General features: G+C 44.1%; 2 protein-coding genes across 2 annotated transcripts; one reads left to right on the top strand and one right to left on the bottom strand.

Moving 5' to 3' along the window:
• The first annotated feature begins 4113 nt into the window (after positions 1-4113).
• YES1 (YES proto-oncogene 1, Src family tyrosine kinase) lies at positions 4114-105150 on the top strand. The gene is made up of 12 exons (XM_077270317.1): positions 4114-4501; positions 74183-74440; positions 86940-87039; positions 88214-88312; positions 89746-89849; positions 95060-95209; positions 97510-97665; positions 99083-99262; positions 100303-100379; positions 100463-100616; positions 102348-102479; positions 102980-105150. Exons 2-12 carry the CDS (start codon positions 74188-74190, stop codon positions 103186-103188), a joined length of 1614 nt encoding a protein of 537 aa, XP_077126432.1. The 5' UTR covers positions 4114-4501; positions 74183-74187; the 3' UTR covers positions 103189-105150.
• LOC143782632 (uncharacterized) lies at positions 53778-56447 on the bottom strand. The gene is made up of 5 exons (XM_077270316.1): positions 55583-56447; positions 55404-55475; positions 55091-55304; positions 54838-54997; positions 53778-54726 (listed from the first exon to the last, which is right to left on the bottom strand). The coding sequence occupies exons 1-5, from the start codon at positions 55667-55669 to the stop codon at positions 53778-53780; spliced, it is 1482 nt and encodes a 493-aa protein (XP_077126431.1). The 5' UTR covers positions 55670-56447.
• Positions 105151-144179: the final 39029 nt, after the last annotated feature.

Below are 144179 nucleotides of genomic sequence, written 5' to 3' on the forward strand. Positions count from 1 at the left end.
CTGTGTATGCTGTCCCTGTGTGTATATACTATATATGTAGCACTGTGTATGCTGTCCGTGTATATACTATATATGTAGCACTGTATATGCTGTCCGTGGATATATTATATATGAATCACTGTATATGCTGTCCCTGTGTATATATTATATATATAGCACTGTATATGCTGTCCCTGTGTGTATACTATATACGTAGCACTGTATATGCTGTCCCTGTGTATATATTATATATGTAGCACTGTATATGCTGTCCGTGTATATACTATATATGTAGCACTGTATGTGCTGTCCCTGTGTATATACTATATATATAGCACTGTATATGCTGTCCCTGTGTATATACTATATATGTAGCACTGTATATGCTGTCCCTGTGTGTATATACTATATATGTAGCACTGTATGTGCTGTCCCTGTGTATATAATATATATATAGCACTGTATATGCTGTCCCTGTGTATATACTATATATATAGCACTGTATATGCTGTCCCTGTGGGTATACTATATATGTAGCACTGTATATGCTGTCCCTGTGTATATATTATATACGTAGCACTGTATATGCTGTCCGTGTGTATATACTATATATGTAGCACTGTATGTGCTGTCCCTGTGTATATACTATATATATAGCACGGTATATGCTGTCCCTGTATGTATATATTATATACGTAGCACTGTATATGCTGTCGCTGTGTATATAGTATATACGTAGCACTGTATATGCTGTCCCTGTGTATATACTATATACGTAGCACCGTATATGCTGTCCCTGTGTATATACTATATATGTAGCACTGTATGTGCTGTCCCTGTGTATATACTATATATATAGCACTGTATATGATGTCCCTGTGTATATACTATATACGTAGCACTGTATATGCTGTCCCTGTGTATATACTATATATGTAGCACTGTATATGCTGTCCCTGTGTATATACTATATATGTAGCACTGTATGTGCTGTCCCTGTGTATATACTATATATATAGCACTGTATATGATGTCCCTGTGTATATACTATATATATAGCACTGTATATGCTGTCCCTGTGTATATACTATATATGTAGCACTGTATATGCTGTCCCTGTGGGTATATACTATATATGTAGCACTGTATATGATGTCCCTGTGTATATACTATATATATAGCACTGTATGTGCTGTCCCCGTGTATATACTATATATGTAGCACTGTATGTGCTGTCCCTGTGTATATACTATATATATAGCACTGTATATGATGTCCCTGTGTATATACCATATATATAGCACTGTATATGCTGTCCCTGTGTATATACTATATATGTAGCACTGTATATGCTGTCCCTGTGGGTATATACTATATATGTAGCACTGTATATGATGTCCCTGTGTATATACTATATATATAGCACTGTATGTGCTGTCCCTGTGTATATACTATATATATAGCACTGTATATGACGTCCATGTGTATATACTATATATGTAGCACTGTATATGCTGTCCCTGTGGGTATATACTATATATGTAGCACTGTATATGATGTCCCTGTGTATATACTATATATATAGCACTGTATGTGCTGTCCCTGTGTATATACTATATACAGGTCCTTCTCAAAAAATTAGCATATAGTGTTAAATTTCATTATTTACCATAATGTAATGATTACAATTAAACTTTCATATATTATAGATTCATTATCCACCAACTGAAATTTGTCAGGTCTTTTATTGTTTTAATACTGATGATTTTGGCATACAACTCCTGATAACCCCAAAAACCTGTCTCAATAAATTAGCATATTTCACCCGTCCAATCAAATAAAAGTGTTTTTTAATAACAAACAAAAAAACCATCAAATAATAATGTTCAGTTATGCACTCAATACTTGGTCGGGAATCCTTTGGCAGAAATGACTGCTTCAATGCGGCGTGGCATGGAGGCAATCAGCCTGTGACACTGCTGAGAAGTTATGGAGGCCCAGGATGCTTCAATAGCGGCCTTAAGCTCATCCAGAGTGTTGGGTCTTGCGTCTCTCAACTTTCTCTTCACAATAGCCCACAGATTCTCTATGGGGTTCAGGTCAGGAGAGTTGGCAGGCCAATTGAGCACAGTAATACCATGGTCAGTAAACCATTTACCAGTGGTTTTGGCACTGTGAGCAGGTGCCAGGTCGTGCTGAAAAATGAAATCTTCATCTCCATAAAGCATTTCAGCCGATGGAAGCATGAAGTGCTCCAAAATCTCCTGATAGGTAGCTGCATTGACCCTGCCCTTGATGAAACACAGTGGACCAACACCAGCAGCTGACATGGCACCCCACACCATCACTGACTGTGGGTACTTGACACTGGACTTCAGGCATTTTGGCATTTCCTTCTCCCCAGTCTTCCTCCAGACTCTGGCACCTTGATTTCCGAATGACATGCAAAATTTGCTTTCATCAGAAAAAAGTACTTGGGACCACTTAGCAACAGTCCAGTGCTGCTTCTCTGTAGCCCAGGTCAGGCGCTTCTGCCGCTGTTTATGGTTCAAAAGTGGCTTTACCTGGGGAATGCGGCACCTGTAGCCCATTTCCTGCACACGCCTGTGCACGGTGGCTCTGGATGTTTCCACACCAGACTCAGTCCACTGCTTCCTCAGGTTCCCCAAGGTCTGGAATCGGTCCTTCTCCACAATCTTCCTCAGGGTCCGGTCACCTCTTCTCGTTGTACAGCGTTTTCTGCCACATTGTTTCCTTCCAACAGACTTACCATTGAGGTGCCTTGATACAGCACTCTGGGAACAGCCTATTTGTTGAGAAATTTCTTTCTGGGTCTTACCCTCTTGCTTGAGGGTGTCAATGATGGCCTTCTTGACATCTGTCAGGTCGCTAGTCTTACCCATGATGGGGGTTTTGAGTAATGAACCAGGCAGGGAGTTTTTAAAAGCTTCAGGTATCTTTTGCATGTGTTTAGAGTTAATTAGTAGATTCAGAAGATTAGGGTAATAGGTCGTTTAGAGAACCTTTTCTTGATATGCTAATTTATTGAGACAGGTTTTTTGGGTTATCAGGAGTTGTATGCCAAAATCATCAGTATTAAAACAATAAAAGACCTGACAAATTTCAGTTGGTGGACAATGAATCTATAATATATGAAAGTTTAATTGTAATCATTACATTATGGTAAATAATGAAATTTAACACTATATGCTAATTTTTTGAGAAGGACCTGTATATAGCACTGTATATGCTGTCCCTGTGTATATACTATATATGTAGCACTGTATATGATGTCCCTGTGTATATACTATATACATGTAGCCCTGTATATGCTGTCCGTGTATATACTATATATGTAGCACTGTATATGCTGTCCCTGTGTATATACTATATATATAGCACTGTATATGATGTCCCTGTGTGTATATACTATATATATAGCACTGTATATGCTGTCCCTGTGTATATACTATATATATAGCACTGTATATGCTGTCCCTGTGTATATACTATATATATAGCACTGTATATGATGTCCCTGTGTATATACTATATATGTAGCACTGTATATGCTGTCCCTGTGTATATACTATATATATAGCACTGTATATGCTGTCCCTGTGTGTATATACTATATATATAGCACTGTATGTGCTGTCCCTGTGTATATACTATATATGTAGCACTGTATATGCTGTCCCTGTGTATATACTATATATATAGCACTGTATATGCTGTCCCTGTGTGTATATACTATATATATAGCACTGTATATGCTGTCCCTGTGTATATACTATATATGTAGCACTGTATATGATGTCCCTGTGTGTATATACTATATATATAGCACTGTATATGATGTCCCTGTGTATATACTATATATATAGCACTGTATATGCTGTCCCTGTGTATATACTATATATGTAGCACTGTATATGATGTCCCTGTGTATATACTATATATGTAGCACTGTATGTGCTGTCCCTGTACACGATGCAGCCTGTCAGGTGTGGCCCGCGGGCAGGAGCCCGGGGTAGGTGAGGGTGAGCTGCCAGTGTCGCTCTCTGAGGTAACCACCTCTGCAGGCAGCCATGTTGGGCACACGCTTTCTCCCCGGCATTGTCGCCCCTCCTCGCCGCAGCCCATACACAGGAGGCGGCTCCTCAGCGCTGACACCAACCACTGCCGGCAGCGGCCACCCCGTGCTGTACTCTGCGCTTCGCCGCCCCTGCAGCCTGTCCTCATCCACGTCCTCTGTGTCTCCGCCTCTTCCCCGCCCCCTGGACTGTTGGGAGGGTGGGAGAAATCACAGGACCGGACCCTGGATGTGTCAGCCTGCCGGAGGTGGGGAGAGAGAGCAAAGTGCACGGCCCGGGGCTGCATACCGACATGGAGTGATTACCGCCGGACGTCCGCTGACCATGGCCGCCGTGTCCCTCAGAGAGTGAGGCAGACGTGTCCCGGCATCAGCCGTCGGAGGAGCAAGCAACTTATGTGAGGCCGGGGCTCGGAGGACACCCAGGTAAGAGCAGCGCAGAGCCGGCAGCTGTCCCCGGCCGCCTCCCTCCCGCACCCGGCAGCTGTCCCCGGCCGCCTCCCTCCCGCACCCGGCAGCTGTCCCCGGCCGCCTCCCTCCCGCACCCGGCAGCTGTCCCCGGCCGCCTCCCTCCCGTTGTCCCCGGCCGCCTCCCTCTTACATCCCGCGGCCGTCTCCAGCCTTACAGAGCGTTATTGTGCTGGGAAGCCTGACACTAGGCCCCGCACCCCACCGTCCCCGCTCTCCTCCCTGCTCCAGCCGTCAGGATGCAGCCTCCCCGGGCCGCGCTGTGGCCGAGGGCTCCCAGGATGGCTGCTGGCAGGAGGTAGAACTTCTCCACAACTTGCGCCCTCCCCGGCTGTCTGGCTGGTGTGCTGGAGACCGTGTGCCAGGCCGCCCCGTGCTGTAGCCAGGGTGCCGTGACATGCTCCTGCAGCCACCCACCGCCTCGGTTCCGGATTGCTCAGGTTCACTGGCACTTGCCCTTACTACGTCAGTTGGCTTCTTTAGTGGTGTAGCCGGGGTGGTCCTGTACCAGGCATGCGCCCCTGACCCAGTAATAATGCCTCCTCTGTGCCATCACCAAATAGAGCACACTCCCCTAATCCAAGCCTGCGCGACCGCTGCACCGCTCTCTGCAGAGCGGCTGGCCCAGTGATGGCGCTGCACCCCTCTCCGCAGAGCGGCTGGCCCAGTGATGGCGCTGCACCCCTCTCCGCAGAGCGGCTGGCCCAGTGATGGCGCTGCACCCCTCTCCGCAGAGCGGCTGGCCCAGTGATGGCGCTGCACCCCTCTCCGCAGAGCGGCTGGCCCAGTGATGGCGCCGCACCCCTCACCTCAGGGCTCTTGATGAATTGTAGACCACCGGCCTACAGCTCAGGACACTGGTGGGGCAGGCAGCCGATATTGGTCATGTTTGGGCCTATACACCTCAAAGTGGCGCTCGCCTGGAGATCAGGACCCCCAGCCAGAAGTCCGGCTCATGTGCGTGGCTGTGGATCTTCATCACTAGCGACGTCACTTCTTAGGGTTGACGTAGCATCAAAGATGAATGTTGGTAGAATAATAAAATATAACTTTTAATTAAAATATGGGGAACATAATCCAACAAAACAATCCACAGAGAGCTCAGTAAAACCAATGCTCATCTAGAAAATGGTTTGGGCTCACCCGTTCTGGTGTCCTGGATGAGCCATCCAAATCTTAGCAAGTGGGGGAAGGGGTAGTAAATATGACTGATCTCCCCTGTCGTGCTCCGCGTATGTCCCCCAGTGTGGTCCTGGCCTCCCTAATGTCTCTCTATTCTTTAGTGACCTCTGATATGCTTTTTAACGGCGCTGAGAAATAAGTGTATAGCCCCCCAGCATCGGAAAATGATAGGGTTAGGTGTGTGTTGGCTTAGGGTTGAGTTTAGCGTTGTGCTAGAATTGGGGGGTCCGCTGTTTAGGCACATCAGGGGGTCTCCAAACGTGACATGGTGCCCACCATCGATTCTGTGCGCCCAAACAGTTGTTTTCCCCCATATATGGGGTATTGGTGAACTTAGGAGAAATCGCACAATAAATTTGGGGGTCCATTTTCTCCTGATACACTTGTGAAAATAAAAAAGTTTGGGTCTAAAGTAAAAAAATTTTGTGAAAAAAGTGAAATGTTTGTTTTTTCCTACCACATTTCATTAATTCATGTGAAGCACCTGAAAGGTTAATATACTTTTTGAATATGGTGGATTTGAGCATGTTGAGGGTATGTGCACACGCTGCGGATCCGCAGCGGATTTGACGCTGCGGATCCGCAGCAGTTTTCCCTAAGTTTACAGTACCATGTAAACCTATGGGAAAAAAAAACGCTGTGCACATGCTGCGGAAAAATCCGCGCGGAAACGGAGCGGATTATTTTCCGCAGCATGTCAATTCTTTGTGCGGATTCCGCAGCGGTTTTACACCTGCACCAATAGGAAACTGCAGTTGTAAAACCGCAGTGGAATCCGCAGAAGAAACCGCTATAAAATCCGCAGTGAAAACCGCAGTGGTTTTGCACTGCGGATTTTCCAAATCTGCTGCGGAAAAATCCGCAGCAGAATCCGCAACGTGTGCACATTCCCTGAGGGGTGAGGTTTCTAGAATGCTGTCACTTTTGGGTATTTTCTGTCATATTGACCCCTCAAAGTCACTTCAAAGGTGAGGTGGACCCTAAAAAAACAACAAAAAAAATGCTTTTGTAAATTTTGTTGGAAAAAAAGAGAAATCGCTGGTCAACTTTTTAACCCTCATAACAAGTTTGAAAATTGCAAAATGTTCAAAATTTTTGCCAAATTTCAGTTTTTTCATAAACACAAGTCTTATCGAATAAATGTTACCTCTAACATGAAATACAATATGTCACGAAACAACAGTGTCAGAGTCAGTGGGATCCATGGAAGCGTTCCAGAGCTATAACCTCATAAAGTGACAGTGGTCAGAATTGTAAAAATTGTCTCAGTCACTCGGTCCCGACGCATTTCGTCCACCTGTTAATGTGGATTCATCAGGGGAGATTTAAGTAAAGCTTGGAAACTGTAATGAAGATAAGGGGACATAAATCCTGGGGGGGTAACTGTGATCAAGGCAACCCTTCTCCGCATGCAGAGTGCTGTACACTAAACAGAATAATAATAATCTTTATTTTTGTATATAGCGCTAGCATATTCCGCAGCGCTTTACAGTTTGAACATATTATCATGAGTGAGAACGTTGAATGATGGGTAAGAACATTGCATTGTTTTGTTTCAAAACAAAGAACGCGACACTTTCTCTTTTTTCTTTTCAAATTTTGCAACCCAACTAATTTTGCACTGAGGATAACTCCTGTAATTCCAATTGCCCACACCTGCTGCACTCATACTGCTGGTGTGTGCCAGTCGTAAACCGTCACATATGGTAAACAGGTGCAAACTTCATCCCGAGGTTCCCATGAAATGCACTTATAAGTAGGGTGCAGGACACTGGAAATGGGAAATGCACCAATCCGGTAATATCTAAGAGCCTGCCGACTGATCATTGTAGGTGAGCTGTGGTTTTCAGCCATTACAGTGTACTGAGCTGTACTCTTCGGCTCCATACAGTTTACTTCCTGCCAGGGTCTAACAGCTCATGGGACCCCCACCATTGTGAAATTGATGACCTATCCAATGCATAGGCCTTAAATATTAGAGGTTTCTAACAAATTTGAAGCAAAAGAATGTAAATCCTTAATTCGTTATATAGGTACTGATCAGATCTTTCTGTGATGTGTTTTCATACTATGGCGGACAAGTGTCCAGGATTCCGTTCCGGTCCTGAATTGCTGGCTGTATCCTGCAACGCAGGGACACAATCGTTCTTTCTCTGTGCTGATCTGACTGTAGATCCTGTGACACAGGAAGACATGGTGAGTCCCTGTAGTGACGCTGCTGACTGTTTGCGTGTAAGTTCCTGTTGAAGGCATAGGAAGCTCATAGGATTTTGTCAAGAATGGCATCAGTTCTGTTTCCTGTGCAGTGCTATTTTATGACATTTTCATGTGTCCCAGGAACTTCTGCCACGATTCTTCTCCACGTGCACATGTCACTATCTGCTCAAGCACTAGTCTATGTATGGTCTTGTCCCAGCTCTCGGGGACAAGTGCTGTTACTTTGGGTCATTAGGCTTGCAAACCAGCCAGGACTCGTGAACCTAGGCCAAATGTGATTTATAATTTTTGCATATTGGAGCATATTTATCAATACTGTCTAATTAGTGTACTCTGAGACTAGACAGTGGTAAAATGTGCTGGGTTTATCACAATGGTTAATGCTGTTTGATACATTTGGAGCTTCCTTAAAGGGAACCAGACTGTCCTTAACCTCTGCTATAGACCACTATAGACAATTCCTATAGTCTGAAAGGGTAATTTATGTGCCTTACTATTATCTATGCTATTGAACCAGGACAAGTCCAGCAGAATGTCTCTTCCCCCAGCCTAGTCCTGATCTGTATCCTTTACTCACTTCTACCCTGGCTTGATTGACAGCTTCCATACACTTCTGGTCATGGCAGAAACATTGGAAATATCCTACATGCATGAAAAGTGCTGGCGATGCTACCATGAGCAGGAGGGCATGGAAGCTGCCGGTCATGCCGAGTCAGGTGTGATTATTTTATTCACTTATATAGCACCATTAATTCTTCACCGCTTTTACAGACATAATCATCGCTGTCCCCTATGGAGCTCACAATCTAGATTCCCTATCAGTATGTCTTTGGAGTGTGGGAGGAAACCGGAGAACCCAGAGGAAACCCACGCAAACACGGGGATAACATACAAACTCTGCAGATGTTGTCCTTGGTGGGATTTGAACCCAGGACTCCAGTGCTGCAAGGCTGCAGTGCTAACCACTGAGCCACCATGCTGCCCGTGCTCAGGGTCCATGGCACGTGTAGCTGAGTTTATACGGCACTATTGTTTCTTTACTACACAGACAGGGTAGCAAAGCTATGCAGCCATGTTGGATGTTAAAAATTGATCATTTGTTGCAGGGCTGTGGAGTCAGAGTCTACGTATTTTGGTGGAGTTGGTATAAAATGAGCCTACTCTGACTCCTAAAACATATAATAAATTGGTTACAGTAGCACAACGCAGGATATGCTGTAAATGTTTTCATAATCATTTGGTAAAGCTATGAAATGTCCCTTTATGAACATGCTCACTAGTGGGGTTGAAAGTCAGCGAAATTGAGGAGTCAGGGGGAATCGGTGGTTTGGCTTACCGACTCCACAGCCCTGGTTTGTTGAACAATCCACAGAAAAACGCAAGACTGTTAAACAATTCATTTTTAAGAGTCAATTTGAAAACTGAATCGACTTCCTTGTGTCCATACCTTTACAGGAATCGCTAAGTGTTTAGCAGTGGCATGGTTTTTTATTTTGTTTTTTAACACAAGATGGCCCACGTTCACCACTAAAATACTGCACTGGTTTACGTGGTGGCAAGAGTAATGGCACAGCACAGGGTGCAATAATCACACACTGTACATGCTGACATCGCTGCTGCGCTCATTGATTAGAGCGGCAACTATAGGATCGGGACAGTGGGCCTCATAGAAATCGGTCTATTTATCACTGAAATATTTGTAGATTGATTTGTGTACTTCACCAGTAACTGTGCACGTGCCTTGATATTTCAGCCATATTTCTCTAAAGCTATAGAACCTCATGTTACCTGTGTTTTGCTAATGTCTCTTAAGAGGTTAATAGCTTTGCTTGTTGGAAGAGGAAATAAATCCTGTAATCCTGCTTTTGACCCTCTTCCACATGAATAGTCATAGAGAAGGAGGAGGAAAGGAATTCATTCACAGGCGCCCCCTCCCTCCTCGCACATCCCTTCATACAAACGCACTGCTGTCCTGTCTGATGATGGCTGAGAACAACTGTTTGGAAGGACTGTGGCTTCTTTCTTGTCCATCTTACTGAATGATTGAAGATGGCAGAATGACCATGTTGGTTGGTGTCACGGAGGTACAACTGTGACTTGTCAATGTGAAGCCTCCCCTCCAGTGAACCCATGCTTATAAGTTTGGGGCTGGCACTAATATACATTTATTTATTACACCGAGCTTGGCCTAATGGGCGCTGTCTGCGGAATATAAATGCTGTTTACAGTGCATGTCTCCTGATGACCTACAAAAACTCATCAATCAAAGTTACACAGAGAAAAGTGGCTAAATGTTTCTATCAAGGTATTGCCATAAATGCGGTGAAATGATAGGATCACTGAATCCATCACTTGTCCTTTTTTATTATTCATTTTTCATATCTAAATACACTCCTAAAATAAGACTGGAAGAATTTCATGTATTCCCTTTTAATTCAAGCTGTTAAAACGTCCGGCAAGTCTTAGAGTCCCGAGACACGGCTCTTTCCTACAGTAATATGATTTTCTAAGATCAAGCGCCAATCCCATTGAAATCAGTGGCCATGTATACATTGTTAGGCCAGCTCTTCTAAAGTAAGAGTAGAGATGGACTCGCAGTTCAGATATTTACATCCACCGCACGTCATTGAGCATGGATGTCTTTGATGGGTTAGATTCAGGGAGGCCAAGCTTAAAAACTTGGGCAAAGTCACAGGCCAAGCTTGATATTTATTAAAAAAACAAATACAAAATATAGAATACCGTAAATGGAAATGGATTAATATACAAAATGTGCTGCAAATGTGACTAAATGTAATCCTGATACAATAATATACAAGAATGTAACCATGTACAGAGGACATCAGTGGATTTCTAATCACAGGATCATCCCCCAGGATAAAGACACCTGAGACCCCTAACCAAAAAGAAAGAGACCATTGTCTGATCAGCTGCCATATTTTCAAAGACTGATCATAATGGCCAGTGTTGTGCTAGCAGCCATATAATATTCTACAGGGCCATGTTCTGCCATAGACTTGGATTGGAAGTGGTGTAAGTGGGCACCACCTGTACGTGTGGCAGCAATGACTTCTGATCGTCACCTGCAGCTTTCTGTACGGTAAAAGCACATAGGATACATGATATTTATAGTGAGTTCTTAGTGCCCCTGGGTTACTTGCAAGGAGTCCAGCAGAAGTTTGGCCACATCCTTGGTGCTGAGACTCTATCTGTTGAACTGACTAAACAATCTATCTGCGCCCCAAGGTCCAGCAGTGAGAAGTGATTGTCGCCCTCTTTGCTGTCCTTCTCCACCCATTTCTTGATCGCAGCGTTTTTGGCTTTGCCCTTCTTAGTACCCAGCACCTGTACTGCAAGTTTAGGTGCCTTCAGTAAAGCTCCAGCTGCCTCCGCAGTCCTGGTGCGTCACTCTGGGGTTGTGATACGTTTTGTGGACAAAAATACTGCATCATCAAGGGAGCAATGTTAGGAGTTGCAGGCATGTATGGGGCTGGGTGCAGGTGCTCAGCGTCACTCGTGTGGTTGTGGTGGCAGGTTGTTGGTAGGAGTACGTGGGGTATGAATTTGTAGTATTAGCATGCTCGGTTTACAAGAGCAGGACAGCTCTAGTAGAGATTGGATATTATTCATTTTTATAGCGCCATTTATTCCATGGCGCTTTACATGTGAATTACATTGTAGGCCAGATTTGTTCTGCAGTCCTGAGTTTGACATGTAGGGGTTAGAAGAAAGCCTTGGTCCAATCTTAGTGTGGGATATTACGGTACCTCCACAGCAAAACCGAAGGTGTCAATACTGAAATAGAAACGTTTACATATATCCTCAGTGGGAGGTCTACAGAGATCAGAAGAGGACACGGCTTAGGTGAGCACCGTTTCTTTATTTAGTTCTAGAAGATTTCTGCCTCAAATCCGACCTCTGTAAATTTACCTTCACACTGGGTTTCCGAAAAGTCCACAGTGTCAAATCCACCTATTTACATCTTGCTATATCATATTACAATACAACAACAGAGTAAGAGGAGGACACGTTGGCTTTGTTGTAGTAGTTCTGGACCCTTCTGTTGAGTTACTTCTTTTCTCAGGCCACCTGTATAGAGTTTGATGGATGTGGTTATACTAGACCGGACATCACTTGGGGCATATACAGGTGCATCCACCACATCCATAGCCATCACATTCCTGCCATCTCACATTTCACTGCCAGGTTATTGTTTTAGAACTAAATCTTTGAAGTGAGTTCTTTATGAGAACATATTTCATGGTGATCCATCACCATCCTGATTCTGAGACATAAAACACTATTGACTAGCTGCTTCAGGGAAAAGACCTCTTGTGGGTACATGATGGAGGTTCAGCTGGGCATTGCCCAGTTAGCAAAGAGAACAATTTGACTTTCATTGGACAATAGTAAGAACTTCTTATGTTCTTATGGATAGAAAATAACTTGTACTGCTATGAATGGTGACTACTTGGCAGACTTGTATTTAGCTATTTATTTCAAAATAGTTTAGAATGTAATAATTGTATTAATACAGTTTTTAAATATTAGAATTTCTGTAAAATGAAAAATGAAATCCAAGAATGTCTTCAGTGTTCTATTTTTCCTTTTAATTGTGTGGCTGCCTCAATCGCTTTCTGCCTGACAAGTGGTGTGATGTGACCATCCATTCATCACCACACATTGCTGCTTGGCATGGCACTAGCTGCTTATTAATGGTTTTATTGGTATACTATGAGTTAGGTTTTGTGCTGGGATTGTGGCTGTTACCTATTTAATTCCCAGAGTTGACGTATCTATAATTGATTATTTGGAATATACTGGTCTACACATGGTGATAGAGGAAACAGCTGGTTCATTTATGTCCAAGAAGAATATGGAGAACTTAGATGGGACTTTTGCTGCTGAAAAGTGTGGATGTGGCTGGGAGCGTTGCCAGCCAGGAGTAAAAGCAGACTTTTCAGTTGTATTAACCTGGTGATCACCCCCATCATTATTTAGCATGGACTGGAGCTAGATTGTTAGTTGTAATTTGGTCCTGAATCACCTGGGCCTCTCCATTACTTGCTGGCGTAGAGGCCTAAATCTGTCTTTTATGTAAATCGTTTTGTTTTTTAAACTCTGTTTTTAATGTGTTTATTTCTGTAGCAAAAATGCTTTGGTCGTACATTTTTGTATGTCAGTAGGGAAATATCACATGAAATTCATAAACTGCTTTTTTTTTTTCCCTCTTTTGTTAGTGGCTGCTTTCACTTGCCTGCTCATCCATTTGAGTTTGCCTCTTGCAGATGTATTGATATACAAACTCAAATGGATGAGCACTAATCTTGGTGTGTTAGATATACGGTATTTGACTTTCTCTATGTCTAATCGACCATTGATATCGTGAAATTGGGGTAAAGTGGTTATTGAGACTGATGTATATCTATACTGATTTAACAATTGATTTTACAAATAGAGGTAATTTACTATAGTTTTGACCTACCTGTAACTAAATGTTGAAGTTTGATTCCTAGGATAATGGAGCAATAGCCTACGGTGACAGGTTAATTTTGGTTATTAGGGTTGGGATTGGTGCTCTCCAAGATTAACGTGTCATAAATACTTCTCATATATCCTTTCCGATCTTTAACTTTGGGTATGGTTGTTTTATGTAATCCCCTTAGTGCTGTAGGAATGATCCTGTATAGTGCGAGCAGCTCCCTATGTGTATACTCACGGTGACACATTGTTATATATAGGGCACCTTAGGGGCAGCCTTGAGGAGTGGGGATGCCAACCTCCGCTGGTAGGCAGAGTTTTCGCATAGGACCAGTATAGGAGATGTCAGGATACATATATAACATCCCATTTTACTCGATCGTTTGCACTTTGTTGTTTGTCAATGCACAACATTTTTATAGGTGATTTAAATAGTTAATGTATTAAAAATAAGGTCCCCATATGATTCCCTACTGATTGAGACCTTTTAACTCAATTTTTCTCCTCCTTTTATACAGACGTTACCGCACAAGATCACAGCTGATTCTTTTTCAGATAAAACATTGCTTTAAAACAGGCAGTGAAATGTTTTCCTCTTTACGGTCAGACACGGCCATTACACTGTACACAGCAGGGCACATTTATAAGATTATCTCAGCACAGGGAAAAACTTTTTTTTTTAAATCACATCCAGTTGTGGATCTTTTTTTAATTCCAAGATCTAGTGAATAAAATGAATCCATCCCCCAGAGGAAGCTGTAAACTCCACGTGAAACACATGTTGGGGCTCTATTCTTTTGTCCTGGTAACTTTTGGCTCCATATGTCTGAGTGCAATATTAGAGATATGACTTGCTTATAATAATAGAAATGGCACCTGTACATCCATAATAATAGTTACATTCACGTTACAGGCAATGCCCGCTATACGTTTTTAACCCTATAGTTTTTTTGCTGCACTTGTCTCCACTGGGACCTGCAATTTCGTCACATTATATAACTTTTCATGCATCTGTCGCTCAGGTATTGGTTTTTGGTTGTCGTTCCTTTTTTATTGTATGTATTTTATATAGTTGTCAAAGTGTATATTTATTTTGCTAAAAACTTCTTTCTGTCTTATTGCTACATATTACGGTAATTCTTTGGAGTGGCATTAATATCCACCCCCCATTTTGGGCCATAATATAGTTTAGGACGGTGGACCTTTTGTAAAAATCTAGCTAATCTATTGCTATTTATAAGATTCTCAGCACCTGAGCATTTATTTTAATCACAGCCAATTGTTGAAGTTATTAATATTCCTAGATGTAGTGAATACGATGATCTGTTGTTCATGGGGATAATAGTTTTAATGCTTCATTTGCATATTAATTAAAATGCTATTTAATGGGGAATGGGGCAACAGAAGATATAAAGGTGGCAATGGTTTTGCATTTCAAAGACCTCTATGCGTGTATATGGGGGAATTGATATTAATGACCAATTCTCTAACAGTGGAACTGAAATTGGCTTTTTTTTAAATTTATTACACCTATTTCTGATCAGGCTGTCTCCCCGGGAATGTGGGCATAGCTTTATTTAATATGACATGGAAGTGGGAACCTTGAAGGAACACTAGGCTACAAATAGCCCTAGTATGTATGACTATTTAGTCAGCTGTAGACTTCCTGCAGTAACAGGACAAGATATCCTTCTCCCAGGCAGGGTGTGGAGTTCCTGATTGTTTTCCTGCTTGCTGTGGTACTGCTTTCCATGCTGACTGCTTGCATGTTACATGTACAGCCTCTGAACCAGAGTAAAGGCAGATTTCTTCTGTCTCCCTGGAGTAAAGCATGTTTCTAGCCATGAACTTCGCCTTCAGATAAACATTTCTGGCTACACCTTGTTTATTTTGTAGCCTTGTGCTTTTGTTTCCGCTCTGGGTCTGTTTGTTCTTTGCTTGAACATAGCCGTTTCTTTAAAGGGACACTGTCACCTGAATTTGGAGGGAACAATCTTTAGACCTAGGGGCGGGGTTTTCGGGTGTTTGATGCACCCTTTCCTTACCCGCCGGCTGCATGCTGGCTGCAATATTGGATTGAAGTTCATTCTCTGTCCTCCGTAGTACATGCCTGCACAGGTTTTCAACTCCCACCTGAAGACTGTGTTTACCATCGAAACGCGTTGTGGTAAACTACATATGTTGTCTGAGTTTCCTTCAGCGCTCCTGGGACTGATTTCTGTTTGACACACACTCTTAGGCCATGTTCACACTTTGCGGCGTCCCTCTGCGGGTTCTCCGGCAGCGGATTTGATAAATCTGCAGGGCAAAACCGCTGCGGTTATCCCTGCAGAGTTATCGCGGTTTGTTCCGCGGTTTCCGCTGCGGGTTTCCACCTATACTATTGATGCTGCATATGCAGCAATATGCAGCATCAATAGTAATGTTAAAAATTGGTTATACTCACCCTCTGATGTCCGGATCTCCTCGGCGCTGCACCCGGCGGTCCGGTTCCAAAGATGATGTGCGAGAAGGACCCTTCGTGACATCACGGTCATGTGACCGCGACGTCACGGTCCTGTGACCCCGACGTCACCGCAGGTCCTGTTCGCACAGCAACTCTGACCGGCCGGCCACGTGTAGCGCTGAGAGGTGAGTATAACATGAATTTTTATTTTTATTCTTTTTTTTTTTACCCCAAATATGGTTCCCAGGGCCTGGAGGAGAGTCTCCTCTCCTCCACCCCGGGTACCCACCCGCACATTAGCCGCTTACTTCTCGCAACGTGGGCACAGCCCCATGCGGGAAGTAAGCGGTTCAATGCATTCCTATGGGTGCAGAATCGCAGCGATTCTGCACAAAGAAGTGACATGCTGCGGGTTTTAAACCGCTGCGTTTCTGCGCGGTTTTTCCCGCAGCATGTGCACAGCGGTTTGCAGTTTCCATAGGGTTTACATGTAAATGGAAACGCTATGGAAACTGCTGCGGACCCGCAGCATCAAAATCGCGGCGGTTCCACTGTGAAAACCACAAAGTGTGAACATGGCCTTATTCTCCCTTGGAGGTATCCAGCTGGAGCTGCGGTGGTGCTCGACAACTCCACTTTATCTCCCCTTCCCTGGGTCGATTCCTCTGCGCTCCCGTGACTGCTTTCACTTATTTTGAACACCGTGCAAATGGCACGGGAGAGGAGTATAAGCATAATTATTTTATCAGGGCTGAACATTTAGTTTAAGAAGGGGTTGTCCTAGTAGTGGACAACCCCTATAAGGCACAGTCAGACAGCCTATAAATCAGACCACAGTGATATATCTGGGCTCTGCCAACCCGAGCGTGAAAGCTTCATATATTTCTATTCAGCTCGGGTCCAGAGAGCAGCTGCTAGTCCGAACATTTTGGTTCGATTTATACGGCCATCCGACTGCACCCTAAAAGCAAGCAGCAGCAGCAGGGAGAATATAATGTAATTTTCGCCCTGTAGTTGCAATTCCAAATAGATTACTGCAGATTATCAGCAGATTAGCACTGTCAGCAGGTAAATACCATTTCCCTTTAATGGGTGACTATTAGCTGTTCACTGCACTGTCAGATGGCTTGGTGTCATTTGATAGATATTTTGGTAAATGGCATGATTTATAAGCCGTAACTTGTAGATTCTTTTTTACACCTGAAAAATCTGAACATTATGGCCTCTAATTATCTCTTCCTACTGCCTGTTGTCAAGTGTGATCAGTCTCTATTCAGAGACCTCCTAGATGGATTCTAAAGGCCCCGTCTCACATAGCGAGATCGCTAGCGAGATCGCTGCTGAGTCACAAGTTTTGTGACGCAACAGCGACCTCAGTAGCGATCTCGCTATGTGTGACACGTAGCAGCGACCAGGCCCCTGCTGTGAGATCGCTGGTCGTGTCGGAATGGCCTGGGCCGTTTTTTGATCGTTGAGGTCCCGCTGGGTAGCACACATCGCTGTGTTTGACACCTTAACAACGACCTCGTTGACGACTCAGACACTGAATCGTCATAATAGCTCCCATGTGACATCGTTGTACAGGTCGCTACAGGTCGCTGGTGAGATGTCAAACAGTGAGATCGCAGCAGCGATCGTTGGGAAGATCTCACTGTTTGACATCTCACCAGCGACCACATAGTGACGCAGCAACGATCCCTGACAGGTCGTATCGTTGTCGGGATCGCTTTAGCGTCGCTAAGTGAGACGGGGCCTTAAGAGGGCAGGAATTTGTGTCTTCTCTTTTGCCTAATGAACTTTCAGTTCAAGGCAGATAACTATTGGACAATGGTCGGCTCAGTACCGCTGAGATGTGACAGAAGTGAAGTTCTAGCACCTATAAAGATGGCAGAACGCTGATGAAGGATCTGCACATTAAAAATAGAATGGATTAGATGTTCCAGACAATAACAGTAGGGATAATTCTTGCTGTTGGGATGAAGGCTGTAAGAGCTTAATTTTCTTCAGGTTTTGTGTGAACTGACAAATTGACTTTCGTTATTGTCACCTCTCCAAAGCATACTTGATATTTGTCAAATTAGTTGTTGACCTGCTGCATGATCACTATAATGGGGGGTATGTGTATCCCCGTGATGTTGGGGTTCCCTTTTGATGAAATAAGGTGAACTTTGTCCCGTTGTCTGAACAATGGTTTACATTGATCCCAATACTGATGTGGGGTTTACCGGTATTGGTGGTAGCAGCTGGCAGTCCTCACACTCCACACAAATTGCCACACTGGCTTTTTTTTTCTCCTGTTACTGCACTATTAGTATAGATAACGCTAATTTTGTATGACAAATCTGATACTTGTCCAGTGGAATCACCATTCTGTATAACCGACAAAGAATACAGGCAGAGGAGCACGAGGCGTCACGGGGAAACTTTGCAGATTCCATAACTTCCTTCCTTTTTTTTTCCAGGCTGGTTAAAAAAGACAATTTTTTTATATCCTTCTTGTGGTTGTTGTTTAATCCTTATTTTCAGTTTTGAGTTGAAGGGAATCTGTGACCCCAAAATTGGCCATTCTGTAATGCTGTAGATAAGCCCCTCGATGTATCCTGAAAAACAAGTTAGATTATACTCACCCAGGGGCGGTCCAGTCCTATGGGCGTCGCGGTCCGGGTCCGGCGCCTCCCATCTTCATATGATGACGTCCTCTTCTTGTCTTCCTGCTGCAGCTCCTGTGCAGGCGTACTTTATCTACCGGCATCAGGGCTTATCTACAGCATTCTGTAATGCTGTAGATAAGCCCCAATGTAACCTGAAAGATGAGAAAAACAAGCTATATTATACTCACCCAGGGGCGGTCCGGGACCGATGGGTGTCGCAGTCAGAGTCCAGCGCCTCCCATCTTCATACAATGTCGTCCTCTTCTTGTCTTCACGCTCCAGCGCAGGCGTACTTTGTCTACCCTGTTGAGGGCAGCGTAAAATACTGCAGTGCGCAGGCGCTGGGCCTTACTGACCTTTCCCAATGCCTGCGCACTGCAGTACGCGGCTCTGCCCTCAACAAGGCAGACAAAGTACCCCTGCGCTGGAGCGTGAAGACAAGAAGAGGACGACATTGTATGAAGATGGGAGTTGCTGGACTCGGACCGCGACGCCCATAGGACTGGACCGCCCCTGGGTGAGTATAATATAACATGTTTTTCTCATCTCTCAGGTTACATTGGGGCTTATCTACAGCATAAACCCCTTTACCCCCAAGGGTTGTTTACACGTTAATGACCGGGCCAATTTTTACAATTCTGACCGCTGTCCCTTTATGAGGTTATAACTCTGGAACGCTTCAACGGATCCCGGTAATTCTGACATTGTTTTCTCATGACATATTGTACTTCATTATAGTGGTAACATTTCTTTGATATTACCTGCGTTTATTTGTGAAAAAAAAAAAACGGAAATTTGGCGAAAATTTTGAAAATGTAGCAATTTTCCAACTTTGAATTTTTATACAATTAAATCACAGAGATGTCACACAAAATACTTAATAAGTAACATTTCCCACATATCTACTTTACATCAGCACAATTTTGGAACCAAATTTTTTTTTGTTAGGGAGTTATAAGGGTTAAAAGTTGACCAGCAATTTCTCATTTTTACAACACCGTTTTTTTTTTTTTTTAGGGACCACAAGTCATTTTGAGGGGATGATGGAAAATACCCAAGTGTGACACCATTCTAAAAACTGCACCCCTCAAGGTGCTCAAAACCACATTCATGAAGTTTATTAATGCTTCAGGTGTTTCACAGGAATTTTTGGAATGTTTTAAATAAAAATGAACACTTAACTTTTTTACACAAAAAATTTACTTCAGCTCCAATTTGTTCTATTTTACAAAGGGTAACAGGAGAAAATGGACCCCAAAAGTTGTTGTACAATTTGTCCTGAGTACGCCGATACCCAATATGTGGGGGTAAACCACTGTTTGGGCGCAAGGGAGAGCTCGGAAGGGAAGGAGCGCCGTTTGACTTAAATGCAAAATTGACTGGAATTGAGATGGGACGCCATGTTGCGTTTGGAGAGCCCCTGATGTGCCTAAACATTGAAATCCCCACAAGTGACACCATTTTGGAAAGTAGACCCCCTAAGGAACTCATCTAGATGTGTTGTGAGAACTTTGAACCCCCAAGTGTCTCACTACAGTTTATAACGCAGAGCCGTGAAAATAAAAAAAAATTTTCCACAAAAATTATTTTTTATCCCCCAGTTTTGTATTTTTCCAAGGGTAACAGGAGACATCACAGTAAAGTGACAAATCGCCGATTTGACACTTTGCTGTGCACGGTGTCAGATCGGCGATCACACAGCACAGCCGGGAGGCTTCCCGGCGCCCGCTCTGAGCAGGCGCTGTGAAGCCACCTCCCTGCAGGACCCGGATGCAGCCCCGCGGCCATTTTGGATCTGGGGACTGCAGGGAGGAGACGCTCGGTACAAGGTGAGCACATCGCCTTGTACCGATCGCCTCAGGGAAGCCCACAGGAAGCCCCCTCCCTGCGCGATGCTTCCCTATACCGCCGGCACACTGCGATCATGTTTGATTGCAGTGTGCCGGGGGTTAATGTGCCGGCGGCGGTCCGGCACCGCTCCTGGCACATAGTGCCGGATGTCAGCTGCGATTGTCAGCTGACACCCGGCCGCGCTCCCCCCGTGAGTGCGGCCGATCGCGCTGGACGTACTATTCCGTCCTTGGGAAGTAGGGCTCACCCCACATGGACGGAAAAGTACGTCCGATGACAGAAAGGGGTTAAAGAATGCTGTAGATAAACCCCTGATGCCGGTGGCCTTAGTTTATAGGCCAATTTTGGGGTGACTGATTCCCCTTAATGATAGACCGTGCTCAGGGGCGGCCTGCAGGCACCAGCGCCATCTATTATGTGTATTTAATTATTGTCTTTGATGGAATACATAAATTAATAATAAAAAAGTCTGAAAATGGCGCCTGTGCAGTATCAGTTATCGACGATCAGATATCTGCAACTGCGCTGGCGGCGCCATCTTGCTATAGAAAAAAAAATTGCCTCCTCCAAGATGGCGCCGCCTGCGCAGTAGAATGTATCGGTGCCATCTTAACGAAGACAATTTTTTTTTTTTTCACCCCAGGTGCTTCACTGAAATTTATAATGGTAGAGCCGTGAAAATGTAAAAAATCTATTTTTTTTCCCAAAAAATTATCGTTTAGCAATGATTTTTTATTTTCACAGGTGTAGCAGGAGAAAATGGACCACTAAAGTTGTTGTGCAATTTCTCCTGTGCGCTGCTGATACCCCATATGTGGAGGAAAACCACTGTTTGTGCGCACGGCAGGGCTTGTAATGGAAGGAGTGACGTTTTGGATTGCAGACTTTGATGGAATTGTCTGATCATGCTATGCCGCGTTTGCAGAGCCCCTGATGTGCCTAAACAGTGGAAATCTCCCAAAAGTGACACCATTTTGTAAACTAGACCCCTGAAGGAATTTATCTAGAGGCATAGTTTTATAGTAATGATTATAAGGCTAGGTTCACATTGCGTTAACAGCAGCCCGTTCAACACATGCGTTAACGGGCTGCTGTTAACGCAAGTGGCGATATGTCGTCGCACTAGCAGTGACGGACCCGGAAACGCTGCAGCCCGCGTCCCAGGGTCCGTCACTCAATGACAGCACATCGCTGCTAGCGATACTTCCGTCATTGGACTAAATGGCGGCGTTAACGGACTATGTTACACCGCGTTATGCCGCGGTGTAACGTAGTCTGTCTACTGGACGCCAAAAACATAATGTGAACCTGGCCTAATGCTTTTGGTTTAACTGCTGTATGAATTTATAATGTAATGTTATGTGTAAAATGTGCAGGATACATCAGATTATAAAAGTGTGTTGTTTCAACAGGGTATAAACTAATTTTATTAATTTGTGGACATGTGGTTCACTTTGAAGCAATTGTTAATACAAAGGCCAGGTTTCACAATGGTAAATTGTGTCCTTTCGGATTCCCCAGTGAGAAGGGAGCTGTTGTCATGGAGTTTGGTGGTCAAGGGAAGGACTTACCTTTTGTCCTTATACTTGACCACCAGCATGTTGTCGCTGCATTGGGCTCTGCTTTTTCCTTTTCTCAGTATTTGCCCAAATAGCGGCTTATGGAGGCGTCGCTGATTTATTTATTTATTTTTTTCACACGGTGCCAGATGCAACTGTACTTCTTCACAGAGGTTTTTGAAGAGCGGGACGCTGGTGTAAAAGTTATTAGTGTAGAGGTGATAGCCCTTATCCAGCAGTGGGTGCAGCAATTCTCACTCACCCCCAGGACGGGAGGGGGGGCGGCATTCAGGAGCGTTAATCTTGGGTGTCCTTACCCTCACAGACCCTAAATCTGTGGTTGTACCCTGAGGTACTCTCGAACAGTTTGTACAGCTTTATTCCATTCCTGGACCTCTTACTGGGCAGGTATTGTCGGAATTTTTGCCTCCCTTTGAAATGAACCAGAGATTCATCTATAGCGATGTCCATTTGGGGGTTGTACGCCTCAGTAAATTTTCTGCTGAAGTGGTCAACTACTGGTCAAATGTTATATAGAAAGTTAGGATAGTCTCTGGGAGGACCCTGCGCATTATTATTATAATGCAAACATTTTTGGATCGCTTCAAATCCTGTCATGGCCATGCGGAATACCAATGTGCTGTAGAAAGTATCAGTACTTCAGTATTGCCGGAGCTCTGGTTTTCGGATTATGCCCGCATGCAGCACAATTCCCCAAAATGTTATCATCGCTGCTGAATTTATAGGGGTCTATCTGGTGTATGATCATGTGGGATTTTGGGTGAAAAATTGATGGGAATACAAGTTTGTCTGGGCCACCATAATATTTATTATTTTCTCAGTGAAAGAATTTGAAGAAGTCAATTTCAGTGAGGCCAGTGGTGTCAAACTGGACTGCTGAGCTGCCGATGAAATCCGGTATGACGGCATGAAAATTTTCAGGGAGTGCAATCCATATGGGTTCGATTGCTGCAGGAGTTGCCTGGGTCCTAGAGTGCCTTGTTGTGGGTCCTTCCTCATCAGATGAGGAGGAATAGAGGAATGTGGGATCTTCCTCATTGGCTGAATCTGTGTCGGAGGCAAGGAAGGCGTATGCCTCCTCTGGTGAATAGCGTCTTGACGAATGAGCGATTTTTATTTTCCCAAACCCCGGTGATGTGTGTGTAAGTGGTGCTTTTACACGTGTAATGTGTGGGGCTTGAATCTATTGTGCAGCCAATCAGCGCCAAAGAGGTTAATAAGGTGTGGTGACGTCGCGATCAGCCCACCCATTCTGACGGCTGTGATTGGTGCTGTCACACATTACCGATCACAGCCTGTCATATGATTTTTTTTTTTTCTTTTCTTCTTAACTTTATTGTCACATTGCTGTGATTGGCCGGGTCAGACCCCGGGGCGACGTGCAGGGATGGTCTGCTGTCAGGGACAGCAGCCATCTTAACCTGGTCACTGTGCAATGACTGGAAATAGCAGTGCCGTACTAGTGCGGCACATGTCGAGAAAGAAGGGATTACAAAATTATATATTTGCGGTGTGTATGTTATATTTTAAGGCCCATTTAGCCTTGGCACACTTGCTTTTGATTATTGCCCTGTCTAAACAGGGCGGAAATTGCTGAACAAATAAGCAAAATGCTTATTTGTTGAGTGAAATGGTTTTTAAGCCTACTTAAAAATCATCGTTCTCAGCAGGACATGCCCTGTGTAAACAGGATATGTGCTGCCGAGAACATAGTACTTCCATGCAAAGAATGATGGTTAATCTCAAACTCTCAGTAATCAACTGCTGATTTGCTTGTACGTGTAGATGTTCAGAGGTTGTTTATTGGCCACGGTCGGCATGTCTAAATGGGCCATTAGTTCTACACTTTTGTTTACTTTCTACTGATACCTCGATTACATTTTAGGTCGTTTATCCATTTCACCTGACTTCCCCCTAAATACTGTCAGATTGGTGAAATAGGCATGCACAACATTTTTTCCAGGTGCAGACGTTCCATAAAGCATCTGGAAAAGTGCTAAACACGAAATTGAATGAACATATGAAATGTAAAAATGACTTTCTGTTCATATGCTCCATTTTCTGAGCTTTTAACTTGAGGTTTCCAAAGACGCCAACCAGTTAAAATACTGCATATACTTGAGTATAACCTGAGATTTTCAGCCCATTTTTTAGGCTAAAAGTGCTCCTCTCGGCTTATACTCGAGTCATTTTCCCAGGGGGTCGGCGGAGGAGCGGCAGGAGTGGCGGCTGTCACATCATTCTCGCCTGCTCCAAGTGTGGTCTCTGCACTTCCCTGCTTCTCCGATGGTCTCCGGCACCCGCAGCTCTTCCTGTGTTCAGCGGTCATGTGGTATCGCTCATTATAGTAATGAATATGGATGCGACTCCACTCCCATAGGCGTGGAGCACATGTTCATTACTTTAATGAGCGGTACCATGTGACCGCTGAACACAGGAACAAGCTGCCAGCGACGTGTTATGTGGCATATTTAGAATGGAGCATCTTATGGGGCCCATCATGAACTGTACGGAGCATTATATGGGGCTCCTGATTCAATATGGATATTCAAAAACACTTAAAGGGAACCTGTCACCCCCAAAATGGAAGGTGAGCTAAGCCCTCCGGCATCAGGGGCTTATCTACAGCATTCTGTAATGCTGTAGATAAGCCCCCGATGTATCCTAAAAGATGAGAAAAAGAGGTTAGATTATACTCACCCAGGGGCGGTCCGGTTCTGGTCCGATGGGTGTCGCGGTCCGGGACCTCCTATCTTCATCAGATGACGTCCTCTTCTTCTCTTCACGCTGTGGCTCCGGTGCAGGCGTACTTTTATCTCACCTGTTGAGGGCAGAGCAAAGTACTGCAGTGCGCAGGCATCGGGCCTCTCTGACCTTTCCTGCACTGCAGTACTTTGTTCTGCCCTCACCAGACAGATAAAGTACGCCTGCGCAGGAGCCGCGGCAGGAAGACCAGGAGAGGACGTCATCGTATGAAGATGAGAGGCGCTGGACCGGACCACGACGCCCATCGGATCAGACCGCCCCTGGGTGAGTATAATATAACCTGTTTTTCTTAACTTTTCAGGTTACATCGGGGGCTTATCTACAGCATTACAGAATGCATTACAGAATACTGTAGATAAGCCCCTGATGCCGGTGGGCTTAGCTCATATACGATATTTGGGGGTGACAGGTTCCCTTTAAGATAAAGAGGTGGGAGAGGCATCATTTTTCTCAGAACGGTACCGGCTTTCATTTGATATGTCACAAGACTATGTTTCGTTATATTTTGTTTTGGGAAATCAAATTCAAAATTTTGATGCTCAATTGTGAAAAACTTGTGTGTTACTTGTGTTCTTGTTTATATGTGTACAGGGATTCAACTTGGGACCTATTAATTTTTTTTTTTTTAGCCTTGAATCATTTGATCTTATGTTTGTATGAGTTTTTTCCCTTTTTCCTTTTCTAATTACAACTTATTGAATTCAACATTTATATGCAACAATAAAGAAACACAAAAAACAAATCCCGAAGTGCCAGAATAAATCCATCTTAATGATCATAACATAACTTGCTCAGCATTTTCAACCTGAATGCATTGAACAAACCAAAAGAAAAAAAGGTGATCATATCCTCAAGTGTGATTTTCTAAATACAGTCTCACCTAATTATATGTTAAAAACAAGATTAATAGAACCAATATTTATACCACCTACTTATATAGGTACCTTCACACGAAACGACTTTATAACGAGAACGACAACGATCCGTGACGTTGCAGCGTCCTGGATAGCGATGTGTTTGACACGCAGCAGCGATCCTGATCCTGCTGTGATATCGCTGGTCGTTGAATAAAGTTCAGAACTTTATTTGGTCGTCAGACCGGTGTGTATCGTCAGGTTTGACACCAAAAGCAACGATACCAGCGATGTTTTACGCTGGTAACCAGGGTAAATATCGGGTTACTAAGCGCAGGGCCGCGCTTAGTAACCCGATGTTTACCCTGGTTACCAGCGTAAAAGTAAAAATAACAAACAGTACATACTCACCTGCGCGTCCCCTGCCGTCTGCTTCCTGCTCTAACCACAACAGGAGGAAAAAAAAGAGGAAAAAACCTCCACTATTCTAGAAAAAACACCACAGAAAAACAGGCAAAGGTGCTTACCTGTCTAGGCCTCAAATCAAATGCACTCTCATGGTGCAGTGGGCCCCAAGTAAAGATGGCGACTACACAGGTGTGGTAATACCAAATGAGACAGCCAGCCTACAATCAGGGATTGGCCGCTGGGCACACCAGTGCAAATAATAATCTGCAGCAATGTTCACACAGAGTATGCACAGCAACTGGATCCTAGCCTATTAGTAACGCCATGTGGCGGGCTGACCAGTGCTAACTGTAATGCGTCCTGTGTGAACAGAGGCCACAACTTACAAAGCCATCAGGGCCCAACTGCACCTCAAAAAGTAAAAGTAAAAAAAAAGTGCACAAGAACATATCGAAAAATGTAAGGTATTAGTTAATATTATGGCCACAATATGGCTCTGACTGAGCGCCGGCCCTAAAGTGAAAGTAAAAGCACAGCGGTGACGTCACTGCTCTGCTGTTAGGGCCGGCGCTCACACAGTACAGGAAGCGGACGCCGGGGGACGCGCAGGTGAGCATGTACTGTTTGTTATTTTTACTTTTACACTGGTAACCAGGGTAAACATCGGGTTACTAAGCGCGGCCCTGCGCTTAGCAACCCGATGGTTACCCGGGGACCTCGGCATCGTTGGTCGCTGGAGAGCGGTCTGTGTGACAGCTCTCCAGCGACCAAACAGCGACGCTGCAGCGATCGGCATCGTTGTCGCTATCGCTGCAGCATCGCTTCGTGTGAAGGTACCTTAACTATTTTTTTCTATTATATCACTAAACATGTCATTTATGAAGTGTTTAAGAAGAATAGTACAGTAGTTAAATCCTCGTTCTATAAAATATGAACTAATCAAACAATTAACAGTATGTTTTTACACTGGCCTTTTATCATCAATGTGTCCCTTCTAGAGGATGAAATGTCATCTTGTCCATAAGCGCTCACTAGCAATGGCCGTTTCCTTTTGTGTCAGTGTGTACGGCTGTCATGGTGCTCGGCTCCACCTGAGTTAATATCTGATTTTTGTGACTTTTACAATGTCTGGTTTTCTTGGATACACAAAGGATGGCGCTGGACCAGAAGGTGCAAAACAGTCACTTCTATTACTTCATTTTCACAATCTTTGGAGAGTCCAGTAGCCGCCAGCGCCGATCATATTCACAGGTCACATAACCAGTTATGTCATCCATTGCCAATCTTGTGCCGCCTTCTACCACTTCATGGACTTCACTGTCTTTGAATGAAAAAGTCCTTGTTTTTATTTCTGTTTCACTACATGGGATGACAGTCCGGTATTGCCAAGTCCCTGTGATGGGTTCTGCTTCCTGTAACCGATGTTTTAACAAACGCTCCTCTTTGTAGTCCTGGTTTGTACAATACATGAACTGGATGTTAAGAGTATTTTTCTCCCTCCATTTGAGGAGTTTCTTGGGTATTAAGATTTGGTCTGAACACGGCCTCTGGAGGCTCGAGCTGCTGGCCTGTCATCTGCTCTGCAGTCACTGTCCACCCCTGGTCATTCTCAGGTTGAGCCCTTACAAATCTTTCTCCTCTGTCCTCAGCTCGGTGCACAAAAAATAAGCCCTCACCCAGCCCCAGATGATGAAAAGTAGAGACACTATGGGTCTCGTAAAATGGCGACAATTATTTTTTCTTTTCTTTTTTTTGACGAACTTTGTATTTTTTTTTTCTTCACCACTTAAATAATAAAGAACCAATACATGTTTTGCTATGACCTGAAGAATCATAATGTTAGGTCAGTTTTAGCATTTAGTGAACATTGTAAAAAAAAATAATTGTGGTATGGCACTTTTTCTTGTTTTTGGCGATTTCACCGCTCTTTGAACTTTTTCCTGTTTTCCAGTACACTATATGGTAAAAACCTATGGTGTTGTTCAAAAGTACAACTTGTCCCGCAAAAAACATTCCCTCACTCAGCCATATTGACAGAAAATTGAGAAATAGTTACGGCTCTGGGACGGTGAGCAAAACCTAAAACTGAAAAATCCAAGGTGGTAAAGGGTTAATCTATTTCAGTAGGATCAACCCTCCTAAGCCGTCTATATGGACATGCAGGTCATTGGAAGCTGAATAAAGTGATACCCAGATATCTGCAATCCATGTCTTATTCCAGAGAACTCCACAATTTCTAATATGTAAATGAGGTGTGCCAGGCTAGTAGCCGATGAGAAGGGGGAGTTACCAGTGTATTGGCCTCTACTCTCCTGATCTCACTGCAGAGCTGTGTGTGATTATACCGGACACATCTGCAGGTTCCTCCCAGCTTCCATCTTACAGGCAGACAGGGCTGCAATATTGTTGCTGTACAGCAGAGCTGCAGCAAATGTGTTTGTAAAGAGACAAAGTTCAGTTCCACTGTTCTGTTGGTTACTAATCTCACACTGGTAATTTTTATTAAAAATAATCCCCGGAGGCCGATTCTCATGCAGATCAGTGTCCGGCACATAGATCTTAACAGCTCATTTACATATAAGAAATATGTAAATTTCTCTGGAATAAGACATTAAATCACAGATATCACGGTGTCATTTTATTCGGCTTTCTATGGCCTATGTACATGCCCATAAAGATAGCCTAGGAGGGTTGCCCATGGTTTAACCCTAACGACGTATGACATACAAAGCATGATGTACCGTATTTTTCGGACTATAGGATGCACTTTTTCCCCAAAACCATTTCTGAGGAAAATAGGGAGTGCATCTTATAGTCCGAGCGCAGGCTTACCGGGGGGGGGGGGGGGGTTACGGCAGTGGTATAGCAGCATCGGCGGCAGAAGTGTGGCGATGCTGAAGCTCGTTGTCAGCGGTGAACAGTGCAGAGTGCATCATTGGTTTCCCTGCGGCCATCTTCCTGAAGCCGTGGGCTTCCGGAGGCGGCTTGTGTGCGGATTGAGATCTCTGGTGACCTCTTGCTCTGCATTTTCCTTAGGCTGTGAGCTTGAGATCTCAGCGGCCCTTGGCTTCGGGAAAATCGCCACCGGAGGCCACGCATGCACAGATTGAGATCTCAGCGGCCATTTTCCTAAAGCAGAGGGCCACCGAGATCTCAATCTGTGCATGCACGGCCTCAATGATGCACTCAGCTCTGCTCACCGTGGACACCTGGCTGCAGCATCGCACCGCTGGGATACCCCGGGACTGCAGCATTGCCCCACTTCTGAAGCCGGCGGCTTCCTGAGGAAGGGACCGTGCCTCCTGTGACCCCACTCTACCACCGCTGGCCCTCAAGTAAGATACCTTAAATTCAGACAATAAGGCTAATTTCACACTTGCGTCGTACGACGCCCGACGAATTGCGTCGTTGCGACGTACCGACGCAAGCAGTGAAAGCGCCGCACAACGGGGGCAGCGGATGCTGTTTCTCAACGCATCTGCTGCCCCATTGTGAGGTGTGGGGAGGAGGGGGAGGAGTTCTGGCCGCGCATGCGCAGTCGGAAATGGTGGACACGACACCAAAAAACGTTACATGCAACTTTTTTGGTGCCGACGGTCCAACGCAACCGTTGCGCGACGTGTGGCAATGCGTCGCAATGTGTCGCTAATGTTAGTCTATGGACAAAAAACGCATCCTGCAAGCAATTTTGTAGGATGCGTTTTTTAGCCACAACTACGCATTGCGACGTGCAGTGCACGACGCAAGTGTGAAAGTAGCCTAAGGCCATGTTCACACTTTGCGGTGTGCTCTGCAGGTTTATCCCGCAGCGGAATTGATAAAATCTGCAGGGCAAAACCGCTGCGGTTATCCCTGCAGATTTATCGCGGTTTCTGCTGCGGGATTACTCCTGTACTATTGATGCTGCATATGCAGCAATATGCAGCATCAATAGTAATGATAAAAATAATAAAAATTGGTTATACTCACCCTCCAATGTCCGGATCTCCTGGGCGCTGCACCCGGCGCTCCGGTTCCAAAGATGCTGTGCCGAGAAGGACCTTCGTGATGTCACGGTCATGTGACCGCGGCGTCATCACGGTCATGTGACCGCGGCGTCAGCACGGTCATGTGACCGCGGCGTCAGCACGGTCATGTGACCGCGGCGTCAGCACGGTCATGTGACCGCGGCGTCAGCACGGTCATGTGACCGCGGCGTCAGCACGGTCATGTGACCGCGGCGTCAGCACGGTCATGTGACCGCGGCGTCAGCACGGTCATGTGACCGCGGCGTCAGCACAGGTCCTGCTCGCACAGCAAACCGAAGACCGGACGGCCGCGGGCAGCGCTGAGAGGTGAGTATAACATCATTTTTTATTTTAATTTTTTTTTTTTTTTACACTATTTATGGTTCCCAGGGCCTGGAGGAGAGTCTCCTCTCCTCCACCCCGGGTACCACCCGCACATTAACCGCTTACTTCCCGCAACGTGGGCACAGCCCCATGCGGGAAGTTAGCGGTTCAATGCATTCCTATGGGTGCAGAATCGCAGCGATTCTGCACAAAGAAGTGACCTGCTGCGGGTTTTAAACCGCTGCGTTTCTGCGCGGTTTTTCCCGCAGCATGTGCACAGCGGTTTGCGGTTTCCATAGGGTTTACATGTTAATGTAAACGCTATGGAAACTGCTGCGGACCCGCAGCATCAAAATCTCCGCGGATCCGCAGTAAAAACTGCAAAGTGTGAACATGGCCTAAGACGGACCCGCAAATCCTTTTTTTTTCTTTTCTAATTTTCCACCCCATTATTAGGGGTGCGTCTTGTGGCCCGGTGCATCTTATAGTCCGAAAAATACGGTAATCCAGAAACCCTATAGTCACATTTTATGTATAGGATACCATGTCTGGGGGAGGCAGAAAATTGGATAAGCCTTCATTTCAATTACATAGCTAAATCCATGGCGATTTTAAATGTAGAAATTGGTTTGCTGTGAATTTCTAATCTGCTGTGCTGGCAAATTTATTCTGCTGGTTATTCACAATACCCCTACTGTAATAAATGCAACTTGCCTGTTTGTATAGACCAATGGGGACATACCCCTTATGTGCCACATCGGAGCCACAGTGAGTTAACACGAGGACACTAATATCAGGTCTATGTTTCATGAGCACGCATATCACCAGCAACCACCACATTGATAGTTTCCAACTTCCCAAAAATTTGACCTGCAGTCCGCTGACATTGATTTGACTTGTGCTCTTCCTTTCACATCTAGGTTTCTGTTGAGATTATGATATGTAATGAGGTATTAGATCATTTGAACTATTTACTCAGTGAAAACAAATGGCGTTTGTTCTTGCTCAGTAGCATGTAATCTGCGGTTGGTGATGTACTTTGCACTCAGGGTTTTCTTTAATGCTAATAAGTTGCCATTAATGACTTCCACGTTGTTCTTACTAATCACGTGTGTCATAGAGCAGTAAAGACTTAACCGGCCGTTTTCTGCACCCTACTTGCGGTTTGCTACATCTAGGAATGTTCATTTTTACCAGTCAAAGCAAAGTTATTGCCCACTAATTATAGTAGAACACAACTTTTTCCTTATTTTTTATCAAATAAGAAGAAAAAAAAAAAGACATGCAGTACCAGGACTGAACAGCTGTTGGCAAACAATCTTGGGTCTATTCTCCCAATGCTCTACTGGCGTCAGACATGTAAAGGCTTAAGTCTCCCAAGTAAGGCTACTTTCACACATCAGGTTTTTTTAAAAATTGCCGGATTGTGCCTGAAACAAAAAACCTGATCAGTTTTTTTCCCATAGAGATGTATTTGGTCCGGATTGTGCCTGATGGCCAGACGTTTCATCCGTTTTTTTCCGGATCTGTCCAAATAGTCTTTCCGGCGGACGGAGAAAACGTCCACTGCAACGTTTTTCTGTCCGGCGGCAAAAAACGCACAGTGACGGAATCTCTCCCTCTGTGCGACCTGCAGCCGCTAATCATGTGCGACCTGCAGCCGCTAATCAGTGGCACACAACGCTGATCGGCATCTCTGGTTGCTTTTGGCTTAGGACTTTTTTTTTCCTGTCCATTTTTTTTTTTTTCCCCTGTGCACCACCTTCGTGCATGTGTCCTACAGCCTTTCATTTTTGACTCACATTACTGATCTGCATTCCAGTTGTTTTGTATTTCAAAACGTGTAAAAAAAATAAAAATAAATAAATAATTTTTAAATTAGGCTTCTTTCACACTAGCGTCGGGCTCGGCCCGTCGCGGTGCGTCGTGCCGAGGTCCCCGACGCTAGCGTTGTCTCCGCCGCACAATGGATTCAGCGGATGCATTTTTCCAGCGCATCCGCTGCCCCATTGTGAGGTGCGGGGAGGTGGGGGCGGAGTTCCGGCCGCGCATGCGCGGTCGGAAAAAACGGACCGTTGGGAGCAAAAAACGTTACATGTAACGTTTTTTGGTCCCGACGGTCCGCCACAGCACGGCGCAACCATCGCACGACGGTTGCGACGTGTGGCAATCCGTCGCAAATGCGTCGCTAATGTTAGTCATGCTGAAAAAACACATCCTGCAAGCACTTTTGCAGGATGCGTTTTTTCGGCAAAACGACGCATTTGCGACGTATTGCAGTTAACGCTAGTGTGAAAGTAGCCTTAGTTGATAGGGCTAGATTAGGGACAGTAGAAATATACTGTAGTAATTCAATTATACTACAGTATTTTTTTTATTAAAATATAATCGCAATTCGCATGAGGTAATTGTGGGCATTCAGTAATTTGTTTTAACTGACATCAGATTAGCAATTGTAGTTTCAGAATTTGTTTTTTTATTTACCCAAATTTTTATATTCTGTTTTTATATTTTTATTTCTAGATTCTTTTCTTCTATTCTTTTCTTTTTTTTCCCCTTTCTTCTATTCAAAATGTAATAAATAAATTAACACTAAACACACAGCTAAATTAAATTTGGTTATCCAACACGCATACATATATGGAAAACACAGCAGACTCTCACACCACCCACCTGAAAAATAAAGTCCTGCTCTTCGTATTTAGCCGAGGAGGCATACGCATTGTCTGACATGGATGGTGAGGGAGAGGATGCCACCTTCCTCTACTTTTCCTCCTTTTCTTCCTCCAGTGATGATGAACCCCCATGCAGATGCCCCAGGACAGCAAATGAGGCAACGCCCACTTTTAGTGACTGATTTTGTGACCCCAACAGGAATCTAATTGGACACTGCCAGCCTAAAAAAAAATCATTTTTTAAATTCTTCTGCTCTGATGATTTTTTTTTTTTTACTCTTTGGTGGCCTAGATAAATGCCTACGCCCAACTATTTATTGCCCCAAATCACACTTCGTCATATGCTAATTGGACCTGACTATCCTGAGAAATCCCAGCGCTGTGTGACTGGTGCGAGAAGACTGCCATCTATGGTCCAGACTGGACAATGTGGAACGAAGAGGAAGAGTTGCAGGGAGGATGAGTTTGGATGTAGCACCTAGTCAGGTGCCATTAATGAGTGGGTTCCTGAGTATAAAAGGTCTGCATGCCAAATCGGAGCCTCTTGGTGCCAGGAAGGAAAGTGGACCAAGCAAGCACAGGGGAAGACACTGCTTCTGGGTTGACAGACTGCAGCCAGGTGTGTGCGCCAGCAGGTCGCTGCATGGTCAAAGACCCGAGCGGCACCAGTTCCTGAGTACAGACTACGCCAGACAAGGTCTGAAGATCCGATGTACGTCTCTCAATACCTAGAGATTTGACTATACCGGTCAAGGCTCAAATCCCAGACCTACGCCAGTCAAGAACCAGAGCAGAGCCCTTATCCTTTCAGACCCGAGAGACACCCGCAGGCAGTCAAGCACCAAAGATCAGTGAGGAGACTTCGCCCCGAGAGAGGATGCCTGCGATGGTGAACAGACAGTGCGAGTGAGCCGAGCCGGGCTATCGCTTTCAGAACTGTCGTGCTGTACAGGGATTGGCCTGGCCTATTACAGCGGACAGGGCAGGGGTCAATTGAAGTGAAGGGGGCTCAACGTGCCTTAGTAAACTTTGTCAAGAGGACTTGTGGCCTAGCATGAAGAATCAGCAACTCCACATTCCCCTCACACATCCCGCTAGGGCAATTGCTTCAGGAGGAGCCAAAGCTGTAGCTCTCACAGGAACTGATAGATCGCCTGTTAGAGGGACATATGCATAATCCCTAAGAGACTTCCTGAACGTTTAAAGTGAACTCAAAGACCCATTATATTATTATTGTATAATTGACTTGTGATTATTCTGTTCTATATTGTTTAACTGTTTCCATAACTACAATAAGTTCCTGCCATATCGCAGTTCAAATGGTTAATTGGCTGTTCCCGCCTCGTGTCCTTATAAATTTTACATCTGGTCACCTGCATTATAGATTGCGTAGAAGTGATGAATTTTTGGGGCCTTGTCCTTCACATAGAAATAGTGAAGAAGCCAGAAATTCAGCAATATTGGAGTATTGATGTTTTATTTAACACTCCAGTTTTCTGCATGGCTATGACCTGAAAACACTTTGATGCCAATCATAAAGTCTTGGATTTCAACAATAATGCACAGTGTCCACCCAGAGATAACCCCGACTTTTCAAAATTTGGCTAGTCATTGATCACTTCAGCAATTAATTTGTATACATTCCCCAAAGAGACATCTGCGTAGAGGAGTCGCTAAGACACTTCAAGGGGGGGTTTAAATTCCCGTCAATACCTGTCCAATATGAGTGCCAAGTACGGAATAAAATTGTGCAAACTGTGTGAGAGTGCCTCAGGGTACACACAGATTTAGGGTTTATTAAGGGAAGGACACCTGGATTCAACCCCCTGAATGCCCCCTGTCCTGGGAGTGAGTGAGAAAATTTTGTGGGAAATGGGGCACCCACTGCTGGATTAGGGTTATCACCTCTATGTAGATAACTTCAACACCAGCATCCCATTCTTCAAATCCCTGTCTTCCAGAGCTACTGCAGTATGTGGTGATGTGAGCGTAAATCAGAGAGGATTCCCTAGGTTGCAAATTGGGCACCTTCCCTGAAAGGGTGAGAGCAGAGCCCAATGTAACGGCAACATGTTGGGGTGGTCCAGTATAAAGATGAGGGATGTCCTTATCTTTACCATCATATACGGTAATGACAGCACCCCCACTGCTGTACAAGTTATCTCTACACAGGTCCCCGAACCAGACTGTATTCTGGGGTACAGCAAGAACAAGGGTGGAGTTGGTCTCTCTGATCACGTTCTCCTGCCCTACATTGCCTATCAGAAGACTAAGATGTGGTACAAGAAGCTGGCCATGCACATCGTGCAGATGGCCATGTATAACACGTTCTATCACAATGTGCAGACGATACGGGGATCTTCCTTCATTTTCAGGAGGTAGAGATCAAGGCCATAATATTTGGAAGTCAGGAAGGGGTTGGCCCCCATGCGTCTGGAACTGGAGGTGTTTTTATCGTAACAGGGCATCATCATTTCCCAGGTGTGGTCCTTCAAACTGCAAAGAAAGGAAGGTCACAAAGTTGGAAAGTGTGTCACAGAAGTTATAAGAAAGGACACCACTTTGCAATGCGACACCTGGCCTGTGCACAGGACTTTCAAACTGTACCACTCATTCATGGATTACTAAATTTATTTCACATTTACTCTAATTTATTGCATGACTTGATTTACTCTGCAGAACTCGCACATGCTGACCTGATGCACCCTACACAACTTACATATGCAACCAGATTATAAAATTCACATACCAGGAAAACACTGGATCAATTCCAATATAGGGTCACTTGTGGGAGGGTTCTACTGTTTTGGCAACTCAGTGGCTCTGCAAATGTGATATGGCGCCCGCAAACAAATTCCATCAAAGTCTGCACTCCAAAACGTTGCTCCTTCCTTTTGGAGCCCGACAGTGTGCCCAAACAGTAGGTTTCCACCATATATGGGGTATCTGCAAACTCGGGAGAATTTGCACAACAAATTGCATGATCCATTTTCTGCTGTTACTACCCTGTGAAAATGAAAATGAAAAATTTGGGGCTAAAGCAACGTTTTTGTATGAAAAAGTAAAATGTTCATTTTTTTTCCCCCCTTGCATTGCTTTAATTCCTGTGAAGTAACTGAAGGGTTAATAACCTTGTTGAATGTGGGTTTGAGCACCTTCAGGGGTGCAATTTTTAAACTGGTTTCACTAGGTATTTTTTTTATAATTTACGCCTCTCAAAGTTGCTTCAAATGTAACTTGGTCCCCAAAATAATTGGTTTTGTAAATTTTGTTGAAAAAAAATTAGAAATTGATCAACTTTTAACTCTACTAACTTCCTAACAAAAAATATTACCGTATGTTTCAAAAATGATGCTTTTGTAAAGTAGACATGTTATTTAATAACTATTTTGTGTGACATAACTCTGGTTTAAGGGCATGGAAAATTGCGGCATTTCACTTTTCTTTTTTTTTTCCAAAATTTCCAATGTTTTCATAAAAAATATCCTAAATTTACCACGAGCATAAAGTACAATGTGTCACAAAAAACAATCTTTGAATCAGTGGGATCCGTTGACGTGTTCCAGAGTTAATAATAATAATAATAATTTTTATTTTTATATAGCACTAACATATTCCGCAGCGCTTTACAGGTTGCACACATTATCATCGCTGTCCCCGATGGGGCTCGCAATCTAAATTCCCTATCAGTATGTCTTTGGAATGTGGGAGGAAACCGGAGTACCCGGAGGAAACCCATGCAAACACGAAGAGAACATACAAACTCTTTGCAGATGTTGTCATGAGTGGGATTAGAACCCAGGACTCCAGCGCTGCAAGGCTGGAGGCAGAATTGTAAAAGATGGCCTGGTCAGGAAGGTGAAAACAGACTTGCGGGTGAAGGGGTTAAAGGGCCACTGTCACCCTCTCCACCCGTTATAAACTAAAAGAGCCACCTTGTGCGGCAGTAATGCTGCAGTCTAACAAGGTGGCTCTTTTAGTTTTTGATTCCGTTATTCCCTCAATAAAGCGTTTTAAAGGGAACCTGTCACCCCGTTTTTTCCGTATGAGATAAAAATACTGTTAAATAGGGCCTGAGCTGTGCATTGCAATAGTGTATTTTGTGGACCCCGATTCCCCACCTATGCTGCCGAAATACGTTACCAAAGTAGTCGTTTTCGCCTGTCAATCAGGCTGGTCTGGTCAGATGGGCGTGGTGTCTTCCCCCAGATCTTGCTTAGTTTTCCGTTGGTGGCGTAGTGGTGTGCGCATGTCCAAGGTCCCGAATCCACTGCACAGGGGAGTGAAAAGAGCGCGATGTGCACTATTTCATTGGTGATCGGTGGGGGCGGCCATCTTCCTTTGGCCGCGCGTGCGCGGAAGCGGCGCTCTGCTGGCCGCGGCTTCAGGAAAATGGCCGCGGGATGCCGCGCGTGCGCAGATGGAGATCGCGGCGGCCATTTTCCTGAAGCAGAGATGCGAACTCTGCTTCAGGAAAATGGCCCCCGCGATCTCCATCTGCGCACGCGCGGCATCCCGCGGCCATTTTCCTGAAGCCGCGGCCAGCAGAGCGCCGCTTCTGCGCACGCGCGGCCAAAGGAAGATGGCCGCCCCCACCGATCACCAATGAAATAGTGCACATCGCGCTCTTTTCACTCCCCTGTGCAGTGGATTCGGGACCTTGGACATGCGCACACCACTACGCCACCAACGGAAAACTAAGCAAGATCTGGGGGAAGACACCACGCCCATCTGACCAGACCAGCCTGATTGACAGGCGAAAACGACTACTTTGGTAACGTATTTCGGCAGCATAGGTGGGGAATCGGGGTCCACAAAATACACTATTGCAATGCACAGCTCAGGCCCTATTTAACAGTATTTTTATCTCATACGGAAAAAACGGGGTGACAGGTTCCCTTTAAAATTTGCCCTAACTACCTGTCTGTAGACCTGGAGGCGGTCCGAAGCCTCCTCTGTGAATCTCCCAACGGCCGTCACTCTTCTCTTCTGGGGATGTGGTCGCAGCCCCCTTCGCGCTGTTTCTTCTTAAATCCGGCGCCTGCGCTGTGCGTGCCTGCCTGGGACAGGCGCAGTCTTCATTGTCCGTCATAGGTCAGATGCAGGGTGCCTGACTGCGCCTGTGCGGGCAGTGCGGCCACCCTGTTGCTGAATCCCCGCCCCGCACTGTTATTCATTATACACAGTGCGGGGCTGGGGTTCCTGGGCATGCGCACTGCGCTGTTCAGACACTCCCCCGCCTTCCAGCGTTGTTATTTGCGGCTGCTTCATTCCAAACGCTGGCAAGGAAACCTGTATATTACGGCAACGCTGGAAGGCGGAGGACCGGGGGAGCATCTGAACAGCGCAGTGCGCATGCCCAGGAACCCCAGCCCCGCACTGTGCATAATGAATAACACAGTGCGGGGCGGGGATTCAGCAACAGGGTGGCCGCACTGCCCGCACAGGCGCAGTCAGGCACCCTGCATCTGACCTATGACGAACAATGAAGACTGCGCCTGTCCCAGGCAGGCACGCACAGCGCAGGCGCCGGATTTAAGAAGAAACAGCGCGAAGGGGGCGGCGACCACATCCCCAGAAGAGAAGAGTGACAGCCGTTGGGAGATTCACAGAGGAGGCTTCGGACCGCCTCCAGGTCTACAGACAGGTAGTTAGGGCAAATTTTAAAACGCTTTATTGAGGGAATAACGGAATCAAAAACTAAGAGCCACCTTGTTAGACTGCAGCATTACTGCTGCACAAGGTGGCTCTTTTAGTTTATAATGGCTGGAGGGGGTGACAGTGGCCCTTTAAGGAAATGGATATCCTATATACGAGGGGCATTTGCCCCTGACCCACTTCCTGTGGACTGAGAGCAATGAAACTTGGCAGTTATTAGTCCTTAGTATATCTGAATCCAGTGGCGCTGTTGTGCTCAAAGGTCCAGCAGCAAAAAAAAAAGTAATCAGGGTATTGAAACAGATTTGTGCTTAGTCCACTTCTCGTTCTATGAAGGGATGGTTTTAAAATTACAAATCTAAAATAACAGCTCGAGTGAAAATAAATCAGGACAATGGGTTAATCGCAAAGAATAACAATAGGTATGGTTATTCCAATAGGTTAGCCGTTAAAATAACCAAGAATGTGCTATGGACAGTCCTTAGGTTAGTAGCAGTTATTAATTTGCCAAGCAGATATTAGTTCCAGTTATTATAAATGTCAAAGAAAAGTTCCACTAAGAAAGTGCATTGATTAAAGTGCCAGTAGTAGGTAGCACATGTGGTGTTTAAAAACAAACCAAAAAAAAGTCCAGAGCAGCAAAAAAAAAATTGGATGGAAGCTGGGGAAGGTAAAAATACCGGTTTCCCAGAATGTGAGTGTTCAGGCAGTCCACTTGTTTGGATGCTGATGGCGTGTTTGATGGCTACGTTGCAGTCTGTTCAGACTGATAGATGGGAGAGCTGTCCCACCCGCTGACAGTTACTCCAGGCACCTGCTTCAGCAGTGCGCGAAAAGCCGGTCACGTTGCCCAGGTTCCGAGTACAGGCAGTAACTGCAGGACCTGTGACGTCACTTAGCACATGATGTCCACGTGACCCTGCTGGTACAGGGCGGGTAGAGGACCAAAATTCCTTCCGACGTGTTTCGGAAATGACTGTTTCCTTGTTCAGGGATGGTCCTACTGGTGAGGATGGAGATTTAATACGCAGCCTATTTAATGACTGTCCATAGCATGTTCTTGGTTATTTTAATGGCTAATCTATTGTAATAACCATACCTATTGTTATTACTTGTGATTAACCCATTGTCCTGATCTATTTTCACTCTTGCTGTTATTTTAGGTTTGCAAGCATCCTCTCCAAAAGTTGTGACTTCGGAAATCAGAATCTCATGATCTGGAAAATGCTTGTCCTTCAACAATAACTTAATTGTTGAAAAAAGGTGGAAGTCTGTTGGTGCAAGGTCAGGTAAAGAAGGTGGATGTGGTAGAATTTCAAAGCCACAGGAGCATCCGTCCATTTGGGCAATGTGTGTTGTGAACTGGTGCATTGTCTTGCAGAAGGTGGACACCTTGGTGAACATGCCACGTCTCTTGATTTTTGATGGCTTCCCGCAATTTCTGCAGCAGTGAAGTATAGTATGCCCCAGTGATCATGGTACTCTTTGCTAGGAAATCCATCAATACCACTGTGCTGGTCCCAAAATACTGTGAGCATGATCTTGCCTGCCGAGGGTTGGGCACATGCCTTCTTTAGAGTGAGTCATGATGCATCCATTGCATGGACTGGACTATAGTCTCAGGATCATAGTGATGGACCCAGCTTTCAACCTGTGTGATCAGTCTGTTGAAAAAGTCCTCCTGGTTTTCATGGCACATCATCAATAGAGCCTCAGAACATTCGACTTGTCACTGCTTCTGGAAAGGTGTGAGCAGCCGGGTAGCCCAGCGAGCAGATGCCTTATGCATGTGAAGATGGTCTTGGATGATTTTTTCCATAGACCCCACTCTAATGTTGACATTTTGGGCTAGGTGGTGAATGGTTACGCAGCGATTTTCCAAAATGGTGACCTCCACTTGCTGGATGGTGTGTTCATCATTAGCAGAGGGGGGTTGCCCTGGAATTGGAGCTGTTTGCACCAAAGTCCGACCACATTTGAACTGATGATGCCAGTTCTTGACTACATCATATGATGGGGAATCATCACCATAAACCTCTTTCACCTCATCGAACATCTCCTTTGGTGTATGGCCTTTCAAGTAAGGCTACTTTCACACTTCGTCTTTATAAAGACGTCGCAATGCGTCGTTCTGTGCAAAAAAAACGCATCCTGCAAAGTTGCCCGCAGGATGCGTTTTTTGCACATAGACTTGTATTACCGACGTACGTCGGGCTGACGGTTTGCGACGGCCCCGTACCGACGGAAGTGTGAAAGTAGCCTAAAGGAACTTGATGACTGCTCTGTATTCCACTTGGTCCATTATTTCTCACCACTTTAGCACCTGAAAAATCAAGACCGTTATCAGTTCTGAGCTGCAAATTGGCACGTAACCTATAGAGACTTATATCCTTACATATGTGCAGTTTCAGCATCCTGTGATAAATAGAAGTGAAGTAGAATACATTAATTTAATGTAAATTAGCTTATTTGGGTTTACTGTTCAAATAGCTCCTATTAATCATACTTCATAGAATTTTGGTCTGTAGTGGCATGCAGGTTAAGTTATTGGTCGCTTAGGCTACGTTCACATTTGCGGTCAGCGCCGCAGCGTCGGGCGCCGCAGCGGCGCCGCATGCGTCATGCGCCCCTATACTTAACATGGGGGCGCATGGACATGCGTTGTGCTGCGTTTTGCGCCGCATGGCCGCAAGCGTTGGACGCAAGAAACGCTTCAAGTTGCATTTTTTTTGCGTCCAACTTGCGGCCAAAAACGACGCATGCGGCGCAAAACGCAGCGTTTTAGCGTGCGTTTTGCCGCGTTTTTGTTTGCGTTGTGCGCTGCGGCGCCGACGCTGCGGCGCACAACGCAAATGTGAACGTAGCCTTAGTGCTTTTTTGTTTCTGTCTATTGTAGGTTGGTAGCCTTTACCACGTCCTCTATTAGCTGCGTTACACTCTATCAGCGATACTTCGCTCACTAATGGTAGACACGGTTGAGTGTATTCTCTTTATTGGTCCTGCCTACCTTATGTCATTCGGCTCCACCACGCCCCTCACTAGCTGCGCTCCACCTCATCAGCGATATTTTCTTTTCTAACTGCAGGCTGGGATTAGTGCGCATGCCCCGGATTTGGCCGCTCTGTGACTTACAGCCCCGCCCATCAGGTGACGCGAGCGTTCCACGCTTGTGTACCAGGCAGCGGAGGTCTGGAAGCCACTGATTTTGTATGAGCGTCCAAAAGCCGGCGCATGCGCCGTATTATACCTTGCACGCCGCCATGCAATATCAGCTGTTCACAATTTCTAAGCTAAATTGTTTGCCATTTATAATGAGCACCTCCGCACACAAAGCACACTTGCCCCCTTATGGAGGAAGCCTGAGTGGCGAAACAGTGCTGTCGGGGTGCAGCACAGGCAGACCGTATTTCATACAACTATCATGTAAGTTCATTTAGTCCATTTGTGTATTCATGGTGTGGCTATACATTGAATGCAGATATATAATTATAGGTGTAGTACCTTTTGCCTATTAGTTTTCAAATTAGCTATAGGCTATTAGCACTTTTGCACTTGGTTACTTACCTTGTATATAGATCCACATTCAGTCATTTTTATTATATTTGTTGAGGTCATCCTGCATGCTATAAATATAATTGCTGCATATATTCTTGCAAGCATGCCCTTGTGGTGATGTTGTTCATCTTTTAGTTAGTTCATTAGATGTTCTTTATTCAGTTATTTCCATTATAGCTGTCAAGGTCATTTTGCATGCTTTAAACACCATTGCTGCATATAATTTTGCAAGCTTTAAACACCATTGCTGCATATAATTTTGCAAGCATGCCCTTGTGGTGATTTAGTTCATTCTTCAGCTAGTCTATTAGCCCAGACCATATATCTGCTGCTGCACATTTAGTAGTTTATACAAACACCACTTATACTCGCAAATGGTTATATTATACACTGGTTCTGTCCTGTGTCTGCTTGGTTTTATTGAGATTTTCCTTGTTTGTCTTCATTATTTTTGCATAATTATTAATAAAGTATCTTTATTGTAATTTTGTCCATGCCTTTATTTTTCCCACACCTAGAGGGAATGTTGTTGTATAAATAAATAGAAGTGGGTCAGGGGAAATATTTAACCCCTTCCCGACATTTGACGTACTATCCCGTCGAGGTGGGGTGGGCCCCCATGACCACGGACGGGATAGTACGTCATACGCGATCGGCCGCGCTCACGGGGGGAGCGCGGCCGATCGCGGCCGGGTGTCAGCTGCATATCGCAGCTGACATCCGGCACTATGTGCCAGGAGCGGTCACGGACCGCCCCCGGCACATTAACCCCCGGCACACCGCGATCAAACATGATCGCGATGTGCCGGCGGTGCAGGGAAGCATCGCGCAGGGAGGGGGCTCCCTGCGGGCTTCCCTGAGACCCCCGGAGCAACGCGATGTGATCGCGTTGCTGCGAGGGTCTTACCTCCCTCCCTGCCTGCTCCAGACCCGGATCCAAGATGGCCGCGGATCCGGGTCCTGCAGGGAGGGAGGTGGCTTCACAGAAGCCTGCTCAGAGCAGGCACTGTGAAGCAGCCTGCACTTCTCGCAGATCGGTGATCTGTCAGAGTGCTATGCAAACTGACAGATCACCGATCTGTATTGTCCCCCCCTGGGGCAAAGTAAAAAAGTAAAAAAAAAAATTTCCAAATGTGTGAAAAAAAAAAAAAAAAAAAAATTCCAAAATAATGAAAAAAAAAAAAATATTATTCCCATAAATACATTTCTTTATCTAAATATAAAAAAAAAAACAATAAAAGTACACATATTTAGTATCGCCGCGTCCGTAACGACCCGACCTATAAAACTGGCCCACTAGTTAACCCCTTCAGTAAACACCGTAAGAAAGAAAAAAAAAAAACGAGGCAAAAAACAACGCTTTATTATCATACCGCCGAACAAAAAGTGGAATAACACGCGATCAAAAAGACAGATATAAATAAACATGGTACCGCTGAAAGCGTCATCTTGTCCCGCAAATAACGAGCCGCCATACAGCATCATCAGCAAAAAAATAAAAAAGTTATAGTCCTGAGAATAAAGCGATGCAAAAATAATTATTTTTTCAATAAAATAGTTTTTATCGTATAAAAGCGCCAAAACATAAAAAAATGAGATAAATGAGGTATCGCTGTAATCGTACTGACCCGAAGAATAAAACTGCTTTATCAATTTTACCAAACGCGGAACGGTATAAACGCCTCCCCCAAAAGAAATTCATGAATAGCTGGTTTTTGGTCATTCTGCCTCACAAAAATCGGAATAAAAAGCGATCAAAAAATGTGACGTGCCCAAAAATGTTACCAATAAAAACGTCAACTCGTCCCGCAAAAAACAAGACCTCACATGACTGTGGACCAAAATATGGAAAATTTATAGCTCTCAAAATGTGGTAACGCAAAAAATATTTTTTGCAATAAAAAGCGTCTTTCAGTGTGTGACGGCTGCCAATCATAAAAATCCGCTAAAAAACCCGCTATAAAAGTAAATCAAACACCCCTTCATCACCCCCTTAGTTAGGGAAAAATAAAAAAAAAGTATTTATTTCCATTTTCCCATTAGGGCTAGGGTTAGGGCTAGGGTTAAGGCTACAGTTAGGGTTGGGGCTAAAGTTAGGGTTAGGGTTTGGATTACATTTACGGTTGGGATTAGGGTTAGGGGTGTGTCAGGGTTAGAGGTGTGGTTAGGGTTACTGTTGGGATTAGGGTTAGGGGTGTGTTTGGATTAGGGTTTCAGTTATAATTGGGGGGTTTCCACTGTTTCGGCACATCAGGGGCTCTCCAAACGCGACATGGCGTCCGATCTCAATTCCAGCCAATTCTGCGTTGAAAAAGGAAAACAGTGCTCCTTCCCTTCCGAGCTCTCCCGTGTGCCCAAACAGGGGTTTACCCCAACATATGGGGTATCAGCGTACTCAGGACAAATTGGACAGCAACCTTTGGGGTCCAATTTCTCCTGTTACCCCTGGGAAAATACAAAACTGGGGGCTAAAAAATAATTTTTGTGGGAAAAACAAAGATTTTTTATTTTCACGGCTCTGCGTTATAAACTGTAGTGAAACACTTGGGGGTTCAAAGTTCTTACAACACATCTAGATAAGTTCCTTGGGGGGTCTAGTTTCCAAAATGGGGTCACTTGTGTGGGGCTTCTACTGTTTAGGTACATTAGGGGCTCTGCAAACGCAATGTGACGCCTGCAGACCATTCCATCTAAGTCTGCATTCCAAATGGCGCTCCTTCCCTTCCGAGCCCTCCCATGCATCCAAACGGTGGTTCCCCCCACATATGGGGTATCAGCGCACTCAGGACAAATTGGACAACAACTTTTGGGGTCCAATTTCTCCTGTTACCCTCGGGAAAATACAAAACCGGGGGCTGAAAAATATTTTATGTGGGAAAAATTTTTAGTTTTATTTTTACGGCTCTGCATTATAAACTTCTGTGAAGCCCTTGGTGGGTCAAAGCGCTCACCACACATCTAGATAAGTTCCTTAGGCGGTCTACTTTCCAACATGGTGTCACTTGTGGGGGGTTTCTACTGTTTAGATACATTAGGGGCTCTGCAAACGCAATGTGACGCCTGCAGACCATTCCATCTAAGTCTGCATTCCAAATGGCGCTCCTTCCTTTCCGAGCCCTCCCATGCGCCCAAACAGTGGTTCTCCCCACATATGGTGTATCATCGCACTCAGGACAACTTGGACAACAAATTTTGGGGTCCAATTTCTCCTGCTACCCTCGGGAAAATACAAAATTGGGGGCTAAAAAAATAATTTTTGTGGGAAAACATTTTTGTTTTATTTTTACGGCTCTGCATTATTAACTTCTGTGAAGCCCTTGGTGGGTCAAAGCGCTCAAAACACATCTAGATAAGTTCCTTAGGGGGTCTACTTTCCAAAATGGTGTCACTTGTGGGGGGTTTCAATGTTTAGGCACATCAGTGGCTCTCCAAACGCAACATGGCGTCCCATCTCAATTCCTGTCAATTTTGCATTGAAAAGTCAAACGGTGCTACTTCCTTTCCGAGCTCTCCCATGCGCCCAAACAGTGGTTTACCCCCACATATGGGGTATCAGCGTACTCAGGACAAATTGTACAACAACTTTTGGGGTCCAATTTCTCCTGCTACCCTTGGAAAAATACAAAACTGGGGGCCAAAAAATAAGTTTTGTGGGAAAAAAAAGATTTTTTTATTTTCACGGCTCTGCGTTGTAAACTGTAGTGAAACACTTGGGGGTTCAAAGTTCTCACAACACATCTAGATAAGTTCCTTGGGGGGTCTAGTTTCCGATATGGGGTCACTTGTGGGGGGTTTGTACTGTTTGGGTACATCAGGGGCTCTGCAAATGCAACGTGACGCCTGCAGACCAATCCATTTAAGTCTGCATTCCAAATGGCGCTCCTTCCCTTCCGAGCTCTGTCATGCGCCCAAACAGTGGTTCCCCCCCACATATGGGGTATCAGCATACTCAGGACAAATTGGACAACAACTTTTGGGGTCCAATTTATCCTGATACCCTTGTAAAAATACAAAACTGGGGGCTAAAAAATCATTTTTGTGAAAAAAAAAAATAATTTTTATTTTTACGGCTCTGCATTATAAACTTCTGTGAAGCACTTGTTGGGTCAAAGTGCTCACCACACATCTAGATAAGTTCCTTAGGGGGTCTACTTTCCAAAATGGTGTCACTTGTGGGGGGTTTCAATGTTTAGGCACATCAGGGGCTCTCCAAATGCAACATGGCGTCCCATCTCAATTCCAGTCAATTTTGCATTGAAAAGTCAAATGGCGCTCCTTCCCTTCCGAGCTCTGCCCTGCGCCCAAAAAATGGTTTACACCCACATATGGGGTATCAGCGTACTCAGGACAAATTGCACAACAATTTTTGAGGTCCAATTTCTTCTCTTACCCTTGGGAAAATAAAAAATTGGGGGCGAAAAGATCATTTTTGTGAAAAAATATGATTTTTTATTTTTACCGCTCTGCATTATAAACTTCTGTAAAGCACTTGTTGGGTCAAAGTGCTCACCACACATCTAGATAAGTTCCTTAGGGGGTCTACTTTCCAAAATGGTGTCACTTGTAGGGGGTTTCAATGTTTAGGCACATCAGGGGCTCTCCAAATGCAACTTGGCGTCCCATCTCAATTCCAGTCAATTTTGCATTGAAAAGTCAAATGGCGCTCCTTTCCTTCCGAGCTCTGCCATGCGCCCAAACAGTGGATTATCCCCACATATGGGGTATCAGCGTACTCAGGACAAATTGTACAACAAATTTTGGGGTCAATTTTCTCCTGTTACCCTTGGTAAAATAAAACAAATTGGAGCTGAAATAAATTTTGTGTGAAAAAAAGTTAAATGTTCATTTTTATTTAAACATTCCAAAAATTCCTGTGAAACACCTGAAGGGTTAATAAACTTCTTGAAAGTGGTTTTGAGTACCTTGAGGGGTGCAGTTTTTAGAATGGTGTCACACTTGGGTATTTTCCATCATATAGACCCCTCAAAATGACTTCAAATGAGATGTGGTCCCTAAAAAAAAAATGGTGTTGTAAAAATGAGAAATTGCTGGTCAACTTTTAACCCTTAAAACTCCGTCACAAAAAAAAATTTTGGTTCCAAAATTGTGCTGATGTAAAGTAGACATGTGGGAAATGTTACTTATTAAGTATTTTGCGTGACATATGTCTGTGATTTAAGGGCATAAAAATAAAAAGTTGGAAAATTGCGAAATTTTCAAAATTTTTCCAAATATTCGTTTTTTTCACAAATAAATGCACGTTATATCGAAGAAATTTTACCACTATCATGAAGTACAATATGTCACGAGAAAACATTGTCAGAATCGCCAAGATCCGTTGAAGCGTTCCAGAGTTATAACCTCATAAAGGGACAGTGGTCAGAATTGTAAAAATTGGCCCGGTCATTAACGTGCAAACCACCCTTGGTGGTGAAGGGGTTAATGAACGCCCCTCGTAATTGTAGATGGGAGAATTCAACCCTATTACTCTGCTGTACAATATTATATTTTTTTTCTAGTTTTCGATCTTGAAATGTCAAACGAAATCTGTAAGAATCGTAACTTGATTTACAATTTCTTTAAAACCAGGAGTCGACCACTAGAGAAGTTAGAATAGAAACTGTTAGTTTTCCATTAGAGCCTGTAGTTTGGCCTGGTCATACAAGCTCCCGTTCTTCGCGTAGCAGGTCACTAGGTTAATGTGTTTGTGCATTTGGTTTCTTATGTTTTTGCTCCATTAATTGTGAGTTTTGAACAAATGTCTTTGCTATTTATAGGCCTGGACTTTTATTAACATTTAATTTGATTTGTTAATTGTGACGTTCTGAACATTGCACATTGAACCAGCTAACGCGCCCTCACCGCTCTAAATAACACTGCATGCTGATGGAGACCAGACTCCAGATATATAACACAATGAAACTGGAAACTTCAAGATCTATAGTTTTGGCTTAAAGCTCACACATGCAGTACCACCAGTGGTTTCGTTTAAAGTTCTGGATTACTGCTATTAGGGGAGCCCGTCATCATGTTTATACATCTAAAAGGAGGGATATTGTATATGTTTTTGTTAATACCCCTGGCACTGACAGACCGCATTCAAGCAGTCCTCATTCAGAATTACTGGGTACCGTAATTGCATCCTCTAGAAGGCTTCCTATCTGAGTCATTTTGGGAATAGCATTTTAGAATAGAGAAGCAGTTGCTAAAATGTATTAGTCTTCAGCTATATTAATATATCAGTTTTAGATTTTTTTCCCTTCTTGTTTTCATCATCTGAAAGGAAACTTGACCTTTGGCAGGAATATTGGCAAATGCTTGATGATGATGCTTAGTCTACCGTCAGCTTGTCAATCATAACACATTTTCATAAAAAGCATGCCAGCCAAAAAATATGGTTTCCATAGCAACCTTCATGCCTTTATTTGCTGTGCAAGACGTTTGATATCTTCATGAGCAGTTATGGTTCTTGTCGGCGGTGCCCTTTTCAAGTGCCAAGTCATTGAACTTTTGTGGTCTTTGCCCACTATTCCTTGCAGCCTCAGTATATTCAGTCTGAAAAATAGATAAACAAGATGTGTAAAAATATATAATAATTTTTTTTTTTTTTTTTTATGGATTGCGGATTGAATGGATAGAAATGTGACCAGTGGAAAAAGCCCAGATTTGACAAGTCAGCTATATGGCGGGCTCGTTAACTATGAGCAGGTTTGAGCGATGCTGCCATGTATTTTGTATTTTGCACAGATGCTAATGTCTATGTAGTGTGCATGGCTGGCATGATAGCAGGATGGTTGGTTTTCTGTGATGAATCGCGTTTGTTCCTCACTTTATTTAGATGACCCATGAGATAATTGCACAATGTGCACTTGGGATTTTGAGCTACTATCTGTAGTTTGTGTAACTGGCTAAATATATTATTTGAAGAATTGTCCAATGATGCTTTATAACTTACGCATCATGAAGAATTGTCCAATGATGCTTTATAACTTATGCGTCATTCACAGAGTGCAACGCGGGCTCTGTAAGGCTCCCAACCAAGGCTTTGAAGATGAGCTATGAATTCTTGTCCAGTGCGGGGCCAAAACTATTATTTTTCATGAACCCTTAGAAGCCAAACCACTAACATGGCACGTGTTTCTTTATGATGACGGACAGTAGTTTGTGTCTTGGCAGCTTGGCACCTGTGGGGAGTTAGTACGCGAGTCAGCGTTGGTTTGTCATGGTGCTCTCATGGGGTCCGGGGTCACAGTGGTTCTCCATGAAATACTATTGTTGTTGGAAGATACTAACAACTCTTATGTCATGTTTCTACCCCAGATGTATTTATTGTAAGAAAAAGTACTGTAATTTCTCATGCCGTAACCGGATCTGAAAAGTATAAAGAAAAGACTGAACCTTAACCTTAAGGTTTTTATTGCAGCTTTTAATTCAGTTTAAGTTGTCACGTGTTTTTGTCTGCGTTATATTGCCGTTAGAAAAAAAAAAACTGCGTAAACTGACCTGCAGTGTGTTTGACATTCGTAACATGTCATTTTCTCCCGTGACTGCGTTGCGGTTTATGTGCAAATGCCCCCCCCCCCCCCCCCCCATATAAATGATGAAAATGCTGAAAATCCGCAGGTAACAAAATGCATGTAAAATGCACATGATTGTATCCAATAAGGTTTTGTTAAAGCCAAACGTCAGGAAGTGTAAAAAACAAAGCATTTTTTTTTACTATATAAACAAGACAAAATCTGCCACTTCAAAAAAGAAATGCTAAAAACACATGTAAAAAAAAAACCCTCATAAAATATTGTAATTTAAAAATACCCTAGTAACCTGATTTAGTTGCCCAGCTGGCATCTCTGCACACCCTTCTCCATTGATTGAGGTCTGTGTGTACAAAGGGAAGAGGACCTGTCGATCTACCGGAGTGGGAAGAGGATAAGCCGAACAGAGACTGCATGGACCAGTCACGTCTTTCTCTGTAGTCGCTCTTCACCATACGGTCACTGGCCGACTTTTGAAACTTTGTTTTCTCTGAAACGCTGTAGCTTTTCAGAGGGGGACCGTATTTGTCTGCAACCTCATAGCCAGGCTGTCAATCATGCTGCCCATGGTTCTGGCAGCAGAAATCTGATAAGATTTATAATCATATTCTGAAAGGTATTCACGGGCATCTCTGGAGGAACACTTAAGTTCTACAGGCTAATAATCTACATTGGTTTGAATAAGAAATGTTAATATCCTTCAGATGCAAGCTGTAAATTTCTAGGCTTGTTGGCTGCTTGGCTCCTGGATTTTCTGTCCCTGTTTCATCTGATGAGGTTGTGTGACAAACTATAGGATAAAATTACGGTAACTGTTCTGCCGCCTGGAGAGTTTTTAAACTTTTGACATACTGGTTCTTAAAAAAAAAAATATATATATTTTTTACAATAATTTATCTTGCACTCCCATACCTTTTAAGTAGTCAGCTGGCAAATTGTAGAAAATGCCTCTAAGGACTCATAGATGCCTATATGTATTTCCAGTACATGCATTTTATCATCAGAGCATGGGGGTAGGCTCCTACTGCAGCTGTTTGTCTTACAACCAAACACTGGTGAGGAGAAAGGGGGCCGAGGCTGACCTCTTGAGCACACAGAGATTTTGTTGTATATTTTTCAAATTAAAATATATTGAGGCAAAATCAGATCACTGGAAGTAGGAAATTGAAGGATGTACTTTATTATCTTTGGGGTTCTTCTAATTGAGTCTGGCCCTGAACTCGGAGGTAATGCGTCATTTCTCCTGCCAATAGAACATTAAAAGACTCACACCGGTTGCATAATTTTCTATGAAGGAAAATCCACTGCATAACAGAAGCATCAGGCTAGTTTCACACTAGCGTTAACTGCATTACGTCGCAAATCCGTTTTTTGGCCGAAAAAACGGATGCGTCAAAAAAGTGAAAAACGGTGACAAACGTATGCCACGCATCCAGCATTTCGACGGATCCGTCGCAAATCCGCTAAACGTTTCCGCCGAAAATACTGGATGCGTTGCATACGTTGTATCCGTTTTACCATCCGTTGTATCCGTTTTTCCGACGGATCCGTTTTTAAAAGGGGAGGCTCCCAAAATTTGATTGGCTACTGGAAAATTTGAAAAACTATATAGTACTGTATTTACAGCCCATCTTTGTGGGTTTAGTTTTGTGGCAGCGATGGAAGGTGTTCTTGGGAGGATTGCTAGTTTGGTTACCGACGTTATCTTTGAGACAAATCGCCTGGATATCATAGTGCGGGAGAAGGAGGCGGCAGCGGAAAGGCGTAGGATGCTTCTGCAGCAACGGAGACGGAGGCGACTGTGGATTCATCCTATTAATCAACTACGGATGACCCGGGGTGTCCAGTCCACTCTGTACCTGGAGTTGCGGCACAATCCACACAAATTCCACAACTATGTGCGGATGAGGATGGAACATTTCGATTTTTTGCTTGCAAAACTGGAGGATGTCATCCGAAGACAGGATACAAGGATGAGGCTTGCCATCACACCGGCGGAGCGGCTGATGGTGACCCTGCGGTAAGCCTCTTTTTTTTATTTCATTGCTGATATTGAATGTTATATTACATGCTGCAGATAATACTGCGCTGACATATTGCGCACTATTTTCTGCAGCATGTAGTTTGGGTTTTCTTGGCGGACATTCAACTGCTTTATTTAAATGTCATTGCTGCTATTGAATGTTAGATAACAGACTGCAGAAAATACTGCGCTGAAATATTGCGTTGCATGTTCTGCAGTTTTTTGTTTTTTTGTTTTTTTTTGGGTTTTTTGGGTTTGATGACATGCAACTGCTTTTTTTCTGTCATTGGTCATTTTGAATGTTATATTACATGCTGCAGACAATACTGCGCTGACATATTGCGCACTATTTTCTGCAGCATGTAGTTTGGGTTTTCTTGGCGGACATTCAACTGCTTTATTTAAATGTCATTGCTGCTATTGAATGTTAGATAACAGACTGCAGAAAATACTGCGCTGAAATATTGCGTTGCATGTTCTGCAGTTTTTTTTTTTGTTTTTTTTTTTTGGGTTTTTTGGGTTTGATGACATGCAACTGCTTTTTTTCTGTCATTGGTCATTTTGAATGTTATATTACATGCTGCAGACAATACTGCGCTGACATATTGCGCACTATTTTCTGCAGCATGTAGTTTGGGTTTTCTTGGCGGACATTCCACTGTTTTTTAACACCGGTTTCATGCTGGTTTCATTGGGTGTCCTGTCCTTAAAAAAAAAATTAACAGTGCCATATTAAAAATTGTTTGTCTGTGCAATATTTTCTAACATTTTTAATTTTTTTTTTTATACAGTTTCCTAGCTACGGGTGAATCTATGACTTCGCTCCATTATCAGTTCAGGCTGGGCATTTCAACTATCTCTGGAATAGTGAAGGACACATGTCGGGCTGTTTGGACCACTTTGCAACCAGAGTATATCCCCCAACCATCCATGGAAATCTGGTTGCGAAGTGCAGAAGAGTTTCAGCAAATTTGCAATTTCCCTAATTGTGTGGGTGCAGTTGACGGGAAACATATAAGGATTGCGAAACCGGCAGGAACAGGATCGGAGTATTATAATTATAAGAAGTATTTCTCCATCGTCCTTATGGCTATTGCAGACGCCAACTGCAGGTTCCTTGCCGTGGACATTGGAGCGTATGGACGGTCCAACGATTCGCAAGTGTTTAAAAACTCTCCGATGGGTCGTTGCCTTTATGGAGAGAGCTACGATTTTCCGCCAGCCAGACCACTGCCAGGAACAAATGACCCAGCCCTGGAATATGTCTTTGTAGGTGATGAAGCCTTTCAACTGTCGCTGCACCTACTGAAACCGTACAGTAGCCGGAACTTAAACCATACCAAGCGGGTCTTTAATTACCGGCTTACTAGAGCACGAAGAGTAGTGGAGTGTTCCTTTGGCATATTGACGGCGAAGTGGCGAGTTCTGCTGACGGCTATCAAGCTGAAAACAACAACTATAGACGAGGTAGTTAAAGCCTGTGTGGTGCTCCACAACTTTGTCCTGTCAAAGGAGCCCGTTTCTTTGGATGATGAAGAGTTGGAGACCACCTTGTGGGACTACCGCAGCAGCTCGTTTCGCTCTACAAGTTCAGTTACAAGGATGAGGGACCAGTTTGCCGATTATTTTGTCTCACCTGTCGGGCGGATCCCGTGGCAAGACATGATTGTGTAACCTGTTTCCCATGTGTAACCTGTTTCCCATGTGTTTTGGTTATGTAAAAAAAGTGTTTCTGCCCCCCCCCCCCAAAAAAAAAAGGCCCAAAAGCGTGGTTTTCTTGCTAGTAAAACCATTATGTTATACCTCTTACATGTCTGGTGTTTGTTTTTATTAAACCTTTTTTTATTATATAACCTTAATAAATCCACACACACACAAAGAGTAGAATTGTAATCCGAATTTTATTTTAACTCTTTTTTTTTTTTTTTTTTTGTTTTGCAAAAAAAATATATTTTTATTTTCCAACTTTTTTTTTGAAAAATGTGAACATTTTTTATAATATTATTTATATTAATAACAATTTACAAATTTTCAAATTGTTGGGTGGAGATATGAGAGGAGGATGGGCCGGAAGGTTGGACCACGTCGATAGGTGGGGAAACCCTACTTGTTTGGGGTGCAGTGGAAGGGGGGGGTAAACCAAGAGGCTGACCAGAGGGGGGTGGTGTTGGGGTAGGGGGAAGAGAAAAGTTCAGTAAGGAAAACATTGGGGAAGTAATTTGGTCTTGGGGCCGGGATTGTTGTGGGGACTGGGTTGGGTATTGTGACTGGGTAGGGTAGTGGGACTGGGTTTGGTAATGGTGCTGGTGTGGGTATTGGGGCTGGGTTTGGTAATGCTGGGTATGGTGTGGAATTGGAGTGGAGGTGTGGCGAGGTGTGTGGGTAGACTCGTTAACGGCCTGCAGTAGAGCATTATGGCAGGTATTCATTACCCGCATCTGTTGCTCAAAAGATAGTTTCTCCATGGTCCTGAGCATGGAGTTAAAAAAAATATTGGCCGGATCGGGACTTACAGCTGAATGCAGCCTATCCAAGCGACTGCTGGTTTCACGGCTTGTTTCACTGATGCGTGACTGCACCATGTTGAAACCAGCAGTCACTTGCTCTCCCAAAATTTTGAAAGAGCCTTGGAAGGATGCATTCAGGTGCAAGAACTCAGGAGCATAGCTCTTTTCCTGACCCCTCTGTCGCTGCCGCCACGAACCTAATGGTGGTGTCGAGGTGGCAGGATCAGAGGGGTGGGGTAAAGGAAACGCTATCTGTTCAGCATCAGATGCGAGCAATGAAGGCTGCAATAATGCTCCACTGCTTGGGACGGATGAAGTGGAGGGGACAGAGGGGTCAGAGGAGGGGTCAGAGGAGGGGACAGAGGTGTGGGGCCTACCGACGTGGCCCTCAGTGGCGGACTCAGGAGGGATCGCTCCAGAGGGCGCAGAGGAAGATGCAGGCGCCCGGTGGCTGGAGAAGGTGCTGTGAAAGAAAAAACAAAAGAAATTAATACATTGGAATGAAAAAGCCCTGACTGAAAGCAAACTAAGTAGACAGGTTAACATGGTTATAATTGGGCTGTAGAATACTTACACTCTGCTTAGCATGGTTCGCCTCAGGAAGGAGAGGGCCTGGCCATATTTATATCTGCTCCTCTTCCTTCCTGCAGAGCCACTCGGGGCCTTCATCTCATCATTGAATTCCCTCTTAAAGCGATCCCTCAGTGACCGCCACCGCTTCCTAACCTTTCCAACTGTGAAGACAAGAATCAAAAGAAAAAACAAAAAATTGGTAAATGCAATACATTACAGTCAGCTCAAAACATCACTGGAAAGTGAATACTTACCTAGTTTGCTCTGCTGCTGAGGATGAAGGCTCTCCCGCCTTGGAAACAGGGTGCGACACACTTCGTCCCAGAGCCGACGGGTGACACCGGTATCAGCATGCCTGCGGTCAGCCATGTTCCACAGCGGCTCCCGCTCACGAACCTCCTCGATGAGACAGTCTACATCAATGTCATCATCATCATCCTCCTCTTCTGCGGGAGCACGCTGTGAAGCCTGTGTCAAAAAAAAAAAAAAAGGAAAACAAACAAATTAGTACACTGAAATACTAAAGTACCAATAGAATCCCCCTCCCCCAAAAAAAAAAAAACTCACTGATGGCCGACCGCGGCGACGAGTCCGCCGACTCTGGGACTGTCTGGGAGAGCCTTCAGCGGCAGCAGCAGCCTGAAATAAAGGAAACAAATTCTCAGTTAAGGTAGGCAGGTGTTTAGTAATCTGTTTTGTGTATGGTGCAGTGTGATGTGCAAAACAACTGTTTCACCAATACTTACACTTGGTTCCTCCTCCACTTGCATCTCTCCACCCGTCTCGCCCCCTTCTGACAGCTCCTCATCTGATTCAGCTTCCTGTTGAAACATAATTTATGCATGTAGTTATCCATAAAAATGTAATTTAAAGAAATTTAAAAAAAAAAAAATGTTTTGTGTTAATTTACCGATAAACGCTGTTGCTGTGGAGGAGGGCTGTCAGAAGAGGACATTGTTGATGTACAAAGGCCGGTGGCTGTGGTCCTGGTGGGATAGCCGGTGGCTGTGGTCCTGGTGGGATAGCCGGTGGCTGTGGTCCTGGTGGGATAGCCGGTGGCTGTGGTCCTGGTGGCTCTGTAAGTTAAAAAGACACTTGCAATCTGCTCTACACATTGCAGTAGCAGATTTGGGGTCTTCAAAACTTACTTTTAAAGAATAGAAAATGTGGTCCTGGTGGATAGCCGGTGGCTGTGGTCCTGGTGGGATAGCCGGTGGCTGTGGTCCTGGTGGGATAGCCGGTGGCTGTGGTCCTGGTGGGATAGCCGGTGGCTGTGGTCCTGGTGGCTCTGTAAGTTAAAAAGACACTTGCAATCTGCTCTACACATTGCAGTAGCAGATTTGGGGTCTTCAAAACTTACTTTTAAAGAATAGAAAATGTGGTCCTGGTGGATAGCCGGTGGCTGTGGTCCTGGTGGGATAGCCGGTGGCTGTGGTCCTGGTGGGATAGCCGGTGGCTGTGGTCCTGGTGGGATAGCCGGTGGCTGTGGTCCTGGTGGCTCTGTAAGTTAAAAAGACACTTGCAATCTGCTCTACACATTGCAGTAGCAGATTTGGGGTCTTCAAAACTTACTTTTAAAGAATAGAAAATGTGGTCCTGGTGGATAGCCGGTGGCTGTGGTCCTGGTGGGCAGCGGTCCTGGTTTATCTGTTAATATGTATAATGGATCTATAGTTAGACCACCCCCTGAACTAGGTAATGCTCAATGATAAACACCCTACTAAAATGATGTCAGAAATGTTCATACAGGTGAACACCAAAACCCCCCCCCAAAAAAAGTGGCACGATATACCATTAATTTCCATGTCCCATAAAATAAAATTTTTTAATGTTAACACCAAGAAAAAATATATTTGACACATTTTATGTAAAATAAATAACCTCCCCCCCCCCCCCCCCCCCCCCAAAAAAAAAAAAAAAAAAAATACAGGTTAACCTTTATTAAAAAAATTAGCCCTCAACCAACCCTGTATTGCATGTGTAACCATTGGTACATACACCAGTTTTAAATTTACCTTTATGAAATAATACTACGGAAATTTTTTTTATAAACATTTTATTATAATTTTTTTTTTCACTCTTTTTTTTTTTAAATCACAATTAGGAGCTGACATGCTCTTTATTTTAAATACAAGTACTTCAACTGCAAAAGGTTATAACTGTAATTTAAAAAAAATCAACACTTTTATTAAATAGAAAAAACCCACACTCACACATTCAAACCACAAGCTGCAGACCGCTAGACTTTTTTAAAAAACACATCAGATTTAAAAAAAAAAAAATAAATAAAACCACATGCTGCACAGACCACTATACAGTCAATACATCAGAAAAAGGCAAATAACCTATTACAGCATGGACAAATGCACATGCAATCAACAAGACGCACACAAAAAACATGCATGGTATGTGTCCACATTCAGGATCGCCTCAGAATTTGGTCAGGATTTTCCAGCAGTATTTGTAAAGCCAAAACCAGGAGTGTAAAAATTAGGTAAAGTATAATACGAAAAAAGGCATACTTTTGCTTTGATCACCCACTCCTAGTTTTGGCGTACAAATACTGATGGAAAATCCTGACCACATCCTGATGCAATCCTGCACATGGACACATACCCTCCCACATGAACAGGCATAAAATTGGCAAAGGCATAATATGGTGCAGGCACATGATACAAAAGCACACAGCCGTACAAAAATACACACATGCACGCACATAGCTTTAGGCAAATACACATATGTACAACAAAGGCAGAAAGGTGAACCCAATCAGAAGACGCATACACACACACACACATACACACATACAAAAGGCTGACAATCCTTTGGCTGAAGCAGCAGGTCTTCACAGTGGCTGGAATCAGGCTGCATCTGGACTCTAGCATGGCACTGGCTGGTGCAGGACGATGGCAGGCCTCAGGTTCTCTTCAGGTTTTAAGCTCTTTCTGTAGTCAGTACCTCATATACACACACAAATGCACAGGCACACAGATGCACACAAAAATTGCAATACTCACACTGGCTCTATGGTGGCTGGAGTCTTGTGGCTGGAGTCCCGTGGCTGGCTCCTTCCTGTGGCTGGCTCCTGTGTCAGGCTGTGGTCTTGTGGCTGAGGTCTTATGGCTGGAGTCCTGTGGCTGGCTCCTTCCTGTGGCTGGCTCCTTCCTGTGGCTGGCTCCTTCCTGTGGCTGGCTCCTGTGTCACGCTGGGGTCTTGTGGCTGGCTAGCTCTTGCTGGAAGTCTTCTCATGGGTCTTGCAGGCATATGTGGGGTTGAAGGCCCAGGCCAGGTTTATATAGATTTGGGGGTGTCTGGCCAATTGGCAACAAAATCCAGCTTCTGAGCATGCTCAGTGTAAAAAAAACGTATTGCAGCGCTGCATTGCGTCGTACGACGTGTCCCGACGCATCCGTCGCTCATAGGCTTCCATTGCAGCCAACGACGTATGCCGCAGGATGCGTCGCGACACGTTTTTTAGGCGGAGACAAAAAACGCTACAATCTACGTTTTTTTGAGACGACGTGTCGCCAAATTTCGACGCATCCGTCGTAAAACGTACACGACGTATGCCAATCCGTCGCCATACGTCGCCAATACAAGTCTATGGGAAAAAAACGCATCCAGCAAAAAGTTTTGCTGGATGCGTTTTTTCTGAAAAAAGACGTTTTGAAACGTAATGCAGTTAACGCTAGTGTGAAAGTAGCCTCAATGAAATGTTACAAAAATATCAAAAGAACCGTTAGATGGCTGTTCTCATGACTTGTAGCTAAGACCATCACTTTATGAATGTTGCAGCTCCTTCCTGACTGGTCATGAGAAGGAGACGGCACAACATGTTTACTACTACTGTGTTCCCTTCACTTGTGTTGCTCCTGTTAAACAAGCCTATTGAAGTAAAAGGGTCAGGTTGAAGTTCAATCCACAGCCAGGAGGCTGGAACGGAGTTGTGCACTAGACCAACTTTGCACTGACTAAACCCTCGGGATCGGTAGGGTCTGAGGTGCCACCTTCAAAAATGCTGGTGGTTAACACATTCTAGAGATGCTTTCATTACTTAAAGAGGTGGTCTGTGTTTAACCCCTTAACCCCCGGAGCTTTTTTTGGTGTTGCGTTTTCGTTTTTCACTCCCCTTCTTCCCAGAGCCATAACTTTAACTTAATTTTTTTTGTCAATATGGCCATGTGAGGGCTTTTTTGCGGGACGAGTTGTACTTTTGAACGACCCCATTGGTTTTACCTTGTCATGTACTAGAAAACGGGAAAAAAAATCCAATTGTGGTGAAATTGCAAAAAAAATGCAATCCCACACTTGTTTTTTGTTTGGCTTTTTTACTAGGTTCACTAAATGCTAAATCTGACCTGCCATTATGATTCTCCAGGTCATTACGAGTTCATAGACACCTAACATGTTGAGGTTCTTTTTTTTTTATCTTGAAAAGTGGTGAAAAAAAATTCCAAACTTTGTTTAAAAGAAGAAAAAAAAAATGCACCATTTTCCGATACCCGTAGCGTCTCCATTTTTCATGATCTCGGGTCGGGTTGGGTGAGGGCTTATTTTTTGCGTGCCCAGCTGACGTTTTTAATCATACCATTTTGGTGCAGATACGTTCTTTTGATCGCTTGTTATTGCATTTTAATGCAATGTGGCAGCGACCAAAAAAAATAATTCTGGCGATTTGACTTATTTTTCTCGCTACGCCATTTAGCGATCAGGTTAATCTTTTTTTTATTGATAGAACTGGCGATTCTGAACACGTCAATACCAAATATGTATATGTTTTGATTTTATTTTTGTGTTATTTTGAATGGGGCAAAAGGGGGGTGATTTGAACTTACCGTATATTTATTTATCTTTTTATACATATATTTTTAAAAACCTTTTTTCTTTTGGCATGCTTGAATAGTCTCCATGGGAGGCTAGAAGCTGGCATAGCCTGATCAGCTCTGCTACATAGAGGCAATGATTAGATCGCCTCTATATAGCAGATTTACTCACTTGCTGTGAGCGCCGACCACTGGGTGGCACTCACAGCAAGCCGGCACTGACAACCATAGAGGTCTCCAGGAGACCTCCGTTTGTCATGCCAACCCATCGGTGACCCGCCATCACGTGACGGGAGTGACCAGTGTGTATTTCCGGTGCGATTGCCGGAAGCTCTTATTGTATGCCACTGTCAGCGTTTGACAGCAGCATTTAAGGGGGGTTAATAGCCACGGTTGGATCGCGATTCCACCTGTGGCTATTCCGGGCACATGTCAGCTGTTCAAAACAGCTGATATATGCCGGGAAAGATGTGGGCTCACCGCCAGAGCCTACATCAAAAGGAAGGGGTCAGACATCGGCGTACTATTACGCCCGATGTCGGAAAGGGGTTAGTGCACCCATCGATTTACACCTTTGTAACTAAGTATTTTTGTAAATACCTTTTGCTGTTCTGTGCCTGAGAGTGGCGCTATAGTTGCTCTGTTAGTTCACATCACGTGACCCCAGCTGCAGCCACCATGGAAATATGCTGATGTCATGTCAACTTCCGGATTTCCTGGTTTTATCCAGGCGTGACCCAGTCACACACATCCCCCCTGATTGACTGGGCTGTGGGCTGCCTCCTGACTCTCTCCTGTCTCCCTCCTTACCAAGACCATGGGGAATGCCACCAATACCACCACACGGAGAGGGAAACAGTAGAAGAACCAGCGTTGGCACCCGCACACCTATAGCCGTGTGCCCATTTTTTTCAATGTGCACCAGAACTCCAGGCACTGCCACTAAACCCCATGGCAGCAAGCTAGGATCTGACCCATGCTCGGTGTACTGTGTGCTCTGTTCTCAGGGGTGTGCATAAACACCGCCTCATTTGTAAATGTATGTAAAAGGGGTGGAATAATATAATAAAAGTTTTCAGAATTTTTATAATTTTCGGGTGTGCATACCATCATTAGTCTAGTCTTTTCTCTTTTTTGCTGTATCTAAACACCGCCTCATTCTATTTTACAGTACCTCTAGGGGTGAGAGCAATGACAAAATACAAAAATGTCCAAAAACAGCAAAAAAAGATGAGAACAGAGAAATGGTCCGTGGTCACCCCCCCTCCCCCTGCAGAACCACTCCTTTATAGGGGTTGTCTTGCTATTTATTTGCCTATCATTTCTACCTGTTTTCTGTTGCATTTGCACAACATCTGGAGAAATTGATTCACAATCTGCGTTGCTTCATAACAGGACAGTTTGATTTCACAAAAGTGTGATTGACTTGGAGTTGCATTGTGGTGTTTGTGTTGCCTTTATTTTTTTGAGCAGTGTACATTACATAAAAACCAAAGCAATGAGCTTGGAGAATGAGGTGGTATACATACATGCAGTGTGTAGGAGTATGTTCACACTGTGACCATCTCACAGACAAAGCCCAAGAAAAAAAACAAAATGAGTGAATACCATGTACAAAGAAAATGGTAATAGTAAATGTAAATAACAGAGTATTTAGTTAACACCATTTTGATCATAGAAGCGTAAAAGCTATACCACCGAACAAAGTGTTCCCAATCAGGACTTTCCCATCTCTAGTATGAAAACCTCACCTTGTGTCAACCGACCTCAATATAGATAAGGGCAGAGCAGAACAGGGGCCCGACTGTTTAGACACCTGCCGATGGCAAGTTATATAGATTAAACGTCAAGCCAAAAAAGTGGAAGCCATTCCAGTTTGTACAAAGTTCAAGAAGCTACAGCAAAACCAAAGAAATAAGCTGGAGCATAAAGGGGCGTGCCCAGACTACCTTTTGAGCTAGGACTTTCATCTCTATAGTTTCCCATGGGCAGATGTCTTAACAGGCCTGTATCCTGCTCTGCTTTATCTATACTGAGGTTGGTTTATACAAGGTAAGGTTTTAATACTAGAGATTTCAGCGAACTGATTGGATACACCTTGTATTACTCTTCTTTGGCTTTGCCAGCTCACACTGTATGGTGCGGTGCTGCTTTTCAAATGTAAGTCTGAGATTCAAAATGGGAATACATAAACCTGTATTGAGAAATCAACTTCGGGTCCACACACAAGCCCATGTGCGATACGGTTAATGCAATGCAAGTCACATAGGCCGAAAGCGCAAAGGTGCATTTGTGGAGGCTGGGGAATACTGCGATTGGTAAGGATTAAAATACTTGCATTACATACCATATATACTGGAGTATAAGCCAATTTTTTTTTTTTTTTCAACACTTTTTTTGTGTTGAAAAAGACCCCCTCGGCTTATACTCGAGTGAGGGTCCCAGAAGACGGAGGGGCAGCTTTGGAGCAGCAGGTCACAGGAGGCAGGAGCCACCTGCTCCGGCTAAAGCCTGTACCCGCCGCTAAAGATAAATGAATATTCACTGCGCTGGCAGTGAATATTCATTTCTCTTTAATAGCGGGCACAGTAGTCGCAGCCACTGGCTTTCTGCAGCGGCTGGGCGATCACATGTACCTGCTAATTAAGGGAACAAATATTCACAGCCCTCCACCCCCATAGGCGTGGAGGACAGTGAATATTCATTCCCTTAAGTAGTTGCCACTAGTGATGAGCGAGTGTACTCGTTGCTTGGGTTTTCCCGAGCACGCTCGTGTGATTGAATATTTGTTAGTGTTTGGAGATTTAGTTTTCATCGCGGCAGTAGAATGATTTACAGCTACTACGCAGCCTGAGTACATGTGGAGGTTGCCTGGTTGCAAGGTAATCCCCACATGTAATCATGCTCGCTAGTAGCTGTAAATCATTCAGCTGAGGCGATGAAAGCTAAATCTCCGAGCTGTCATAAATACTTGGAGACCACCCGAGCAACGAGTACACTCGCTCATCACTAGTGAGCACACGTGATTACCCGTCCGCTACAGCTGCTGGCAATGGAACATGACGTTGTGAGACCATGCATACGAAGGCTAGGGATGAGGAGCTGTGCATACCAGGCTAGGGATGAGGAGCTGTGCATACCAGGCTAGGGATGAGGGAGCCATGCATGCCAGGCTAGGGATGAGGGGACAATGCCATACCTGGCTAGGGATGAGGGGACAATGCCATACCTGGCTAGGGATGAGGGGACAATGCCATACCTGGCTAGGGATGAGGAGCTGTGCATACCAGGCTAGGGATGAGGAGCTGTGCATACCAGGCTAGGGATGAGGAGCTGTGCATACCAGGCTAGGGATGAGGAGCTGTGCATACCAGGCTAGGGATGAGGAGCTGTGCATACCAGGCTAGGGATGAGGAGCTGTGCATACCAGGCTAGGGATGAGGAGCTGTGCATACCAGGCTAGGGATGAGGAGCTGTGCATACCAGGCTAGGGATGAGGAGCTGTGCATACCAGGCTAGGGATGAGGAGCTGTGCATACCAGGCTAGGGATGAGGAGCTGTGCATACCAGGCTAGGGATGAGGAGCTGTGCATACCAGGCTAGGGATGAGGAGCTGTGCATACCAGGCTAGGGATGAGGAGCTGTGCATACCAGGCTAGGGATGAGGAGCTGTGCATACCAGGCTAGGGATGAGGAGCTGTGCATGCCAGGCTAGGGATGAGGAGCTGTGCATGCCAGGCTAGGGATGAGGAGCTGTGCATGCCAGGCTAGGGATGAGGAGCTGTGCATGCCAGGCTAGGGATGAGGAGCTGTGCATGCCAGGCTAGGGATGAGGAGCTGTGCATACCAGGCTAGGGATGAGGAGCTGTGCATACCAGGCTAGGGATGAGGAGCTGTGCATACCAGGCTAGGGATGAGGGGACAATGCCATACCTGGCTAGGGATGAGGAGCTGTGCATGCCAGGCTAGGGATGAGGAGCTGTGCATGCCAGGCTAGGGATGAGGAGCTGTGCATGCCAGGCTAGGGATGAGGAGCTGTGCATGCCAGGCTAGGGATGAGGAGCTGTGCATGCCAGGCTAGGGATGAGGAGCTGTGCATACCAGGCTAGGGATGAGGAGCTGTGCATACCAGGCTAGGGATGAGGAGCTGTGCATACCAGGCTAGGGATGAGGAGCTGTGTATACCAGGCTAGTGATGAGGGAGCCGTGCATGCCAGGCTAGGGATGAGGAGCTGTGCATGCCAGGTTAGGGATGAGGAGCTGTGCATGCCAGGCTAGGGATGAGGAGCTGTGCATGGCAGACTAGGGATGAGGAGCTGTGCATACCAGGCTAGGGATGAGGAGCTGTGTATACCAGGCTAGTGATGAGGAGCTGTGCATACCAGGCTAGGGATGAGGAGCTGTGCATGCCAGGCTAGGGATGAGGAGCTGTGCATGCCAGGCTAGGGATGAGGAGCTGTGCATACCAGGCTAGGGATGAGGAGCTGTGTATACCAGGCTAGTGATGAGGAGCTGTGCATACCAGACTAGGGATGAGGAGCTGTGCATACCAGACTAGGGATGAGGAGCTGTGCATACCAGGCTAGGGATGAGGAGCTGTGCATACCAGGCTAGGGATGAGGAGCTGTGCATACCAGGCTAGGGATGAGGAGCTGTGCATACCAGACTAGGGATGAGGAGCTGTGCATACCAGGCTAGGGATGAGGAGCTGTGCATACCAGGCTAGGGATGAGGAGCTGTGCATACCAGGCTAGGGATGAGGAGCTGTGCATACCAGGCTAGGGATGAGGAGCTGTGCATACCAGGCTAGGGATGAGGAGCTGTGCATACCAGGCTAGGGATGAGGAGCTGTGTATACCAGGCTAGTGATGAGGGAGCCATGCATGCCAGGCTAGGGATGAGGGGACAATGCCATACCTGGCTTATACTCAAGTCAATACGTTTTTCCATTTTTTTGTGGTAAAACTAGGTGCCTCGACTTATACTCGATATACAGTACATATTTAGGAGAGATTGTGGGGAAAATGTGCTGAGACATATTTTTTTGATGCACAAGGCAGAAAAAGATAGACTTACTTAGAGAAAGTGTATGGGGCTGCATTATACAAGAGAGAGGATGGCTATCATTAAAATAATTTGGGTAGAGGGCTTCTATTTTTCTATTTACATAAGGAGCAATGAGTAATGGTAAAATTAAATAGAAGGATTTAAACAAAAATAAAAAAAATAAAATGTGCGTACTCTATTTTTCATAAAGGTGCTCTGAGTTGTACAAAACCCAAACGTGTAATAAAGCCCTTTTCTGCCATGTGGCACTTGTAGTCGTCGCTGGCCATGCAGTGCTATGGTGTTTTCACACCTGCTGTGTAAATTCTTGGGCCACATGTCTCCATGATGGTGAAAGAAAGCTCTCCTTTTTGTTGGGATCTCCAAAAGAAATGTCATCTGTTTCTGATGGAATGGCATCTTACGTTACATGCCTGTGTTTGGTTAGCTGTGCCCTTTGTCTATATATGCCTTTTGTTATTGCTGACGGAAATAGATGTATATTAACAGTCACTGTCATAAATGTTGGAGGCTTTCAAGACTGCCTTGGGGAATGACTTTTAGCCGGCACCTGTTAGAGAAACATTGTTCCTATATCTTTTTCTTTTTTGAGTGAAAATAGAGAAGAAATGATTTGTTCTGATAACATTGCTATGGCCACTATTGGGCTGAGTTTTCTACAGCCTTTTTCATTAGGATAAGAAGCAGGAACAGCCCCAGAGGTGGCATTGGGCAGCTGAGTGTGAGGGGTATATTAGAGGAAAGGGCTCTGTGTTAGCTGCGGTAACTACTGGCCTTATTTCTGATGCTAATCCTTGGGCAGAGCTGTGAGATGTCGCACCATTATTACACAAGAAATGTATTACTTAGCTGATAATGAAGTTTAATAGCTTGTCAAGAATACATGCTTACATTACAGCCTTTGGGGTTGGCATTATTTTCCACTCTGCTCTGACTAGTAGATGGGGTCCCGCCGCTAACAGTTTGATATTTGTATGTTCCAATAAACCATTTAGACAGGTTCTTGATGTAGTTTGATAATTTAGCAAACTTCTGTGTATAGCAGGATTCGTTAAAGGCATTCTCTCATCAAAAGCAGCTCTTCTCAAAATCTGGCCCTGGGGCAATTACCTGAACACTCTGGCCCCTGCTCTTGGCATTCGCAGCTATCAAGCTGATGTTGCATGGAGGGTCGTGAGCTGCTAGGCACTGTCCGGACAGCAGCCATTGCAGAGGGGGTTATTGCATAATGATGTACAGCCATCCTTGATACCTCCATTACAGTTCACGGCCTCCAGAACGGCTTCCACTATATGTTGGCTTACAGTGGATTTTCCCAGGCAGACGACCAACATCTGATATCCATTTGCCCAAGTGAGTCATGTGGAGAAGGATTGGGTTCATGCAACAGTAAATTTTAATAAGGAAATTCTTATTTGTATATACACTGCTCAAAAAAGTAAAGGGAACACTTAAACAGAATATAACTCCAAGTAAATCAAACTTCTGTGAAATCAAACTGTCTTTATCCGATTGAACACATCTGGGACATCATGTCTTGCTCCATCCACCAACGTCACGTTGCACCACAGACTGTCCAGGAGTTGGCGGATGCTTTAGTCCAGGTCTGGGAGGAGATCCCTCAGGAGACCATCCGCCGCCTCATCAGGAGCATGCCCAGGCATTGTAGGGAGGTCATACAGACACATGGAGGCCACACACACTACTGAGCATCATTTCCTTGTCTTGAGGCTGAAGTTGGATCAGCCTGTAACTTCATTTTCCACTTTGATTTTGAGCATCATTCCAACTCCAGACCTCTGTGGGATATTAGTTGTAATTTACGTTGATGATTTTTAGTTTTTATTGTCCTCAACGCATTCCACTATGTAATGAATAAAGATTTACAACTGGAATATTTCATTCAGTAATATCTAGTATAGAACAATAGGAGACAAATAAAGAGCAAATAGGGTCTTATCCTCAGGATTGCTTCTAATCAAATATGAGAGAACTGCTCACCTGGTGGTACAAAATAAAGGTGTGTAGTTTGTCAGCTGCTGCAGATCCACAGGTCGGCGCTGCGACCTCTTAGAGACATTATAATAGATGAATGTGGATAAAATCCACGCTGCTGTGACAAATAATAGATCCAGATATAGTTGTAAGGTGTTCGGGTGGTTTAGGGTACTGTCACACTCTGCAACTTTCCAACGATCACGACCAGCGGTACGACCTGGCCGTGATCGTTGGTAAGTCGTTGTGTGGTCGCTGGGGAGCTGTCACACAGACCGCTCTCCAGCGACCAACGATGCCGAAGGCCCCGGGTAACCAGGGTAAACATCGGGTTACTAAGCGCAGGGCCGCGCTTAGTAACCCGATGTTTACCCTGGTTACCATCGTAAAAGTAAAAAAAACAAAAACGTACATACTCACATTCCGGTGTCCGTTAGGTCCCTTGCAGTCTGCTTCCCGCTCTGACTGAGTGCCGCCGTAAATTGAAAGCAGATCACAGCGGTGACGTCACCGCTGTGCTCTGCTCTTACTTTCCGTCCGGCAGTCAGTCAGAGCGGGAAGCAGACTGCAAGGGACCTGACGGACACCGGAATGTGAGTATGTACTGTTTTTTTTTTTTTTTACTTTTACAATGGTAACCAGGGTAAACATCGGGTTACTAAGCGCGGCCCTGCGCTTAGTAACCCGATGTTTACCCTGGTTACAAGCGAACGCATCGTTGGATCGGTGTCACATACACCGATCCAACGATGACAGCGGGAGATCCAGCGACGAAAGAAAGTTCCAAACGATCTGCTACGACGTACGATTCTCAGCAGGGTCCCTGATCGCCGCTGCGTGTCAGACACTGCGAGATCGTATGGATATCGCTGGAACGTCACGGATCGTACCGTCGTAGCAACAAAAGTGCCACTGTGAGACAGTACCCTTATTCAACGCATTTCGAAGCTCATGGCTTCTTCTTCAGGAAGTTTCCACACAAAGATAACTTTATATATTATAAAGTTAACGATTTAGTGATATCTAGGATGTGGGATTTTAGTGTTCCCTTTATTTTTTTGAGCAGTGTATAATATTTTGTTTATCCATTAATAGTGAACACAAAGGTACGGGCCATTTATAGCCATCCCATATTAAAGCTGTAGAAGTGGCAATTATGTGTGTGTAGCGCTTTTCCGATTAAAAGTAAGTCTCTTACATGATAAGACATAGAACTTATTTTCTGTTACTGAAAATAGTATATACCATATCCCCGCAGTACAGATACAGCCTACAGCTTTGACACGTTATACATCTTGTATTTTCTGCCAATATCCTTTATAAGTTTCCATTATAAACGTTAATGGTTATTGCAGTGTATTAAAAAAGCTCATAGAGAAATTTGTAGACTTTCCTACAGGCCATTGCCTTAATAAGAGCTCTCTGTAAGCTAAATTACAATCTTGCGGGTGCCCTGCATTATGTGATCAGCCACTACATCACCGATATTACTGCGGGCTGCACAAATCTATCTCCAGTGTTCGAACTGGTAATGATACGACGCAAAGCCACCAATATCAGAATAGTGTATGGGATATTCAATAAATGTCTAGTGGGTGTGGATCCCTTCTATGAGACTTGCTCCTATCTCCAGGAGGGGGCCCTGTGTACTGCTGTCAGTATAGAGGTGGTCCGTATTCTCATTCATTTGCACATCAGTTCTGACCACTGACCAGCTCACAACAGAGACCCGTTCTTTACATGTGTGGGAATTGCACCAAGCTACAACTTGACAACATTTGGACACCTCAAACTAAGACGGCAAGATCATGATTGGAAGGCTAGAAGAAACAACGCAAAGAGAAACACAAGCGACCTGATGGCTTCATACTATCAATATAACTGCGGAGAAGACTTTGGTGGACCTAAATAGGCTTGCACAAAAGCGATCTTCCTACAGATCTATCATCCATTAAGTCGCCATGGCTACAGATAGAGTTGAAGGCCATTTGGAAAAAATAAAAAATAAAATGTCAGCCTCAAAATAGCCATAGAGCCAGGCAGGGCCTACAGTGTAATCAATGGCATCAATGTGCTCTCACTGCCCAGGAAAGCGTTAGGGGGGTTGCCATCATGTCTACCAGCTTAGTAGTAGATATTTGAGGTGACAATGCTGTATAATGGTGACATCTAACAAATGTGCACCGTGCTGAAAATGACATCCGATTAGATGATTAACCTTCCAGATTAGTCCTTAAGGTACCGTCACACTCAGCGACGCTGCAGCGAAATAGACAGCGAGCTGATCGCTGCAGCGTCGCTGTTTAGGTCGCTGTAGAGACGTCAAACACAGCAGCTCCACAACGATGCAGGAGCGATCCTGTGATGTTAACGGTGACTCACTTTTCGTTCTCACAGGTCGTTAGCTCAGGTACCGTCACACTCAGCAACTTTGCAAAGAGAACGACAACAATCCGTGACGTTGCAGCGTCCTGCATAGCGATCTCGTTGTGTTTAACACGCAGCAGCGATCTGGATCTCGCTGTGCCATCGCTGGTAGGAGCAAGAAGTCCAGAACTTTATTTTGGCGCCAGGTCGGCGTGTATCGTCATGTTTGACATCAAAAGCAACGACGCTAACAATGGATGTAATGGAGCTAACAACCAGCGAGAACGATAAGTGAGTCGCCGTTACGTCACTGGATCGCTCCTGCATCGTTCTGGAGCTGCTGTGTTTGACGTCTCTACAGCGACCTAAACAGCGACGCTCCAGCGATCTAGTTTAGGTTGGCTCGTTGTCTATATCGCTGCAGCGTTGCTGAGTGTGTCGGTACCTTTAAACATTGCTGACATCGTTGCTTTTTATGTCAAACATGACGATACACGCCGACCTGGCGACCAAATAAAGTTCTGGACTTCTAGCTCCGACCAGCGATGGCACAGCAGGATCCAGATCGCTGCTGCGTGTCAAACACGAGATCGCTCTCCAGGACGCTGCAACGTCACGGATCGTTGTCGTTCTCGTTGTAAAGTTGCTGAGTGTGAAGGTACCTTTAGACGTAGAGGCTTTTGTCCAAAATAGGACACTTCTAGGGTGTCTGTTGAGCACTGGCTTAGGATTTATGTTGAGGCAAAGGGGAGGCTGTTCTTTGATCACCTTGTTAATTTTCAAACCTGATATGGCAAAATAAAAGTAAAAAAAAAAAAAAGCTTGCTTTCTTACCATTTTAAGGCTTGTTGTCATTGCAAGGAAATATTTTTGGAAGCTAAGAACATGAGTGGCGTCCAGTTTTTGCCCACCACTATGATTCTGGTTTAATCTGATGATTCTGCACTAACCTGGTACTTTGATACAAACTGCAACAGAATATAAAATTTCAGCTGGAAGGAAAGAGAGGTGGCTATGGGCAACACTTAGAAGACCACGATCACCCGTTCAGTGTTTGGTCAGTATTTTACGTCAGTATTTTACCTCAGTATTTGTAAGCCAAAACCAGAAGCAGAACAGTCAGAGGAAAAGTATAGTAGAAACACGTCACCAGTTCTGTATTTATCACCCACTCCTGGCTTTGGCTTACAAACCCTGAGGTAAAATACTGACCGGGGGCTTTTTTTTCCGCAATCTTATTTCATAGAAAGTTGCAACAATTTTTAATATGCTTAGTTCTTCACTGATTAAACAGCAATTCATTCATATTCCTTTATTATTATTATTTATTTTTTTTTGCTTGAGCCAGGTAGGCCCCAGGACTAAACTATATAAGGTATATTTTCTTTCATTTTGGTGGTTGGACATGCTAAACTAAACACATGAACACTCATGTTTTCACTTACATTTGGGGGATGTGATTTCTTTCATGCATATTCTTGCCAAGTGAACCCAGGTCTTCCAGATTGTTGGCGTGCATCAGGCAGGGAGATTGGCTTGGCTTATGTTTGGTCTCCCATTACAGACACTAGAAGTATTCCTTATGTCTTTCTCAATTTCCACCTAGTCTTCTTTTGTTCTGTTTTTTCTTTAAGGCAGCACATAGATGATTTTGTGACGCAGGACCCCCTTTTAGCTACTGTACTAAATACCAGGTTGTTGTTCTCTGCGAATAAAGCCACAATTTTTCGTACAATCTTCCGTTTCCATCCTGTAACCTTAGAAGCACCTTTTTATGTGACCACAGTGTCTCTTTGCTGTTACACTTGGACAGAGTATTCAGCAATTAATAACCTAGAAATGCATGGATCATTTTTTTGCAGAGAGATAGAATCTAGCCTAGCAAATCCCCTTGGAGTTAGCATTGCCAGGCAGAGATTAAGCAGTTGTTTAGCCGCGGCTGGTGTGACATCAGGACAGATGCTTTTAATTATTGCTACATTTAGTTTGCAGATTTATCACAGGGTTAGGCTTTTAGCCTAAAACCCAGGCTTCTTAGTTTGTATCCACTATGCTCAAAGAAAAAAAAACAAAATCAAGGAAACTGAAGGTAATGACGTACATAACCATTTGCACCTTGTTCAGTCACCTTACTTTGACTCCCAATGCTTGAAATCTTATTTTAGGTCAAAACTGCTGAATGTAATGGAAAGCTGGTAAAGTAGCTGTCCCAGCAAAATGGTCTATCTACACCTTTTTTCTGCAAAGTGGAAGTACAGCCTGGCTCCCTCTTCAGTGTAAGGTCTGTTTCCATGTCCTGCAGTGACTGAGTGTGGATAAGTATCCGGACTGGCCACAGGTCTCCTGCCGAACTCAACAACCTGCTCAGTGGATCCGCGCTTTGCACAGACATTGCTGGCCGTACTCTGACAGTGAATGTCAGACATGAAAAACATGCCTAACGCAGTCATTCCTCCATTTAGGTCTCTTGGATGCTTACATGTATGTTCACACATCAGATTTGCATGCGGTAAATCCAAAGTGACATTCAGATTTTTGCCTCGAATGTGCGTAAGAATTAGCCTTATTTAAAGGGTAAAACACATTTGGAGATAAGTGGCTAGGTTGCCTAGATGATCATATTGATTATGAAGATTTGGAGATTATGTGGAATATACAGTAACATAAGGATGTTAGTGTCTTCTGCTTTTTCCCACAACACGGGGGGGTTGGGGGGAGGCTAACTTTTTTTTTTTTGTTTTACTGGTACAAGTGCACTGGGTTACAAAATCCAAATTTGCATGCATTGGATGCAAAATGTTTGTGGATTTGGGGAGGATCTGTGCCAAAATCCACTCATCCAATACAGAAATTGTGAATTGGGCCTGATTTATCTTTTTGGCCAATGCTTTAAATAAAATGTCGATAATTGAGGATAAACCGCAATACCATGTCGAAGAGGTATTAGAGGTTGCCTTTTTATTTTCTTTTAATTTGTGAGATTTTTATTTCTTCTACATAATATAAACTTCTAGATACGTCCGTCAGGCAGTGTTTTCTTATGGACCGTAGTTCTGTTACAATGGGCGCAGAGCACGCTGTTTTAGTTCTGTTACAATGGGTGCAGAGCACACTGTCTGGACTGCGATCTGTGGAGCCATCTATATATTTCATTGCCTAAGGTGTACTTCACCGTCTGTCTGTCGCAGAAATCTCGGGTCGCTGATTGGCCGCGACCAACAGTCGGTGCCCCCATAGCGGTTTAGCAGTCCGATACACGGACTGAGTTACACCGCGGCGTAATGCAGTGTAACGCAGTCTGTTAATGCAGCTATTAACCCTGTGTGACCAACTTTTTACTATTGATGCTGCCTATGCAGCATCAATAGTAAAAAGATCTAATGTTAAAAATAATTTAACAAAATCATTATATTCTCACTTTCCGGCGCCTTTCCCGCTCCTCGCGACACTCCGGTACCAAGAATGCATTTCAGCAATGACCGGAGATAACGTAGCGGTCTCACAAGACCGCTACATCATCACGTGTTATTGCCTCAATGCATTCTTGGGACCAGAGCGTCGCGAGGAGCATCGCTAAACGCCTGGCCTGGATCCGGGGGCCGCCGGAAGGTGAGTATATAACTATTTTTTATTTTAATTATTTTTTTTAACAGGGATATGGTGCCTACACTGCTATATACTGCGTGGGCTGTGTTATATACTGCGTGGGCTGTGTTATATACCGCGTGGGCTGTGTTATATACCGCGTGGGCTGTGTTATATACCGCGTGGGCTGTGTTATATACCGCGTGGGCTGTGTTATATACCGCGTGGGCTGTTATATACCGCGTGGGCTGTGTTATATACCGCGTGGGCTGTGTTATATACCGCGTGGGCTGTTATATACCGCGTGGGCTGTGTTATATACCGCGTGGGCTGTGTTATATACCGCGTGGGCTGTGTTATATACCGCGTGGGCTGTGTTATATACACCGCGTGGGCTGTGTTATATACACCGCGTGGGCTGTGTTATATACACCGCGTGGGCTGTGTTATATACACCGCGTGGGCTGTGTTATATACACCGCGTGGGCTGTGTTATATACACCGCGTGGGCTGTGTTATATACACCGCGTGGGCTGTGTTATATACACCGCGTGGGCTGTGTTATATACACCGCGTGGGCTGTGTTATATACACCGCGTGGGCTGTGTTATATACACCGCGTGGGCTGTGTTATATACACCGCGTGGGCTGTGTTATATACACCGCGTGGGCTGTGTTATATACACCGCGTGGGCTGTGTTATATACACCGCGTGGGCTGTGTTATATACACCGCGTGGGCTGTGTTATATACACCGCGTGGGCTGTGTTATATACACCGCGTGGGCTGTGTTATATACACCGCGTGGGCTGTGTTATATACACCGCGTGGGCTGTGTTATATACACCGCGTGGGCTGTGTTATATACACCGCGTGGGCTGTGTTATATACACCGCGTGGGCTGTGTTATATACACCGCGTGGCCTGTGTTATATACACCGCGTGGCCTGTGTTATATACACCGCGTGGCCTGTGTTATATACACCGCGTGGCCTGTGTTATATACACCGCGTGGCCTGTGTTATATACACCGCGTGGCCTGTGTTATATATACCGCGTGGCCTGTGTTATATACTACTATACATATTCTAGAATACCCGATGCGTTAGAATCTGGCCACCATCTAGTTTTTTATAATCCTGCAGAATCTGTGAGATAATTAGCATTTTGCTGTTGGCATTGATGCATGTAGATGCCGTACTTGCTGCCTTGGCCGTTTAGACCTTCCCTGTGAGGACTGTATTCAGGAGTGTATACCGTTCCTGACATTCCTCCAAACACTTCACAGGTCTCTGCCTCTTTAACTGTTTTTCTGGCAACCTGCAGAACCGGATTGCCAAGGTCATGTATAGAGCACATGCATTCATCTGAGGAGAGGGAAATCTTACTTTCTCCATGTAAATACTGTATGAAATTAGCTATTGAACATGGCAAGAGATGTTCTGGTGGATTAATGCATTGTTCTCGTCCTCCAGTCACTTATAATCCATTCTCTTCTGTTTTGTATAGATATAATGGGCTGTATTAAGAGCAAGGAGGACAAAGGTCCATCAATAAAGTACAGATCGGAACCCAAACAAGAACCTATTACCCAATATGGCGGTGACCCAACACAAGCTGCACAGTCGCCAGCTGCTAAAGGACCACCCACAAACTTCAACAGTCATTCCATGACACCGTTTGGAGGGTCTTCTGGAATTACTCCATTTGGAGGGGCTACTTCTCTATTTTCACCAGTGCCAGTTTCTTACCCCGGAGGGTTGACCGGTAAGTTTTTGAAGGATTTTATTTATTTTTATTTTTTCATAACACGTAGGCTAAAGTCACACACAGGTTTACTGTTTTTCTCAACACTATTTTGAACCAATATTACAGAGGCCAGATGTAACTTTTAAAGTTTAAAGCAGATCATTGAGAAGTCTACAAACACACACAGTTGTTTTGGCCATTTATTTGTGTGTGTTTTATATTTTTATCCCCATTACAGCATTTTTTGGTTTTGGCATTAGAACGTTGGAGAAAGCATGTTTTGATATTTTAGAAATGAAACTGAAACAAAACAAAGCAAAAATATGCCATAATACAGGATTGTAGAAAACAAAGTTTCAAGCCTGAAAATACAATTTAGAAGTGATCCAGGATTGTGTGCCTTAAAACTAACAGGCCAGTAGTTAACTACCTGTTGTATCTGGGTCAGAGTGGTCACTGACCGCTCCTGTCTGTGAATTAGCTGCTCCGTGTTCTGTTGACAGTGACGGGGTGTGACTGCCAATTTCATGCTGATTGATAGCCGACTTTCTGCAGCAGGGAGCTGGCTGTCAATTAGCATGACATTGGCAGTTACACACCCCACCAGCAGAGATTGAAAAGAAGCCACTTCTTTGTCCGCCTGATGTGAGCAGAAGCCGCTAAATTGCCAGCAGGAGCGGTCTGTGCCGGCAGAGACCTGCCCCTGGTACAGCCGGCAGGTAGTTAGTGACTACCTGCCTCGTCCTTAGGCACAATGTGTTGGTAAAAATAAAAAAAGGCCCTGATATCCCCTGACCTAGCCCTGTTTGGCTCACTTCCACATTGAGAGATGAGCAGAGCAGGTGACATCGAGTCTACTAATACTTCACCCATCCATGTGGAAGTGAACCAAGCAGGATTAACACTTTATAATGAGCATGACAGTGGAAAGTAGCCTGCTACTTAAATCAGGTTTCATGTTGTATGGAACGAGTGAGTGCCGAAAGTGTTGGCACCCTTGTAATTGTTCCAGAAAATGTTTGCAATTACATGTTTTTTTTCCTTTTGTGTGTATTGTAGCACAAAAAAAAAGAGAGGCAATTTGGACCTAATTTCTCACACAACCCCAAAAATGGGCTAGCCAAAATGGTTGGCACCCTCAACTTAATATTTGGTTGCACACCCTTTGGAATAAATAACTGCAATCAATCGCTTCCTATGACCATCAACAAGTTTCTTAAACCTCTCAACTGGAATTTTGGACCACTCTTCTTTTGCAAACTGCTCCCAGTCTCTCATATTTGAAGACGCTGGAGGAACCTCCATCTACGGTTAAACAGTTTTTGCAATAAATTTGAATTTTTATTCCACTTACCTGCTGCTCCGCTGGATTTTATTGTTTGGTTCTCATATTTGAAGGGTGCCTTCTCCAAACAGCAATTTTACGATCTCTCAACAGGTGTTCAGTGGGATTTATATCTGGACTAGTGATGAGTATACTCGTTGCTCGGGTGGTCTCGGTGTATTTGTTAGTGTTCGGAGATTTAATTTTCATCGCCACAGTTGAATGATTTACAGCTATTAGCCAGCTTGATTACATGTGGGGATTCCCTAGCAAACAGGCAACCCCCACATGTACTCAGCCTGGCTGGTAGCTGTAAATAATTCAGCTCAGGCGATGAAAACTAAATCTCTGAACACTAACAAATACTCGAAGGTCACCCGAGTGTGCTCGGGAAAGCCTGAGCAATGAGTATACACGCTCATCACTTATCTGGACCCATTAGAGACCAGTTCAGAACTCTCCAGCACTTTGTTTCCATCCATTTGTGGGTGTTTCCTGAAGTATGTTTGGGGTCATTGTCCTGCTTGAGGACCCATGACCTGGGGCACAAACCCAGCTCTCTCACTACATTGTACACTACAATCTTCAGATTTCATGATGCCTTGCACACAGTAAAGGCACACAGTGCCAGTGGTAGCAAAACCATTACAAAACATCTTTGATCCTCCACCATATTTGACTTTAGACACTATGTTCTTTTCTTTGTAGGCCTCATTCTGTTTTTGGTAAATGGTAAAATGTTGTGCTTTACCAAAAAAAAAAAAAATAATAATAAATTACTGATAGGGGTTTGTTATAAATCTCCAAAAATAATGGAAGCAATGGAGAATATCCTCGTAAAGCAAATAGATGAAGCTGCGACTCAAGGAGAAGTCATTATTATGGGGGACTTCAACTACCCTGAAATAGATTGGGGAACAGAAACCTGCAGTTCCAGCAAAGGTAATCGGTTTTTGACAACTATGAGAGACAATTACCTTTCACAGCTGGTTCAGGACCCAACAAGGAGGGGGGCACTGCTAGACCTAATATTAACCAACAGGCCAGACCGCATATCAAATATAAGGGTTGGGGGTCACTTGGGGAATAGTGATCATAAAATAATAAGTTTTCATGTAACCTTTAATAAGATGGGTAGTAGGGGGGTGACAAGGACACTAAACTTCAGGAGGGCAAATTTCCAACGGATGAGAGAGGATCTTGGTGCAATTAACTGGGACGATATCCTGAGACACAAAAATACACAAAGAAAATGGGAGACGTTCATTAGCATCCTGGATAGGACCTGTGCACAGTATATACCGTATGGGAATAAACATACTAGAAATAGGAGGAAACCAATATGGCTAAATAGAGCTGTTAGGGGTGCAATAAGGAACAAAAAGAAAGCATTTAGAGAATTAAAGGAAGTAGGTAGTGATGAGGCATTAAATGAATACAGAAAATTAAATAAATTCTGTAAAAAGCAAATCAAGGCAGCAAAGATTGAGACAGAGAGACTCATTGCCAGAGAGAGTAAAAATAATCCCAAAATATTCTTTAACTATATAAATAGTAAGAAACTAAAAAATGACAGTGTTGGCCCCCTTAAAAATAGTCTGGGTGAAATGGTGGATGAGGATGAGGAAAAAGCCAATCTGCTAAATGACTTTTTTTCATCAGTATTTACAAAAGAAAATCCCATGGCAGCCAATATGACTAGTGATAAAAATTCCCCATTAAATGTCACCTGCTTAACCCAGCAGGAAGTACAGCGGCGTCTAAAAATCACTAAAATTGACAAATCTCCGGGCCCGGATGGGATACACCCCCGAGTACTGCAGGAACTAAGTACAGTCATTGATAGACCATTATTTTTAATCTTTAAAGAGTCCATAATAACAGGGTCTGTACCACAGGACTGGCGTATAGCAAATGTGGTGCCAATATTCAAAAAAGGGGCAAAAACTGAACTCGGTAATTATAGGCCAGTAAGTTTAACCTCTACTGTGGGTAAAATCCTGGAGGGCATTCTAAGGGATGCTATACTGGAGTATCTGAAGAGGAATAACCTCATGACCCAGTATCAGCACGGGTTTACTAGGGACCGCTCATGTCAGACTAATTTGATCAGCTTCTATGAAGAGGTAAGTTCCGGACTGGACCAAGGGAACCCAGTGGACGTAGTGTATATGGACTTTTCCAAAGCTTTTGATACGGTGCCACACAAAAGGTTGATACATAAAATGAGAGTAATGGGGATAGGGGAAAATATGTGTAAGTGGGTTGAGAGCTGGCTCAGGGATAGGAAACAAAGGGTGGTTATTAATGGAGCACACTCGGACTGGGTCGCGGTTAGCAGTGGGGTACCACAGGGGTCAGTATTGGGCCCTCTTCTTTTTAACATATTTATTAATGACCTTGTAGGGGGCATTCAGAGTAGAATTTCAATATTTGCAGATGACACTAAACTCTGTAGGGTAATCAATACAGGGGAGGACAATTTTATATTACAGGATGATTTATGTAAACTAGAAGCTTGGGCTGATAAATGGCAAATGAGCTTTAATGGGGATAAATGTAAGGTCATGCACTTGGGTAGAAGTAATAAGATGTATAACTATGTGCTTAATTCTAAAACTCTGGGCAAAACCATCAATGAAAAAGACCTGGGTGTATGGGTGGATGACAGACTCATATTCAGTGGCCAGTGTCAGGCAGCTGCTACAAAGGCAAATAAAATAATGGGATGTATTAAAAGAGGCATAGATGCTCATGAGGAGAACATAATTTTACCTCTATACAAGTCACTAGTTCGACCACACTTAGAATACTGTGCACAGTTCTGGTCTCCGGTGTATAAGAAAGACATAGCTGAACTAGAGCGGGTGCAGAGAAGAGCGACCAAGGTTATTAGAGGACTGGGGGGTCTGCAATACCAAGATAGGTTATTACACTTGGGGCTATTTAGTTTGGAAAAACGAAGACTAAGGGGTGATCTTATTTTAATGTATAAATATATGAGGGGACAGTACAAAGACCTTTCTGATGATCTTTTTGATCATAGACCTGAGACAGGGACAAGGGGGCATCCTCTACGTCTGGAGGAAAGAAGGTTTAAGCATAATAACAGACGCGGATTCTTTACTGTAAGAGCAGTGAGACTATGGAACTCTCTGCCGTATGATGTTGTAATGAGTGATTCATTAATTAAATTTAAGAGGGGACTGGATACCTTTCTGGAAAAGTATAATGTTACAGGGTATATATACTAGATTCCTTGATAAGGCGTTGATCCAGGGAACTAGTCTGATTGCCGTATGTGGAGTCGGGAAGGAATTTTTTTCCCCATGGTGGAGCTTACTCTTTGCCACATGGGTTTTTTTTGCCTTCCTCTGGATCAACATGTTAGGGCATGTTAGGTTAGGCTATGGGTTGAACTAGATGGACTTAAAGTCTTCCTTCAACCTCAATAACTATGTAACTATGTAACTATCTTGTTCTCATCTGTTCCCAACACACTTTCCCAGAAGGATTTTGGCAAAGTGCAGTCTAGCTTTGTCTCTGGAAGCAGTGGGTTCCTTCTGGGTCTCCTGCCATATCGTTGCATTTCATTCAAATGTCGACCAATAGTTAGCGGTGACATTGATGCACCCGGAGCCTGCAGGACATCTTGAATTTCTTTGGTACTTGATTGGAGCTGATTATCCACCATCGAGATTATCCTGCGTTGCAACCCTTCATCAGTTTTTCTCTGCCGTCCACGTCCAGGGAGATTATACAGTGCCATGAGTTGTAAACTTCTTAATTTATGTTGCACTTCATGGACAAAGGAACATAAACATCTTTGGAGATGGACTTGTAACCTTGAGATTGTTAATATTAACCCCTTCCCGACATGTGACGGTATAGTACGTCACATGTCGGGACCCCCGCTTTGATGTGCGCTCCGGCGGTGAGCGCACATCAAAGTCGCGACATGTCAGCTGTTTTTTACAGCTGACATGTGCGCGCAATAGCGGCGGGTGAAATCGCGATCACCCGCCGCTATTAACTAGTTAAATGCCGCTGTCAAGCGCAGACAGCGGCATTTAACTACCGCATCCGGCCGTGCGGCCGGATATGAGCGCATCGCCGACCCCCGTCACATGATCGGGGGTCGGCGATGTGTCAGGAAGGTAACCATAGAGGTCCTTGAGACCTCTATGGTTACTGATTGCCGGTGGCTGTGAGCGCCCCCCTGTGGTCGGCGCTCACAGCACACCTGCAAATCTGCTGTGTAGCAGCGATCTTATGATCACTGCTGCATAGCAGAGCCGATCGGGCTGTGCCTGCTTCTAGCCTCCCATGGAGGCTATTGAAGCATGGCAAAAGTAAAAAAAAAAAGTTTTTAAAAATGTGAAAAAAATAAAAAAAATATAAAAGTTTAAATCACCCCCCTTTCGCCCCAATCAAAATAAATCAATAAAAAAAAAACCCAACCTACACATATTTGGTATCGCCGCGTTCAGAATCGCCCGATCTATCAATAAAAAAAAAGCATTAACCTGATCGCTAAATGGCGTAATGAGAAAAAAATTCGAAACGCCAGATTTACGTTTTTTTGGTCGCCACGACATTGCATTAAAATGCAATAACGGGCGATCAAAAGAACGTATCTACACCAAAATGCTATAATTAAAAACGCCAGCTCGGCACGCAAAAAATAAGCCCTCACCTGACCCCAGATCACGAAAAATGGAGACGCTACGAGTATCGGAAAATGGCGCAATTTTGTTTTGTTTTGTTTTTTGCAAAGTTTGGAATTTTTTTTCACCACTTAGGTGAAAAATAACCTAGTCATGTTAGGTGTCTATAAACTCGTAGTGACCTGGAGAATCATAATGGCAGGTCAGTTTTAGCATTTAGTGAACCTAGCAAAATAGGCAAGCAAAAAACAAGTGTGGGATTGCACTTTTTTTGCAATTTCACTGCACTTGGAATTTTTTTCCCGTTTTCTAGTACACGACATGCTAAAACCAATGATGTCGTTCAAAAGTACAACTCGTCCCGCAAAAAATAAGCCCTCACATGGCCAAATTGACGGAAAAATAAAAAAGTTATGGCTCTGGGAAGGAGGGTAGCGAAAAACGAAAATGGAAAAACGGAAAAAGCTCCGGGGGTGAAGGGGTTAATGAACATTTTTGGTTCTCAAGTCCTCACACAGTTCTCTTCTCCTCTTTCTGTTCTCCATGCTTAGTGTGGCACACAGACAAACAATGCAAAGATTGAGTAAAATTATCCCCTTTTTATCTGGTTTCACAAAGTTGTTTACCGCCATTTTGAAAAGATGCCAACAATTTTGTCCTGCCAGTTCTTGGAGTTTTGTGTTATGTCCAATTTAACTTTTAATCTTTTCTGTAATTTTGTTTCATTCCAATACACACAAAGGAAATAAACATTTATATAGCAAAACATGTGTAATTGCAATAATTTTCTGGAAGAAATCCTTTATTTTCTGGAACAACTGCAATGCCAACTTTTTTATCCATGATGAGAGAGATGAAAGTCTCTTTTATTTCCCATTTATATTGAATCTACTCCTGTCTTTGACTCAGAGCTAGAATAATAACTGAGTGTGTTTCTATCCTGAAAAACACTTGAAACTCATGGGGGCAGATTCATTTACACTGGCATTATGCATGTCTGTCTTAACGAAGTGCTTAATTAAGAGTTGCACACCACTTGTGAACTTACCACACATTCTCAGTGGTGTGCCAGTATGGGAGTAGCATTTTTTGCCTTAAAAATTGCAGTAAGTTTGCTAAATTTGATGGTGGGTGTACTAGGCTACTCCCAGTTCCTCTCATTTTAGCAGAGCAGCTTCAAAATATTGTGAAAATACCACCAGTCACACAATTTTTGTGCAACTCCTTATTTCACAAAAATGTTTGACTTTGAAAAGCATTAATCATTTTTAGGGTAAGTTCACACAGGGCGTTGTTGCTGCGTTTTTTTTTTCTTTTTTGCTTTTTTTATGCTAATGTTAAGCTGCTTTTTACAGTACCACCAAAGCCTATGAGATTTCAGAAATCTCATGCACACACACTGGTTTTTTGTGTGATCAGTATTTTGTGCATTTGCTGCGTTTTTTGGACATAGAGCATGTCACTTTCAGCGTTTTTGCTGCATTTTTTCAGCGTTTTTCACCCATTGACTTCAATGGGTTTGAAAAAATGCAGCAAAAACGCAGGTGTTATGGAACCCCCCAGCACCCAGAATATGTTGTGCAGTTATATCTACTATATAATTGTCTAAGGCCATGTTCACACGCTGCGGTTTTTACCGCGGAACCGCCGCGATTTTGATGCTGCGGGTCCGCAGCAGTTTCCATAGCGTTTACATTAACATGTAAACCCTATGGAAACCGCAAACCGCAGTGCACATGCTGCGGGAAAAACCGTGCAGAAACGCAGCGGTTTACAACCCGCAGCATGTCACTTCTTTGTGCAGAATCGCTGCGATTCTGCACCCATAGGAATGCATTGAACCGCTTACTTCCCGCATGGGGCTGTGCCCACGTTGCGGGAAGTAAGCGGATAATGTGCGGGTGGTACCCGGGGTGGAGGAGAGGAGACTCTCCTCCAGGCCCTGGGAACCATAAAATAGTGTAAAAAAAAGAATTAAAATAAAAAATGAAGCTATACTCACCTCTCAGCGCTGCCCGCGGCCGTCCGGTCTCAGTTGCTGTGCCGAACAGGACCTGTGGTGACGTCGCGGTCACATGACCGTGATGACGCCGCGGTCACATGACCGTGACGTCACGAAGGTCCTTGTCGGCACAGCCGCTTGCAGCGCCGGGGAGATCGCGACGTCAGAGGGTGAGTATAGCCAATTTTTATTATTTTTTACATTACTATTGATGCTGCATATTGCTGCATATGCAGCATCAATAGTACAGCAGTAATCCCGCAGCGGAAACCGCGGAACAAACCGCGATAAATCTGCAGGGATAACCACAGCGGTTTTGCCCTGCAGATTTTCAATTCCGCTGCGGGATTAACCCGCAGAGGAACCCGCAGCGTGTGAACATGGCCTAAGGGTCACATCCGTCTCTGTCCTTCTGTCTGTCTGTCACGGATATTCATTGGTCGCGGCCTCTGTCTGTCTGTCTGCCTCGCTTATCTGTACGGTCATTTCTGAAAAGGCTATAGCCCTGCAAGTTAACAGCCCAGTCATGGCTCTCATCCAGCCATGTTTTAGATATCCCCACCATGTCATAATTATGTTCCAACAACATTAGTTCTAATTCGTCCATTTTGTTGGCGAGGCTTCTGGCATTAGTATACATGCACTTGATGTTCACAACGTGGGCTGCGCAATGTACAGCGTGGGCTGCGCATTGTACAGCGTGGGCTGCGCAATGTACAGCGTGGGCTGCGCAATGTACAGCGTGGGCTGCGCAATGTGCATCAGCCCACAGGCTGCGCCCCTGGGCAGAGGGAACAAGATAGCCCCCTTCCGACTGCCCCCACCTTTGTAATTCCCACAGTAAATATCGGCAGGCTCCGGCCACCTGCGGCTATTGTAATGTATGTCTGGCCTGCCGCTTTTCAATGGGCCTGCCCTCTGTATCTGTGTGATATATTCTGTGTTCTGTGAGTAAAGTGTTGTCACACTGGAAATACGTGGAGAAGCAGTGATCTTTTATATGCGCCCATGTAACCAAGCAATTCCAGCCAGCGTCCTTCATTCAGACTCCTGCCAAAGCAGAGTGGATCTCCTGAAACACTGGGTGGTACTGAAAGAGGTACTCCAGCACGGTAGACCCCGTTCGGTATAGCAGGTATCATTATTTGCTGCGTTTTTTGCTGCTGAAAATTCAAGGACATTAGCATGGACAAAGAGAAAAAAAAATGCACCAAAACCTGCGTTTTTGACTCGGCTTCTTTCCTGCCAAGAAGATCAGGTTTTGCTGCAGCAAAAACGCCCTGTGTGAACTTACCCTTATTGTGTAAATGAGGCCGTAACCTGAATGTTGTCATCTGTTTTTCAACAAGGTTGAACTTGAAAAGTGATAGACAAAATCCCATATTTATAAGGTTTGTTCATGATGTAACTTATTGGGTGCAGTGGTGACTGTATCAGACATTTATTTTTGCGAGGACGTTCATCATGTTTTATGATTGTCATAAAACAATAAGTAAGTATCCATTCCCAGAGATGACGATAGTATGGCTTACCCAATTATATTTTGGACTTTAAGGATCAGAAAGGGTTTACCTGTTTTTTAGTATGCTTTTTAATATAAGCGCTATATATTTTTTGTTGTTTGTTGGGCTACCAATAGGATTTTTGCTGCATTTTATGCACGCAATTCACTGGTTTTATTTTTATATACAGGTTTTAAAGGGGTTCCTCGGGAATACTTAAAAATAAATATTTGAAGTAAATGTCATTATAGATAAAATTGTATCAGTCTTCTTATACTGACAGAAGCCTGTGAGAATGTTCAGTAGGAAGCTTCTTTTGCCTTGACCTGGAGATACTTATATTGTTATTCAGAAATACAGGACACAGGTGTGAGTGGCCTCTTGTTACCTCAGCACCTCTGGTATCTCCAGTACTAGATCAGATAGACATGGTAGACAGCAGTGTGAGCAGCCTCATCTTACCTCAGCATCTCTGGTATCTCCAGTACTGGATCAGATAGATACACGGTGAACAGCAGTGTGAGCAGCCTCTTCTTACCTCAGCATCTCTGGTATCTCCAGTACTGGATCAGATAGACATGGTAGACAGCAGTGTGAGCAGCCTCTTCTTACCTCAGCATCTCTGGTATCTCCAGTACTGGATCAGATAGATACACGGTGAACAGCAGTGTGAGCAGCCTCTTCTTACCTCAGCATCTCTGGTATCTCCAGTACTGGATCAGATAGATACACGGTGAACAGCAGTGTGAGCAGCCTCTTCTTACCTCAGCATCTCTGGTATCTCCAGTACTGGATCAGATAGATACACGGTGAACAGCAGTGTGAACAGCCTCTTCTTACCTCAGCACCTCTGGTTTCTCCAGTACTAGATCAGATAGACAGGATGGACAGAAGTGTGAGCAGCCTTATCTTACCTCAGCATCTCTGGTATCTCCATTAGTACTAGTGGAGCATCTTCCTACATATTAAAGGATGGAGCAGAGCTTCCTACCCAGCCTAACATTCCAGGACAGTGAAACAAGCGGAGGCCATTTTAATTGCATGATGATTACCTTCCTAAACAAAATGATTGTGATTTGCTAATTAAATGTATTTAGGAATTTATACTGACATTTTAGCTTTTTCTATTCCCAAAGAACCCCTTTAATAATGTGTTGTCCAAAGGTGGCTACCATAAAACAAGACTTTTTCTTTGTGTTGTCACATTCGACCTTTTTTTTTTTTTGTCAGCCCTATTAGAGTGCATGTTATCACTAGCAGAGCTAATCGCTATAAGCCCAGCTTAAACCTATACATTGGGTGGAGGTTAACCAGGACTATATTTACCAAAGCTGTGCAGAGAGTAGGACGTAAGGGAACATGTTTAACACTTTTGTGCTGCATGTGTGGTGACAATACCGTGTGTTTAGGATGGATTAAAAGGTAGTTATTATGTATTCCTGAAAAGCTAGTGTAAGCTGTCATGTGAAGGCTAATAAATAACGATCCCTTGATAAGTCAGAACGTCTTCCCTTTGCTTCAGCTCGTTCAGGAGGAAACGCATTCAGTAGATGGCCCTGCCCCTCACATCTCCTCATTCTTCCTGGTGTTTGTGTCTAACCATTGTAATTTTCCGCTGCCATATCCTGTACTGATCCATCAGCGTTGTAGAACATCATCTTCATAGAATCACACCTACGGTCTTTGTTTCCACCCACTTACAGTTGCTTAGCAGTATTAGCAGCGGTGGGGGAGCACAGTAGTGGCCACTGCAAAATCCAATCTTATTTTGTTGTTTTTATTTTACATGATACAACACCCATAGAAATGAATGGGCCTTCCATGTAGTACATACTGATGATGATGGATCATCCAGAGGGAGGACTAGTTTTTGTAGCTGCTCATTACCTTATGTAATAAAGAGGTAATAACTTTAAGATGGGCTGAATATAGCAGACTACCATTTTTATTACAAAGATCAGGACATCAAGCAAAAGACTGGATGGTTACCGTTAAAAAGTATGATGATATTGTGTATAAATCCTAAAAACTAGAAAATACTTAGCATTCAGTGCATTCAATTTAAAGGGGGTGGTCCAATACCTATAATGTCCTTTATAAATGTCTATCTTAAGCACTTTTGTAATTGGCTATATTATAAAATTTCTTACACTTCTCCCAATACTGCTATTTGCTGTGTCTTTTTTTTACTGTGATGTTTCGTTTGAGAGGAGTCTCCGGAGGTTGGTACTGCACTCCAGAGGTGGTGTTATAAGCAGTGTGAGTGACACCCCGATGTTGATTCATTTGCCAGTGCCACCCCCTCATGACATCCTGTTTTTATGCTGCAGAAAAGTGAGTGCAGCCCCAGCTTCCTGTGACGTACCATTTGATACTCATCTCAAACAAAACACCACAAGAAATAAAGTTGAAAAAAAACTCCACATATTTGAAATGGCAAAATGGGGAGAAGCGTAGACCATTTAATAATAAAGCTAATTCCAAAACGGCTTAGTACTTAAAGATAGGTATCTATCTATAAAGGGCTTCTTGGGTATCAGCTACCCCTTTAAGGCTGAATTCAGACATCCATATACCACAGTTTGAATATGTTAGTCTCCTGATCCGAAATTGATGAGCTCATAGGCCGCCAGTCAATGCATCGTTGCCAATAATCCGACGGTGCTACATGTGTGTCTGAATTCGGCCTAATTGTGAGATATAGTCTTTATTTGGAAGCCCCTCAAGGCAGTTTTGTGATATACATTAATAAGGGAAAACCATGTTGGCCTACTTTTTACCTTTTAAACATGGTGTGTGAGATTTATTATAATGCAACCGATGTAAAGGGAAAAAAGAATTGAACATTCATTTCTAAAGTTACCGAATTCTAGTTTGTGCCAATTTCCTACTTTTACAGAGCATGATTTCTGGGTACTGGAGGGATAAAGTGTTCTCTGATCTCCGCTATGGAAATGAGCGTGCACATATATGAAAACAGTAATTGCTGTATACTTGACGTTGGCTGTTGTCCTCTTTTCAGGGGGTGTTACCGTTTTCGTTGCCTTATACGACTATGAAGCTAGAACATCAGAAGATCTTTCCTTCAGGAAAGGTGAAAGATTCCAGATCATCAACAACACGTACGTGACAGCCATGTTTCACAAGTGTTTTCATTAATGGGATGTCCTGGTTTCCTTCTCTTCCTCTCCTTTCTACAGACTGTAGACATGAACTGGCATATTTCGACCACTTTTCAACTTTTTTTTTTTCTTTTGGTTGGGGGGGGGGGGGGGGTAGCTAAAAAAAAATCCAAAGAAAAAATTATATTATTATATTAGATTTGTTCAAAGTGATATTACAAATTCTGGTTGATGAGGAACAGGTGGGTGTTATGCTTTTTCATTTATGTCAAGCAAATGCAGTTAAAGGATTAAGGTATGTGTACAGTGATCTATTATTTAAATCAGATTTTTATTACATGTATTTAAAAAAGAAAATTAGTTTTTTTTTTCTCTTTGCAAATCATGATCTCTATAAAGAAACATTTGTAATCTTGCAATTTTTGCAAGGGCCTTTTGAAGATTTTTTTTTTTGGACTTGTACTTCCTGTTCTCTCAGGAAGAGTTTCCAGCAGTCACTCTGTGTGACTATAAACTTTAGAATCCCCGTTCACGCACTGTTCTCTGCGGAGATTGGTTGTAATGTATGCAGTATTCATACTCCCGGCAAAAACAGTCAAGTGGGCGCAGCCTCGCTCTATTCACTTGTATGGAGTGAGGCCATGCCCACTAGACTGCTTCTCCCCGGGCGTATGCATTTCATATACAGCAGAGGTGTCAAACTGCATTCCTCGAAAACATTACCTGTTGGCGGCCCTCGAGGAATGCAGTTTGACACCTCTGATATACAGCATATCACGTACATCACCCCAATTCCCGGCTCTTAAACTGGTTAATCCTTGCAGCACACAGAGCACGCCCAGGGGGATTTATTTTAGACCGGACAGCGTTTCCAATCAATATAAATTAAAAAAAAAAAATATATATGCAAAGGCAAGTCATTATTGGTTTGGGCTGAAATAAGACTTTGGGCTGCACAATGTAATTACTATGTGCATATTTTACTACATTTATCTTTCCTCCATTACGGTATTTACTAAAAGGGGTTCACTCTTGGCATCTGAGGTTATAGGCAGGTCAGAGCTCTGAGGAGATGAGGCAGACGGTTTACAAGGGGTCTCCGTGTAGCAGTAGATCGCTGCCACAATTGTCTAATTTGTGCACTACATTAAATCACTTCTTTTTCTTAATTCAGGGAAGGAGACTGGTGGGAAGCTAGGTCCATAGCCACTGGAAAAACAGGTTATATTCCCAGTAACTATGTAGCCCCAGCGGACTCCATACAGGCTGAAGAGTAAGTACAATGTTCCGTGTAACCAGCGATAAGCTGATAATTGATATAAAAAGCTATTACTGCAGTTGGGAATTATGGCACAACATAGTATATCGCCAAATGGCTATGTTAAATGAGCATAAGAAAGTGATGTCTTGGCATCTGTTCAACAGGGCATATGTGGAAAACCAAATTCACCCTGATTGACACTGAATAACCATTTATTGCGTTCAGTTGCCATATAATTACATAAGATGCCAATATATAAATGCTCCTGTTCTGGTAATTCGTATTAATCCAGTCATTTATTACATCACGTGTCAATGTATTCTACCTATTTATTATATTGAATTTCATGGTGTAGGCAATATAAAATTCTTACCGAGGGAGCGCTGTTCAAGCAGTATTCCCATCTTCAAGATCCTATCCAAATATATAGTAGGTAAAATATTAGCAAATACCTCCAGTTAGAAATGTAGTATAGTTCTTCTGATTCGCTATGTCTTTCCTCATGTGCAGGCATTGCAGTGCCTTAGGTATCCATGGTTACAGCCACTAGCAAGAAGCTAACTGTCATTAAATCAGCGGTTGTAACTATGGATACCTAAGGTCCTACAATGCCTGCACATAAGACGAATCAGAAGAACTATACTACATTTCTAGTTGGAGGTATTTGGCAAAATTAGTGCTACACCTGCTACATATTGGGATAGGATTTTAGTGATGGGGATACCCCTTTTAATTCTTTCTGAATATGTACAGTAAAGGGTGACACTTAGCACTTGTATATACTGTCATTCTCCAGCTAAATTTTCTTTTGACCCTATATTAAAGGGATTGTCTGCAATGAGGAACCCCTGACTAAATCAATTCAGTCCCCATAGACTGAAAAAAGCAATGTACACGCACCCCCCTCCCCCCCCCCCCCCCCCCAAACGATGCTGTCCCTGCAGTATTGGTGCTGGTATTAGCATTGGGTAACATGACATAGACTCTCTAGTATTTATGAGCTGCAGCTGATTAGCGTCCGCTGATTGTCTGCAGCGGTAATATGGGACTATGTTTATATTGTTTTTATTCTGTGATGTCCTGACTTGATTTAAGCTGGGTTTGTCTAGCAGCGGACAACCTCTTTATGGATTTATCCCTTCCATCATGACTGTAGCCTTGTATACCAGAGCCGATGTTGAGTTCACCTGGACGTCCAAAGGTAATATTGTAAAGAAAATAACAGTTTAATCTGCTGCGTCAGTGGAAATGTCATCAACCTAAAATGAGCAATGCATTTTTCTAAAGTGAACGGTAATTATAGTGTTTTCTATCCGTGTTGAATACAAAAAGGAAATGTTTCAGCAAACAACATGCATAAAAGGATGTCTGAAGGAGACTGATGAATAAGGAGATCTATTACTGCATGCAAATCATGAGACTTGTGCTCCTTTGCTTATTTCTAGGTGGTATTTTGGCAAAATGGGGAGAAAAGATGCAGAGAGATTGCTTCTCAGCCCGGGAAATCAGAGGGGGACGTTTTTAGTTAGAGAGAGTGAAACCACTAAAGGTAATTCTATATATGCAGTGATGTCTGTTTGTGCCTCATTACACAATTTAAATTACAGGGGTTTTTTTCAGTGCAAAACAACCAAGTTTACATGAAAAAACAATGGGATTCATTTATCAAGACTGACGATTCATATGCTAATCTCAAACCTAAAGCCTGCGAGGTTTATTAAAAAGCTTGCATGAATTAATTTGGGCTGGTGTAGATTTCAGCTACATTTGCTAGTTTTTTTTATAGTAAATTTATTGCACGTCAGTAGGTCACACCACACAGAAGTGCTTTGTGCAACAGAAGAGGGTAAAAGAAAGTTGCATTTTGTGTAAAGTTGGACTTGTTTGCACCAATTTCATTAGACACCTCTGAGCAAATGTGGTGCGTTTGGGAGACTGTGAAAGTAAAAAATGAAATGTCTGCATTCTGTGAGCCACTGTAGATTTACACCATTTTCGTTGTTTCAACTTATTGTATCTTAGACTCAAAGATCTGATCTGATTATGCTCCTGTTTCCACCTGAAATGTTTGTGCAATTTTTTTGGACATAATTTTGCTACAGATTTTGTTGCCTTTTACACAAATGTTTTCACAGTTAATGTAATTCCTTTTTGTTTTGTAAGGCTATGTTCACACGTTCAGGATTTCCATCCTTTTTTTTTCCTGACTGAAACTGCAGGTCTCTGCAGAAAACGCAGGTGCGTTTTTGGTGCGTTTTTGGTGCGTTTTTTAGTGCGTTTTTTAGTGCGTTTTTTAGTGCGTTTTTTGATGCAGTTTTGTCTGCAGATTGTCTGTGTTTGACAGAAATAAAGTTTACTGCAGTGGGGGGAAAAAAAAAAAAAAAAATGATGTCATTTCCTTGTCCAACCCTTTTCTTCTTCCATCCTCCATTTTGGGACTAAACACCAAAATGAGTGGACGTGTTTTGAATGACAGCGCTCCGCGTTTTGCGCCGCATGCGTCACTGCAGCGCACGCATCCGGGCGCAGAGGACGCAGCAAGTTGCATTTTTGCTGCGTCCAAAATCAATCAAAAAAAGGACGCATGCGGCGCAAAACGCAGCGTTGTGCATGCGTTTTGCTGCGTTTTACTTTGCGTTGTGTTGCGGCGCCGACGCTGCGGCGCACAACGCAAATGTGAACATAGCCTAAGTGCCACGTATTTCAGTGCCACGTGCCACGTATTTCAGTGCCACGTATTTAAGTGCCACGTGCCACGTATTTCAGTGCCACGTGCCACGTATTTCAGTGCCACGTGCCACGTATTTAGTGCCACGTGCCACGTATTTAAGTGCCACGTGCCACGTATTTAAGTGCCACGTGCCACGTATTTAAGTGCCACGTGCCACGTATTTCAGTGCCACGTGCCACGTATTTAAGTGCCACGTGCCACGTATTTCAGTGCCACGTATTTCAGTGCCACGTATTTCAGTGCCACGTGCCACGTATTTAAGTGCCACGTATTTAAGTGCCACGTGCCACGTATTTAAGTGCCACGTGCCACGTATTTCAGTGCCACGTATTTAAGTGCCACGTGCCACGTATTTCAGTGCCACGTATTTCAGTGCCACGTGCCACGTATTTCAGTGCCACGTATTTAAGTGCCACGTATTTAAGTGCCACGTGCCACGTATTTAAGTGCCACGTGCCACGTATTTAAGTGCCACGTGCCACGTATTTCAGTGCCACGTATCACGTATTTAAGTGCCACGTGCCACGTATTTCAGTGCCACGTATCACGTATTTAAGTGCCACGTGCCACGTATTTAAGTGCCACGTGCCACGTATTTAAGTGACACGTATCACGTATTTAAGTGACACGTGTCACGTATTTAAGTATCCACGTATCCCACGAAGATTTTTCATGGAGAACAGACACATCCAGAGATATGTCTGCTCTCCACGGCTGCAGCAACACACTGACAGGAGCCATAGTTCCTGTCGGTGTGTCACTGCGCATGCGCGAGCGAGTTTACCGGCGGTCATTGACCCCGGCACTCTCGCTTAACGGCAGTGCTGCGTGGGAAAGTTCAACGCAGCTGTACTGCTGTTAACCGAGACGCCGGAGTCATTGAACTCCGGGACAGTACGCGATACACTGCTAGGAGCTTCGCTCCTGGCAGTGTATCGCCGGAGAGCAGGGGATCGGCGTGGGACACTCGTTTTATGGATTCTGCGGACAGGGAGTATGGATTTGGTTTATTATTTTTGGATTTTTTCCTGGAGGATCGAGGGCTTCGCCTACCAGTGTGCTGTTGGTGAGTATATACTCTGTGTTATGTGTTGTATGTACTGTACTGTGTGTCATGTATGTGTATTGTGTGTAGGTGTTTGGTGTAAACTTTACTATTGTGCTAAGTCGCCGGACACAGGGACAACTCTCCCATCCTAATACCGGATGGGAGTAGTAGTCCCATACGGCGACTTAGCACAATGGTGGCACTAGCGTCGCATGGGGACACACACGCACACACACACACACACACACATGCACACACGCACACACACACACACACACACACACACACACACATACCAATTCAATCAAACGGCCGACACGATCCCCATGCGACGCTATGCCTCCATGTCTCTCCGCCCACGCACTTCCGGCCCCGCACTTCCGCCGGCTTCCCCGCACTTCCTGCAGCAGCGGTTCTGCACATCAAACCGCAGTAAAACACGCAGATATATTTTTGATCTGCGTGTTTTACTGCGATTTTGACCTCACAATGGAGGTCTATGGGTGCAGAACCGCTGCGGTTCAGGAAGAAGAATTGACATGCTCCTTCTTTTTTCCGGGAGCTTTTCAGCACGGCTTTTTTTTTAAATTTCCGGACCATGTGCACAGTGTGTCCTGTTTTCCATAGGGTACAGTGTACTGTACCCTGCATGGAAAACAGCTGCGGAACCGCAGCGGCAAAACCGCCGCGGTTCCGCGGTAAAAAACGCACTGTGTGAACATGGCCTAAGACCATGTTTGTTTTGACAAAAAGGCAAAAAAATGAAATAAACACCATATTCGAACACCTGGTAACCTGTGTATTACTAACCCCTACGGTATTTAAATGGGATTTCTTGGGAATACCCATCCACATCCTATTATCCTGGACTAGGTTAGAATAATAAAATCAGCTGTTATTTACCATCTAGGGCCACAGTCACACATTCTGTATTTGGTCAGTATTTACCTCTGTATCTGTAAGCCAAAACCAGGAGTGGGTGATAAATACAGAAGTGGTGCATATGCTTCTATTATACTTTTCCTCTAATTGTTCCACTCCTGGTTTTGACTTACAGATACTGATGTAAAATACTGACCAAATACTGAATGTTTGAACACCCTACTGTATAAATAATTTTTTGGGGACAGATGGATATCTTGGGTAGTAATCGCATGAAAAAAAAAAACTTGAAAATTAACACTAAAAATCTTGTGGGAAAACTACATCCATTTCAGTTACTCGGTAATAATTAGTGATGAGCGAATATACTCGTACTCGAGATTTCTCCAGCATGCTTGGGGGTCCTCCGAGTATTTTTTAGTGCTCGGAGATTGTTTTCCTCACCGCAGCTGAATGATTTACATCTGTTAGCCAGCTTGATTACATGTGGGGATTCCCTAGCAACCAGGCAACCCCCACATGTACTTATGCTGGCTAACAGATGTAAATCATTCAGCTGCGGCGGAGAAAACTAAATCTCCGAGCACTAAAAAATACTCACCCGAGCGTGCTCAGGAAATCTCGAGTAACGAGTATATTCGCTCATCACTAGTAGTAATCCGTTCCTGTATTTTCATTTTTTACCTTAATTCAACATTGTTATTAGGGAAAGTAGACCATCTACTTTAAAGGGAATCTGTTGGCTGAATTTCACCTCCACAAACTATATGTAGCTCTTTCGTAGAGTGATCCAGCAATGCCTTTACGTTGCCAGTCCGTTGCTCTATATCTGAGAAATCCACGTTTGAATTGATATGCAAATGAGACTACAGTGCTTTTGGGATATGGAAGCACTTCCCAAGCTTTTGTCCCTCCAGTAGTGTTGCTCTAGCGTGCTTAGATAAGGTGTTATCCGAGCATGCTCAGGTGCGAAGAGTATTTTCGGCGTGCTTGAATACTATGTTCCAGTCACTACAGTTGTTCAACAGCCGCAACACATGCAGGGATTGCATACATGTGTTGCCGCTGTCAAACAGCCGTGAGACACGCAGCCCGGCGACTCGAACATAGTATTCGAGCACGCCGAAGATACTGTTAGCACCCGAGCATGCTCGGATAACACCTTATCTAGGCACATTTGCTCAACACTAGCCTTCAGCTTTATTTCCTTCTCATTGTCACCTCCTACTGCTTGACTGACGGCGTCTTTGCTTGAAGTCACACGGCATAGAGGCTGTGAGTCAAGCAGGAGTCAGCGCTCTGCAGGGAAAATGGCTTGATTTGACAGGCTTGGCAAGTGCTTTCCACATGCCAAAAGCACTTTAGTTCCATTTGCATATCAATTTAAAAGGCCAATTTCTCAGTAGCTATGTAGTTAGGGGCTGGGTGGAGGGTGAAATCCTGTTTATAGATTTTCATTTAATAGAAATTCGACCTAAATTTCTGAGCATCATGTTGCAGGTTTTTATTTTTTTACGCCCGTGTGCTGTGACCTATTCATGGTTCCTTTAAGGGGAACCGGTCATGTATAATAATGCTATTAACCTGCAGTTATGGGATTAATCTGCAAGTTAATAGTGTTCTGACACTGTGAGGTGCTGGCATTGAGAGCCCCACTGCCGGGAGGAAATTAACTCCATTCCCCACAGCAATAAAGTCACAGCCTGCTATCAGTCAGTGCCGGATCGTTGGCACACTCTACATGGAACGGTCATTGACTCCACTATGACTGAAAGCCGAACGCTGCCGGAGGGAATGCAGATAACTTCCTCCCGTTAGCCAGGCTCTCAGTGCCGGCGCTGCACGGTGTGGAAACGGTTTTAACCTGCAGAGTAAGACCGTATCAGCAGGTGACGATCTTTATAGTAAGAACTGACTGATACTGGCAGATTGTTCATCAGGTCCACAGTATCAATGTTGATCAGTATCTGAGACCAATGTACAACCACATAGTATTGCCAGGTGTTTAACCTTTTCACATATTGTACATTAGAGGTTGGAGGGTTTTTTTTTTCAGTGATGGATTAATAAATTCTCTTGCACATATTTTGCTTTGTAGGAGCTTTTTCACTGTCCATCCGGGACTGGGATGAAGTGAGAGGCGACAATGTGAAACACTACAAGATAAGAAAACTTGACAATGGAGGATACTATATCACTACACGGGCACAATTTGAATCACTACAGAAACTTGTAAAACACTACTCTGGTAAGGGCTTAACCCCTCTTTTCACATTCTTTTGGTAGTTGTGTTTTTTTTTTCCTCTGTACATTTTAATATTAGATATGTGATACCTACTAGATCATTGACCGTTCAACCACTGAACCCCCAACCAAATGGCAGAACATGAGATTAGTTCTCCATTCAATCTTTATGGGACTCCAGGAGATAAGTGTGCCCAGCTTCTGGCATTTGGTGGGGTCTCAGCAGTTGGATTTGCTGTTTTCAGTTGTTCTGGATGTGTTGTGTGGTATCTGAAATACTTATTTAAATGTGTTCTCCATTATGCTGGATTAATTTTGCATTAAATGCCACCAATCTTCAAGATCAAAATTTTATGTAAACATGTTGTATATGCAAGTTAATAATGAATGTTAAAAAGAAATGTCCAGGGATATTTATCAAAAAATGAATGTCATTGGTGTATAATATTATGTATAATGGACCAATACATACAAATAAATCACTTAGTATCACTCTAGATATTCACCAAGATAACTCTGCCTAGAGTAGCGCCACGGAGCACAGGCATATCATTAACTGAAAACTTCTAACAATGATTATACAAAACCACAAGACTGATTTCTTCATCCCAGGTATAATTTTAATCAGTGTAACAGTGGCAACATGGCAGTATGTGTAGTTTACTTAGCACAGTTCTGCTAACAAGTTGCTTTAAGCAGAAGGCACCACTAATCAAACATCACCAAGGAGATCTCCAAACAAGTCTGGGACAAAGTTGTTGAGAAGTGCAAGTCAGGGTTGGGCGATTTAAAAAAAAAAAAAGTCCCTATCTCCGATCTCCTCTAAAGCACCATCAAATCATTATCATCAAATAGAAAAAACACAGTACCACAGCAAACCTGCCAAGAGATGACCGCCCATCAAAACTTACAGCCCAGGTGAGCAGAGCATTAATCAGAGAGGCAGCACAGAGACCCAAGGTAACTGATAGAGCTTCAGAGTTCCCAAGCAGAGACTGGAGTATTTGTCCATATGACTACAATAAGTTGTACACTCCATAGAGGTTACCTTTATGGCAGAGTGGGCAAAAAAACATCTATACACACACATTGTGAGGCTCGCTTTGAGTTTGTCAAAAGATATGTGGGTGACTACCGAAATGTATGGAGGAAGTGTGGTCAGATGAGACCAAAATTGAGCTTTTTGGCCACAAAGATAAATGTTATGTCTGGTGTCAATCGAACACAGCTCATTACCCCAAGAACACCATCCTCACAGTGAAACATGGTGGGGGCAGCATAATGCTGGATGATTTTTGGCTGCAGGAAAAGAGAAAACTGTCCTAGTTGAGTGGAAGATGAATGGTGCAAAACACAGGGATTTTCTTGAGTAAAACCTGTTTGTCAGTGATTGAAGACTGGGACTGAAGATCTTTCCAACAAGACAATGACCCAAAGCATACTGCTGAAGCAACATTCGAGTGGTTTAAGGGGAAACGTGTACATTTTGTGGAGTGGCCTAGTCAAAACCCAGACCTTAAGCCAATTGAGAATCTGTGGCCAGACTTGAAGATTGCTGTTCACCAGAGGAAATCATCAATCTTGAAGGAACTGGAGGGGTTTTGCCTTGAGGAATGGGCATAAATCCTAGTGGCATGATGTTGAAAGCTCATAGAGACTTATCCAAAGCGGTTTGCCTCAAAAGGAGGCTCTACAAGGTACTGACTTTAGGGAGTGACTAGTCAGTGAATGCACACTGAAGGTTTCAATTATTTTGTCCTATTTGTTGTTTGCTTTACAATAAAAAGAGAACCAAATGTTCACATTTGTAGGCATGTTCTTTACATGAACTGATGGAAAGCCTCAAAAATCCCAGTGACATTCCAGGTTGAGAGATAGCAAAACACAGAAAATACCAAGGGGTGAGTGAATACTTTCACAAACCACTGTATAAAATCCTTTAAGGCCCTGTTGCGTGTTAATCCTAATGTGGTTGGACTGGGTTGGTGCACACAACATCTTGATGCATGTTTCACCTCTATCTGGGCTATGTCAGGAGTAGCATGTACATGAAAAATAGGGGGTACTGTAGTAAAAGTAATAATGAAGCTCACAAGGGACATGCGCCTCTAACATGACTCCTGGCTCCATAAGGTCGGCGCCCATGCCAGCCTCCTCTATGAAGGCTGGACATCTTCACCCTAAGGGGAAGGTGATAAACATCGTTTTTCTAACATTAATTCTGACACAGTTCATTCACATTTATATATCATTTAATTTTATCAGAGCATTCATGAAAGATTTTTATTTTTTTTCTTTATAAAGAACATGCTGATGGCTTGTGCTACAGGTTAACAACTGTGTGCCCCACCGTGAAACCGCAGACCCAGGGACTAGCAAAGGATGCATGGGAAATTCCAAGAGAATCCTTAAGACTTGAAGTTAAATTGGGTCAAGGATGTTTTGGTGAAGTGTGGATGGGTAAGTACACATTTTCTTATTCTGTATATCCGTGCCAAGCAGCTGGTGAATGTTGTATGTGTCATCTGCCACTGTCCCCAAGTGTATCCAAAACATAATGCTCATAAATCGTTACTAAAGCCAGATGACATTCCTCATGAAAATATGGCAGTGCTTGTTCAGAGGTTCAGCCCCTGCAGCCAGTCTTTTTAATTTACTAAACACACACATTTCTCCCAAGAAACTTTGATGAGATAATGTTTCCTTATTGACATGATTAAAAGCCAGGAGGGGTAAATATGACAATGTGTTTGGGATATGATCTCACTTGGAGTCTTTCTACAGCCCAAAGAAATTTATTAAATGCTTGACCTCATTGATTTTGCATCCAAATAAATCCAATTCTCTTATTTTCAGACTTTGTTATGACGCCTGTGTTGTATTGATGTGTTCCCATTGTCTTTTGAGGTTAAATAAGCGAAACATCATATTTCCTTTATTATCGATTTACCTATTACTATAGCAACAGCATGTTTTTGTGTATCTCAAATTTTGCATGTTTACTGGGAAATTACTCCTGGATTATGTTGTGAAACTTTGTTGGAAATCTTAGTAACTGGAGTAAATCCGTAGTTTCTAAGTCCATGATGTTGCTTTATTGACGGCTCTGTATTGTTATTATGCTAACCCTCATCTACTGTACTGTACGCTCCTCGTGGGAAGGTTTGGTGGCTCTATGAAATGTTTCCACACTATGTGTGATTGATTTTCACCTCTTCAGGTCAGTTTTCAGAGGACTGACTGGCGGAACAATATGATCATTGATCAGCAAACTGTTACCGATCAGGTGGACCAAAGGTAAAGATGCCCACTGAGCGAGCTATACTGGATCGCTCAGTGCGCATAGGCTGCAATTGTTTCAGCAGTGCGCGTCCTGATTACACAGGATGATGCACCTTGGAGACCGATGATCTTTTACGCAGCGCAAAAGATAATTTCACCAATAAATGAGCGTTTTGCCTGTTCTTCCGGTGATCAGCAGCCTGTTAACTCTGCAAGAAAACTGTGAAACTAACATTAACAAATCATTACTATTCTATTGTAGTATAAATGCCCATTAGGTCTTCAATCCTCACTCATCAACCTGTCTGATGATGTTTAGTGGAGAACTGGCAGCGATATCTGCATGGGTTTTGCAGCATGTGAAATATGTTGTGAAAATCCGTAACAAATCAACACATATATGCACGCACGCACGCACCGTGGATTACATTTTTTACATCACGTGTGGGCAGTGTATTTAAAATCCTGTCCACGAGGTTTGCGCTATAAATGCCTGTGGGTTTCTGGTATGTATGGACTGTTTCCTCATCTAGCCAAGATGAATGGTATTTTTTGCCTCTTTTCCTCTAATTATCATTTTTATTTTGTATTATAGGAACGTGGAATGGAACAACAAAAGTAGCAATTAAAACACTAAAGCCAGGGACGATGATGCCTGAAGCCTTCCTACAAGAGGCACAGATAATGAAAAAGCTCAGGCATGATAAGTTAGTTCCTCTTTATGCAGTGGTGTCTGAAGAGCCCATCTACATTGTTACGGAGTTCATGACAAAAGGTTGGTCACATCTAACCTAGATAACTTTTGTATGTATGGAATAGCGTAGTCATACGTAGCAATGACTTATTACAAATACCCTTTTCTGGTGTAAAGATTAAGGGTAAGTTCACACTAGGCGGTTTTTTTTTGGGTTGTTTTCTTCCAGCATTTTTCTTTTCTGCTGCAAAACCTGATCTCTTTGCAGGGAAGAAGCTGCAGAAAGAAGCCTGTTTTTCTTGAGATTTTTTGCTTTGTTTTTGATGTTTCTTTTTTTGGTGTGCAGTTTTTGCTACAATTTTGTCATGCTAAATTTGTCTATTGTGCATGCTGATAAAGTTTAATGTTGGAAAAAAGTCCTATTCTATAGAATAAGGTTTTGGCATAACACAAAATGCCGCAATGCATGATACCTGCATTTTTGGTGATTTCTTTTTTTTCGTTGTTTTTTTTTAACCACTCATTCATTTCAATGGGTAAAGAACTCGGAAAGAAGTGACATGCTCCATTGTGCAAAAAACCATGCAAAGCACAAAATACTGATGATGACAAAAAAAAAATACCTGTGTGCATGAGATTTTTGAGATCTCATAGACTTTGCAGGTACTGTAAAATACAGCTGAAAATATGCATAAAAAAAGGCAAAAATGCCCAGTGTGAACTTGGCATAAAACTTTTCAAAATATACTTTGCAGATGATGTTTAAAGGGAATCTGTCACCAGGTTTTTTCTATTTAATCCGAGAGCAGCAAAATTGTAGGAAAGATCCTGGATTCCAGCGATTTATCACTTATTGGGCTGCTGTCTGCAGATTTACCATTTTAAACTGCTGAGTCCTGTTTAACCCCACGTTCACCACTGGGAGCTTTTTGCGTAAATTGGCAGAAAGCTGCTAATCAGTTGTGTAGGTGGGTTCACAGAGAGCAGTAGGACTATAAAAATGATTAAAACACTGATTTTATTGTCACATCACTGGAATTGGTGTCTCTCTGCATCATGCTGTTTTAATATTACAAAGCAAAATCCTGCTAATTGCTTTTTTTCTTCATATTGCGGACCAGGTAGCCTATTAGACTTCCTTAAAGAGGGGGATGGGAAGTATTTGAAGCTTCCGCAGCTGGTTGATATGGCTGCACAGGTAAGTATATTTTTTCTCTCTGAATCCTGCTTGGCCCGATACCAACAAAACTATACTTTAGTCTGTTCATTTTGTTTCCCTAGATAGCAGATGGCATGGCGTACATTGAAAGGATGAACTATATCCACAGAGACCTCCGAGCTGCTAACATCTTGGTTGGTGACAATCTTGTATGTAAAATTGCTGACTTTGGACTGGCCAGATTGATAGAAGATAATGAATACACAGCAAGACAAGGTATAGCTTCTGTTCTATGCTTTTTTTTATATGTATACTCCTACAGGATGTGTGTTTAATTGCGATACACCCGCAAATGTTGACTAGAATCTGACAGCGGAATTTAACTCACGCTTACAGGAAGCGCGTCACTAGTTCCGCCGATCAGTGACCCCGTAACATGATCGCGGGTCTCCTGTAGGTCGGCATGACAACCAGAGGTTTGCTGCAGACCACTGATCTGGTCATTGCCAGATTGCTATGAGCGCTTCCTCGTGGTCGGTGCTCATAGCAAGTGAGCATTTCTGCTACACACAGGTGACCTGCTCATTGCCTTTGTGTAGCAGAGGCGATCAAAGTACTGCAGCTTCTAGACTCCCATGGAAACTCTTGAAGCATGCAAAAAGTAAAAAAAAATGATTTTAAAAATATAAAAAACTAGCAGAGTTCAAATCAGCCCCCTTTAGCCCCATTCAAAATCAAATAAAGGAAAAAAATCAAACACACACATATTTGATACCGCCACTTTCAGAATTGCCCAATCTATCAATAAAAGAATTAACCCGATCGCTAAATGGCGTAACAAAGAAAAATTTAAACCGCCAGAATTACGTTTTATTGGTCGCCGCTACATTGCAATAAAATGCAAAAAACAGGCGATCAAAAGATCATATCCACACCAAAATTGTATCAATAAAAACATCAGCTTGGCATGCAAAAAAAATAAGCCCTCACCCAACCCGAGATATCAAAAAATGGAGTCGCTACAGATCTTGGAACATAGCTTTTTTTTTTTTTTTCCCATCACTTAAAAAAGAACCTATATATGTTTGGTGTCTATGAACTTGCAATGACCTGGAGAATCATAGTGGCAGGGTCAGTTTTAGCATTTTTTGAACATGGTAAAAAAAAAAAAAAAAAACCTATGGAATTGTTTGGGTTTTTTTTTTTTTTTTTTTTGCAATTCCACTACTCGTGGATTTTTTTTCCTGTTTTCCAGTACACAATATGGTAAAAACCAATGGTGTCATTCCAAAGTACAGCTAGTCTCACAAAACACAATCCCTTCACATGGCCATTTTGATAAAATAAAAAAGTTATAGCTCCGGGAAGAAAAGCAAAAAACAAAAACTGAAAATGGCCCAGAGGTTAAGGGGTTAAAATCATCTACTAATACATCCATTTATAACGCAGTTAGTGCTATTGTGCTGTTACATATAAAAGATGGCGTGCGGTGGTTTATCCATCAGATAATCTTACTGAAGCTAAGAGGATCGCCTTTTTTTCATGGCGCAGATCTGTACGATAAGTTTTATAAACTGCCGGATTGTCTGAGATCGTACAAATAGAGATAAAGCTGCATTTACACTGCACGATTATTGGCAAACGAACCTTCCTATGAACTTTTGTTGCCGATAATCGTGCAGTGTCACCAGGCTGGAGATCATCCAGTGAACGAGCCACACACTTGTTCGTCGGGTGAAATGATCTTTTAGACTTGCTTATAGAACACTGTTCTTGGCAGCACGTCATCCTTGTGCAAACACCGTATGCTGTAGAGAACTATGGCAGCCTGTGTACACAGAAAAACTTGTAATGAGCGCTCTGTGCACATTCCGTGATGGTTTTCGGCCCCATATGGTGTAAGGTATATCTGCTGTAGGCAACGTTCATGGAATTTCATACAATCTTGGTATCTGTTGTCCTAAAATACATTTCATTTTGGTCACGCTGATATATTATCATTTTTAGGAGCTAAATTTCCCATCAAGTGGACGGCTCCTGAAGCCGCTTTATATGGGCGATTTACAATAAAGTCTGATGTCTGGTCATTTGGAATCCTCCTGACAGAGCTGGTTACCAAAGGAAGAGTGCCATATCCAGGTACTGTGTCCGTCACCTTACTGTGCGAATGGCTTTGTGCTTCTAGAGTAAGGACCATTAAGAAAATCCGCAGCTGAATCTCGTAGTAGGAAAGGTAACTGAACAGAGTTAGACCTGGTCTAAATACTGATGAGCCACTCGCACACCCACCATCCATGGGGCAGATAAGGTAGCTTAGTATTATACAGGCACAGCGATGAGGCTTGTATAAGGGCCACTCACACAGATACGTGTAGTGCACCACGCAGGCTTATTAGTGACACCCATACTATCAGATCAGGCCGGCTTCCCAGCACTATATAAGTGCACCCCGCCCTAACATAGGTCTGTTTATTCCTAAAACAATTAGAGATTTTTATCAAGACTGCAATGTTGCTTTATTTTAGATGAAATGGAAAGATTAAAAAAAATGGATTTATTGTTTAGGAAACATTTTGTTTTGTTTGATTACATGCTTCTGGTAGTGATTCTGTAATAATGGCCATGAATCCTTTCCATAGGGATGGTGAATAGGGAAGTTCTGGAACAAGTGGAGCGGGGCTACAGAATGCCCTGTCCCCAAGGCTGCCCAGAATCCCTGCACGAGTTAATGAAGCTGTGCTGGAAGAAGGACCCAGATGAAAGGCCGACCTTTGAATATATTCAGTCCTTTTTAGAAGACTACTTTACTGCTACAGAGCCACAGTACCAACCTGGAGACAATCTATAAGGCTACAGACTAGACGTCAAATGCACAATTCTGCCAAAAGTATAAGCAAGACTGCATAAGTTTTTACCTGTTTCTGCGAGGAGAAGGAGCTTCGTGATCCCTCTGCATGCTTATGGCGAACTGGAAATCCACAATACAGTTGCACAAAACCACTTTGAAAGTATTGTAAATGGACAAATCATGTGAGTCAGAGCAGGTCCCAAAGAAAGGTCTGTTTGGTGTTGATGGTGAGAAAAGCCATTAAGAGTAGCGTCCAGCCCTGTGCTCCAATGCAACATTTCAAGAAACGGAGGCTCGCTGGACCAAACATTTCAGTCCTCTTCAAAAAGTTGTTTTTGTTTTTTTATACCTACTTTAGTAAATGCTAATCCTATCACTGTCCTATACCCAGTCCTAGTAGTAACCACACACTTGCTGGGTTTGCATTGAGCCATGTCATTAAATCGAAATCACTGTAGGTTCTAGGTGTTAAAATATTTATACAATGAATAAGGCGGACATGAGCTGGTGGGGCACAGTGTGTGCTGTGCTTCTGTGATTTCTCCTTCATGGCGGGGTCACTGTTGTCCTTTAGCGAGCAGAGCGCCTTATCCTTGCGCTCTGCAGTATCACGGGTTTTGCCTTTTAGAGGCTTTTATACTGCTGTGAACATCTCTAAAGAATGGCAGTCCAAGGGTATACTTACCGGTGAAAATGGCGACAATGGCCGAGGTTAGGTGAGCATCTGCCGAGTGGTAAGTGGAGATAATCGTGTGTATGCAATCTCTTCCTAGAGTTCTTTTCTGGATCCTTGTTTTTATAGAGAAAGGCTTAATTGGGTGTTAGCGTTAATAATAAAGCATATTCTTTGTAAACTGAGAAGTTATACAACGTCTTGAATATACTTTCCGTGCCAATTTCACCTTTTAAGATCTCTGCCTGCAGTCACACAATAGAAACCTGAATATTACACTACAAAGCTATCCAGGCCGTGTGATGGACACCTATGTGCCCAGCTTGTAATCACACCTGCACCTTCTAACATTATCATACAAGTGCAGTAAGCTGAGATTGTGCAAACCAATGTGAACTGATGCAGACTGTATATTGGAAATTGTGTAAAACATAATGGTCATTTCTATCTGTCTTCACATCAAGCATCCAAATAATGTAGCCCTTGTCCCAACCCATAGTGGGGGTTTCTGCGATACCACTTGGGCTTTTCTTTGACTACATCTAATATTGGTGTGAGGTGACTGGAGACAAAATGTGAATGTTTCTACTGACTGTATGCAGACACTATTATTTTCTGTGGTGGAAGCATTAGATCCCCGGTGTATACCTGGATGGTCGATGTGCTCGTGCAAATTTTCACAATTACGGCTGACACATATCTGGCAATAAATGAACTTTAGTTTCACTGGCCTCTCATGAATATGATTATCTAACAGTAGATTGTGAAGATCTGGTAGATCCTAGATGACATTTGATGATGCAACTTGTAAAGGTTTGATCCGTTCTCTGTATCAGGAAGGCATTTTGTTTACAGCCTGAAATGTTCTCTTTCTGTAATGGCGGTGCCATCATTCCCCTTTAATACCTGCATTCTATTTAACATGGCAAATTTTTTTTTTTTTTTAAGGGCTTTATACAAAAACTATGAATTGTATCTTTTTTATAAGTCTTTTGAAAGCCAATTTAACTCTACTTCTGTAAGTTTGTGTACTAAGTAAAGGAGCACAGTGTTTGGCAGGTTCGCTGTCATTCATTGTGTTTTCACCACTAAACAAAATCATGTAATATCGTTTGTATAGTAAAGGATTAAAACACTAATTAGCGCCTTTATTTTAAGTGATTATGATGATGCATATCTAATGGACATGAGAGGTTATCGGTTTATATATTTAACACCATTTTATGTTAAATTTGATGCCTGCAGAACAGCGGGTCATCGGCGTGTAAAATAAAGGAAATTTTTTTTTTTACAAAGATTATGCTTGTTGGATAATTTTTCCTGGTGCAATAATGTTTTGTAGTTCAATGTTTATTATTAGATAGGCCACAATTTAGACAAGCACATGGTCCTAGTAGGGGGTGGAGGGGGGTGCCAAGAAGTAACTCTGCTCTTTTCATGGTATCAGGGTATGGGACTTGACTTAATATATTCACTGACTGAAGAAAATCCTCGCTATGCCTTTGTATTTTCATTTGTATACCCATTACAACCCCCTAGGTAAGGCTGGTTTCAGAAGTATTTGACACTCTGCATGTGGACCGCAATGCGCATAATGACAATGGGTCTCTCAACCGAAAACGTAGACTTTCATGTTTGTCTATAAGGCTGTAAGTTTAGATTGTGAGATCCATTGGCAGTCTGGGCATAGCGGTCCATGTAAAGAAACTGTCAACTACACCCATCTGAACCTGGCCTAATCCAGTGTACTCAACACGAGAGCCCTGGACTACAAATGCTGAAGACCTGAATTGTCCTACATTGACTCTCCTGGGATCACCTAGTCGCTCCACAGTTCTGCCACCGTGCACCAATTCCCTAATGAATGGATAAGTGCAGAGAATTAATATTCAAGTCAGCTAGACATTTCAAGTCTTAAAAACAAATATTAGAAGCTTATGGACCTGTGGAGTTGGTAAGGTTAACCACCGGCTCCTCAATTTCCCTGACTCTGACCCCACAGCATGTTCATGAAGTGCAGCACAGATTCATCTCAACTAAAATCCCAGATCCTCAGATCAGGAATAGAACAATCATTTAGAGGACATTTTATAACTTTCCAAAATGATTATGAAAACATTTAAAGCACATCCTGCATTGTACTAATGTACCAAATTGTTCATATATTTTAGGAGTCTGTCCATTTTATACCTACTCCGACTCCACCAAAATGGACACCGACTCCACATCCCTGATTACAATGTAATACTATATTAGGGTCCGTGCAACATTAAGGTTTGTGTAGTTTAAGCTCTGATTTTGCATGCTGAGTTTTCCTGTTTTCATTGATGCTCCAGACTTACAATTTATCACCACAGTATAGGTGCCAATCTATTTAAAGACTGGGATTGCTAAACATGGCCAAATATGGTTCTCTGCTTTCATCCTCAGGTCTTGAGCAGCACTATTCATGTGTGACCACCACTCCATTCAAATGGTATATGGACCCCCATAGTATATATAAAGAAAATGTATTTATTTTTATCTTTCCACTAGGGTTAGGGATAGGGTTAGGGTTAGGGTTGTGATTAGGGTTAGGGTTGCAATTAGGGTTAGAAATAGGGTTGGGGTTGGAACTAGGGTTAGAATTAGGCTATGTGCACACGGTGCGGATTTGGCTGCGGATCCGCAGCGGATTGGCCGCTGCGGATTCGTAGCAGTTTTCCATCACGTTTACAGTACCACGTAAACCTATGGAAAACCAAATCCGCTGTGCCCATGGCGCAGAAAATACCGCTCGGTATTTTCTGCAGCATGTCAATTCTTTGTGCGGATTCCGCAGCGTTTTACACCTGTTCCTGTATAGGAATCCACAGGTGAAATCCGCACAAAAAACACTGGAAATCCGCACTAAATCCGCAGGTAAAACACAGTACGTTTTACCTGCAGATTTTTCAAAAACGCACACAAATAAGCAACGTGGGCACATAGCCTTAGGGTTAGGGTTGGAATTAGGGTTATGGTTGGAATTAGGATTAAGATTAGGGTTAGGGGTGTGTTGGGGTTAAGGTTAGGCTTGTGGTTATGGTTAGGGTTGTGATTAGGGTCATGGTTAGAGTTGGGATTAGGGTTAGGGGTGTGTTGGGGTTAGTGTTGGAGTTAGAATTGAGGGGTTTCCACTGTTTAGGCACATCAGGGGGTTTCCAAACGCGACATGGCACCATCATTGATTCCAACCAATCTTGCATTGAAAAAGTAAAATGGTGCTCCCTCCCTTCCGAGCCCAGACGTGCGCCCAAACAGTGGTTTACACCCACATATGGGGTACCAGCATACTCAGGACAAACTGGACAACAACTTTCGGGGTCCAATTTCTCCTGTTACCCTTGTGAAAAATAAAAAATTGCTGGCTAAGAAATTATTTTTGAGGAAAGAAAAATAATTTTTTCCGGGTGTCTGAGAGGCGCCGCAGTCGCGACCTGAAGGGACGTTCCCTGACGAGGCCAGCGGCGCAGTCTGATGACACGACCGGGCATGCGCGGTGGAGCCGTGCCGGATCGTGGCGTATCCCTCTGGATGGATGGCAAAAGCAGGTGCGGCACGGCCTGGGGGGGGGCCATTGTCAGCCGGGGGCACGGCCTCGGGAGGTGGAAGCCAGTCCTCACGTTGGTGCCGGACAGGTCACATGGAGATCCTGCTGACCCCCATCCGGGGTAGGTACTGTTGGGGGCATATTTAAGGAAGGATATGGAAGCTGCTAAGTGTCTCAGACCCATTTATTCAATGGAGTCGCCGGAGCAAGAAGCACCGCAGCTTGAGAAACGGCAGCAGCCTCAGACCATTGAAGAGACCCATGCTATCTCCCAGCGGCGATCTAGTGGCCATGGCTACTTCCTCGGCAGAGAGATCAGAGGTGTCGATTGAAGACATTTGTAAGGCGGCCACATGGTCTTCTCCATCTACTTAAAGGGAACCTGTCACCACGTTTTTGGAAGATGGGATAAAAATAGCGTTAAATAGGGGCAGAGGTGGGCGTTACATTAGTGTGTTTGTTATGCGTTTATTACCCACCTAAGTTGCCGAAATACCTTTGCAAAGTCTCCGTTTTCGCCTGTCAATCAGGCTGGTCTGGTCAAAAGGGCGTTGTCTTCCCCCAGATTTTGCGTAGTTTTCCGTTGGTGGCGTAGTGGTGTGCGCATGCCCAAGGTCCCGAATCCTCTGCCAGGGGATTTAAAAGAGCGCGCTGTTCGTTATTTCCTTGGTGATCGGTGGGCGCGGCCATCTTCCTTTGGCCGCGCGTGCGCAGAAGCGGCGCTCTGCTGGCCGCGGCTTCAGGAAAATGGCCGCCGCGATATCCATCTGCGCACGCGCGGCATCCCGCAGCCATTTTCCTGAAGCCGCGGCCAGCAGAGCGCCGCTTCTGCGCACGCGCGGCCAAAGGAAGATGGCCGCGCCCACCGATCACCAATGAAATCACGAACAGCGCGCTTTTTTAAATCCCCTGGCAGAGGATTCGGGACCTTGGGCATGCGCACACCACTACGCCACCAACGGAAAACTACGCAAAATCTGGGGGAAGACAAGACGCCCTTTTGACCAGACCAGCCTGATTGACAGGCGAAAACTGAGACTTTGCAAAGGTATTTCGGCAACTTAGGTGGGTAATAAACGCATAACAAACACACTAATGTAATGCCCACCTCTGCCCCTATTTAACGCTATTTTTATCCCATCTTCCAAAAACGTGGTGACAGGTTCCCTTTAAGCACTATAGACTAGATTTGGGTAGCTCCTCCGATCTCACGTTTGGGAGAAGGGTGCTTGAAGCAGTTGTCCTTCCCTAGTCTCTTACTTCTCTGAAAGTCTCTCGTGGTGCTGTCATGGCGACTGAATAAATACGTAAGCTACTTACCGGTTGCAGTGTTTCAGGAGCCCATGACAGCACCCTTATATTCCATACCCTCTCTTGTGTGGGTCAACACCTTCTTTCCATTGAGTCCTAAGTTTATTCACTGGGTGAATTGTACCATGTTTTAAAATTGTTTATATGCTACTAACCTAGGAGGTTCTCTCATGCTCTGTAAACCAACTGACGAGGGAGAGAGGTGCCACCCTTTTTATGTCTGTAGGTTTCCTGTCCCTGAAGGGCGGATCCCCTCTCTCGTGGTGCTGTCATGGGCTCCTGAAAAACACCTCTACCGGTAAGTAGCGTATTTTGTTGTAAAAATGAGAAATCGCTGGTCAAATTTTAACCCTTATAACTTCCTAGCAAAACAAAATTTTGTTTCCAAAATTGTGCTGATGTAAAGTAGACATGTGGGAAATGTTATTTATTAACTATATTATGTCACAACTCTGCTTTAACAGAATAAAAATTAAAAATGTGAAAATTGCAAAATTTCACAATTTTCACCAAATTTCCGTTTTTTTTCACAAATAAACGCAAAAATTATCGACCTAAGTTTACTACTAACATGAAGCCCAATATGTCACGAAAAAACTGTCTCAGAATCTCTAGGATCCGTTGAAGCGTTTGAGTTATTACCCCATAAAAGGACACTGGTCAGAATTGCAAAAAATGGCCTGGTCATTAAGGTCAAAATAGGCTGGGTCATGAAGGGGTTATTTCCCAGCCTTAAAGGCCTAAACCCACTCTGCCCACTTCAACATCGGGAAATGAGTGGGGTCTCATGACGTCACATATCCAGGTAATGTTACCGTCACCTCCTGGCTCACAAGTGAGCCATTAGAGTAGGGTTTAGAAAAGTGAAGATGTGGAAGCGCATAATGTATGGCTATTCCTTGACTACTTACATATGGAGTATAGGCCCCGTCTCACATAGCGATTTACCAACGATCACGACCAGCGATACGACCTGGCCATGATCGTTGGTAAGTCGCTGTGTGGTCGCTGGGGAGCTGTCACACAGACAGCTCTCTCCAGCGACCAACGATCAGGGGAACGACTTCGGCATCGTTGAAACTGTCTTCAACGATGCCGAAGTCCCCCTGCAGCACCCGGGTAACCAGGGTAAACATCGGGTTACTAAGCGCAGGGCCGCGCTTAGTAACCCGATGTTTACCCTGGTTACCAAAAAAACAAACAGTACATACTCACCTTTCGGTGTCCGTCAGGTCCCTTGCTGTCTGCTTCCTGCTCTGACTGAGCCGCCGTACAGTGAGAGCAGAGCGCAGCGGTGACGTCACTGCTGTGCTCTCACTTCTCGCTGTACGGCCGGATCTCAGTCAGAGCAGGAAGCGGACGGCAAGGGACCTGACGGACATCAGAATGTGAGTATGTACTGTTTGGTTTTTTTTTACATTTACGCTGGTAACCAGGGTAAACATCGGGTTACTAAGCGCGGCCCTGTGCTTAGTAACCCGATGTTTACCCTGGTTACCAGTGAAGACATCGCTGGATCGGTGTCACACACACCGATTCAGCGATGTCAGCGGGACCTCAACGACCAAAAAAAGGTCCAGGCCATTCCGACACGACCAGCGATCTCACAGCAGGGGCCTGATCGCTGGTACGTGTCACACATAGCGAGATCGCTACTGAGGTCGCTGTTGCGTCACAAAACTAGTGACTCAGCAGCGATATCGCTAGCGATCTCGCTATGTGAGACGTGGCCTTAAGTGGTTCAATAAATGACCTCCGAAGACTGTTGGATCTCCAAAGAAGACCTGCCAGAAACACTACCTTGCAAAAAGTAGTGTGATAGGGCAGTATAAAACCTGAAAGGTGGATACATGTTACAGCGCAATTCACTATGCTGAAATTCAGCTTTTATTGATACGCTGATTGCAACAGCACCTATCCCGCTGTCAATCAAAAAGCGACTGAAAATGCAGTGAGAAACCCACTGGTGAACTTGCAATCCTAACTTGCATATTAATGGCTGAATTTCACCATCCACTGCTTGTGCAGGGTTACTGGCAGGAAAAGGATAGTAGCGAACGTGTATACCGCTGGGTAATACAGGACCAGCCACTGCTTGTGTAGGGTTACTGGCAGGAAAAGGATAGTAGCGAATGTGTATACCGCTGGGTAATACAGGACCAGCCACTGCTTGTGTAGGGTTACTGGCAGGAAAAGGATAGTAGCGAACGTGTATACCGCTGGGTAATGCAGAACCAGCCACTGCTTGTGTAGGGTTACTGGCAGGAAAAGGATAGTAGAGAACACGTGTATACCGCTGGGTAATACAGAACCAGCCACTGCTTGTGTAGGGTTACTGTCAGGAAAAGAATAGTAGAGAACATGTATACCGCTGGGTAATACAGGACCAGCCACTGCTTGTGTAGGGTTACTGGCAGGAAAAGGATAGTAGAGAACGTGTATACCGCTGGGTAATACAGGACCAGCCACTGCTTGTGTAGGGTTAAGCCGGCGTCACACTAGCGAGTTTTACGGACGTATGAGAGGTGCAGAAAATACGGATTGCATATGGCACAATGATTCTCTATGGCTCAGCTCCTATCAGTCGTATTTTACGGATCCGTATTATACGGTCTTGTACGGCCATAGAAAATCGCAGCATGCTGCGTTTGTCACCGTATTGCGCAAAAAATCGCCAATGAAAGTCTATGGAGGCGAGAAAAATACGGATTACACACGGACCAGCAGTGTGACTTGCGAGAAATACGCAGCGGTGTTCTATAGAAAAGCCAGTAACATACCTATGGTGAGCAATGGGCAGGAGTTCTCACATTCGGTCTGTACGCCGCCTCCCATTTGAATTGAGGCTTTGCTTGCTACAAAATGTTTTGTGAAGGTCATGTTGTGATAATGGTAGCCTTGGAAAAACAAATACAGAATCCGTATAATTCTTTACCTGGAAATTGTTTTTTATTGGTCACCGAGTTGTTTTCTACTCTTTAGCATGTGCAGTGATTTGGAGGTGTAGAACAAGGAAGGTTTTTCTGAAAGCAATGCTGGAGGCCTCCCATCTCTCTTCTGTAAGAGACTGCAGGTTAAATGTCTCCAGTCCGTCATATTTGCAGGCACAGCATCCAGCAGCTCAGGTTTTTGGCACTTCAGGATCACAAATATGTAGACTAAAGAATAGTGATGAGCGAGTATGCTCGTTACTCGAGTTTCTCCGAGCACGCTCGGGTGGTCTCTGAGTATTTGTGACTGCTTGGAGATTGTTTGTTGACACAGCTGCATGATTTGCGGCTGCTAGACAGCTTGAATTCATGTGGGGGTTGCCTGTTTGTTAGGGAATTCCAACATATATTCAGCCTGTCTAGCAGCTGCAAATCATGCAGCTGCATCGACATAAACTAAATCTCCGAGCACGCCGAAATACTCGGAGACCACCCGAGCATGCTCGGAGAAACTCAAGTAACGAGCATACTCGCTCATCACTACCAAAGAACTAAAACACTAAATCTTATAGAAATTCACTGCAATCCACCATTACCCTGATAATAACGGAGCTGGCCATTTTATTTTGTTTTAAGAACATTTGTCATTTTCTTATAGGTCAATAGATAAGTTGTTCATACAGATAATGTCAGATGACAAACTATTAGGATGGTACGAAGGAGAAAGCAACGCATCTCTTCTAGCCGACATTGCAAACAAGCAGAATTTAGATTATTGCGAAGGTATGCTTGACTTTTTCACCTCTGAAACAAATCTTCAATTGTCTTATTTTCTCCAAATGCAGGGACTGAACAGTATTCTTACCTAACTTCTAAGAATAGGCCACCTGGATATAGTATTGGATTTGTCCAGATTGCATGTCGCACTAGAATGTGGTCTCACAAAGTATGTGCAACTTATGACATTGAAAAGAATTGTGATGTTTCAAGGAAATCCGTCATCAGGTTTTTGAGAGCAGAATTATGTGGGGGAAGAGACCCTAATCCATGAGTTCTCTGAATGCTTATCTCTGTATAATCCCGCCCACACCACTGATTGGTTGCTTTCTGCCTATGCACTGTCTACACAGAAATCTGCCAATCGGGGGTGGGGTTATACAGGGCTCACGAACATTGAGGCCTACATGGCATCAGGTTTACTAGTCCTCTAGTGATAATTGCTAATGAAACTAATTTTATTAAGACTACAGAAAACAGCTCAGTAGTGATGAGCGAGTGTACTCGTTGCTCGGGTTTTCCTGAGCACGCTTCGGTGGTCTCCGAGTATTTGTAACTGCTCGGAGATTTAGTTTTTGTTGACGCAGCTGCATGATTTATGGCTGCTAGCCAGCCTGAGTACATGTGGGGGTTGCCTAGTTGCTAGGGAATCCCCACATGTATTCAAGCTGTCTATCAGCTGTAAATCATGCAGCTGAGGCAACGAAAACTAAATTTCCGAGCACTTACAAATACTCGGAGATTACCCGAGCAACGAGTACACTCGCTCATCATTAGAGCCCAGTGATCGTGGGTCTCTGTTTCTAGATTATGCTACTAGCTACAGTTGTGGCCAAAAGTATTGACACCCCTGCAATTCTGTCAGATAATATCAGTTTCTTCCTGAAAATGATTGCAAACACAAATTCTTTGTTATTATTATCTTCATTTAATTTGTCTTAAATGAAAAAACACAAAAAGAATTGTCCTAAAGCCAAATTGGATATAATTCCACACCAAACATAAAAAAGGGGGTGGACAAAAGTATTAGCACTGTTCGAAAAATCATGTGATGCTTCTCTAATTTGTGTAATTAACAGCACCTGTAACTTACCTGTGGCACCTAACAGGTGTTGGCAATAACTAAATCACACTTGCAGCCAGTTGACATGGATTAAAGTTGATTCAACCTCTGTCCTGTGCTCTTGTGTGTACCACATTGAGCATGGAGAAAAGAAAGAAGACCAAAGAACTGTCTGAGGACTTGAGAAACCAAATTGTGAGCAAGCATGAGCAATCTCAAGGCTACAAGTCCATCTCCAAAGACCTGAATGCTCCTGTGTCTACCGTGCGCAGTGTCATCAAGAAGTTTAAATGAATGAAAAGGGACTGTATGGTAGGAGACCCAGGAAGACCCCACTTCTTACACCGAGATATAAAAAAGCCAGGCTGGAGTTTGCCAAAACTTACCTTAAAAAAGCCTAAAACGTTTTGGTAGAATGTTCTCTGGTCAGATGACACAAAAGTAGAGCTTTTAGGGCAAAGGCATCAACATAGCGTTTACAGGAGAAAAAAAAGAGGCATTCAAAGAAAAGAACACGGGCCCTACAGTCGAACATGGCAGAGGTTCCCTGATGCTTTGGGGTTGCTTTGCTGCCACTGGACTGCTTGACCGTGTGCATGGCATTATGAAGTCTGAAGACTACCAACAAATTTTACTGCATAATGTAGGGCCCAGTGTGAGAAAGCTGGGTCTCCCTCAGAGGTCATGGGTCTTCCAGCAGGACAATTGTTGTGAATTCCGTTCTCGGGCTCCCTCCTGTGGTCATGAGCGGTACTGTGTGAGTTTGTTCTTGGGCTCCCTCTGGTGGCCTTTAGCGATATGGCTGGTCTTGGCTGGGCTCAGCTGTTTCATCTCCTGCTAGGCTGGGCCTATTTAACTCACCTGGACCTTTAGATGTCGCCTGCTGTCGGTGTATTCAGTCCTGATTCCGTGCTCTCCTGAATATTCCTTGTGACCAGTCTCCTGCTATGAGAAGCTAAGTTTGCTTTTTCAGTTTCTCATTATTTCCTTGAAAACGTTTCTCATTATATAATGAGTTCAGCCCAGCTTGCTTTTATGTGATTTTTTGCTTGCTGGTTAGTTCTGGGGTGCAGAGTGCGCCCCTCACATCGTGAGTCGGTGTGGGGGTTCTTGTATTCTTTGTGTGGTTTACTTTTGATAGTTTTTGTACTGACCGCACAGACACCTATCTATTTTCTGCCTATCTAGTATTAGCGGGCCTCATTTGCTAAATCTGTTTAATCTCTACGTTTGTGTTTTCCCCTTGACTCACCGTTATTTGTGGGGGGCTATCTAAAACTTTGGGGTACATTTCTCTGAGGCAAGTGAGGTCTTTGCTTTCTCTCTAGGGATAGTCAGTTTCTCAGGCTGTGACGAGACGTCTAGGTTTTCAGGTAACGTTCCACAGCTGCCTTTAGTGTGTTTGGATAGGATCAGGATTGCGGTCAGTATAGCTTCCACATCCCCAGAACTTGTCCTATATACTCAGGGTATATTTGTCAGGTCAGTTTGAGATCCTACCACCAGGATCATAACAGTACAGCAGGCCCGAAAGTGTTAATGCAGCTAAAGAGGGAGAAGAGAAATCTTAAGGTCATTTTTTTTTTTCCTCTGCACTGTTTTGCCTCTCTCCTCCCCTTAATCTCTGGGTGGTTCTGTATGCAGCTACTAATATGGACATTCAGAGTCTGTCTTCTAGTGTGGATCATCTCACTGCAAGGGTACAGGGCATTCAGGATTATGTAGTCCGCAGTCCTATGTCAGAGCCTAAAATACCTATTCCTGAGCTGTTTTCCGGAGATAGATCTAGGTTTTTGAACTTTAAGAATAATTCTAAGTTATTTCTTTCTCTGAGACCTCGCTCATCTGGCGACTCTGTTCAGCAAGTCAAAATTGTTATTTCTTTGTTGCGGGGTGACCCTCAAGATTGGGCATTCTCTTTGGCGCCAGCAGATCCGGCACTGCTAAATGTTGATGAGTTTTTTCTGGCGCTTGGAGTGCTTTATGAGGAACCAAATCTGGTAGACCAAGCAGAGAAGGTTTTGCTGGCTCTCTCTCAGGGTCAGGATGAAGCTGAGGTTTATTGTCAGAAGTTTAGGAAGTGGTCAGTGCTCACTCAGTGGAATGAGTGCGCCCTGGCGGCGATTTTCAGAAAGGGTCTTTCTGAAGCCCTTAAAGATGTTATGGTGGGGTTCCCCACGCCGGCGGGTCTGAATGAGTCAATGTCTTTGGCCATTCAGATTGATCGGCGTTTGCGGGAGCGCAAACCTGTGCACCCTCTGGCGGTATTTTCTGAGCAGAAACCTGAGCCTATGCAATGTGACAGGATTCTGACCAGAGTTGAACGGCAAAACCACAGACGTCAGAATGGGTTGTGCTTTTACTGTGGTGATTCTGCTCATGTTATCTCAGCATGCTCTAAGCGCACAAAAAGGGTTGCCAAGTTTGTCACCATTGGTACTGTACAACCTAAATTCATTTTGTCTGTTACTTTGATTTGCTCTCTGTCATCCTATCCAGTTATGGCTTTTGTGGATTCAGGTGCTGCCCTGAATTTGATGGATTTGTCATTTGCCAGGCGCTGTGGTTTTATCTTGGAGCCTTTACAATTCCCTATTCCGCTAAAGGGAATTGATGCTACACCATTGGCCAAGAATAAACCTCAGTACTGGACTCAATTGACCATGTGCATGGCTCCTGTACATCAGGAGGTAATTCGCTTTCTGGTGCTACATAATTTGCATGATGTTGTCGTGTTGGGTCTGCCATGGCTGCAGGCTCATAATCCAGTCCTGGATTGGAAAGCAATGTCTGTGTCAAGTTGGGGGTGCCAGGGGATTCATGGCGATGCTCCTTTGGTGTCAATTGCTTCTTCTACTCCTTCTGAAGTCCCTGAATTTTTGTCGGACTACCAGGATGTATTTGATGAGCCCAAATCCAGTGCCCTACCTCCTCATAGGGATTGTGATTGTGCCATAAATCTGATTCCTGGTAGTAAGTTCCCTAAGGGACGACTTTTTAATTTGTCTGTACCAGAACATACCGCTATGCGGAGTTATGTAAAGGAGTCCTTGGAGAAGGGACATATTCGCCCGTCCTCATCCCCTTTGGGTGCGGGGTTCTTTTTTGTGGCCAAGAAGGATGGTTCTCTGAGACCCTGTATAGATTATCGCCTTCTATATAACATCGCGGTCAAATTTCAGTATCCCTTGCCACTGTTGTCCGATCTGTTTGCCCGGATTAGGGGGGCCAGTTGGTTCACCAAGATAGATCTTCGTGGAGCGTATAATCTTGTGCGCATAAAGCAGGGCGATGAATGGAAAACAGCATTTAATACGCCCGAAGGCCATTTTGAGTACTTGGTGATGCCTTTTGGGCTTTCTAATGCCCCCTCTGTGTTTCAGTCCTTCATGCACGATATCTTCCGAGAGTACCTGGATAGATTTATGATTGTGTACCTGGATGATATTTTGGTCTTTTCTGATGATTGGGAGTCTCATGTGAAGCAGGTCAGGATGGTATTTCAGGTCCTGCATGCCAATGCCTTGTTTGTGAAGGGCTCTAAATGTCTCTTCGGAGTCCAGAAGGTTTCCTTTTTGGGCTTTATTTTTTCTCCTTCTACTATCGAGATGGATCCAGTCAAGGTTCAGGCTATTCATGACTGGACTCAACCTACATCTGTGAAGAGTCTTCAGAAGTTCTTGGGTTTTGCTAATTTTTACCGTCGCTTCATCACTAATTTTTCTAGTGTGGTGAGGCCTTTGACGGATTTGACCAAGAAGGGTTCTGATGTGACGAATTGGTCTCCTGCGGCCGTGGAGGCCTTTCAGGAGTTGAATCGTCGGTTTTCTTCGGCTCCTGTCTTGCGCCAGCCCGATGTCTCTCTTCCCTTTCAGGTTGAGGTTGATGCTTCAGAGATTGGAGCAGGGGCTGTTTTGTCGCAGAGAAGCTCTGATGGCTCTGTGATGAGACCATCTGCTTTCTTTTCAAGAAAGTTTTCGCCTGCCGAGCGGAATTATGATGTTGGTAATCGAGAGTTGTTGGCAATGAAGTGGGCATTTGAGGAGTGGCGACATTGGCTTGAGGGAGCCAAGCATCGTGTGGTGGTCTTGACGGATCACAAGAATTTGACTTATCTCGAGTCTGCCAAACAGTTGAATCCGAGACAGGCTCGATGGTCGCTGTTTTTCTCTCGTTTCAATTTCGTGGTTTCATATCTTCCGGGTTCGAAAAACGTGAAGGCTGATGCCCTTTCTAGGAGTTTTGTACCTGACTCCCCGGAAGTTTCTGAACCGACTGGTGTTCTCAAAGAGGGGGTGATTTTGTCTGCTATCTCTCCTGATCTGCGACGGGTGTTGCAGGAGTTTCAGGCCAATAGACCTGACCGTTGTCCACCGGAGAGACTGTTTGTCCCAGACAGATGGACCAGTAGAGTTATTTCTGAGGTTCATTCTTCGGTGTTGGCGGGTCATCCTGGGATTTTTGGTACCAGGGATTTGGTGGCGAGATCCTTTTGGTGGCCTTCCTTGTCGCGGGATGTGCGTTCCTTTGTGCAGTCCTGTGGGATTTGTGCTCGGGCCAAGCCTTCGTGTTCTCGTGCCAGTGGATTGCCTTTCCCTGTCCCGAAGAGGCCTTGGACGCATATTTCCATGGATTTTATTTCGGATCTTCCTGTCTCTCAGAAGATGTCTGTCATCTGGGTGGTTTGTGATTGTTTTTCCAAAATGGTCCATTTGGTACCTTTGCCTAAGTTGCCTTCCTCCTCCGATTTGGTGCCATTGTTTTTTCACAATGTGGTTCGTTTACATGGTATTCCGGAGAACATTGTGTCCGACAGAGGATCCCAGTTTGTGTCCAGATTTTGGCGATCCTTTTGTGCTAAGATGGGCATTGAATTATCTTTTTCGTCAGCCTTCCATCCTCAGACGAATGGTCAAACCGAACGAACTAATCAGACCTTGGAAACTTATTTGAGATGTTTTGTTTCTGCTGACCAGGATGATTGGGTGACCTTTTTGCCATTGGCTGAGTTCGCCCTCAATAATCGGGCTAGTTCTGCTACTTTGGTTTCACCTTTCTTTTGCAATTCTGGTTTTCATCCTCATTTCTCCTCGGGTCAGGTTGAGTCTTCTGACTGTCCTGGGGTGGATTCTGTGGTGGATAGGTTGCAGCAGATTTGGAACCTTGTGGTGGACAATTTGACTTTGTCCCAAGAGAAGGCTCAGCGCTTTGCTAACCGCCGTCGCTGTGTGGGTCCCCGACTTCGTGTGGGGGATTTGGTATGGTTGTCTTCTCGTTATGTCCCGATGAAGGTTTCCTCTCCTAAGTTCAAGCCTCGTTTCATCGGTCCTTATAAGATTTTGGAAATCCTCAACCCTGTGTCTTTTCGTTTGGACCTCCCAACATCGTTTGCCATTCATAATGTGTTCCATAGGTCATTGTTGCGGAGATATGTGGTGCCTGTGGTCCCTTCTGTTGATCCTCCTGCTCCGGTCTTGGTCGAGGGGGAGTTGGAACATGTGGTGGAGAAGATCTTGGATTCTCGTATTTCGAGATGGAGGCTTCAGTACTTGGTGAAATGGAAGGGTTATGGTCAGGAGGATAATTCCTGGGTTGTCGCCTCCGATGTCCATGCGGCCGATTTGGTTCGTGCCTTTCATTTGGCTCGTCCTGATCGGCCTGGGAGCTCTGTTGAGGGTTCGGTGACCCCTCCTCAAGGGGGGGGTACTGTTGTGAATTCCGTTCTCGGGCTCCCTCCTGTGGTCATGAGTGGTACTGTGTGAGTTTGTTCTTGGGCTCCCTCTGGTGGCCTTTAGCGATATGGCTGGTCTTGGCTGGGCTCAGCTGTTTCATCTCCTGCTAGGCTGGGCCTATTTAACTCACCTGGACCTTTATATGTCGCCTGCTGTCGGTGTATTCAGTCCTGATTCCGTGCTCTCCTGAATATTCCTTGTGACCAGTCTCCTGCTATGAGAAGCTAAGTTTGCTTGTTCAGTTTCTCATTATTTCCTTGAAAACGTTTCTCATTATATAATGAGTTCAGCCCAGCTTGCTTTTATGTGATTTTTTGCTTGCTGGTTAGTTCTGGGGTGCAGAGTGCGCCCCTCACATCGTGAGTCGGTGTGGGGGTTCTTGTATTCTCTGCGTGGTTTACTTTTGATAGTTTTTGTACTGACCGCACAGACACCTATCTATTTTCTGCCTACGTAGTATTAGCGGGCCTCATTTGCTAAATCTGTTTCATCTCTACGTTTGTGTTTTCCCCTTGACTCACCGTTATTATTTGTGGGGGGCTATCTAAAACTTTGGGGTACATTTCTCTGAGGCAAGTGAGGTCTTTGCTTTCTCTCTAGGGGTAGTCAGTTTCTCAGGCTGTGACGAGACGTCTAGGTTTTCAGGTAACGTTCCACAGCTGCCTTTAGTGTGTTTGGATAGGATCAGGATTGCGGTCAGTATAGCTTCCACATCCCCAGAACTTGTCCTATATACTCAGGGTATATTTGTCAGGTCAGTTTGAGATCCTACCACCAGGATCATAACAGACAATGACCCAAAACACAATTCAAAAAGCACTAGAAAATGGTTTTAGAGAAAGCACTGGAGACTTCTAAGGTGGCTAGCAATGAGTCCAGACCTGAATCCCATAGAACACCTGTGGAGAGATCTAAAAATGGCAGTTTGGAGAAGGCACCCTTCAAATATCAGGGACCTGGAGCAGTTTGCCAAAGAAGAATGGTCTAAAATTCCAGCAGAGCATTGTAAGAAACTCATTGATGGTTACCGGAAGCGGTTGGTCGCAGTTATTTTGGCTAAAGGTTGTGCAACCAAGTATTAGGCTGAGGGTGCCAATACTTTTGTCTGCCCATTTTTGGAGTTTTGTGTGAAATGATCAATGTTTTGCTTTTTGCTTCATTCTATTTTGTGTTTTTTCATTTAAGACAAATTAAATGAAGATAATACCAAAGAATTTGTGTTTGCAATCATTTTCAGGAAGAAACTGAGTATTATCTGACAGAATTGCAGGGGTGTCAATACTTTTGGCCACAACTGTAAGGTGCCAAAACTCTGGTGCTAGATTCCCTTTACTTGGTATATGGTAATCTGTGAATTCTGTACATAAGATTTTCTGCAAGCTTTTCTTCCATATTGAGATGTCAATGTCAGGCACATCGCTAGTTTTTACACTCTCGAGTGGCCATGGAAACAATAAACTAATAACACCGAGTGACAGTTTACCAAGAAAGACTTATGTGAATATTGTCTACATCAACGTTATCATCGTGCTGTACAGTATGAGTAGAAGAGACAACCTGTCCCCCCTATGTGGGTTTTTTTCCAGTCTCTGACATCTGATGACAGTGCGGCCTATTGTATATGCTAAAGTGTCTATTTTTCCATCTACCACATTTCACTGCTGGGTAGGAAAGTGTGCGGGGGGGGGGGGGGGGGGGCTGCACTAAAGACGGTGACGTTGAAGAAATATGCCATTGAGTGATGACATTTCTATAGGACAGTAGTGATGCTCAAGGTTACAAAATGAACAATATTCAGCTCTCCTAATGCATGATTACCAGTTACAATGGTTTAAATGTGCTCCCGAGATAAGGTTTAGCTGAAACACAAGCTTTCACTTGATCGCTGTTTAGGTAATTGACTACTGGACTTAATGAGAAATTTTGGAAAAAAATAAAATAAAATGGCATCTTATTGACAGAAGTTACTCTGCTACATAAATTGTCACTGGCTAAAAGAGGTGATTGCTAGGGAAAAAATATTCTAATGAGGCTTTAAATCCTCAGTGTATACAGTTATGTGTGAAATAACAGCAATGTGTTTAAAACAACTGAGAAAAAGCTCAATTCTCATAATAGCACTTATTTCCACATACTCAAAGGCAGTGCACATTCAGTTCCAAATGAAACAAAATATTAATATTTAAACTGAAAATGAAGAAAAATCAACAATTACGCAGCAAAATGGTGTCTGCATTTTCATTTACAAACTCGAAAATTTACATTATAAACTGAAGTTTGCTTCCAGATTTAGCCTTTCTGATAATCACTGACCTAATATTTAGTTGTGTAACCTTTATTTCTGATAACAGCCTTACATCTGTGTGGCATGGAGTCAACTAACATCTGACACCTGCCAACATATTCCGGCCGAAGCTGACTCATCTACATTCCACAGTTCTTTTGCATTCTTGGGTTTTGTATCAAAAACAGCATTTTTGATGTCACTCCACAAATTCTTAATCAGATTGAGGTCTGGGGTTTGGACTGGCCACTTCATAACCTCAATTTTGTCGGCCTGGAACCGGGCTGTTGTCTGATTGCTGAGGTGTTTGGGGTTGCTGTCCTGCTGAAACACCTATTTTCCCCTTCTCACATGACCGCACCACCTGAGAGAGGGTATTCACCCATTAAGGACAGGAAACCTGAATAAAAGGGGCAGTATCTCTCCTCTGCATCAGTTTGGTGTCCTGTCCTTGTGGGAACCTGAAAGAGAGCGGTACTTGACTTGGGCCAGGTTCACACTTGCGTACCGGGGTTTTTCGGAGGGCTGTGTACTTCCTCCGCTAAGTCCCGCATACTTCAGCATGCGCAGCTTGTTGCGTTACCGTGCGGTCAGTGGGCACATCAAAATAATGCATCTGCATACATCCGCATGTCCTGCATACCCAATGTTAAAGATAGGTATGCAGGATGTATGTGGAAGTAGACGGGGCTTAGCGGAGGACGTACGCAGCACTCCGTAAAGCCCCTGAACGCTAATGTGAACTTAGCCTTAGCCAGCATCTGGAGGGTGTCCAGGACAGGATGCCTTCCTGAAGGTGAGGTAATACCAGCCAGGAGGCCTCTTGGAGCAAAGTCTCTGGCTGACACGAGGTCCCAGGGCTGCGCTCGTTAGGGTTGCAGGAGCTGGGCGGATATCCAGCGTGTCCCGCTGACGTAGTGCATCGGAAGCTGCAGCGGCCATCCTGGTCTGCACGTGCACAGGGCTGACTAAGGCTTACAGCCCCAAACACTGGAAGTATGGGGCCAGATGGAGGTGACCTGGGGCATCCGGTATAAAAGGGGATGTGCCCAGGGTTATGGTGGCATTCTGCGTCATTCCTACCATGGATGTGCAGCAGCAGCTACCAGAGCAGCAGCCGACGTGAGCTATTACAGCGTCGCCAGCAGCACCATCGCCAGGGACGAAGTAGTGATAGTCGGGCAAGCAGCAGGACCAGCCTAAAGAACAAGGCAGGTCACGAGCCCACCTCCAGGAGAGAACGTTCTTCGGAACCAACCCAGCCTCCATCTCTGGTACCCTAGATTGATCAGCTGAATGTTGAGTGATCTACATGAAAGTTCACCATATTAGACGAGTCCGCTTTCTCTGTGTAATTTTTTTTTTTCACTAGGAAATGCCCCTAAACGTAGCTCGAAGCAGAATAATAAAGTGTGCTCTGTGCAGTGGAAGTTTACCCAGCACGTATAAGACTCTGCCCTGATTGCATACAGCAGACTGTCGCAGAGGAAACCCTCGTGTTCGCTATGGACCTGAAGGCCATAGTTAGATCTGAAGTCCAGGAGTCATTAATACACCTGATAGGACATAATGAGGTGGGAAAATCGGGACTACAATCATCTGAGTCAGAGTGGATAAGAAGAAGGGTTTTCCCAATGTGGCTCTTCAATACAAGAGTTTCTTTTGTAGGAGGAAGTATAACAGGAACAAACCCATTAGGGAACAAGGCAATTGGAAGGAGAATAAATCTAGGAATGGAGGTTTCATGTTTGGGGGCCCTCGGCAGATAGCCAAAAGCCTTCTAAGTGACTGGCTTCCCCAGGTAGGAGGAAGGTTGTCCCACATCCAACCTGCCTGGGGGGAGATCTCCTCCAATACATGGATCCTGAATATAATAAAAACAGGCCTAAAACTGGAATTCAGGTCCACTCCCAGGCACAGATTCAAAATCTCGTCCCCAGGACTCTGAAAGAATAACAGGTCCTAGAGGTGGAAATGTTAGGCTTACTGCAGAAACAGGTTCTGATGGAGGTGACGGTACAGCAGCAGTAGGGGAAGGGGTTTCATTCCCCTCTTCCTGATAAGGAAACCTGACCAGTCCTTTAGGACTATTATCAACCTGTGAGGTCTCAACAAGTTTCTGGTCTACAGTCCGTTGAAGATGGAGTCAATAAAATCGGCAATGAAGATCTTGTTCTCAGGTTGCTATATGAGTGTCTTAGATCTGAAGGACACATACTACCATGTCCCTATCCATCAGACAGACCAGCAGTCCCTGAGACTAGCTGTATTTATATATATATATATGGACAATACCGCTCAAACACTTCCAATACAGTGCTCTTCCATTCTCTGTCCATGGCCCCAAGAATTTTCACCAAGATAATACTGGAGGTGACTGCACATTTCCGAGAACAGAATGTATTGATAGTGCCATATTTTTCTAATCGGCAGGTTGGAGGAGGACTGCAGTCGTCAGCTGAGGCACATCCAGGCAACTCAGACTCACCTAGGATGGATGATGAATATGGAGAAGTCGGCACTGCAGCCCCTAAAGGTTCAGTCTTTCTTAGGACTTATTTTGGATTCGGAGGAGCAAGCCTATCTTCTACCGGAGGAAAAGAAGAACAGGATTGTAGGCCTTGTGTCAGCAGCGATTACCAAACCTGTCATGTCTCTGATGAAGGCTATGTCTCTACTAGGAACAATGACTTCCTGTATTCCGGCAGTCCAGTGGGCCTAGATTCACTCCAGAACCTTACAATAGGATGGAGAAGGAAGACTCAGAGGTTGTCTAGAAAGGAAGTTATACTTTTCCAAAGAACAATCGACTCCATGGCTTGGTGGCTGGACTCATGGAATCTGTTGCAGGGAATTCCGTGGTCCTACCAGGTATAAGACGTGATTGTGATGGATGCGAGTGCAGAAGGATGGGGAGCATATCTCAGGGATTGCATGGTCCAGGATATCTGGTCAGAGGCAGAAGTCGGCCATTCCTCAAACATAACAGAGCTACTGGCGGTAAAAAGAGCAGTAGTAGAATTCCTTCCCCATCTAAAAAAGACACCACATTCGGGAATGTCAGACAACCGAAGCACTACCAACGCGTTTTATCTCTAACTCATCATGGGAGAAAGGACCTAATGGGGGATAATGTATCAGCCGTATTGGTTGGAAAGTACAGTTCCCACACAAACCTGCTGGGAAGGAACAACCTCGTGGAGATTACAGCGCCGATGGGCATTAAATAGCTTAATGCCACTGACAAGATCATCACTTCCGGTGCATCATCTAACCCGTACATGTCACTACTGGTGCACTTTCCTACCACGCGTTTCAGGTTTTGTTTGTCATTTTAAAGCATTGGAAATCTTTTTAGCTGAGCAGCCAATTATTTTCTGCACTTTGTTTTATATGTTTTCCCATCTCCAATCAACTTCTTGATGAAATCTATTTCTCCTTGGTACAATGTCTGGAACGACCCATTTTACTCAATGAGCAAGGGCTAAAACCAGCAGGTACAACATTTTCTGCCATCCATCTTTAAATAAGGGCCATGATTTACACCTATTTCTTCACAGAATGAATAACCTCACTAATTGAACTCCGCACTGCTATTAATTAGACCTCCCTTTCAGTAAATGAGTCAATTACACATGATTAGCAGCATGTATGTCATGACTTGATTTTGTTGGTTGCCCATTACTCACCTACACCTAGTCATTAATTTTTTCCTACTTTGTATGATCTTTAATGGCAAAAACCGTAATTAAACAGTTTAGTGATGATAGACTGCTATTATTTTGCACCTAACTGTATTTTCATTGTGAAACAGTTCAGCGCTTCTACAAGAAATCTGAGCTTGGAGGGCAGCTTATCTGATCACTGCAGCCTTTGTCTCCTCTGGCCCCTTGATATTTGTTGACATATCTGCAGCGCTGATGCCACAACCAGGGTCAAATTAGGGTACCGTCACACAGTGCCATTTTCATCGCTACGACGGCACGATTTGTGACGTTGCAGCGTCGTATGATTTTCGCTCCAGCGTCGTAGACTGTGGTCACACGTTGCAATACACGGCGCTGGAGCGATAATTTCATGACGTATTTGCGATGTAGAAGCCGTTGGTTACTGTGCGCACATCGTATACAACCTGTGTCACACGATGCAATCATGCCGCCACAGCGGGACACTAGACGACGAAAGAAAGTTTCAAACGATCTGCTACGACGTACGATTCTCAGCGGGGATCCGGATTGCAGTAGCGTGTCAGCCACAACGATATCGTAACGATATCGCTAGAACGTCACGAATCGTGCCGTCGTAGCGATGAAAATGGCACTGTGTGACGGTACCCTTAGTCCAGTCCTCAAGAGGTTACATGAAACATGAAAGATATCAGACACTTATGTTTTAGACGTGTGTCACACAGACATGGGGGCGTTGTACACCATAGAAATTAATGAAATGGCATGTACAGTTGAAAACAGAAGTTTACATACACTATATAAAAAGACACATATGCATGTTTTTCCTCAATATCTGACAATAATCAGAATAAACCTTTCCCGTTTTAGGACAGTTAGGATTACCATAATTATTAATGCCAGAATAATGAGAGAGAGAGAGAATGTTTTAGGGCATTTTTATTACTTACTGCAAAGTCAAAAGTTTACATATATTTCATTAGTATTTGGTACCATTGCCCTTAATCTGAATGACTTGGGTCAAACGTTTGGGATATCCCTCCACAAGCTTCTCACAATAGTTGGTCGGAATTTGGGCCCATTCCTCCTGACAAAACTGGTGTAACTGATCCAGGTTTGTAGGTCGCCTTGCTCACACCTGACTTTTCAGCTTTGCCCATATATTTTCAATAGGATTCAGATCAGGGCTTTTATATAGTATATGTAAACTTCTGGTTTCAGCTATACATGCAACTTTGATAGCATTTGTGCATATCTTTTGTGCAAATGCCTTTACGTCGTTAATACAGTGGAAAAAAGACAAGTGTTCATCAAGTTTTTCTGAGCGATAAGGAAGGGCTTTATATACAATGCATGATCATGTCCTTCCCAGAAGAGCAATCCTTTCCTCCTGATCTCAATTATTGATCCTTTGAACTAAACATTCAAAAAAAGAACGCTATATATTTACATAATTATGTGTTATTTACTTCCACAAAAGCATCTAAGCCTTTTTAAAATTGACCAGCTCCTAAGGTAGACTGTTCCGTAGATTAATAAATATCACGGTAAAAAAAGGCTCGTCTCTCCTGGAGATGGAACCTTTCTTCAGGCGGACGGAGTACCCTATTGTCTTCTTGTGGGGGGTTTAAATGAAATGGCTTTTGACCATACTTTTTTTTGTATGGGCCTTTTATGTACTGTGCTTGTACAAGTTAATCATATCGCCTCTCAAGACTAAATACATTTAATTCTTCCAGTATTTCCTCATACCTAAGATCCTCCATTCCCATTATCAATTTTGTAACTCTTCTTTGTACCTTTTGAGAAAACTGACAGCTTTTGATAATGCAGCAGTCACCCAGCAAAATGTCCTTGGCTTTAGTGTCATAGATGATGACATGTGGAATATGAAGTCACAGAATGATAAGAACATTTGTTTTTAAGACGATCATTCTATCCATCCAACGAACTTTAACCCCTTAGTGACGGAGCCACATTTTTGTATTCTGACCAGTGTCACTTTATGTGGTAATAACTCTGGAACGCTTCAACAAATCCCAGTGATTTTAAGACTGTTTTTTTCGTGGCATATTGTACTTCATGATAATGGTAAATTCAGGTCAATATGTTTTGTTTTTATTTATTGAAAATATCAGAAATTTGAGAAAAATGTTAAAACATTAGCAGTTTTCAGACTTTGAATGATTATCCCTTTAATCCAGATAATCATACCTCAGCAAACCATTAAAAAATAACATTTCCCACATGTCGGCTTTACATCAGCATCACTTGTAAAATCTTATTTTATTTTGTTAGCATTTTAGGAGATTTAAAAATGTAGCAGTAATTTTTCATTTTTTCAAGGAAATTTACAAAATTTATTTTTTTAGGGACCTATCCATGTTTGAAGTGATTTTGAGGGTCCTATATATTGGAAAACCCTCAAAAAGTGATAAATTTTAAAAACAGCACCCCTGACATACTGAAAACTGTTGTCAGGTAGTTTATTAACCCTTCCGGTGATTTTCAGGAATTAATGCAAAGTGGCATGACAGAAATGAAAATGTGTATTTTTACCTCCTAAATGTCGCTAACTTCTGAACAGGTTACAACAGCCGGCAGACTCTAAGGCCGCTATTTGACCGTGAATTGCCATTGCAAACATCAAGACCACACAATCATGATCTGAGGGCACTAATTGGGATAAAGAGGAAGCCCCCCCACACTCCGTTAACCATTTATAATATGTAGTTGGAGCGGCTCCCAGACGCAGGACCGCGGGGTACTCGGATCCGGGTCTCTCGGTTCTGAGGATGTCACGGTGGCCTGACCCGGTCCGTGGTCCTGCTAAGGGACGCCCAATAAAAGGTGTAGGTGGTGGTGTAGGTCGTAGTAAATAACAAGGACATAGGGTTGCAGTCTCTTTACCTCTTTACTGAAGGCTTCGGCATCTGCAATCCAGAGCACTGCTAACAGGGCTGACTGAGACCGGCTGATCCGAAGGCACATCCAGAGTTCCCTTTGCAGGTGGAAATCAGTGCCTACCTACTAGCGCCTGGGTGTTGTAGTACTTCCCTGCTGAGCATCACGGGATAGTGCTCACAACTGTCGTGTATGTTTCTGTTCTTTCTCTCCGTCCCCCAGATGATATGGATAGGACGCACCCGTATGATGGGGTAGGCCTGGAGTTATTTTATAGGGACCCTAGAAACACCCCTCTCCCACAATTGCCTCCGTTGTCTTCATTAGGTGATTAAGGTGAGGCAGCCAACCTAAAATTAACTGCCCTGCCGTTGGTTTGAAGTAATGCGTAGAGCCCAATACTTCCTCGGCGTTCCGGCCATCGGCTACGCACCTCAGTAGGATGTTGCCGATCTCGGGGCACAACTCCTACTGGTTCTATCGCCTTTGTGCTGTGATCTCGTTTCTCACTTCTCCACAATATACTTCGCTTCGTGTCCTTTCTTAAGATGCCGCCGCAATGAAGTGCAGGCACGGCTCCGTAACAATCTGTCCTTTCGCTAGGCCTCTGTCAGGATCCCACCCCTGACAGGGACCCCCCTGAATCTTCCCAAGCAACGCTCTCCTCTCACTAGATGTTACCTGGGCAAAACCCAGTCAGCTTCTCCCTAACTTCCTATCCAACCCCCAGTTTTACCAGAGTGTGAGGAGTGGCCTAATACATAGAACCCTTTGCTCCCCCTGGTGGCCGGAGTGTGAAGTGTAATGTGTGACTGTGATACCTGGTCAGGTGAACTCCTTTAGTGCCATCAGACGTACCATCACTCCCCTTAGTGGCGGAGCAACAGTACTGCAATGACTAGGACTCTGGGGCGCTGCACTCCCCCCGGTTAAATCCAGTACTCCCGGACTGGGAAAGAATAACAACAATACATGTTAGCAAAAGACATACAAAATTTTGAAATGCAATAAACAAGTAAATTTAACAGTGTTTACCTTTATGGGAGGTGAGAACACTTGAACGTTACAAACAAAAACATATTTACATAGTGCTTCAGATTTTAAATAACATTTATTAAATAACTGACTATAAATAACCATTATTACCCAGCCGGGTATTCTACTAAGTGCAAATTCTCAACAATAATTTAACTTTTCTCCTTTAAGGGCGTAAGGCAGGTACCCACTAAAGGCATACTACAGGACTAAAAGTGCAAATCAACATTTTCCTGAGCTCTCTTTCTCCTATGCAGGACTCTCTTGTCTACCCCCACGGGCCTACTGCATCTTTCCTTGGCTCTCTATCATTAGTTCCGATCACTTTAACTTCAATTTTATTCACATATCATTATCAACATTTCGATTCCTTATCACTATTTTTCTATCTACATACTACTATGTAAAACATTATTACTATCCAACTTTCTTAAGGCAACATTATGTCTCGGCTAATTGCAACAATGAACATTCCCTTTAAGAGGGACATCTCAAGTCTCTTTGAGGTAGTGCAACTCTCAAGCTGCAAGTCTGCGGTAAACAAGAACTTCTGCGCTGTATCCAGGAACAGTCTCTTCAAAAAGCTCTTTCCTTAATAAAACCAGTAGAGGGCACCTTTAAGAAGGTGCAACTATTTACAGCAACAGTTTGTGAATCATTCACCGTCCATGATTCGGCAGTCTTTTAAAACAGTGATGAACTTTGTGCAAACATAAAACTTCAGGGATCCCGGGTAAACGAAGGGATCCCTTTAAGAACTAACCCTGGTCGGGTTTAAAGCAGCAAAACAAGAAAAGCAGTTTTAGAGAACTATTTACAGTTTCATGGCTCCGAGGTTTACTCTTGTAAATCAGGAGGTGGCCTCCACCAGGTCCTTACCTGACAGGTGGCCGTCAACGGGTTAGGAAGGCTTGACTCCAAGTTCACTCCCGGCGCCAGGTGCACTCCATGAGTTTGTCCTTTCTGCACGACCAGGTCGTGCGCTGCAATGAGTGTCTGAGTGGGCTGGTGGATAATGCCGGCGGCGGCGGAAGCTGCGGCAGCCGCTTCAGCGGCAAGCTCTTCTCCCTCGGCTCTGGATACCGCCAGGACGGCTGTACATCTCTGCATATCTCGGGCCCACCAACGACTCCCCTTGAGATATCGGCGATAAGTCACCACGTCTCCAGGTTTCAGGATGGCTCCGGCACCGTCTCCGCACAGGCAGGGCTCTACCTCGTCCTGGATAATGCGAACCCTTATTGTCGCCCCAATCTCCTGAACAAAGCCTTTTCCTCCCTGGGGCTGGTAGATGATCACCACGCCCCATTTTGGCAGGGAGCCGTCCCGCATCTCGCCTCGTGCTTTCCGCTCCACTTCCAGCCGGAACTCCGCGATCAAGTGATTCCGGTACTCTCCCCAAGGGAAGGGTCCAAAGTCATGTCCCCCCGGTGGTCTGGGGTCAGGGGACGCTGGGGCTCCAGCAGTCGCGGCGATAAACGGATCAGGTGCGGAGAAGGGATGGTCCTCCGGGTAGCCGCGGCACCGGGCACCTGCACTTAAGGCGGCTCCTTCCGCGCCACTCCACTCCTCTGAGGAAGGCGCTAGGGCTGGTGTCGGCACAGGCAGCGGACCCTCCATCGGCAGCTCCCAGGGGTCCAGACTCTCCAACAGTGGCATGTCGGAGTAATCCTCCGGTGATGGGGGTCTGTGCGGGACCATGCTTTTTTGGAGGTCCCCTCTGGTCACCGGCTCCACTCCTTCTGAGTCATAGCTTCGTTTCTTCGGACTCCGCCCGCCATAGAGAATTAGGAGGCGGACTTCGGCTGCTGACGGACACGTCCTGAGGATACAGAAATATTTAGACTGGGTGGCCATTGTTCTTCGCGCTCTTAAATTTGTCCACGCCCACAAATCCATGCCCTTCTTCTCCTGCGCTCCGCGTTGCGCTGTAATGGCGGCGGTTTTGGCGGGAACTTTTGGCGGCAAATAGCAATACACAGTCTTTGCAATAAATCACGGTTCAAGCACAATTCAGTCACAGTTCCAAGGCACACATGACCTGATCCTTCAGGCTTAAGTAGATCCTGTTCGTGACGCCAAGTTGGAGCGGCCGCCAGACGCAGGACCGCGGGGTACTCGGATCCGGGTCTCTCGGTTCTGAGGATATCACGGTGGCCTGACCCAGTCCATGGTCCTGCTAAGGGACGCCCAATAAAAGGTGTAGGTGGTGGTGTAGGTCGCAGTAAATAATGAGGACACAGGGTTGCAGTCTCTTTACCTCTTTACTGAAGGCTTCGGCATCTGCAATCCAGAGCACTGCTAACAGGGCTGGCTGAGACCGGCCGGTCCAAAGGCACATCCAGAGTTCCCTTTGCAGGTGGAAATCAGTGCCTACCTACTAGCGCCTGGGTGTTGTAGTACTTCCCTGCTGAGCACCATGGGATAGTCCTCACAACTGTCGTGTATGTTTCTGTTCTTTCTCTCCGTCCCCCAGATGATATGGTTAGGATGCACCCGTATGACGGGGTAGGCCTGGAGTTATTTTATAGTTGTCTTCATTAGGTGATTAAGGTGAGGCAGCCAACCTAAAATTAACTGCCCTGCCGTTGGTTTGAAGTAATGCGTAGAGTCCAATACTTCCTCGGCGTTCCGGCCACCGGCTACGCGCCTCAGTAGGATGTTGCCGATCTCGGGGCATGACTCCTACTGGTTCTATCGCCTTTGTGCTGTGATCTCATTTCTCACTTCTCCACAATATACTTCGCTTCGTGTCCTTTCTTAAGATGCCGCCGCAATGAAGTGCAGGCACGGCTCTGTAACAATCTGTCCTTTCGCTAGGCCTCTGTCAGGATCCCACCCCTGACAGGGACCCCCCTGAATCTTCCCAAGCAACTCCTCTCACTAGATGTTACCTGGGCAAAACCCAGTCAGCTTCTCTCTAACTTCCTATCCAACCCCCAGTTTTACCAGTGTGAGGAGTGGCCTAATACATAGAACCCTTTGCTCCCCCTTGTGGCCGGAGTGTGAAGTGTAATGTGTGACTGTGATACCTGGTCAGGTGAACTCCTTTAGTGCCATCAGACGTACCATCACTCCTCTTAGTGGCGGAGCGACAGTACTGCAACGACCAGGACTCTGGGGCGCTGCATAGTGACTATTGACAGCAGCATCTAAGGGGTTAAACAGATATGGACGGTGCAAACACCAATCGTGGCTGATGCAGCAAGCTGTCAGCTATAGCATACAGCCGACAGCTGCTGGATTGTCACCTGTATGAGGATGCTATTCTCTTTTATCACAGGTCAGTTAAAAGACATATTGGCAGTCATTAAGGGGTTAATCTATTCTGAAATTCTTTGGTCTTCATCAGACTTCATCATATCTTCAGTCAATGTTAGAACACTGATTACTACAGAACAGTATACTGATAGCAGATGTAAATATTTCACTCTTGTACAGTAATTCTCAAGGAGCCATCAGTGCCTTCGTGTTTTCAGTTTGATAGAAGTATTAGATACTTCAACATATCATTCAATAAACACTGAGCATTAGGTACGCCCTATAGTGCTGTGAGGGAGAGAGCTGTCACCCCATATTTCTACTTGGAGCAAAAATATAATCTTTTTGTTTTCAAATCTTTTCCTTCTTTACCCCCAAAACACATTTACTGAAGTACACAAATGAAGGTGCTCAGTGCACCCTTTGGTATGGCTTAATGCCTCAGTGCACCATTTCTCCCACTTATTTAGATTACTTCCACTCCTATGTTGATTGACAGCACTGGCTTTCCCAGATCCATCACTGTATGAAGATGAACCTCCATTATGTGATCATATTGAGCACACAAATCATTGTCTTTGCTTGTTCCATCTGCCGTCACTGTCGGTCAGAAGTGAGCACACACATCATGCTCTCCTGGAAGCTGACATTGCTACACAGCTATACCCAAGCAATATCATCTGTGAAGCAAAAGTGATTTTTGTGCTCTTTCCTACACTAATGTGATAGCAGAGGAGGCAAGCAATGTCAGAAGCAATGAGAAAGTGATCTGTATGCTCTCTCCTGCACTGAAGCGATAGCAGAGGTGACGAGCAATGTCAGACATGAGGAGAGAGTGATTTGTGTGCTCTCTCCTGCACAGGGACAGTGTGTAAGAGGGTGACTGGGATGGTCATGTGCTTCTCCCTTGATTAGAAAAATGGCTATAACCTGGGTATGTGGAAAAGTGTTTTCTATTGCATAGAACTGTATAGGCACCAAGATGCATGGTTAATGTATTGCTATAATATGTGGAAGACTCAATGTGTTCTGATAAATGTATTAAATATAGGGAAAGATAAGATTAGGATATAGGTTAAGATTTAGCTTCAAGATAGGATTGGGTATAGTGAAGTGGTGGGCACAATAAGTTCAGGGAGAGATACAGGTTTGGGATAGAAACAGTTAATGTGTTCAGGAACAGGTCCAATGTGGGAGGAGCAGGGCCAGTAATCAATTCCTGGTTAGTGAGAGAGAGTAAGAGATTGGATGGAGAGAGAGTAGTAGTTGGAGGTCTGAGGGCACCAGGAGCAAAGGCTGTTCAGCAGCAAGAGGACGTCAGTCATAAACTCAGAGCACACAATTCTGGAATGTTCAGAACCTACGGTCCAACTGAGACACTGAGAAGCGTGCCTCAATATCTTCTTAGGAGAGGAAGTCTGACGGATAATCGCATAAAGGAGTTGGGACAGAACTCATGGAAGCTGCAGAGCTGGACGGAGTATCTCAAGGTTCAGAGATGCCTAAGAGGATAGAGATAGGTTAGTGCGAGCGAACAGCGGACATCACAATGTGCTGTGCTATGGACTTTGAAAACAGAAAAGTTTGTGCCCAATACTGCGTGTTTCAATATGATGAAAATGGACAGTTACATAAACTTCTTCATTATAAAACAAATTTGATGTTCCCTAATGTTTGCTCAGTGATTCCTGAAGTTGAAGAACCGGAGACAGATGAGGCCTGCAACCAAAACGTGAGTGTTACGCTCCACAAACATAGCACAAGAGAATTGGGACACTGTTTATTTGTTAGGTGCCAGGGTGTGGGAACATAGCAGCCCCTCGCCCATATTATTACCCTTGCTTTCTCAAGGGGAGATGTATAGGTATGGTGCCCTAAAGGACCTTTAAGTAACCATGGCAAGTGATCACATGGATGACAATGTGATGACCATTTGCCCAATGATGCCGCTCCTGTGGCGTGTGCACCCCACCCCGCCCACGTCACAACAGCATTGCCCAGTCATCAAGCCAAGACTGCGCATGCGTGGGAGCGGGAATTAATTCAAAGTTCCCAGGCATGCACAGAGGACATCAAGATGCCGAGCGGTATGGTGCGAACAGCGCAGGACGATGTGCATATATAATGCCTTCATAAGACTTCATGACTAGTAGACAACATGATATACCATAAAGGCACATATAATAAGTTCCCACAGTCTGAGTAGTTCATTCGTTATTAGTGTTGAGCGATACCGTCCGATACTTGAAAGTATCGGTATCGGAAAGTATCGGCCGATACCGGCAAAGTATCGGATCTAATCCGATACCGATACCCGATACCAATACAAGTCAATGGGACTCATGTATCGGACGGTATTCCTGATGGCTCCCAGGGTCTGAAGGAGAGGAAACTCTCCTTCAGGCCCTGGGAACCATATTAATGTGTAAAATAAAGAATTAAAATAAAAAATATTGCTATACTCACCTCTCCGACGCAGCCTGCACCTCACCGAGGGAACCGGCAGCGTTGTTTGCTTAAAATTCGCGCTTTAACTTCCTTACGTGAAGTCCCGGCTTGTGATTGGTCGCGCGCCGCCCATGTGGCCGCGACGCGACCAATCACAGCAAGCCGTGACGTAATTTCAGGTCCTTCAGGATTTTAAAATTACGTTCCGGCTTTGTGATTGGTCGCGTCGCGGTCACATGGGCGACGCGACCAATCACAAGCCGTGACGTCACGGGAGGCTGGACACGCGCGCATTTTAAAATGCGCGCGTGTCCAGCCTCCCGTGACGTCACGGCTTGTGATTGGTCGCGTCGCCCATGTGACCGCGACGCGACCAATCACAAAGCCGGAACGTAATTTTAAAATCCTGAAGGACCTGAAATTACGTCACGGCTTGCTGTGATTGGTCTCGTCGCGGCCACATGGGCGCCGTGCGACCAATCACAAGCCGGGACTTCACGTAAGGAAGTTAAAGCGCGAATTTTAAGCAAACAACGCTGCCAGTTCCCTCGGTGAGGTCTAGGCTGCGTCGGAGAGGTGAGTATAGCAATATTTTTTATTTTAATTCTTTATTTTACACATTAATGTTGTTTCGATACCGATACCCGATACCACAAAAGTATCGGATCTCGGTATCGGAATTCCGATACAGCAAATATCGGCCGATACCCGATACTTGCGGTATCGGAATGCTCAACACTATTCGTTATCCATCTTTGAGGGAGAGCTGTTATACTTATTAGTCTTGGATCCAAGCTTGATTCCCCCTGCACCATTTTGCCATTTCAGTATGTCTAGGCAGCCGGAGTTAAATCCAAGGTCAGAGCAGAGGTAAGGCACCATCTCAGTACAACAAAACTGAAATGAGGAAACGTATTAAAATAAATGTGATAAACATACATAGGTAAAATAAAACTACCAATTAAGACATTGTATGGAGGGGCTGATATACACAATCAAGGACAGAAGTCGTCTATAGGAACAGAGAGAAGCTGAGTGATTCGTTCAGGCCATTTGGGGTCATTGTGTCTAATGTTAGAATCCAATTAAATTCACACTGGCCCAGGAATTTTTTAATGTTTCCTCCCTTGACCCCAGTGTGGATCACATCAATGCCCCTAAGTAAAAGAGATTTAGGGTCACAATTATGTTAGACTTTGAAATGTCAGGGGATGGTCTTTAGTTGCAGAGGGTCGGCTACTGTCCTCTCGTCTTCGCGGACCCTCACTCTAAGTTCCCTAGATGTGAGACCCACAATATGAGTCGACAACCACATGTAGCTTAACCCCTTAGTGACAGAGCCAATTTGGTACTTAATGACCAAGCCAATTTTTACAATTCTGACATATTGTACTTCATGTTAGTGGTAACATTTCTTTGTTATTACTTGCGATTATTTATGAAAAAAGCGGAAATATGGAGAAAATTTTTAAAATGTTGCAATTTTCAAATTTTGTATTTCTATGCCCGTAAATCAGAGAGATATGTAACAAAAAATAGTTAATAAATAACATTTCCCACATGTCTTCTTTACATCAGCACAATTTTGGAAACAATTTTTTTTTTGTTAGGGAGTTATAAGGGTTAAAAGTTGACCAGCAATTTCTCATTTTTACAACACCATTTTTTTTTAGGGACCACATCACATTTGAAGTCATTTTGAGGGGTCTATATGATAGAAAATAACCAAGTGTGACACCATTCTAAAAACTGCATATCTCAAGGTGCTCAAAACCACATTCAAGAAGTTTATTAACCCTTTACGTGCTTCACAGGAACTGAAAAAATGTGGAAGGAAAAAATGAACATTTAACTTTTTTTTGCAAACATTTTACTTCAGAACCATTTTTTTTTATTTTCACAAGTGTAAAAACAGAAATTTAACCATAAATTTTGTTGTGCAATTTCTCCTGAATACGTCGAATCTTCATATGTGGGGGTAAACCACTGTTTGGGCGCACCGCAGAGCTTGGAAGAGAAGGAGCGACGTTTGACTTTTTCAATGCAGAATTGGCTGGAATTGAGATCGGATGCCATGTCACGTTTAGAGAGCCCCTGATGTGCCTAAACAGTGGAAACGCTGCACAAGTGACACCATTTTGGAAACTAGACCCCTTAAGGAACTTATCTAGATGTGTGGTGAGCACTTTGAGCCCCCAAGTGCTTCACAGAAGTTTATAAAGTAGAGCCGTGAAAATAAAAAATCGCATTTGTTGACACAAAAATGACCTTTTTGCCCCCAAATTCTTATTTTCACAAGGGTAACAGGAGAAATTAGACCACAAAAGTTGTTGTTCAATTTCTCCTGACTACGTCAATACCCCATATGTGGGGGTAAACCACTGTTTGGGCGCGCCGCAGAGCTTGGAAGAGAAGGAGTGCCGTTTTACTTTTTCAATGTAGAATTGGCTGGAATTGAGATCGGATGCCATGTCGCGTTTGGAGAGCCCCTGATGTGCCTAAACAGTGGAAACCCCCCACAAGTGACCCCATTTTGGAAACTAGACCCCTTAAGAAACTTAACTAGATGTGTGGTGAGGACTTTAAACCTCCAGGTGCTTCACGGAAGTTTATAACGTAGAGCCGTGAAAATAAAAAATCGCATTTTTTCTACAAAAATGATCTTTTTGCCCCAAAATTTTTATTTTGACAAGGGTAACAGGAGAAATTAGACCACAAAAGTTGTTGTGCAATTTCTCCTGAGTACGTCGATACCCCATATGTGGGGGTAAACCACTGTTTGGGCGCACCGCATAGCTTGGAAGAGAAGGAGTGCCGTTTTGCTTTTTCAATGTAGAATTGGCTGGAATTGAGATCGGACACCATGTCGCGTTTGGAGAGCCCCTGATGTGCCTAAACAGTAGAAACCCCCCACAAGTGACCCCATTTTGGAAACTAGACCCCTTAAGGAACTTATCTAGATGTGTGGTGAGCACTTTAAACCCCCAAGTGCTTCACAGAAATTTATAACGTAGAGCCGTGAAAATAAAAAATCCTTTTTTTTTTCCTCAAAAATGATTTTTTAGCCTGCAATTTTTTATTTTCTCAAGGGTAATAGGAGACATTGGACCCCAAAATCTGTTGACCAGTTTGTCCTGAATACGCTGATACCCCATATGTGGGGGGGCACTGTTCGGGCACCCATCGGGGCTCGGAAGGGAAGGAGCGCCGCTTAGAATGCAGACTTTGATGGGATGGTCTGCGGGCGTCATGTTGCATTTGCAGAGCTCCTGATGTACTTAAACAGTAGAAATCCCCCACAAGTGACCCCATTTTGGAAACTAGACCCCCCAAAGAGCTTATCTAGATGTGTGGTGAGCACTATAAACTCCCAACTGCTTCACAGAAGTTTATAATGTAGAGCCATGAAAATAAAAAAAAATCATATTTTTTTCCACAAAAATGATCTTTTCACCACCAAATTTTTACTTTCACAAGGGTAACAGGAGAAATTGGACCCCAAAATTTATTGTGCAATTTATGCTGAGTAGGCTGATACCCCATATGTGGGGGTAAACCACTGTTTGGGCACATGGCAGAGCTCGGAAGGGAAGGAGCGCCATTTTGAAATGCAGACTTTGATAGAATGGTCTGCGGGCGTTATGTTGCGTTTGCAGAGCCCCTGATGTATCTAAACAGTAGAAACCCCCCATAAGTGACCTCATTTTGGAAACTAGACCCCCATGGAACTTATCTAGATGTGTGGTGAGAACTTTGAATGCCCAAGTGCTTCACAGAAGTTTATAATGCAGAGTCATGAAAATAAAAAAGATTTTTTTCCACAAAAAAGATTTTTTAGCCCCCAAGTTTTTATTTTCACAAGGGTAACAGGAGAAATTGGACCCCAAAAGTTGTTGTCCAATTTATCCCAAGTACGCTGATGCCCCATATGTGGGGGTAAACCACTGTTTGGGCGCACGGCAGAGCTCAGAAGGGAGGGAGCACCATTTGACTTTTTGAGCACAAAATAGGCTGTGGCATATTGAGACCCCCGATGTACCTAAACAGTGGAGACCCCCCAATTCTAACTCCAACCCTAACCCCAACACACTCCTAACCCTAATCCCAACCTGATCCATAATCCTAATCACAACCCTAACGATAATCACAACCCTAACCCCAAAACAATCCTAATCCCAACCCTAACCATAACCCTAATCAGAACCCTAAATCCAACACACCCCTAATCCTAATCTCAACCCTAACCTCAAACCTAACCCTAACCCCAATACACCCCTAACCCTAATCCCAACCCTAACCTTAACCCTAATCCAAAATCTAACCCTAATCCCAAACGTAACCCTAATGACAACCCTAATCCAAACCCTAACCCTAATCCCAACTCTAACCCTAACTTTAGCCGCAACCCTAGTCCTAACTTTAGCTCTAACCCTAACTTTAGCCCCAACCCTAACCCTAGCCCTAACCCTAAATTTAGCCCCAACCCTAACCCTAGCCCTAACTTTAGCCCCAACCCTAACTCTAGCCCTAACTTTAGCCCCAACTCTAACCCTAGCCTAACCCTAAATTTAGCCCCAACCCTAACCCTAAATTTAGCCCCAACCCTAACCTTAAATTTAGCCCCAACCCTAACCCTAAATTTAGCCCCAACCCTAACCCTAACCCTAAATTTAGCCCCAACCCTAACCCTAAATTTAGCCCCAACCCTAATCCTAACCCTAACCCTAAATTTAGCCCTAACCCTAAATTTAGTCCCAACCCTAACCTTAACCCTAAATTTAGCCCCAACCCTAATCCTAACCCTAACCCTAAATTTAGCCCTAACCCTAAATTTAGCCCCAATTCCTCTAGCTGCCGGCCGGCAGATCATGGCGGACGCACTGCGCCTGCGCCCACCATTTTCTTACCAGAGGAAGAAGTCAGCGGCCAGGAGGGGACACAGGAGGACCCAGGGACACCGGTAAGTATAACAGGGTCCCCGAATTCCCCTATTTCTCTGTCCTCTGATGTGCAATCACATCAGAGGACAGAGAATTACACATCGCTTTTTTTTTGCGGTCGCCGGTAACAGTTAATTACCGGCGATCGCAAAACAGGGGTCGGTAAAAACCGACCCCGATCATGTTCTTTGGGGTCTCAGCTACCCCCAGCAGCCGAGACCCCAAAGATCTTCCGGGTGCTGGCCGGCGGGCGCACTGAGCTTGCGCCCGCCATTTTTTGGCCGGAACAAGATGGCGGTGCCCATCGGGAGCCACGAGGAGCACCGGGGGAGACAGGTGAGTATCGGGGCGCGATCAGGGACCCCATTTCTCTGTCCTCTGATGTGCGATCACATCAGAGGACAGAGAAATTAAATGGGAAATTGCGTTGTTTTTTTTTTTGCGACTGCCGGTAAACGGTTAATTACCGGCGATCACAACCCGGGGGTCGGTAAAAAAACCCCGAATCATGTTCTCTGGGGTCTCGGCTACCCCTGGTAACTGAGACCCCAGAGAAAATCCAACTCTGGGGGGCGCTATTCACTTTTCCCACAGCGCTGTTAATTAACGGCGCTGTGGTTTAAGTACCCTTAACTGCCACCGTTAAAAGGCGTATCGGCGGTCGTTAATAGATTATATCAGTGCTACTGCATGAAATACGATGTTTAACCTTTTGAGAATGTATCTTCAGGGGGCACTCGGAGTTGAACCAAGGACCTCTTGATATGCAGTCAAATGCTCGACCACTGAGCTATACCCCCTATTTGTACGAAATACGTTGCTCATTTTGATAATGTTTGTCTCCCCTTGCCGGGTTAAACATGCTACATCAAAGAATACTGGCGCAGGCAAGACAGTGGCCGCAGGGGAAGCAACCAACAATGGACGTTGTGTGGTATACTCTAACAGAACATGCGGGCAAAAGATTGCTGAAAAAGAAAAAACCCCTTTAATTGTCAGTGTCGGGTCCCCATCATGTGAATATCTGTATTGATCAGTTTGCACAAAGTTGGTTATCACTTGTAATGCACAGACAGCATCAACAGAGAATGTTCTATAAATCTTCCTTCAAACTTTTTCAAATAGGAATGTTTATTTTTCTCTATCTTTGCATGTATGTTATTCAGTTTCTTTAAATTGATACCACAACTGCCGAGAAGCTAATATTTTCACTGTTCCATTAGACGTCAGTTGTTCTTAAATCTGTGAAATTCAGCACGCTGTGGGCACATCTTTGGTCACAGTTTTTGATCCAGGAAATACCAACTATTAACATATTTTCCTTTTCATAGTGGTATCTTTCCATTGCTCCACCGTTATGATATTTCTCAAAGGATTAAAACTGAAATGTCTTATTTCCTGTACCAAAACAAAAATCTTTTCCAGCTCCGAATGCTTTCTGCCTCTGTGAAGCTTCCGCTTAGGATTTTTCATAATAAAAAATAAGTGTGTAACAAGTTCAATGTCAGTGTATTTACCCCAAACCATTTATCATAGTACAAGCTGTGAAATTCTAACATAACCGTAGAGTGCTTACATTCTTCAGGATGATATGAGCCAGCAGACCTTTTTTTTTCTTTAATTCTTTTTTTAAACAATGCAATTATGAAAGGGAGAACGATTAGAATGACAGACAACACAGCATGTACAGTACATTGTCACATGAGAAAAATTAAAATAGCAATAAAAAGTTCCTCTCAATTGTGAATTGAATCGGCAAAAGTGATATTGAAAGCATAGCAACAGAAGAACAGCCAGCTACCAAATGAGCGCCACCTCAATCTTAAAAGGAACGTGTCATGTCAATATATTATTATTATAGCGCCATTTATTCCATGGCGCTTTACATGTGAGGAGGGGTATATATAATAAAAACAAGTATAATAATCTTAATTAATACAAGTCACAACTGGTACATGAGGAGAGAGGACCCTGCCCGCGAGGGCTCACAATCTCCAAGGGATGGGTAAGAATACAGTAGGTGAGGGTAGAGCTGGTTGTGCAGCGGTTTGGTGGATCAGTGGTTACTGCAGGTTGTAGGCTTGTTGGAAGAGGTAGGTCTTCAGGTTCTTTTTGAAGGTTTCCATGGTAGGCGAGAGTCTGATATGTTGTGGTAGAGAGTTCCAGAGTATGGGGGATGTGCGGGAGAAATATTGTATGCGACTGTGGGAAGAGGAGAAAAGAGGGGAGTATAGAAGAAGATCTTGTGAGGATTGGAGGTTGTGTGCAGATAAGTACCGAGAGACGAGGTCACAGATGTATGGAGGAGACAGGTTGTGGATGGCTTTGTATGTCATGGTTAGGGTTTTGAACTGGAGTCGTTGGGTAATGGGGAGCCAGTGCAGGGATTGACTGAGGGGAGAGGCCGGGGAATAATGGGGGACAGGTGGTTAGTCGGGCAGCAGAGTTTAGAATAGATTGGAGGGGTGCGAGAGTGTTAGAGGGGAGGCCACAGAGCAGGAGGTTGCAGTAGTCAAAGTGGGAGATGATGAAGGCATGGACCAGAGTTTTTGCAGATTCTTGGTTTAGGAATATACGGATCCAGGAAATATTTTTGAGTTGAAGTCTGCAGGTAGTGGAAAGGGCTTGGATATGTGGTTTGAAGGAGAGATCAGTGTCAAAGATTACCCCGAGGCAGCGAGCTTGTGGGACTGGGGAGAGTGGGCAGCCATTTACTTTAATGGATAGGTCGGTTGGGGGAGTCAAGTGAGATGGGGGAAAGATGATGAATTCTGTTTTGTCCATATAAAGTTTTAGAAATCTAGTGGAGAAACAAGATGAAATAGCAGACAGACATTGTGGGATTCTGGTTAGTAGGGTGGTAATATTTAGATATAGATCTGTGTGTCATCGGTATAGAGATGATACTGAAAGCCATGGGACTCTGTCAGCTGTCCGAGGCCAACGGTATAGATGGAGAAGAGCAGTGGCCCTAGGACTGAACCTTGCGGGACTCCGACAGATAGGGGGCGAGGTGAGGAGGTGGTGTGCGAGTGGGAGACGCTGAATGTCCGGTCTGTTATTTATGATGAAATCCAAGATAGGGCCAAGTCAGTGATGCCAAGAGATGAGAAGGTCTGTAATAGTAGGGAATGGTCCACTGTGTCAAAGGCAGAGGACAGGTCTAGGAGGAGGAGGACAGAGTAGTGTCGCTTGGCTTTGGCAGTTAATAGGTCATTGGTGACTTTAGTTAGGGCAGTTTCAGTGGAGTGATGCAGCCAGAAGCCAGATTAAAAGTGGTTGAAGAGGGAGCAGGAAGAGAGGTGGGAGGACAGTTCAAGATGGACATGTTGTTCCAGTAGTTTTGAGGCATAGGGGAGAAGTGATATGGAGCGATAGCTAGATACAGAGGTTGAGTCAAGAGAGGGCTTTTTGAGGATAGGTGTGATTGAGGCATGTTTAAAGCTTGAGGGGAAAGCACCAGTTGTTGGTGATAGATTGAAGAGATGGGTTAGGGTTGGAATGAAGACTGTGGTGAGGTTTGGGATGAAGTGGGATAGGATATTCTAGAACCCTGCAGCTATGGGGTTAATCCGCAGGTTAAAACCGTTCTAAAGCTATGCGGCCGCTGGACCGAAAGCCCGGCTACTGGGAGAAAGTGAACGTTATTGCTCCCGGTAGCCTTGGGTTTTCAGTCACAGAGGCGTGGCATCAGTCTCCACTCAGTACATAGCGATCAGCGGTTGTAACCACACCCCGACACTGAATAACAGGTGCTGTTATGGCTTTACAGACCTGGTCAAGAGAAATGTGGCCTAATTCAGCTCATGATGCCGCTGTAGAGTGAGTTCTGACATAAAGAGGTGATTTCAAACCTTCTATCTTGTAACATTCTTTCATGGTATATTTGGTCCATCTAGAAAGGGTCGCATTACAGGCTTTTTGACCAGAGTTGCTTCCAGAAAACTAAAGGAACAAAGAACAGAGAAGAACCAGTATCCTTACATCCAGAGAATGTGGGTCACCAGGGGAATCAGAATTTGCACTTAGGACTGGCTAAAAGATTTCTTGATTAATGTTGGCTAATGAACCCACCCTTGGAATGAAGCTTGGCATAGTTTTGAGGATTTCCATGGAAGATTATCATGTAAGGTTTCTTATAGGATAAGGCCTGTAGTTTACTAATTCTTTCTGAAATTATACCAATTGGAAATAATGTTTTAAGAGAAAGGTATCTTTAAAAAGTTGTCCACTACTTGGACAACTTCTTCTCATACTTCTCACTTGGCTCCAATAAAATAATAATGCTTATACTCACTTCCTGTGCTGAGGTTCCTGCGGTGTTGACACTCGGTCTCATATGATGCCGGCACCCAATCAGTGCTGACATCACTGTC

Source organism: Ranitomeya variabilis, chromosome 6, assembly GCF_051348905.1.
Source record: "Ranitomeya variabilis isolate aRanVar5 chromosome 6, aRanVar5.hap1, whole genome shotgun sequence".
NCBI lineage: Eukaryota > Metazoa > Chordata > Amphibia > Anura > Dendrobatidae > Ranitomeya > Ranitomeya variabilis.

Excerpts from the sequence above, each read along its gene's own strand:
- LOC143782632 (XM_077270316.1), bottom strand. The coding sequence starts at position 55,669 with ATGTTTCAACAGGAAGCTGAATCAGATGAGGAGCTGTCAGAAGGGGGC. Across the intron at positions 55,476-55,582 it reads AAGTGGAGGAGGAACCAAGT|GCTGCTGCTGCCGCTGAAGG; the intron begins GTAAGTATTGGT and ends CCTTTATTTCAG. Across the intron at positions 54,998-55,090 it reads TCAGCAGCAGAGCAAACTAG|TTGGAAAGGTTAGGAAGCGG; the intron begins GTAAGTATTCAC and ends TTGTCTTCACAG.
- YES1 (XM_077270317.1), top strand. The coding sequence starts at position 74,188 with ATGGGCTGTATTAAGAGCAAGGAGGACAAAGGTCCATCAATAAAGTAC. Across the intron at positions 89,850-95,059 it reads AGAGAGTGAAACCACTAAAG|GAGCTTTTTCACTGTCCATC; the intron begins GTAATTCTATAT and ends TTTGCTTTGTAG. Across the intron at positions 99,263-100,302 it reads TACGGAGTTCATGACAAAAG|GTAGCCTATTAGACTTCCTT; the intron begins GTTGGTCACATC and ends ATTGCGGACCAG.